The sequence below is a fragment of the Pseudophryne corroboree genome, chromosome 4 (genome assembly GCF_028390025.1).
Source record: "Pseudophryne corroboree isolate aPseCor3 chromosome 4, aPseCor3.hap2, whole genome shotgun sequence".
Classification (NCBI taxonomy): domain Eukaryota; kingdom Metazoa; phylum Chordata; class Amphibia; order Anura; family Myobatrachidae; genus Pseudophryne; species Pseudophryne corroboree.
Window position 1 is genome coordinate 20765032 of NC_086447.1, and position 121896 is coordinate 20886927.

At 50.0% G+C, this 121896-nt stretch overlaps 1 protein-coding gene across 5 annotated transcripts; it reads left to right on the forward strand.

Annotated features, from left to right (window-relative positions):
- The first annotated feature begins 17094 nt into the window (after window positions 1-17094).
- On the forward strand, window positions 17095-116928 carry AGBL5 (AGBL carboxypeptidase 5). 5 transcript variants are annotated; one of them, XM_063914934.1, is made up of 18 exons: window positions 25310-25513; window positions 34666-34929; window positions 36912-37083; window positions 37762-37928; window positions 45003-45183; window positions 45618-45796; window positions 53713-53739; window positions 53826-53901; window positions 61537-61706; window positions 71933-72068; window positions 74067-74257; window positions 75184-75377; window positions 104089-104268; window positions 106089-106210; window positions 112108-112154; window positions 112312-112475; window positions 115072-115129; window positions 116361-116928. In XM_063914934.1, the coding sequence occupies exons 1-18, from the start codon at window positions 25506-25508 to the stop codon at window positions 116536-116538; spliced, it is 2514 nt and encodes an 837-aa protein (XP_063771004.1). In that variant the 5' UTR covers window positions 25310-25505; the 3' UTR covers window positions 116539-116928. The 5 variants fall into 5 exon arrangements, with proteins under 5 accessions (XP_063771003.1, XP_063771004.1, XP_063771005.1 ...); XM_063914933.1 differs by lacking the exons at window positions 25310-25513; window positions 53713-53739; window positions 53826-53901 and adding exons at window positions 17095-17190; window positions 60058-60601; XM_063914935.1 differs by lacking the exon at window positions 53713-53739 and having other exon boundaries at window positions 25311-25513.
- The last annotated feature ends 4968 nt before the right edge of the window (window positions 116929-121896 follow it).

Genomic DNA, 121896 nt, shown 5'->3' on the forward strand with positions numbered 1-121896 from the left:
CCTTCATTGCCAAACGGCTTCGAGTGCCGCCTGGATGATTTTTGTAAGCCACTGTGGCGGCGTTGTCCGACTGTACTTGAACAGGACGGTTCTGAATTAAATGCTAAGCTAGGTTCAAGGCATTGAAGACCGCCCGCAACTCCAGAATATTGATCGAGAGGAGGGACTCCTCCTTGGTCCACCACCCCTGAAGGGAGTGTTGCTCCAGCACCGCGCCCCAACCTCTTAGACTGGCATCTGTCATCAACAGGACCCAGTAGGATATCCAGACAGACGGCCCCTGCACAGTTGTTGGTCCCGGAGCCACCAGAGCAGCGACAGACGGACCTCCGGAGTCAATGAGATAATTTGAGACCTGATCCGGTGAGGCAGGCCGTCCCATTTGGCTAGAATCAGCCTCTGGAGAGGGCGAGAGTGAAATTGAGCGTACTCCACCATGTCGAATGTTGACACCATGAGGCCCAGCACCTGCATCGCCGAATGTATCGACACTTGTGGACGAGATAGGAAGCAACGAATCCTGTCCTGAAGTTTCAGGACTTTCTCCTGAGACAGGAACAACCGCTGGTTGTGAGTGTCCAATAGTGCTGCCAGATGCACCATGCTCTGAGCAGGGATCAGGGATGACTTCTTCCAGTTGATTAGCCACCCGTGGGCTTGCAGAAACCGGACCATCACATCTAGATGACGCAGGAGAAGTTCTGAGGAATTTGCCAGGATTAACAAGTCATTCAAATATGGCAGTATCCTGACCCCTTGACGGCGGAGTACCACCGTCATCACCGCCATGACTTTTGTAAAGACTTGCGGAGCCGTTGTTAAACCAAAAGGTAACGCCCGAAACTGGTAATGGCAGTTGCCAAACGCAAATCTCAGGTATTGCTGATGAGACACTGCTATAGGAATATGCAGGTAAGCATCGTGTATATCCAGGGAGACCATGAAGTCCCCAGGTTCCAAGGCAAGAACTATAGAGCGAAGGGTTTCCATCCGGAACTTGGAAACCTTCACAAACCTGTTCAATGCCTTGAGGTTGAGAATGGGCCGGGAGGACCCATTCGGTTTCGGGACTAGAAACAGCGGAGAATAGTACCCCCGGCCCCTCTGCGCAAGAGGCACCTATACTACGACTCCTGTATCCAGGAGGGTCTGTACCACCGAATGTAGAGTGTTTGCCTTTGTCTTGTCCAACGGGACATCTGTCTGGCAAAATCGATGAGGGGGTCGGTTTTTGAAGGCTATGGCATAACCTCGAGTGACGACTTCCCGTACCCGGGCATCTGAAGTGGTCTTCAACCATTCCTGGGTATACCCTAGAAGCCGGACCCCCACACTGGGATCCCCCAGAGGGAGGCCCGCCCCGTCATGTGGCAGGCTTATCTGTCTTGCAAGCTGGCTGACGGGCCGCCCAGGCTTTTTTGGGCTTAGGCTTACCAGGTTTGGAAGTGTGGGCCTGCTTGTTGTACGCCTGACCTTTTGCTTTACCTGAAGGACGAAAGGGGCGAAAGGAAGTACCTTTAGCCTTCGACACAGAAGGAGCAGTACTTGGCAGACAGGCAGTTTTGTCAATAGCCAAGTCAGCCACAATCTTATTTAAATCCTCCCAAAACAGAATATCTCCCTTAAAAGGGAGTACCTCCAGGGTTTTTCTAGAGTCCAGATTCACAGACCAGGATCTCAGCCACAATATCCGGCGAGCCAGGACTGAAGTAGTAGAGGCCTTGGCTGCCAGGATACCGGCATCAGAAGCCGCCTCTTTAATATAACGAGAAGCTGTGACAATATAAGACAAGCATTGTCTAGCATGGTCAGGGGAAATTTCAGCATCTAACTCCAAGGCCCATGCTTCAATGGCCTCTGCAGCCCAAGTAGCTGAAATAGTGGGCCTTTGTGCAGCACCTGTGATGGTGTAAATCGCTTTCAGACAACCCTCCACACGTTTATCCTTAGGCTCTTTTAGAGACGTGACAGTGGTGACCGGTAGAGCTGAGGAAACCACCATCCTAGCCACATGTGAGTCCACTGGAGGAGGCATTTTCTCAATTTTTAGACAGCTCCGGCACGAGGGGATAGCGAGCCAGCATCTTCTTTTGAGGCACAAACTTCGTACCCGGGTTTTCCCAGGGTTCCTGACGTATATCCACTAGGTGGTCAGAGTGAGGTAAAACTTGTTTAATCACCTTCTGACGCTTGAACCTATCTGGTTTCTTAGGAGGAACGGATTGCTTGGGATCATCCGTAATCTGTAAAATTAACTTAATAGCCTCCAAAAGATCAGGAACATCCACATGTGAACAACCCTTTCCAATCAGCCGTATCTGAGTCAGAACCTGTGGGGTCAGTGTAAGTGCCGTCTTCATCCGACGAGGTGTCAGTGACAGCAGTGGATTGTGAGGAGACAAGCGCTCGCTTAGAGGACCCCTTGGATGTAGGCGAGCGACGGTCAGACTTTTTAGTAGTCAGGGACTGGTTCAACTTTTTTATTTGAGCAGATAAATCGTCCGCCCACGGCGAGTTAGCTGCAGGGACCACAAACGGTTGCACCGGCATTGGGGGTCCCATAGGGGGTGTTAGTTTATGAACTAGCGTATGCAGAAGCGTGGAAAAAGTGGCCCACGGCGGGTCATCATTTGCCCCCGTCCCACTGGGGGGCAAGGAGCCCCCAGAACCAGAGCCCAAAGCTGTATATTCTCCTCATAGGTATCTGCGGCTTCAGCAACACTGGCAGTGTGTTCAGCCCCAGAACCGTTACCCTCAGAAGCAGACATGATATAACTTGCAGTATCAGGTAACACAGTACAATTTGTCAGCAGCACAATACCTCTAGCCCAAACCCCTGCACAGTGTAGTCAGCACCAGCAGGGATAAAGGAGAGATATGGTGACTAAATCACAGAGAAAAATATGTAATACAGTATATCTTTGTGAAAATCCTATATTAGATAAAACCTGATGCATCAAGCCCCCTCAGGTTATAGAATATAGGGATAGCAGGTTGAGTGAAAGACACGAAATGGACACCACTCAGCTATCAAATGCACACACAAATAGTCACAGTCTGTACAATGCAGAGGTTATTACTAACAATAATACTGCACTGGACTAGCTAGCTTACACAGCTATATAACAATAGATATAACAGTACACAGTAAGAACTGGATGTATATCACAGGGTAATTGTACTAGGAAACCCTGACTAAGTGCACTCTTTCTTAACTAACACTGACTAAAAAAGGCAGGTAGATTACTTAAGTGTCTTGTAAAGTCACAGCACTGACAACCAGGCGGCTTTACATAGGAGGATTTGCCCAAGCATTCCCAGGTACAGTGAGCTGAGGGATAATGGCGCCGCAGACACTGACAGGGAGTGAGGGAGAGACAGATATGCAGCTCCAGGGCGGGAACATTTGCAGAAAATGGTGCCCTGGGGCTGGGGGAGGGGCTTCAGTTCCAAGCTCTATCCCCCTGCTGGCAAAACCACCGGGTACTGCGGGCTCTAATAAAACGGTTTATAGAGAAAACCTGACCTGTCCCATGCCCTGGTGATCTAGTGGGATCGCCTGTACTGCCACAGTGTCCACCGCCAGCGCGCGCGGCCCGCCTCCCACTGACCTCGCCGGATCGCGATAAAGACCGGGTCCTGCAAGCGGGACCCACTTACCACCTCCCAAAGCGCGGCCACGCGATCCCGGAGAGCCCGCGTCGTGTGTGCCTGACAAGAAGAAAACCGGAGCCTCATGCTGTAGTTACCCGGCAACCAGGGCTCGGGAGTGTACAGCGCCGCTGGGGAGAGCCGGAGCTGCAGCCTCGTATGTCCACTGATATATAACACTGCTGCTGCCCTTGAAGTCTTCACTTTTTTCCTCAGAAAAAAAGCTCTTCTTAGGGCTGCCTGGAGCAGCCCCTCTGTTATGTGCCTGCTACTGCAGCACCAACTACAAAACTGAGATCCTGTGCAGGGAGGCAGGGTGATATAGGAGGCGGCGCTATGCATTCTGGGAACAGTCAAAGCTTTGAGCCTGTTGGTGCCTCGGATCAAGATCCTACTCTACACCCCATTGTCCATTCCTTGTGGAGCCCAGTGTACCCCGCAGCAGAAAAACTCAGTATGCTGGCTATAACAGAAACATGGCTCACACAATCAGACACAGCCTCCCCTGCAGCACTGTCACATGGTGGCCTCCACTTCACCCCCCCCCCCAGGCCTGGTAACAGTAAAGGAGGCGGTTGGAATATTACTGTCTAAATCTTACACACACACCATTTTACCACCTGTTCCCTCACTCGCATTTACATCATTTGAAGTACACTCTATTAGGATTTTCACCCCTTTCTGTCTGCGTGTTGCAGCTATCTATCGCCCACCTGGGCAACCCAAAAAGTTTCTGGAAGATATTTCTGCTTGGCTCCCTCACTTTCTCTCCTCTGACACCTCAACCATCATTATGGGCGATTTCAATATCTCTATTGACAGTCCACAATCTCTCCATGCCTCTAAACTGCTCTCTCTAACCTACTCTCTTGGCCTCTCCCAATGGACTCCCCTACTCATCAAGAGGGCCACTGCCTTGATCTTGTATTCACAAGACTATGCTGTTTCTGAACTCACTAACACTCCTTTCCCTCTCTCAGATCACAACCTTACCACCTGCATGCTCTCCTCCATTACTTCAAACTCAATGTCCCTGAAGTCTACCAAGCCGCCTCTAACCCGCAGAAATATTAACACTATTAATTTTCAACAACTATCTACCTCTATGCAACCACTGCTCTCAACCAATTTCTACATTCACCTCTCCTGAGACTGCTGTGTCACACCTTAACCAAACTCTAGAAACAGTACTTGATGAACTGGCTCCAGCTACCCATCAGACTCCACATAGACTTAGATGTCAACCGTGGCACTCTAAATACACTAGACACCTACAAAAACTCTCACTTAAAGTAGAACGCCAGTGGCGTAAATCTCGTAGTTCAAGTAACTTTCTCACATATAAGACCGTGTACCACTCTTATTGTAATGCTCTGGACAATGCCAAACAAACATATTTTCAATCTCTCATCTCTGCTCAAGCCTCTAATCCAAATGACTTTTTAATACATTTAAATCACTTCTTGTCCCTCCCTCACCCAACCCACCAGCCACTGTCAGTGCGCAAGATCTTGCTTCCTATTTCAAGGACAAGATTGATAAGATCCGGAATGAGATGGTATGTTCTTCCACAGCTGGTGACCTGCTCAATTCCCTTCCTGAACCCTCTAACACCTTCTCTTCATGTGATCCTACAAATGAAGATGAAGTATCTGACTCTTTTCATCTGCCTACTCTACTACCTCTCCCTTTGACTCTATACCCTCACAAATTAGTAGAGCTCTGTCTGCTGTGTTCATCCCAACATTAACTTAAATCTGTAATCTCTCTCTGTCTACTGGTATCTTTCCTTCTCTGTACAAGCATGCAGTAATTACTCCCATTCTGAAAAAATAAAATTCTGACCCTAACTCTCTCTCAAACTACCGTCCCATCTTTCAGCTCCCATGCCCCTCCAAGCTACTTGAGAGACTTGCCTACACTCGCCTCACACACTTTCTTAACTCACACAGCCTACTGGACCCACTTCAGTCAGGATTTTGTGCCCAACACTCCACAGAGACAGCACTAAGGTAGTGAATTATTTGGTCACTGCTAAATCTAAAGGCCATTACTCACTACTTATTCTCCTTGACCTCTCTGCTGCTTTTGACACTGTTGACCACTCTCTTCTCATACAAACACTACAATCCCTAGGTATTCAGGACACAGCTCTTTCTTGGTTCTCATCCTACCTATCTAATCGCTCCTTCAGTGTTCGTTTCTCTGATTCCACCTCCTCTTCGTTACCTCTCTCAGTTGGAGTACCGCAAGGCTCAGTCTTAGGTCCTCTGCTTTTCTCTATCAGTACCATACAGAAATTCGAAAGAGTTGATTAGTTTGCAAAGAGATGTGGTATACATCTCTTGGCAAACTAATCAACTCTTTTGGATTTCAGTACCATCTGTATGTGGATGATACTCAAATCTACCTATCCTCCCCAGATTTGTCACCATCTGTATTGGGCCGTGTCACTGGATGCCTGTCTGCTATTTCATCTTGGATGACATCTCGCCTCTCAAACTTAATATTTCCAAAACAGAATTAATTATAACTCCACCGGCCAATAGTAGTTTCCAACCTGATATCTCTATCACTGTTGAGAACTCTGCAATCATCCCTACCCCACAAGCTTGCTGTCTAGGTGTCATTTTTGACTCTGAACTGTCCTTTGTTCCCCACATTCAATCTGTCTCAAGATCATGTTACATACATCTAAGAAACATATCCAAAATACGTCCTTATCTTACACAAGACACTGCAAAAACTCTAATCCATGCTCTCATTATCTCCCGCATTGATTATTGTAATAGTCTCCTGACCGGTCTTCACAAACATAGGCTTTCACCACTACAATCCATTTTGAATGCAGCTGCGAGGCTAATCTTCCTCGCTAGATGTTCATCGCCTACAGATCCGCTGTCAGTCCCTCCATTGGTTACTGGTATTCTACCGTATTCAATATAAAATATTTTTACTCACAGACAAGGCCATTAACCAAACAGTTTCGTGCGGTGAGGTCAGTGACTGGTGAGGCACTACAGCCATAATGTCCACCGAATCCTGCCGATGACCCCTAGCCAATGCCTGCTACTGCCTCTGAGCCGATACCCACTGCCATCACCAATGGCTTACAAACTCGCCCACAATCAACTGAACCAGCTCCCTGCCACTAATTTCTATCTCAGTCCGATGCCGCCAATGCCCGCTGCCTGCCTGCTCATCATACTTGTGATATATTGTACATTTTTATAGAAAAAATAAATAAAAATGAGTGTTTGGGACTGGGAAGGGAGTGGGAGGAGGACATGAATGCAATTTTGTTGTCCAGGGCTTCCATTAACTTAATGGAGAAGGGTCTGAATGGGTTAAGAAACAAATAAAAAAAATGCGTGAGGTCCTCCCTCCTAAGTATAGCCAGCCTCGGGCTCTTTGAGCCGGTCCTGGTTGTTTAAATACTGGGAAATAAATTGGACAAGGGTTCCCTGTATTTAGACAACCAGCACTGGGCTTAGTCCAGTCCTGGTTCCAAAAAATACGGGGGACAAAAGATGTAGGGGTCCCCCGTATTTTTAAAACCAGCACCGGGCTCCACTAGCCAGAGAGATAATGCCACAGCCAGGGGACACTTTTATGTAGGTCCCTGAGGCCGTGGCATTACGCCCCCCCAACTAGTCACCTCTGGCCGGGGTTTCCTGTAGGAGTGGGGACCCCTTAAATCAAGCCCGAGGCTGTCCCCAGCACCCCTGGGCGGTGGGTGCCGGGCTGTTAGCCATGTGTGTAAAAAAGAATATTGTTTTTTGCTGTGGAACTACAAGGCCCAGCAAGCCTCCCCTGCTTGCTGGTACTTGGAGAACCTCAAGTACCAGCATGCGGGAAATAACAGGCCCGCTGGTACCTGTAGTTCTACAACAACAAAAATACCCAAATAAAAACACAACACACACACACCGTGAAAGTAAAATTTTATTAAAACACACTTACACACTCACACATATTTACCTACATCCCACGCCGGTCACGTCCACTTGTCCAGTAGCATCCAAAGGGGTACCTGTTAAAAATGAAAATTATACTGACATATCCACAGGAGAGGGAAAGGAGAGAGAGAGAGAGAGAGAGAGAGAGAGAGAGAGAGAGAGAGAGAGAGAGACGTGAACTAACCTGCTGCTGCTGCTGGAGCCGGCGGAGGACAGCCGCACGTACTGCACGGCCACCGCTGCTGCCTGTCAGGTGAGCGGGAGCCGGGAGGATGGAGCCAGCGGGGGAGGACGGGGGGAGAGCTGCACGCTCCGCAGGACCACCGCTGCTGGTAGTGAGGTGAGCGGGAGCCGGCGGAGGAGGATGGGGGGGAAAGGAGAGCCGAATACACTGAAGGCCCACCGCTACTCCCGGCTATCATCAATGCCGGGACCCGCCGCCTCCAGCGCCGCATGTGGGTGATTGGACAAGCGGATCCAGCCCTGGATTCGCTGTCCAATCACAGGTGCCTCGCTGACATGGGGGTGGTGTCCCTGTCAGCGAGGCACTTGGATATGTGCCGCTTTCCCTATCTTTTTTCATGGGCTTTTACAGCCCAGTGCTAGGCTCCGCCCCCCGCACTGTCCCGTTCCCATTATCCACGGGAGGCACTGCTATCAGTGCCTCCCAAACTACTTTAAAGCAGGAAAAAATAAGAATTTACTTACCGATAATTCTATTTCTCATAGTCCGTAGTGGATGCTGGGGACTCCGTAAGGACCATTGGGTATAGACGGGCTCCGCAGGAGACATGGGCACCTATAAAGAACTTTTAGTATGGGTGTGCACTGGCTCCTCCCTCTATGACCCTCCTCCAGACCTCAGTTAGAGAAACTGTGCCCAGAGGAGATGGACAATACGAGGAAAGGATTTTGTTAACCTAAGGGCAAGATTCATACCAGCCCACACCAACCACATCGTATAACCTGGAATATACGCAACCAGTTAACAGTATGAACCAAACAGTATCAGTCAAAGACCAATTCCAACTGTAACATAACCCTTATGTAAGCAACAACTATATACAAGTCTTGCAGATTTAGTCCGTACTGGGTCTTTTTCTCCTAGTCCTCTACGGACTAGGAGAAAAAGATTTACCGGTAGGTTTAAAATCTTATTTTCTCTTACGTCCTAGATGATGCTTGGGACTCCGTAAGGACCATGGGGTTTATACCAAATCTCCAAACTGGGCGGGAGAGTGCGGATGACTCTGCAGTGCAGATTGAGCAAACGCGAGGTCCTCATCAGCCAGGGTATCAAACTTGTAGAATTTTGCAAACGTGTTTGCCCCTGACCAAGTAGCTGCTCTGCAAAGCTGTAATGCCGAGACACCTTGGGCAGCCGTCCAAGAAGAGCCCACCTTCCTAGTGGAATGGGCCTTTACCGAATTTGGTAACGGCAATCCAGCCGTAGAATGAGCCTGCTGAATCGTATTACAGATCCAGCGAGCAATAGTCTGCTTAGAAGCAGGAGGGCCAACCTTGTCGGCTGCATACAGGACAAACAGAGCCTCTGTTTTCCTAACCCTAGCCGTCCTGGCTACATAAATTGTGAAGGCCCTGACTACATCCAGGGACTTGGAGTCCTCCAAGTCGCCCGTAGCCACAGGCACCACAATAGGTTGGTTCATATGAAATGAAGAAACCACCTTAGGCAAAAATTGGGGACGAGTCCTCAACTCTGCTCTATCCACATGGAAAATCAAATAGGGGCTCTGTGAGATAAGGCCGCCAATTCGGACACCGGCCTTGCAGATGCCAAGGCCAATAACATGACCACCTTCCAAGTGAGAAATTTTAATTCCACCGTTTGAAGAGGTTCAAACCAATGAGATTTTAGGAACCTTAACACCACGTTAAGGTCCCAAGGTGCCACAGGGGGCACAAAAGGAGGCTGGATGTGCAGCACTCCCTTCACAAAAGTCTGGACTTCTAGGAGAGAAGCCAATTTCTTCTGAAAGAATATAGATAGGGCCGAAATCTGTACCTTAATGGAGCCTAACTTCAGGCCCATATCCACTCCTGTCTGTAGAATGTGGAGAACATGGCCCAGATGGAAATCCTCCATAGGAGCATTCTTGGCTTCACACCAAGATACATACTTCCTCCAGATACGGTGATAGTTTCGCCGTCACCTCCTTCCTAGCCTTTATCAGAGTAGGGATGACTTCCTCCGGAATACCTTTCCCAGCTAGGATACAGTGTTAAACCGCCATGCCGTCAAACGTAGCCGCGGTAAGTCTAGGAATACGCAGGGCCCCTGTTGCAACAGGTCCTCCCTGAGAGGAAGAGGCCACGGATCTTCTGTGAGCATTTCCTGAAGATCCGAATACCAGGCCATTCGAGGCCAATCTGGAACGAGTATTGTCTGTACTCTTCTTCGTCTTATGATTCTCAATACTTTTGAGATGAGAGGCAGAGGAGGGAACACATAGACCGACTGAAACACCCATGGTGTCACTAGGGCGTCCACCGCTACCGCCTGAGGGTCCCTTGACCTGGCACAATACCGCCGAAGCTTTTTGTTGAGGCATGACGCCATCATGTCTATTTGAGGAAGTGCCCAATGACTTGTTATCTCTGCAAAGACTTCTTGATGAAGTCCCCACTCTCCTGGATGGAGATCATGTCTGCTGAGGAAGTCTGCTTCCCAGTTGTCCACTCCCAGTATGAAGACTGCTGACAGAACACTTACGTGATTTTCCGCCCAGAGAAGAATCCTGGTGGCTTCCGCCATTGCGACTCTGCTCCTTGTCCCGCCTTGGCGGTTTACATGAGCCACGGCTGTGACGTTGTCTGATTGAATCAGCACCGGTAGGTCGTGAAGAAGATTCTCCGCTTGTCGTAGGCCATTGTATATGGCCCTCAATTCCAGCACATTGATGTATAGACAAGCCTCCTGGCTTGACCATAGTCCCTGAAAATTTCTTCCTTGTGTGACTGCTCCCCATCCTCGGAGGCTCGCGTCCGTGGTCACCAGAACCCAGTCTTGAATACCGAACCTGCGACCCTCTAGATGGTGAGCACTTTGCAGCCACCACAGGAGAGACACCCTGGCCCTAGGGGACAGGCTTATCTTCTGATGTATTTGTAGATGGGACCCTGACCACTTGTCCAGAAGGTCCCACTGAAATGTCCTCGCATGGAACCTGCCGAAGGGGATGGCCTCGTAGGCTGCCACAATTTCCCCCAGAACTGGAGTGCATTGATGAACAGACACTCTTTTTGGTTTTAGCAGGTCTCTGACCATGTTCTGGAGGTCCTGGGATTTTTCCATTGGGAGAAAAACCCTCTTCTGTTCCGTGTCCAGAATCATGACTAGGAATGATAGTCGAGTCGTTGGAACAAATTGTGACTTTGGCAGATTGAGAATCCAACCGTGCTGTTGTAGCACTCTCAGGGAGAGCGACACGCTCTTCAGCAATTGATCTCTCGATCTCGCCTTTATCAGGAGATCGTCCAATTATGGGATAATTGTGACTCCCTGCCTGCGCAGGAGCACCATCATCTCCGCAATCACCTTGGTGAAAATCCTCGGTGCCGTGGAATGCCCAAATGGCAACGTCTGAAACTGGTAATGACAGTCCTGTACAGCGAATCTCAGGTACTCCTGATGAGGAGGATATATGGGGACATGAAGGTAGGCATCCTTCACGTCCAGTGACACCATAAAATCCCCCCTTCCAGACTGAATATCACAGCCCGGAGTGATTCCATCTTGAATTTGAACTTATTCAAGTACAGGTTTAGGGATTTTAGATTTAAAATAGGTCTGACCGTACCATCCGGCTTCGGGACCACGAACAGGGTCGAATAGTACCCTTTCCCCTGTTGGACCAGGGGAACCTTGACAATCACTTGCTGTTGACACAGCTTTTGAATTGCAGCTAATACTACTTCCCTCTACGGGGGAGAAGCTGGCAAGGCCGACTTGAAAAATCGGCGAGGGGGCACCTCTTCGAATTCCAGTATGTAACCTTGGGATACAATTTCCATCGCCCAAGGATCCACGTCTGAAAGAACCCAGACCTGGCTGAAGAGTTGAAGATGTGCCCCCACCGGTGCTGACTCCCTCCGTGGAGCCCCAGCGTCATGCGGTGGATTTAGCAGAAGCCGGGGAGGACTTCTGCTCCTGGGAACTAGCCGAAGCAGGTGTTCTCTTTCCTCTACCCTTACCTCTGGCGAGGAAGGAGGAGCCCCGACCTCTTCTGGACTTATGCGACCGATAGGACTGCATCTGATATTGTGGAGTTTTCTTTTGCTGTGGGGGAACAAAAGGCAAAAAAGTAGATTTACCCGTGGTAGCTGTGGAAACCAGGTCCGCGAGACCATCCCCAAACAAAACTTCACCCTTGTAAGGTAAAACCTCCATGCGCTTCTTTGAGTCGGCATCACCAGTCCATTGGCGGATCCACAGAGCTCGTTTCGCAGAAATTGCCATGGCGTTGGCTCTGGAACCAAGCAGCCCAACGTCTCTTTGAGCTTCTCTCATATATAAGACTGCGTCTTTAATGTGACATAAGGTCAGTAAAATGGTATCCCTGTCTAGGGTATCAATGTCAGCTGATAAGGTATCTGTCCACGCTGCAACTGCGCTACAAACCCATGCCGATGCTATCGCCGGCCTGAGCAAAGCACCCGTATGCGTATAAATTGATTTTAAGGTAGTCTCCTGTCTGCGATCAGCAGGATCCTTGAGGGCTGCCGTGTCTGGAGACGGTAGCGCCACCTTCTTGGACAGACGCGTTAAAGCCTTGTCCACCCTGGGCGAGGATTCCCACCGTAACCTGTCCTGTGCCGGGAAAGGATACGCCATAAGAATCCTCTTGGGAATCTGCAGTTTTTTGTCTGAAGTTTCCCAAGCTTTTTCAAATAATTCGTTCAGCTCATGAGAAGGGGGAAAGGTTACCTCAGGTTTCTATTCCTTATACATGTGTACCCTCGTGTCAGGGACAGAGGGGTCATCAGTGATACGCAAAACATCTTTTATTGCAATAATCATATAATGAATACTTTTGGCCACCTTTGGGTGTAACCTTGCATCATCGTAGTCGACACTGGAGTCAGAATCCGTGTCGGTATCAGTGTCTGCTATTTGGGATAGTGTACGTTTTTGAGACCCTGAAGGGCCCTGTGACCCAGTCAAATCCGTGGATTGACTCCCTGCTGTTTCCCTGGACTCTGCTTTGTCCATTCTCTTATGTAATAAGGTCACATTTGCATTTAAAATATTCCACATGTCCAACCAATCATGAGTCGGCGTTGCCGACGGAGACACCACAATCATCTGCTCCACCTCCTCCTTGGACGAGCCTTCCGCTTCAGACATGCCGACACACGCGTACCGACACCCCCCCACACACACACAGGGATATATCTATAAGGGGACAGTTCCCCAACAAGGCCCTTTGGAGAGACAGAGAGAGAGTATGCCAGCACACACCCAGCGCCAACTGACACTGGAAACAAATTCCCAGATATAGCGCTTTTATATATAATAATCGTGTAATACACTCACTGCGCCTACAAGTGCCCCCCCCCTCTTTTCAGCCCTGTGTCACCGTGTTCAGCAGGGGAGAGTCCGGGGAGCCAGCGTCTCTGCAGTGCTCTGTGGAGAAAATAGCGCTTGTTAGTGCTGTGGGACCAAGATCCGCCCCCTCCAGCGGCGGGCTTCGGTCCCGCTCAATTGTATAAAAAATGGCGGGGGATTTATATATTAACTGCCTCCGCAGCCTATATCAATATAAATGCCAGTCCAGAGGTTTATATTGCTGCCCAGGGCGCCCCCCCTGCGCCCTGCACCCATCAGTGCCTGCTAGTGTGTATAGTGTGTGGGAGCAATGGCGCACAGAGTTACCGCTGCGCGCTTACCTCAGTGAAGATCTGAAGTCTTCTGCCGCCTTGAAGTCTTCTTTTCTTCTTATACTCACCCGGCTTCTATCTTCCGGCTCTGTGAGGAGGACGGCGGCGCGGCTGTGGGACGAACGGCGGGGGGAGACCTGCTCCCTCTGGAGCTAATGGTGTCCAGTAGCCTAAGAAGCAGAGCCTATCACTTAAGTAGGTCTGCTTCTCTCTCCTCAGTCCCACGATGCAGGGAGCCTGTTTCCAGCAGTGCTCCCTGAAAATAAAAAATCTAACAAAATTATTTTTCAGAGAAACTCAGGAGAGCTTCCTGTAATGCACCCAATCTCCTCTGGGCACAAGATCTAACTGAGGTCTGGAGGAGGGGCATAGAGGGAGGAGCCAGTGCATACCCATACTTAAAGTTCTTTATAGTGCCCATGTCTCCTGCGGAGCCCGTCTATACCCCATGGTCCTTACGGAGCATCTTCTAGGACGTAAGAGAAATTATTAGGATTCAATAAAGAAGATACTTATGACTCAGAATATGTGTCATAAGTATCTTCTTTTTATTATTTTAATAATTAATCACAGGGGAGGCACTGGCTCCCCTGCCTCCCCTGACTGCACGTCCCTGTAATCAAACTGCTCCAACATACATCTCTTCACTCATCTCAAAATATCTCCCAACCCGACCTCTCTGCTCTGCACAAGATCTGCGTCTCTCATCCACGCGTATTACCTGTTCCCACTCAAAATTACAGGACTTTATCCGGGTTTCACCCACTCTGTGGAATGCCCTCCCACGCACAATAAGACTCGCCTCTAGTCTCCAAACCTTTAAACGTTCCTTGAAAACTCACCTCTTCAGACAAGCCTATCAAATTCCATACCCACCCACATAACCTTCAGTGCTTCCTTATCTAATTACATCCTCTCTGTAGAGTACACATAACATCACATATCTTGTCTTTCTTTACTCTCACACCATCCTGACACTTGGCCAACATTGCTGGGTGATCATATCATATAACCCAGTGTGGCCGGAGAGACTAACCAGCCACACGTGTAACGGCGGCTGCGGCACTGAAGGGGTTAATCCTCAGCTGCCAGGCACCATTTGGACAATAGGCGCTTGGCGTCGCTGTTAAACGTACTTACGGCGCTGGGCGCGAACTGTTTAAAAGTATGTTTAATTATGTGTTTTAACATGTCATATGTAGTGCTCTGTACGCAATTGTAGGATTGCATGTTTAACTGTATTTATATTCAAGATATGGTCACCTGTATTTTAAAGGGGAAAATGCACTTACTATATCTGCTTTGAATAAGGATCTCCTATCCTCTGGAAATAAGAAGTGACATGCTAATCGCCTCTGCTAGCAGAGAGGTGTGAATGACAAAACCTTTTGATGTGTAAGTTCCTTAGAGAAAGATGTTCCTCACGGGGGATCTCCTTATCCCATATATAAAGTCTATAGGCTTGGAACCTGTTTCATCCTGTAGCTGATTTAATTGATATACGAACCGTGAATGGCAGATGCAGGAAGGAAGACTGTTTGTTTGTATTGTAGCCTTTACTGTTGTAATCCCAAACACTGGGTTTGCCTGGAGATGTGAATGACCAGGAACATTTGTATTTTGAAGCTATGTGATAAATTTATCAATAGTGAATGTTAAACTGATACCAAACGTTGTCTGTGTGACACGAAGGAGGATATTGTTTTATTGCACTTATCTCCTTTTGAAATGTAATTTATTTATTGGTATTTTGTAAAATATCCTGATTTGATAGAAAGGGCTCAGGGAGGACATGACCCCCTGTTTTACTGTGTGGAAAATTGACATAAAAAGGAGGCCTGTGAGCATCCAGAGTGTATTATACCAACTACTTTCTGCTGTGAACATCTTGCTGTAGCTGTTTCCCCTAGCAATAGGGAATAGTTCTCTTTAGAACTATTTGTTGGCATTAAAACATCATCTGCCTCAAGAAGATTGCGTCATCTTGTGACCTGCAGGCCTATGCAAAACATAGCTCCGTTCACCGGTTGTCCCGGGAGCACCCCAACGTTTCCAAGTTCCGCCTTCCGCCAGCTACCGGTAGAGGACTAGTGGGGATTCGTCAACACACACCGGTGTGGTAACGCAGTGTGTCGGCACATACAGAGCAGAACCGTGGTTCCAAACGCCACGGCAGGTTAGGAGTTTGGTGGTGGCAGCATAAACCCACCCACAGCGCAGTGGGTGGAGTCAGTAACAGGCGGTTACTGACGGTAAGTGGGAATCCCCTATGTGATCAGGTCCCGTGTGACCTAAGCATCCATTCTGTGTACTGGTGACGAGACCGTCCGGTCACACCCATTAAGAACCCAGCAATCTGGTGGACTATTATGCAATAGGTCGCATCTATCCTTGTGTATCAATGCCTATTTCCCTATAGAGTGTAAGCTTGCGAGCAGGGCCCTCCTACCTCTATGTCTGTCTGTTTTTACCCAGTTTTGTTCTATTCCTGTTGCTCCAATTGTAAAGCGCAGCGGAATATGCTGCGCTATATAAGAAACTGTTAATAAATAATAATAAATACATTTTGATGTGCCAGTGCCTGACTCACCCTGAACATCACTGGTTTCAAGCTTTAAGCAAATTTTCTGAAAAATAAAACAACCATGTGGTCGTAGTCAGCAGGATTTGAACCTACGCGGGGAGACCACCTATCGCCTTACCCACTCAGGCCACAACTACCTCCCATGCAGTGTGATGTTTTCACAAAAGTTTCTCTATGGGGACTACGCATCTCCTCCACTATAGACTGTGACACCAGCGCAGCACTGACTCCGCCCCATCCGCGCGTCTCCTCCACTATAGACTGTGACACCAGCGCAGCACTGACTCCGCCCCATCCGCGCGTCTCCTCCACTATAGACTGTGACACCAGCGCAGCACTGACTCCGCCCCATCCGCGCGTCTCCTCCACTATAGACTGTGACACCAGCGCAGCACTGACTCCGCCCCATCCGCGCGTCTCCTCCACTATAGACTGTGACACCAGGGCAGCACTGACTCCGCCCCCTCTGCACGTCACCACCTTTATAGGCAGTGACACCAGCGCGGCACTGACTCCGCCCCCTCTGCACTTCTCCACCTTTATAGGCTGTGACACCGAAGCGGCACTGACTCCGCCCCCTCAGGCCGTCTCCTCTGCTATAGGCTGTGACACCAGCGCTAAACTGATACTGCCCCCTCCGCGCGTCTCCATCACTATTGGCTGTAACACCAGCGCAGCACTGACCCCGCCCCCTGCGCGTCTCCACTTCTATAGGCTGTGACACCAGCGCAGCACTGACTCCGCCCCCTCCGCGCGTTACCACCTCTATAGGCTGTGACACAAGCGCAGCACTGACTCCGCCCCCACCGCGCGTCTAACGCTCTGTAGGCTGTGACTCCGCCCCGGTCATTTCCAATGATTACTATCCCCATGGAAACATGACGTCACCGTCACCGGAGAGTCAGAGCGAGGCTTGGCTGTTAAGTGACGGCCAGTGGAACCAATCAGGTACCGTGTCTCTCTCTGCTGCTAGATCTGACCAATCAGGTGTCGGCTTGTTGCTGGGCAGCTAGGCGGAAGGGAGAGGGGGGGTTTGTTTAGGTTACTGGACTCAGCTGTGAAAGACGGAGCGGAGGCGCCGCCGCCACCACACAGGTACCCCGCATCCCGTCACCCGTCTCCCCCCCCGGTGTGTACACACTGCATGCTGCCCGGCACCCGCTGTCACTGCCGCACCTGGGGCGCTGCTCTCTGACTTGTGCCTGCGGGGGCCGGAGATGTCTGGCCTGCCTGGGGTGGGTGAGTCTGTGCCGCTGTCTAAGGAGAGAGCGCTGTACTTATTCCCAGGAGGGGAGAACAGCCAGGTGCCATGGGGGGCAGTAGCCTGGGGGGACATGAATGTGCTGGGGTGATAGGGGAGATGAATGTACTGGGGTGATAGGGGGGAGATGAATGTACTGGGGTGATAGGGGGGAGATGAATGTACTGGGGTGATAGGGGGGACATGAATGTACTGGGGTGATAGGGGGACATGAATGTACTGGGGTGATAGGGGGGGAGATGAATGTACTGGGGTGATAGGGGGGACATGAATGTGCTGGGGTGATAGGGGAGATGAATGTACTGGGGTGATAGGGGGGAGATGAATGTACTGGGGTGATAGGGGGGAGATGAATGTACTGGGGTGATAGGGGGGAGATGAATGTACTGGGGTGATAGGGGGGAGATGAATGTACTGGGGTGATAGGGGGGAGATGAATGTACTGGGGTGATAGGGGGGAGATGAATGTACTGGGGTGATAGGGGGGAGATGAATGTACTGGGGTGATAGGGGGGAGATGAATGTACTGGGGTGATAGGGGGGAGATGAATGTACTGAGGTGATAGGGGAGAGATGAATGTACTGAGGTGATAGGGGAGGAGATGAATGTACTGGGGTGATAGGGGGAGATGAATGTACTGCGGTGATAGGGGGGAGATGAATGTACTGGGGTGATAGGGGAGAGATGAATGTACTGGGGTGATAGGGGGGAGATGAATGTACTGGGGTGATAGGGGAGATGAATGTACTGCGGTGATAGGGGGGAGATGAATGTACTGGGGTGATAGGGGGGAGATGAATGTACTGGGGTGATAGGGGGGAGATGAATGTACTGGGGTGATAGGGAGGAGATCAATGTACTGGGGTGATAGGGAGGAGATGAATGTACTGGGGTGATAGGGGGAGATGAATGTACTGGGGTGATAGGGGGGAGATGAATGTACTGGGGTGATAGGGAGGAGATGAATGTACTGGGGTGATAGGGGAGAGATGAATGTACTGGGGTGATAGGGGGGAGATGAATGTACTGCGGTGATAGGGGAGAGATGAATGTACTGGGGTGATAGGGGGGAGATGAATGTACTGGGGTGATAGGGGGTAGATGAATGTACTGGGGTGATAGGGGGTAGATGAATGTACTGGGGTGATAGGGGGGAGATGAATGTACTGGGGTGATATGGAGGAGATGAATGTACTGGGGTGATAGGGGAGAGATGAATGTACTGGGGTGATAGGGGGAGATGAATGTACTGGGGTGATAGGGGGGAGATGAATGTACTGGGGTGATAGGGGAGAGATGAATGTACTGAGGTGATAGGGGGGAGATGAATGTACTGGGGTGATAGGGGGGAGATGAATGTACTGGGGTGATAGGGGGGAGATGAATGTATTGGGGTGATAGGGGGGAGATGAATGTACTGGGGTGATAGGGGGGAGATGAATGTACTGCGGTGATAGGGGAGAGATGAATGTACTGGGGTGATAGGGGGGAGATGAATGTACTGGGGTGATAGGGGGGAGATGAATGTACTGGGGTGATAGGGGAGAGATGAATGTACTGGGGTGATAGGGGAGAGATGAATGTACTGGGGTGATAGGGGAGAGATGAATGTACTGGGGTGATAGGGGAGAGATGAATGTACTGGAGTGATAGGGGGGAGATGAATGTACTGGGGTGATAGGGGGGAGATGAATGTACTGGGGTGATAGGGGGGAGATGAATGTACTGGGGTGATAGGGGGGAGATGAATGTACTGAGGTGATAGGGGAGAGATGAATGTACTGAGGTGATAGGGGAGGAGATGAATGTACTGGGGTGATAGGGGGAGATGAATGTACTGCGGTGATAGGGGGGAGATGAATGTACTGGGGTGATAGGGGAGAGATGAATGTACTGGGGTGATAGGAGGGAGATGAATGTACTGGGGTGATAGGGGAGATGAATGTACTGCGGTGATAGGGGGGAGATGAATGTACTGGGGTGATAGGGGGGAGATGAATGTACTGGGGTGATAGGGGGGAGATGAATGTACTGGGGTGATAGGGAGGAGATCAATGTACTGGGGTGATAGGGAGGAGATGAATGTACTGGGGTGATAGGGGGAGATGAATGTACTGGGGTGATAGGGGGGAGATGAATGTACTGGGGTGATAGGGAGGAGATGAATGTACTGGGGTGATAGGGGAGAGATGAATGTACTGGGGTGATAGGGGGGAGATGAATGTACTGCGGTGATAGGGGAGAGATGAATGTACTGGGGTGATAGGGGGGAGATGAATGTACTGGGGTGATAGGGGGTAGATGAATGTACTGGGGTGATAGGGGGGAGATGAATGTACTGGGGTGATATGGAGGAGATGAATGTACTGGGGTGATAGGGGAGAGATGAATGTACTGGGGTGATAGGGGGGAGATGAATGTACTGGGGTGATAGGGGGGAGATGAATGTACTGGGGTGATAGGGGGGAGATGAATGTACTGAGGTGATAGGGGGGAGATGAATGTACTGGGGTGATAGGGGGGAGATGAATGTACTGGGGTGATAGGGGAGAGATGAATGTACTGGGGTGATAGGGGGGAGATGAATGTATTGGGGTGATAGGGGGGAGATGAATGTACTGGGGTGATAGGGGGGAGATGAATGTACTGCGGTGATAGGGGAGAGATGAATGTACTGGGGTGATAGGGAGGAGATGAAGGTATTGGGGTGATAGGGGGGAGATGAATGTACTGGGGTGATAGGGGGGAGATGAAGGTATTGGGGTGATAGGGGGGAGATGAATGTACTGGGGTGACAGGGAGGAGATGAATGTACTGGGGTGATAGGGGAGAGATGAATGTACTGAGGTGATAGGGGAGAGATGAATGTACTGGGGTGATAGGGGGGAGATGAATGTACTGGGGTGATAGGGGAGATGAATGTACTGGGGTGATAGGGGAGAGATGAATGTACTGGGGTGATAGGGGGGAGATGAATGTACTGGGGTGATAGGGGGGAGATGAATGTACTGGGGTGATAGGGGAGATGAATGTACTGGGGTGATAGGGGAGAGATGAATGTACTGGGGTGATAGGGGAGAGATGAATGTACTGGAGTGATAGGGGGGAGATGAATGTACTGGGGTGATAGGGGAGAGATGAATGTACTGAGGTGATAGGGGGGAGATGAATGTACTGGGGTGATAGGGGAGATGAATGTACTGGGGTGATAGGGGAGAGATGAATGTACTGGGGTGATAGGGGAGAGATGAATGTACTGAGGTGATAGGGGGGAGATGAATGTACTGGGGTGATAGGGGAGAGATGAATGTACTGGGGTGATAGGGGGGAGATGAATGTACTGGGGTGATAGGGGGGCGATGAATGTACTGGGGTGATAGGGGGAGATGAATGTACTGGGGTGACAGGGAGGAGATGAATGTACTGGGGTGATAGGGGGGAGATGAATGTACTGGGGTGATAGGGGGGAGATGAATGTAATGGGGTGATAGGGGAGAGATGAATGTACTGGGGTGATAGGGGGGAGATGAATGTACTGGGGTGATAGGGGGTAGATGAATGTACTGGGGTGATAGGGGGGAGATGAATGTACTGGGGTGATATGGAGGAGATGAATGTACTGGGGTGATAGGGGAGAGATGAATGTACTGGGGTGATAGGGGGGAGATGAATGTACTGGGGTGATAGGGGGGAGATGAATGTACTGGGGTGATAGGGGAGAGATGAATGTACTGAGGTGATAGGGGGGAGATGAATGTACTGGGGTGATAGGGGGGAGATGAATGTACTGGGGTGATAGGGGAGAGATGAATGTACTGGGGTGATAGGGGGGAGATGAATGTATTGGGGTGATAGGGGGGAGATGAATGTATTGGGGTGATAGGGGGGAGATGAATGTACTGGGGTGATAGGGGGGAGATGAATGTACTGCGGTGATAGGGGAGAGATGAATGTACTGGGGTGATAGGGAGGAGATGAAGGTATTGGGGTGATAGGGGGGAGATGAATGTACTGGGGTGATAGGGGGGAGATGAAGGTATTGGGGTGATAGGGGGGAGATGAATGTACTGGGGTGACAGGGAGGAGATGAATGTACTGGGGTGATAGGGGAGAGATGAATGTACTGAGGTGATAGGGGAGAGATGAATGTACTGGGGTGATAGGGGGGAGATGAATGTACTGGGGTGATAGGGGAGATGAATGTACTGGGGTGATAGGGGAGAGATGAATGTACTGGGGTGATAGGGGGGAGATGAATGTACTGGGGTGATAGGGGGGAGATGAATGTACTGGGGTGATAGGGGAGATGAATGTACTGGGGTGATAGGGGAGAGATGAATGTACTGGGGTGATAGGGGAGAGATGAATGTACTGGAGTGATAGGGGGGAGATGAATGTACTGGGGTGATAGGGGAGAGATGAATGTACTGAGGTGATAGGGGGGAGATGAATGTACTGGGGTGATAGGGGAGATGAATGTACTGGGGTGATAGGGGAGAGATGAATGTACTGGGGTGATAGGGGAGAGATGAATGTACTGAGGTGATAGGGGGGAGATGAATGTACTGGGGTGATAGGGGAGAGATGAATGTACTGGGGTGATAGGGGGGAGATGAATGTACTGGGGTGATAGGGGGGCGATGAATGTACTGGGGTGATAGGGGGAGATGAATGTACTGGGGTGACAGGGAGGAGATGAATGTACTGGGGTGATAGGGGGGAGATGAATGTACTGGGGTGATAGGGGGGAGATGAATGTACTGGGGTGATAGGGGAGAGATGAATGTACTGAGGTGATAGGGGAGAGATGAATGTACTGAGGTGATAGGGGGGAGATGAATGTACTGGGGTGATAGGGGAGAGATGAATGTACTGGAGTGATAGGGGGGAGATGAATGTACTGGGGTGATAGGGAGGAGATGAATGTGCTGAGGTGATAGGGGGGAGATGAATGTACTGGGGTGACAGGGAGGAGATGAATGTACTGGGGTGATAGGGGGGAGATGAATGTACTGGGGTGATAGGGGGGAGATGATTGTGCTGAGGTGATAGGGGGGAGATGAATGTACTGGGGTGATAGGGGGGAGATGAATGTACTGGAGTGATAGGGGGGAGATGAATGTACTGGGGTGATAGGGGGGAGATGAATGTACTGGGGTGATAGGGAGGAGATCAATGTACTGGGGTGATAGGGAGGAGATGAATGTGCTGAGGTGATAGGGGGGAGATGAATGTACTGGAGTGATAGGGGGGAGATGAATGTGCTGAGGTGATAGGGGGGAGATGAATGTACTGGGGTGATAGGGGAGAGATGAATGTACTGGGGTGATAGGGGGGCGATGAATGTACTGGGGTGATAGGGGGGAGATGAATGTATTGGGGTGATAGGGGGGAGATGAATGTACTGGGGTGATAGGGGGGAGATGAATGTACTGGGGTGATAGGGGGGACATGAATGTGCTGGGGTGATAGGGGAGAGATGAATGTACTGGGGTGATAGGGAGGAGATGAATGTACTGGGGTGATAGGGGGGAGATGAATGTACTGGGGTGATAGGGAGGAGATGAATGTACTGGGGTGATAGGGGGGAGATGAATGTACTGGGGTGATAGGGGGGACATGAATGTACTGGGGTGATAGGGGGGACATGAATGTACTGGGGTTATATGAGATGAATGTGCTGGGGTGATAGGGAGGAGATGAATGTACTGGGGTGATAGGGGGGACATGAATGTACTGGGGTGATAGGGGGGACATGAATGCACTGGGGTGATAGGGGGGACATGAATGTACTGGGGTGATAGGGAGGAGATGAATGTACTGGGGTGATAGGGGGGACATGAATGTACTGGGGTGATAGGGGGGACATGAATGTACTGGGGTGATAGGGGGGACATGAATGTACTGGGGTGATAGGGAGGAGATGAATGTACTGGGGTGATAGGGGGGACATGAATGTACTGGGGTGATAGGGGGGACATGAATGTACTGGGGTGATAGGGGGGACATGAATGTACTGGGGTGATAGGGGGGACATGAATGTACTGGGGTGATGGGGGGGACATGAATGTACTGGGGTGATGGGGGGGACATGAATGTACTGGGGTGATAGGGGAGAGATGAATGTACTGGGGTGATAGGGGGGAGATGAATGTACTGGGGTGATAGGGGAGAGATGAATGTACTGGGGTGATAGGGGAGAGATGAATGTACTGCGGTGATAGGGGAGAGATGAATGTACTGCGGTGATAGGGGAGAGATGAATGTACTGCGGTGATAGGGGAGAGATGAATGTACTGGGGTGATAGGGGGGACATGAATGTACTGGGGTGATAGGGGGGACATGAATGTACTGGGGTGATAGGGGGGACATGAATGTACTGGGGTGATAGGGGGGACATGAATGTACTGGGGTGATAGGGGGGACATGAATGTACTGGGGTGATAGGGGGGACATGAATGTACTGGGGTGATAGGGGAGAGATGAATGTACTGGGGTGATAGGGGGGAGATGAATGTACTGGGGTGATAGGGGGGAGATGAATGTACTGGGGTGATAGGGGAGAGATGAATGTACTGGGGTGATAGGGGGGAGATGAATGTACTGGGGTGATAGGGGGGAGATGAATGTACTGGGGTGATAGGGGGAGATGAATGTACTGGGGTGATAGGGGGGAGATTAATGTACTGGGGTGATAGGGGGGAGATTAATGTACTGGGGTGATAGGGGGGAGATTAATGTACTGGGGTGATAGGGGGGAGATTAATGTACTGGGGTGATAGGGGGGAGATGAATGTACTGGGGTGATAGGGAGGAGATCAATGTACTGAGGTGATAGGGGGGAGATGAATGTATTGGGGTGATAGGGGGGAGATGAATGTACTGGGGTGATAGGGGGGAGATGATTGTGCTGGGGTGATAGGGGGGAGATGATTGTGCTGGGGTGATAGGGGGGAGATGAATGTACTGGGGTGATAGGGGGGAGATGAATGTACTGGGGTGATAGGGGGGAGATGAAGGTATTGGGGTGATAGGGGGGAGATGAATGTACTGGGGTGATAGGGGGGAGATGAATGTGCTGGGGTGATAGGGGGGAGATGAATGTACTGGGGTGATATGGAGGAGATCAATGTACTGAGGTGATAGGGGGGAGATGAATGTACTGGGGTGATAGGGGGGAGATGAATGTACTGGGGTGATAGGGGGGAGATGAATGTACTGAGGTGATAGGGGGGAGATGAATGTACTGGGGTGATAGGGGGGAGATGAATGTACTGGGGTGATAGGGGGGAGATGAATGTACTGGGGTGATATGGAGGAGATGAATGTACTGGGGTGATAGGGAGGAGATGAATGTACTGGGGTGACAGGGAGGAGATGAATGTACTGGGGTGACAGGGAGGAGATGAATGTACTGGGGTGATAGGGGGGAGATGAATGTACTGGGGTGATAGGGGGGAGATGAATGTACTGGGGTGATAGGGAGGAGATGAATGTACTGGGGTGATAGGGGGTAGATGAATGTACTGGGGTGATAGGGGGGAGATGAAGGTATTGGGGTGATAGGGGGGAGATGAATGTACTGGAGTGATAGGGGGGAGATGAATGTACTGGGGTGATAGGGGGTAGATGAATGTACTGGGGTGATAGGGGGGAGATGAAGGTATTGGGGTGATAGGGAGGAGATGAATGTACTGGGGTGATAGGGGGTAGATGAATGTACTGGGGTGATAGGGGGGAGATGAAGGTATTGGGGTGATAGGGGGGAGATGAATGTACTGGGGTGATAGGGGGGAGATGAAGGTATTGGGGTGATAGGGGGGAGATGAATGTACTGGGGTGATAGGGGGGAGATGAATGTACTGGGGTGATAGGGGGGAGATGAATGTACTGGGGTGATAGGGGGGAGATGAATGTAGTGCGGATAATATGGGTTAGCTTTGTGCACTCGGGTAAGGGTAATATAGAGACACTTTGTATTAGGGGGTAATATAGGTGTGCTGTGTACTGGGTGGTAATATGGGGGGTGCTGTATATACTGGGGTTTATATAGGGCTGCTGTGTGGGGTTGGGAATGAAATGCCGGCTGTCGGGATGCCGGTGGTGAGGAGGCCGACAGCAACATCCATAGAGCTGAAAATCCTGACATGGGTTGGTAAGTGGTCTAACCCTCTCCCTACCCTAACTCTAACCCTCCCCCTACCCTACCATCCCCTAACTCTAACCCTCCCCCTACCTCTCCTAACTTTAACCCTACCCCAACTCTGACCCTCCCCCTACCTTCGCCTCCCCTAACTCTAACCCTCCCCCTACCCTACCATCCCCTATCTCTAACCCTCCCCTTTCCTTCCCCTAACTCTTAACCCTCCCCCTACCCTACCCTAACTCTAACCCACTTGTGGCCGGAGATCCTTGTCGCCACATGCACTGGCGCTTGGCGCCATCTTTGAAAAATGTTGTGGGCGCTAGGACCTCTCCGGTGACCGCGGCAGTGAGGGTAGCCCCCTGGCGCACTGAGCTGTGTGTGTGCGCCGGGGGAGAAGGAGGAGGCTGCTGTGGTCGCCCGGCGCAGGGCTGGTAGTCCTGGACCTCCTGCTCCTGGTGTACTGCGCCGGAGGAGAGAGTGGTTTGGAGGTCGCCGCTGGGGACCGGTTGCTCCACTCCCGGCGACCCCAGCACAAGCGCTGCCCGGAGTCAGTAAGCCGCGGCATCCAGGGCGGGTCTCCCGTGCTGCCGGGCTTTAGCAGGAGAGTACTGCTTGGCGCCGCAGCTTGGAGCCCAAGACCTCCGGCTCCCGGTGTGTGGCGCCGGAGGAGGGAGACACTGCCGCCCAGGGTGCGCCGCTCACGGGGACCGGGCTAGCCGGCTCCCTATGCAGCGGGGAGGTGAGTAGGATGTTGAGCACTGGGGTCCGGGAGCTATGATCCAGAGCCGCGGTGGTCGGGACAAGCTTCCCGAGCCTCCTGGCTAACAGATAGGGGGGTGTGCCGCAGCCTCTGAACTGGGGGCTGCGGTGAGGCAACAGATTTCGGCCACACTGGGTGGTGGTGGAGGGCAGCAGCAGGGCAGGCAACAGTTAGTCCCTGCTGCAGCCAGCTCCCCCCCCAGTGCACCCTGCCGACCCTGGGGTGAGCTCTAGCAGCCAGGCTGCAGGGCTGAGGGAGCTGAGCGCTGGGCACAGTACAAATAAAACAAGCTTTCTCTGACGTCCTAGTGGATGCTGGGTACTCCGTAAGGACCATGGGGAATAGACGGGCTCCGCAGGAGACTGGGCACTCTAAAAGAAAGATTAGGTACTATCTGGTGTGCACTGGCTCCTCCCTCTATGCCCCTCCTCCAGACCTCAGTTAGAATCTGTGCCCGGCTCGAGCTGGTTGCACACTAGGGGCTCTCCTGAGCTTCTAGTAAAGAAAGTATTTGTTAGGTTTTTTATTTTCAGTGAGATCTGCTGGCAACTGACTCACTGCTACGAGGGACTTAGGGGAGAGAAGCGAACCTACCTGCTTGCAGCTAGCTTGGGCTTCTAGGCTACTGGACACCATTAGCTCCAGAGGGATCAAACACAGGCCCAGCCTCGGTCGTCCGGTCCCGGAGCCGCGCCGCCGTCCCCCTTGCAGAGCCAGAAGCAAGAAGAACGTCCTGGAAATCGGCGGCAGAAGACTCCGGTCTTCATTAAGGTAGCGCACAGCACTGCATCTGTGCGCCATTGCTCCCTATGCACACCACATACTCCGGTCACTGATGGGTGCAGGGCGCTGGGGGGGAGCGCCCTGGGCTGCAATTAGAGTATCTAAAATTGGCAAAAAGCACATAATATAGTCTAATAAACTATATATGTGCAAAAATACCCTGCCATAATATTAATATAAGAGCGGGTGAAGCCCGCCGAAAAAGGGGCGGGGCTGTCTCCCTCAGCACACTGGCGCCATTTTCTCTTCACAGCTCCGCTGGAAGACAGCTCCCCAGGCTCTCCCCTGCAGTTTCCAGGCTCAAAGGGTAAAAAAGAGAGGGGGGGCACTAAATTTAGGCGCAAAACTGTATTGTAAAGCAGCTATAGGGAAAAATCACTTGGTGTTAGTGTAAATCCCTGATTATATAGCGCTGTGGTGAGTGCTGGCATACTCTCTCTCTGTCTCCCCAAAGGACTTGGTGGGGTCCTGTCCTCAGTCAGAGCATTCCCTGTGTGTGTGCGGTGTGTCGGTACGGCTGTGTCGACATGTGTGATGAGGCTTATGTGGAGGCGGAGCAGGTGCCGATAAGTGTGATGTCACCCCCTGCGGGGCCGACACCAGAGTGGGTGGATATGTGGAAGGTATTAACCGACAGTGTCAACTCCTTACATAAAAGGCTGAATGACGTAACAGCCGTGGGACAGCCGGCTTCTCAGCCCGTGCCTGCCCAGGCGTCTCAAAGACCATCAAGGGCTCACAAACGCCCGCTACCTCAGATGGCAGACACAGATGTCGACACGGAGTCTGACTCCAGTGTCGACGAGGATGAGACATATACACAATCCACAAGGGGCATCCGTTGCATGATTACGGCAATGAAAAATGTGTTACACATTTCTGACATTAACCCAGGTACCACTAAAAAGGGTATTATGTTTGGGGAGAAAAAGCAGCCAGTGTTTTTTCCCCCATCTGATGAGTTGAATGAAGTGTGTGAAGAAGCGTGGGGTTCCCCCGATAAGAAATTGGTAATTTCTAAAAAGTTACTGATGACGTACCCTTTCCCGCCAGAGGATAGGTCACGTTGGGAGATATCTCCTAGGGTGGATAAGGCGCTCACACGCTTGTCAAAAAAGGTGGCACTGCCGTCTCAGGATACGGCCGCCTTGAAGGAGCCTGCTGATAGAAAGCAGGAGGCTATCCACACTCAGGTACTATACTGAGACCTGCAATTGCTTCAGCATGGATGTGTAGTGCTGCTGCAGCGTGGTCTAATACCCTGTCAGATAATATTGATACCCTCGACAGGGATACTATTTTGCTAACCATAGAGCATATTAAAGACGTAGTCTTATATATGAGGGATGCACAGAGGGATATTTGCCGGCTGGCATCTAGAATTAATGCAATGTCCATTTCTGCCAGGAGGGTATTATGGACCCGGCAGTGGACAGGTGATGCTGATTCTAAAAGGCACATGGAGGTTTTGCCTTATAAGGGTGAGGAATTGTTTGGGGATGGTCTCTCGGACCTCGTATCCACAGCAACAGCTGGGAAATCAACATTTTTACCTCAGGCTCCCTCACAACCTAAGAAAGCACCGTACTATCAGGTACAGTCCTTTCGGCCTCAGAAAGGCAAGCGGATCAAAGGTGCTTCCTTTCTGCCCAGAGGCAGGGGGAGAGGGAAAAAGCTGCACCAGACAGCCAGTTCCCAGGAACAAAAATCCTCCCCTGCTTCTACTGAGTCCACCGCATGACGCTGGGGCTCCACAGATGGAGCCAGGTGCGGTGGGGGCGCGTCTCCGGAATTTCAGCGACCAGTGTGTTCGCTCACAGGTGGATCTCTGGGTTCTACAAGTGGTATCTCAGGGATACAAGCTGGAATTCGAGGCGTCTCCCCCTCGCCGTTACCTCAGATCAGCCTTGCCAACTACTCCCCAGGACAGGGAGGTAGTACTGGCGGCAATTCACAAGCTGTACCTCCAGCAGGTGATAATAAAAGTTCCCCTCCTTCAACAGGGACGGGGTTACTATTCCACAATGTTTGTGGTACCGAAACCAGACGGTTCGGTGAGACCCATTCTAAATTTGAAATACTTGAACACTTATATAAGGAAGTTCAAGTTCAAAATGGAATCGCTCAGGGCGGTTATTGCAAGCCTGGAAGAGGGGGATTACATGGTATCACTGGACATCATGGATGCTTACCTACATGTCCCCATTTACCCACCTCACCAGGAGTACCTCAAGGTTGTGGTACAGACCTGCCATTACCAATTCCAGACGTTGCCGTTTGGTCTGTCCACGGCACCGAGGGTGTGTTCCAAGGTAATGGCCAAAATAATGATACTCCTTCGAAAGAAGGGAGTTGTAATTATCCCGTACTTGGACGATCTCCTTATAAAGGCGAGGTCCAAGGAGCAGTCGTTGATCGGAGTAGCACTATCTCAGGAAGTGCTACAACAGCACGGCTGGATTCTGAATATCCCAAAGTCGCAGCTGGTTCCTACGACGCGACTGCTGATATTGGGCATGTTTCTGGACACAGAACAGAAGAAGGTTTTACTCCCGGAGGAGAAGGCCAAGGAGTCGTCATCTCTGGTCAGAGACCTCCTGAAACCAAAACAGGTGTCGGTGCATCATTGCACGCGAGTCCTGGAAAAGATGGTAGCTTCTTACGAAGCAATTCCCTTCGGCAGGTTCCATGCAAGGAACTTTCAGTGGGACCTGTTAGACAAGTGAGGATCGCATCGGCTGATCACCCTGTCCCCGAGGGCCAGGGTGTCTCTGCTGTGGTGGCTGACGGGAGGAGAAGCAGGAAGACTTATACCGGCACAGTCCGGGCCAGTATCATACATCCCACCTAATGTGAGGCTAGACTAGGGAAGGGTTAATGGTGATGAGGGTGTCAGTGGAGTCGGGGGGGGGGGGGTGAGTGAGAGTATATTATTAAAAAAATATGGGGGGGGGGGGGGGGGGGCGCCAGTTCCCTACTTTGTCAAGGGAGCTCTATCCCTAGATACAACCCTGCGTACATGTCACACCCCGGTGTCTCCATACTACATACATGTCACACCCCGGTGTCTCCATACTACATACATGTCACACCCCGGTGTCTCCATACTACATACATGCCACACCCCGGTGTCTCCATACTACATACATGTCACACCCTGGTGTCTCCATACTACATACGTGTCACACCCCAGTGTCTGCATACCACATACATGTCACACCCCGGTGTCTCCATACTACATACATGTCACACCCGGTGTCTGCATACTACATACATGTCACACCCCAGTGTCTGCATACTACATACATGTCACATTGCCTTGTCTGCATACTACTTACATGTCACACCCCAGTGTCTCCATACTACATACATGTCACATCCCCCATGTCTGCATACTACATACATGTCACATCCCCCGTGTCTGCATACTACTTACATGTCACACCGCGGTGTCTCCATACAACTTACATGTCACACCGCGGTGTCTCCATACAACTTACATGTCACACCCTGGTGTCTCCATACTACATACATGTCACATCCCCCATGTCTGCATACTACATACATGTCATATCCCCAGTGTCTGCATACTACATACATGTCACACCCCAGTGTCTGCAGACTATATACATGTCGCACCTCAGTGTCTGCATACTACATACATGTCAAATCTCAGTGTCTCCATACTACATTCATGTCACATTGCCTTGTCTGCATACTACTTACATGTCACACCCCGGTGTCTCCATACTACTTACATGTCACACCCCGGTGTCTCCATACTACATACATGTCACATCCCCCGTGCCTGCATACTAAATACATGTCACATCCCCGTGCCTGCATACTACATACATGTCACATCCCCCGTGTCTGCATACTATATACATGTCGCACCCCAGTGTCTGCATACTACATACATGTCAAATCTCAGTGTCTCCATACTACATTCATGTCACATTGCCCTGTCTGCATACTACTTACATGTCACACCCCGGTGTCTGCATACTACATACGTGTCACATCCCCCGTGTCTCCATACTATATACGTGTCACACCCCAGTGTTTGCAAACTACATACGTGTCACACCAAGTGTATGCAAACTACATACGTGTCACACCCCAGTGTCTGCATACTACATATGTGTCACACCCCAGTGTCTGCATACTACATACGTGTCACACCCCAGTGTCTGCATGCTACATACATGTCGCACCCCAGTGTCTGCATGCTACATACATGTCGCACCCCAGTGTCTGCATGCTACATACATGTCGCACCCCAGTGTCTGCATGCTACATACATGTCGCACCCCAGTGTCTGCATGCTACATACATGTCGCACCCCAGTGTCTGCATACTACATACATGTCGCACCCCAGTGTCTGCATGCTACATACATGTCGCACCCCAGTGTCTGCATGCTACATACATGTCGCACCCCAGTGTCTGCATGCTACATACATGTCTCACCCCAGTGTCTGCATGCTACATACATGTCGCACCCCAGTGTCTGCATGCTACATACATGTCGCACCCCAGTGTCTGCATGCTACATACATGTCGCACCCCAGTGTCTGCATGCTACATACATGTCGCACCCCAGTGTCTGCATGCTACATACATGTCGCACCCCAGTGTCTGCATGCTACATACATGTCGCACCCCAGTGTCTGCATGCTACATACATGTCGCACCCCAGTGTCTGCATGCTACATACATGTCGCACCCCAGTGTCTGCATGCTACATACATGTCGCACCCCAGTGTCTGCATGCTACATACATGTCGCACCCCAGTGTCTGCATGCTACATACATGTCGCACCCCAGTGTCTGCATGCTACATACATGTCGCACCCCAGTGTCTGCATGCTACATACATGTCGCACCCCAGTGTCTGCATGCTACATACATGTCGCACCCCAGTGTCTGCATGCTACATACATGTCGCACCCCAGTGTCTGCATGCTACATACATGTCGCACCCCAGTGTCTGCATGCTACATACATGTCGCACCCCAGTGTCTGCATGCTACATACATGTCGCACCCCAGTGTCTGCATGCTACATACATGTCGCACCCCAGTGTCTGCATGCTACATACATGTCGCACCCCAGTGTCTGCATGCTACATACATGTCGCACCCCAGTGTCTGCATGCTACATACATGTCGCACCCCAGTGTCTGCATGCTACATATATATCGCACCCCAGTGTCTGCATGCTACATACATGTCGCACCCCAGTGTCTGCATGCTACATACATGTCGCACCCCAGTGTCTGCATGCTACATACATGTCGCACCCCAGTGTCTGCATGCTACATACATGTCGCACCCCAGTGTCTGCATGCTACATACATGTCGCACCCCAGTGTCTGCATGCTACATTCATGTCGCATCCCCACTGTCTCTATACTACATACATGTCACACCCCACTGTCTCCATACTACATACATGTCACATCTCAGTGTCTGCTTACTACATTCATGTCACATTGCCTTGTGTGCATACTACATACATGTCACATCTCAGTGTCTGCATACTACATTCATGTCACATCCCCACTGTCTCCATACTACATACATGTCACATCCCCAGTGTCTGCATACTATATACATGTCACATCCCCAGTGTCTGCATACTACATTCATGTCACATCCCAGTATCTGCATACTACATTCATGTCACACCCCAATGTCTGCATACTACATTCATGTCACACCCCAATGTCTGCATACTACATTCATGTCACACCCCAATGTCTGCATACTACATTCATGTCACACCCCAATGTCTGCATACTACAATTATGTCACACCCCGGTGTCTGCATACTACATACATGTCACATCCCCACTGTCTCCATACTACATACATGTCACATCCCCAGTGTCTGCATACTACATACATGTCACACCCCGGTGTCTGCATACTACATACATGTCACACCCCGGTGTCTGCATACTACTTGCTCATAGGACCCCGGTGGGCGGGCCCTATAGCACAGGCATAGTGTTGGGGGCTTTGCTTCTTACAGTATTGGAATGAGCCATTACAGGGGTAGCATATAGAGCCCTGTGGGGTTGCCATTGGGTTATGGAGATTCGGCAAGTCATGTGTCACGCCTGTATGCATACTGTGTGCCCCGGGTAAGCGGTGCCCGCTAACATTTTAGATGTGACCTGATTTTGTGTATCAGAATGGCTGCTGTGCCGTGTCCTATATGTGACCTGAGGAGAGAGAGTTTATTCTCAGGGAACAGACAACCATCTGGTACCAGTGGTAAAAGGTTGTGTGCTGGAGCGTCATGTAACCAGATCTTTCACACCAGGTCACCAAGATGAAGATTATAGAGCGTTATGGAAACATCCCTTAATAGGACTTTTGTGTATTTTCAGGCTGCCCCAACCCACCTATCTACTGGGAGACAGTAACTGAGAACTATGTGACCCATTCATTCATTTCCAGCAACAAGAGAGTTAAAACCCAAGGGTGGGGGCTGTTTCGGTATCCGGTCTCTAGGTCGACAATGTCTAGGTCGACCACTATTGGTCGAAAGAGTTTCTAGGTCAACATGACAGAAGGTCGACATGAGTTTTTCACAATTTTTTCAATTTTTTTTAAACTTTTTCATACTTTACAATCCATGTGGACTACAATCGGGAACGGTAACCTGTGTCGAGCGCAGCGGTAGCGGAGCGAGGCACCTTGCCCGAAGCATGGCGAGCCATGCGAGGGGACACGGTGCTCTGATTGGGGTTCCCGGTCACTCTATGGAGAGATCGACACAAAAAAATAAAAAAACTCATGTCTACCTTGAAACCCTGTCGACCTACTTACTGTCTACCAATAGTTGTCGATCTAAGTGTGGTCGACCCTATGATCCACACCCGGCTGTTTCTTAGAGTGGCTGCCAGGTATAAGAAGGAGCGGAGGGCAGCATGAAGTGTTCACTTCCATGGGAGTAAAGTCATGCTAGGAGTGAGCACCAGTTTCTGCTGTCTGCGGTCTCCTCCACTCACATGACCTGAAATCTCAGGGTAAGATTATATTAGATTTTTCTTACTTTATTTCTTTTTATTTACTTGAAGTTAATTGTGCATTCCATAATTGTATGTCTTGCTTATTTACACCTGTTTTCTCTGTGTAACTTAAGTCTGGAGATATTTCTCAATAAATCTTAAACATTTTGCAGCGTCTCTCTGTGCCTCTTAAGAATTCACGTTCCTGGAAAGGCCCATGCAACATGTATGTGATAACTGTGGATCTATAAGTATGTTTTTTAAGTATCTGGCGATCACAGGAGCGCCATTCAATACTCCGCGTGGTGGCAGCTTGAGTAAAACCCCCGCCATGAGAGCCCACCTGTGTATCTGAGCGCAGTCTGGGGCGTGGGGCTGTGACAAGCCCATTACTGACAAGCGGTATCTTGCAGACTCCCATGGGAAGCAATGTGACGCCAGCTCTGGGTATCTGAGTGTCCTTGTAGGGACAGCATGCCGTGGGAATTTTCTGATATCTATCATTATTGTCGCACACAGTGCGGGCTCTGTGGGGAAATGTGCAGGGGTGTTACTGACTACGCGTGGTCACTGTTTTCCCGCCTGTCTCCGCAGTGTCTCCGAAAATGATAACTCTCGCTGCTGCCATCTTCCAGTGATGGAGACCCGCTGTGGAGGGTTACTGTTCAGCTCCAAGTTTGACTCTGGAAATTTGGCTCGGGTGGAGCTGGTGGAACGCTCGGACGGAGAGGGGGATGCGCCGAGTGGCAATGGAGGAATCAGCAATGTATTTGGCAGCTCGTCCTCTATCCCAGACTACGAGTTCAATGTGTGGACCAGGCCAGACTGTGCTGAGACGGAGCACGAGAATGGAAATAGGTGAATGGCGTGAGGCGCCACACCCAGAGGGGGGAGTGAGACTGCTTGCGGACCCCTGACGCGTGAGGGTAGCTGGCTGGCTGCCTGCCTGCCTGCGGACTCCTGATGCCTCTTGTGCAAGCTCTGCCTGCCTGCAGGAACCCTTACGTCTCGTGGTGGCTGGCTGCCTGATTGAGGACCCCTGATGCCTCTTGCGCAAGCTCTGCCTGCCTGAGGACCCCTGATGCCTCTTGCGCAAGCTCTGCCTGCCTGAGGACCCCTGATGCCTCTTGCGCAAGCTCTGCCTGCCTGAGGACCACTGATGCCTCTTGCGCAAGCTCTGCCTGCCTGAGGACCACTGATGTCTCTTGCGCAAGCTCTGCCTGCCTGAGGACCACTGATGACTCTTGCGCAAGCTCTGCCTGCCTGAGGACCACTGATGACTCTTGCGCAAGCTCTGCCTGCCTGAGGACCACTGATGCCTCTTGCGCAAGCTCTGCCTGCCTGAGCACCTCTGATGCCTCTTGCGCAAGCTCTGCCTGCCTGCAGGACCCCTGACGTCTCGCGGTGGCTGCCTGCCTGCCTGAGGACCACTGATGCCTCGCGGTGGATGGCTGCCTGCCTGCGGACCCTGTGATGCCTCTCGCGCAAGCTCTGCCTGCCTGCGGACCCCTGATGCCTCTCGCGCAAGCTCTGCCTGCCTGAGTACCCCTGATGCCTCTCGCGCAAGCTCAAGCTCTGCCTGCCTGAGGACCCCTGACGCCTCTCGTGCAAGCTCTGCCTGCCTGAGGACCCCTGACGCCTCTCGCGCAAGCTCTGCCTGCCTGCCGGACCCCTGACGCCTCTCGCGCAAGCTCTGCCTGCCTGCCGGACCCCTGACGCCTCTCGCGCAAGCTCTGCCTGCCTGCCGGACCCCTGACGCCTCTCGCGCAAGCTCTGCCTGCCGGACCCCTGACGCCTCTCGCGCAAGCTCTGCCTGCCTGCCTGCCGGACCCCTGACGCCTCTCGCGCAAGCTCTGCCTGCCTGCCGGACCCCTGACGCCTCTCGCGCAAGCTCTGCCTGCCGGACCCCTGACGCCTCTCGCGCAAGCTCTGCCTGCCGGACCCCTGACGCCTCTCGCGCAAGCTCTGCCTGCCGGACCCCTGACGCCTCTCGCGCAAGCTCTGCCTGCCGGACCCCTGACGCCTCTCGCGCAAGCTCTGCCTGCCGGACCCCTGACGCCTCTCGCGCAAGCTCTGCCTGCCGGACCCCTGACGCCTCTCGCGCAAGCTCTGCCTGCCGGACCCCTGACGCCTCTCGCGCAAGCTCTGCCTGCCGGACCCCTGACGCCTCTCGCGCAAGCTCTGCCTGCCGGACCCCTGACGCCTCTCGCGCAAGCTCTGCCTGCCGGACCCCTGACGCCTCTCGCGCAAGCTCTGCCTGCCGGACCCCTGACGCCTCTCGCGCAAGCTCTGCCTGCCGGACCCCTGACGCCTCTCGCGCAAGCTCTGCCTGCCGGACCCCTGACGCCTCTCGCGCAAGCTCTGCCTGCCTGCCCCCTGACGCCTCTCGCGCAAGCTCTGCCTGCCTGCCCCCTGACGCCTCTCGCGCAAGCTCTGCCTGCCTGCCTGCCCCCTGACGCCTCTCGCGCAAGCTCTGCCTGCCTGCCTGCCCCCTGACGCCTCTCGCGCAAGCTCTGCCTGCCTGCCGGACCCCTGACGCCTCTCGCGCAAGCTCTGCCTGCCTGCCGGACCCCTGACGCCTCTCGCGCAAGCTCTGCCTGCCTGCCGGACCCCTGACGCCTCTGGCGCTATCTCTGCCTGCCTGCCGGACCCCTGACGCCTCTGGCGCTATCTCTGCCTGCCTGCCGGACCCCTGACGCCTCTGGCGCTATCTCTGCCTGCCTGCCGGACCCCTGACGCCTCTGGCGCTATCTCTGCCTGCCTGCCGGACCCCTGACGCCTCTGGCGCTATCTCTGGCTGGCTGGCTGCTGACCCCTGACTTCTCTTACTCTCTCCGCAGGTCCTGGTTTTATTTCAGCGTACGTGGAGGAGCTCCAGGGAAGCTCATTAGAATCAACATAATGAACATGAACAAGCAGAGTAAGCTGTACACCCAAGGCATGGCTCCCTTTGTCCGCACCGTCCCCATCCGGTCTCGCTGGGAGCGTGTCCGTGAGCGCCCCACCTTCCAGGTACCACACTACGTACTTTGTATAGAACTTTGAGGCCCTTGTTAGGGAATAGACCCCAGGCTACATAATGCATTCCTCTACTGGGAAAGGTAAGAGTATTAGGGCGGCCCCGGTACTGGCGAGGGGGGCGTGGCTATGGCCTGTGGGGTGCTGTGTGCAGTAGTTGTGCGCAGTGTGACACTCTGTGGCTACACCATATTGGGGGGCAGGCTGGTGACGTGGTGGGGCTGGGTCTGTGTTATGGGGGACATTGGAAGGGAAAAGACTGGAGTGAAGGAGAGAAGATGAAAGGATTGTTCACAGAGCGAGTGCATTTACCATGGTCACTCTAGTTCAGTCACCTATGCTTAAGCATGGGAATCTTTAACCCCCCCGGACTGTACGGGTGGAATTTGGGAAGCGGTGGTATAGATTGTAAGCCTGCGAGCAGAACCCTCGTACCGGTACTATCACTATGGTGCAGTCATGTAGAGAGTCTACCCATAACCCGCATGTAGTGGAGGTAATGGTCTGACTCAGTAATGGTGGGGTACATTAGGAGGCCGCTCTTGTGATTCAGCATTATTCCTCCATTCTATGAGGATTCTATGGTAGGAAGAGACTCCGATCCTGTGCGGAGTTTGCTCCTGCCATGGAGCCTGTAGTAGGGTGCTTACAGCGTGTTTCCTCTCCCTACAGATGGTGGAGAACCAGTTCATCCTGTCCTTTGTCCATCGCTTCCTGGAGTGCCGTGGAGCCACCACCTACTTTGCCTTCTGCTTCCCTTTCTCGTATGAGGAAAGTCAGGAGATGCTGGCGGGACTGGACGGCCGCTTCGCCGACTGCAGGCTCATGTCTCCCGGCAGGTACATTTCCTGCAGCCAGCGCTGGTACTGACCACGTTATACGTCCTACAGGGCACTGGCAGTAAGTCTCTGCCCCTCATCAGCTGGTACTGACCACGTTATACGTCCTACAGGGCACTGGCAGTAAGTCTCTGCCCCTCATCAGCTGGTACACAGGTATACGCCAAGCATGAGCCCGGTTCCTGTTTCTTAGGTCTGTAATACGCTTCTCCCCTTCATTATTTACTATACAGATTACATCAGTCTCTCCTTTATTCCCCTCTGTCTCTCTCCCACTCTCCACTCTCTCCCTCTTCCTTTCTTCTGTCTCTCTCCCTTCCCCCCTCTCTCTCTCTCTCTCCCTTCCCCCCTCTCTCTCTCCCTTTCCCTTTCTTCCCTCTTTCTCCCTCTCCCTTTCTTCCCCCTCTCTCTCCCTCTCCCTTTCTTCCCCCTCTCTCTCCCTCTCTCCCCTCTGTCTCCCTTTCTCCCCTCTGTCTCTCTCCCTTTCTCCCCTCTGTCTCTCCCCCCCCCCCTTCTCCCCTCTGTCCCTCTCCCTTTCTCCCCTCTTTCTCTGACGTCCTAGTGGATGCTGGGTACTCCGTAAGGACCATGGAGTATAGACGGGCTCCGCAGGAGACTGGGCACTCTTAAAAGAAAGATTAGGTACTATATCTGGTGTGCACTGGCTCCTCCCTCTATGCCCCTCCTCCAGACCTCAGTTAGTATCTGTGCCCGGCCAGAGCTGGATGCACCCTAGGGGCTCTCCTGAGCTTCCTAGAAAAGAAAGTATTAGGTTTTTTATTTTCAGTGAGATCTGCTGGCAACAGACTCACTGCTACGTGGGACTGAGGGGAGAGAAGCGAACCTACCTGCTTGCAGCTAGCTTGGGCTTCTAAGGCTACTGGACACCATTAGCTCCAGAGGGATCGAACACAGGCCCAGTCCTCGGTCGTCCGGTCCCGGAGCCGCGCCGCCGTCCCCCTTGCAGAGCCAGAAGAACGAAGAGAAGTTGAAAATCGGCGGCTGAAGACTCCGGTCTTCATTAAGGTAGCGCACAGCACTGCATCTGTGCGCCATTGCTCCCTTAGCACACCACACACTCCGGTCACTGATGGGTGCAGGGCGCTGGGGGGGGGGGGGGGCGCCCTGGGCAGCAATTAGATTACCTTACTTGGCGAAAAGCACATAATACAGTCTGATAAACTGTATATGTGCATTAATTCCCGCCATTAAAGTACATAAAAGGACAGAAGCCCGCCGCTGAGGGGGCCGGGCCTTCTTCCTCAGCACACCGACGCCATTTTCTCTTCACAGCTCAGCTGGAAGGAAGCTCCCCAGGCTCTCCCCGGCAGTATCCTGGTACACAAAGGGTAAAAAAGAGAGTGGGGGCACATAAATTTAGGCGCAAAACTGTGTATATAAGCTGCTATAGGGGAAAAATCACTCAGTATAGTGTACATCCCTGTATTATATAGCGCTGTGGTGTGTGCTGGCATACTCTCTCTCTGTCTCTCCAAAGGGCCTGGTGGGGGAACTGTCTTCAAATAGAGCATCCCCTGTGTGTGTGGTGTGTCGGTACGCGTGTGTCGACATGTCTGAGGTAATAGGCTCCTCTAAGGAGGTGATAGAGCGGATAAGTGTGTGGGAGGGTGTCTCCGTCAACAACGCCGACACCTGTTTGGATATGTGTAAGTGCTGAGGTAAAATTATTGCACAAAAGGTTAGGGAACAGAAAGGAAATCTACCCTGGTCTGTCCCTATGTCACAGAGTCCTTCAGAGTCTCTCTATGTTCACTATCCAAAATAACAAAGTATCGACACGGAGTTTAACTCCACTGTCGACTACGATAATGCAAAGTTACAGCCAAGAGGGCTAAAAGATATTCAATATATGATTATTGGAATAAAAGATGATTTGCATATCACTGATGACTCATCTGTCCCTGACACGAGAGTACACATGTTTAAGGGGAAGAATGCTGAGGTAAATTTCCCTCCTCTCATGAGGAAAAAGAGCGGGAATCTCCAGACAAGAGACGGCAGCTTCCCACAAGAGAATTCTCAGGCTGTATCCTTTCCCCACTAGGGCCAGGATGTGTTGAGAATCTTCCCCTTGGGTGTCCTGTTTGCACTAGCTATTCTCAGGGATCCTGCAGATAGTGTGCACATTCTAGTATACTACCCAGACCGGCGATTGTGTCGGCATGGGTTTATAGCGCTGTGGCAGCGTGGACAGGTACCTTATCAGCAGAGATTGAGACCCTAGTATGCATATAAATATTTTAAGATGCTGTCTTAAGTGATAGTTATATAATTATAAAGCATGCCCAAAGGGACATGAGTATACTGGGTCCTAGAGACAAAAGCTATGTCGATTTCTGCTTGACGTGTCCTGTAGAATATACATTGGACAGATGATGCCGACTTAAGAGGCATATGGAAGGCTGAGGATTGTGTGGAGAAAGGTTCTCGGGCCTGGTCTCCACAGTTATAGCTGGTAATTCTGATATTTTGCCTTATATTCCTGCACAGCCTAGGAAAGCACGACATTATTAAATGCAGCTTTTCGAATAAAGAAACAAGAAAGTCTGAGGTGCGTCCTTTCTTGTCAGAGCCGGGGGCAGAGGAAAGAAGCTGTACAACACAGCTAGTCCCCAGGAACAGAAGTCCTCCCCGGCCTCTACAAAAATCCACTGCATGTCGCTGGGGCTCCACAGGCGGAGCTAGGCCCGGTGGGGACACGCCTTCGTAAGTTCAGCCACAAGTGGGTTCACTCCCTGTTAGATCCCTGGGCAATAGAAATTGTATCGCAGGGATACAGGCTGGACTGTGAAAAGATGCCCCCTCACCGAGGACCCGGCGGGCTACCCCCCAAGAGAGGGAGCCAGTGTTAACTGCAATTCGTAAATTGTATCTTCAACAGGTGGTGGTCAAGGGTCCCCTCCTTCAACAAGAGGGTGTTATTATTCGACCATGTTATAATCCCGAAACCAGACGGTTCGGTTAGACCCATATTGAATTAAAATACCTGAACATATACCTGAAAAGGTTCAGGTTCAAGATGGAATCGCTAAGAGCGGTCATTGCATGCCTGAATTGAATCGGGACATAAGGGATGCATACCTTCGTGTCCCCACTTATCCACCTCATCAGGCGTACCTCAAAATTGCGGTACGGGATTGTCATTACCAATTTCACCAAGGTAATGGCGGATATGATGGTGCTCCTGCGGAAGCAAGGTGTCACTATTATCACATACTTGGATGATCTCATAAAAGCGAGATCAAGAGAGCAGTTGCTGGACAGCGTATCACCTTCTCTGGAAGTGAAACGGCAACACGACTGGATTCTATATATTCCAAAGTCGCAGTTGGTTCCTACAGCTCATCTGCCTCGCCTAGGCATGATCCTAGACAAAGACCAGAAGAGGGTTTATCTCCCGATAGAGAGAGCTCAGGAGCTCATGACACTGGTCAGGAATCCATTGAAAACCAAAACAGGTTTCAGTGCATCACTGCACTCGAGTCCTGGGAAGGATGATGGCATCATACGAGGCCATCCCCTTCGGCTGGTTCCATGCAAGGACAATGGAACTTACTGGACAAGTGGTCCGGATCACATCTTCAGATGCATCGGTTAATCACCCTATCCTCCAGGGCCAGGGTGTCTCTCCTGTGGTGGCTGCGGAGTGCTCACCTTCTCGAGGGCCGCAGATTCGGCATTCAGGACTGGGTCCTGGTGACCACGGATGCAAGCCTCCGAGGGTGGGGGGCAGTTACACAGGGAAGAAAATTCCAAGGTTTGTGGTCAAGCCAACAGACTTGCCTTCACATCAATATCCTGGAACTAAGGGCCATATACAACGCCCTAAGTCAAGCGGAGTTCCTGCTTCGCGACCAACCGGTTCTGATCCAGTCAGACCGCAGGGGCTCATGTAAACCGCCAGGGCGGCACAAGGAGCAGGGTGGCGAGGGTAGAAGCCACCAGAATTCTTCGCTGGGTGGAGAATCAAGTAAGCGCACTGTCAGCAGTGTTCATTCCAGGAGTGGACATGACCTCCACCCGGGAAAGTGGTGACTTCATCAGGAAATCTTCATGCAGTTTTGCAAGTTGATGGAAACTGCCTCAGGTGGACTACATGGCGTCCCACCTCAATAAAAAGATAAAAAAAGGTTTAACGCTGGGTCAAGGGACTCTCAGGCGATAGCTGTGGTCGCACTCGTAACACCGTGGGTGTTCCAGTCGGTCTATATATTCCCTCCTCTTCCTCTCAGACCCAAGGGCTGAGAATTGTAATAAACGGAGGAGTGTGATGGACGGCATGGCGGTTGAACGCCGGATCCTAGCGGAAAAGGGCATTCCGGATGCAGTTATTCCTACGCTGATAAAGGCTAGGAAAGACGTGACAGCAAGACTTTTTCACTATATATGGTGAAAATAGGTTGCTTGGTGTGTGGCCGGGAAGGCCCTACAGAGGAATTCCAGGGGGGTCGATTCCTGCACTTCCTACAGTCAGGAGTGACTATGGGCCTAAAATTAGGATCCATAAAGGCCAAGATTTCGGCCCTATCCCTTTTTCTCTCAAAAAGAACTGGCTTCACTGCCTGAAGTTCGGACGTTGTTACAGGGGTGCTGCATATTCAGCCCCTTTTGTGCCTCCAGTGGCACCTTGGGATCTTAACGTGTGTTGGATTCCTAAAATCCCACTGGTTTGAGCCACTTAAGACCGTGGAGCTAAAATATCTCACGTGGAAAGTGGTCATGCTTTTGGCCCTAGCTTGGACTTGGCGTGTGTCAGAATTGGCGGCTTTGTCATGTAAAAGTCCATATCTGATCTTCCATATGGAAAGGGCAGAATGGAGGACTCGTCCCCAATTTCTCCATAAGGTGGTATCATCGTTTCATTTGAACCAACCTATTGTGGTGCCTGCGGCTACTAGGGACTTGGAGGATTCCAAGTTGCTGGACGTAGTCCGGTCCCTGAAACTTTATGTTTCTAGGACGGCTAGAGTCAGAAAAACTGACTCGCTATTTATCCTGCATGCACCCAACAAGCTGGGTGCTCATGCTTCAAAGCAGACTATTGCTCGCTGGATCTGTAACACCTTTCAGCTTGCACATTCTGCGGCTGGACTGCCGCATCCTAAATCAGTAAAAGCCCATTCCACGAGGAAGGTGGGCTCTTCTTGGGCGGCTGCCGAGGGGTCTCGGCTTTACAACTTTGCCGAGCTGCTACTTGGTCGGGTTCAAACACTTTTGCAAAATTCTACAAGTTTGATACCCTGGCTGAGGAGGACCTTGAGTTTGCTCATTCGGTGCTGCAGAGTCATCCGCACTCTCCCGCCCGTTTGGGAGCTTTGGTATAATCCCCATGGTCCTTACGGAGTACCCAGCATCCACTAGGACGTCAGAGAAAATAAGAATTTACTCACCGGTAATTCTATTTCTCGTAGTCCGTAGTGGATGCTGGGAACCCGTCCCAAGTGCGGACTCTCTGCAATACATGTATATAGTTATTGCTTAAATAAAGGGTTATTGTTTGAGCCATCTGTTGAGAGAGGCTCAGTTTTTGTTCATACTGTTAACTGGGTATAGTTATCACGAGTTATACGGTGTGATTGGTGTGGCTGGTATGAGTCTTACCCTGGATTCCAAATCCTTTCCTAGTAATGTCAGCTCTTCCGGGCACAGTTTCCCTAACTGAGGTCTGGAGGAGGGGCATAGAGGGAGGAGCCAGTGCACACCAGATATAGTACCTAATCTTTCTTTTAAGAGTGCCCAGTCTCCTGCGGAGCCCGTCTATACCCCATGGTCCTTACGGAGTACCCAGCATCCACTACGGACTACGAGAAATAGAATTACCGGTGAGTAAATTCTTATTTTCTCTCTCCCTCCCCCCTTCTCTCCCTCCCCCCTTCTTTATCTCCCTCTCCTCTCCCCCTTCTTTCTCTCCCTCTCCCCCTTCTTTCTCTCCATCTCCCCCCTCTGTCTCTCTCCATCTCCCCCCTCTGTCTCTCTTCCCCTCCTCCCTCTGTCTCTCGCCTCTCCCTTTTCTCTTTCCCCCTCCCCTTCCCCTGCTGTCTCTTTCCTTCCTCCTTCTATCCCCCACCTCTACCCTTTCTCTCTCCCTCTCCATTCTCTCTTTATCGACCTCCCTCTCCCATTTCGCTCTCTCCTCACTCCATCCCCCCTCCTTCTCACTCTCTCTTTTTTTACCCTTCTCTCTCTCTCTCTGTTCCCCTATTTCTCTGCCCTCGTCTCTCTCTCTTTCTTCACCCCTATATCTACCCCCGTGTGTCTCTGCTCTCCCCCCCCTTCTCTCCCTGTCCCTCTCTCTCTCTCTCTCTCCCTTCCTCCCTCTCCCTCCCCATCTCCCTTTCACGTCACTCTTTTGGCCATGAAGTCCTGGGAGAAGGCTTCTTTAAGATGTCCTGTTTTAGGGCAGTTGGTGGTTGAGTCCTCTCAGGCACTTGAGTTCTCTAGCTGGGTGGCCCTTCTTCTGTCACCTCCAGTGTTACTGACGTTCCCTCCCTTACGGCTGTAGATGATGTAACGTATACATAGAACATTCACATTTAATCTGTTCTCCTCACATGTTGTAGTGTCCATCACAACAGAATAAGTCATTAATAATACACTATAGTGATCATCATTATCATTTCCCCTCATTGTCTGATAAGTGTCGGGGACAATGGGGCTCGCTCTGACTTCTGTGTGACATCATGGTCCTGTCATTCATTACGCCTTGCCCCTTGTGTGTGTAATGCAGTGCATATGCAATGCTCCATGGTGGCACAGTGGTTAGCATTATTGACCTGTAGGGTTCAATTCCCACCAAGGCCCTATCTGTGTGGCGTTAGCATGTCCTCTCCGTGTGCGTGGGTTTCCCTCCATGTGCTCTGGTTTTCTTGCACGCTCCACAAACATACTGTTAGGTCAAGTGACACCTCTGTGCGTTCTTGTGTGTGTGTGTACATTGTGCGCTCCGGTGGGGCGGGGAGCAATAGGTATCACACGCAATCGCTGTACAGCGCGGCGTAAATTACCTGCGCTATGTGTGGTTTATCCTGTCTCCTTCTCTCCCTCCGTCTCCAGCTGTTCCCCAGACACCATCTACTATCACCGGGAGCTGCTGTGTCACTCCCTGGAGAGGCTCCGCGTGGACCTTCTCACCATCACCTCCTGCCATGAGATGATGGAGGAACGGGAGCCCCGACTGGACAAACTCTTCCCAGACCGCTCCAATCCCCGGCCTTACCGCTTCAGCAGGAAGAGGGTGAGTGCCAGCTCTTCTGCCCAGTTCTTGGTTGTTGGGACAATGCCATCGGAAATTAACAGAATTAGGGGTTCTCCTGTCATTTAGTGGCATTGCCCATGGGACAAGATGACGTCTGTGGCACATTATATACGCCATCGCGGCCAGCAGAGTGATGTGGTTCTCCACGGGTCACCGAGTTACAATATCATTATAGTAGAGAATGTGTTTCCCGTGTGCGTGTATGTCTAATATTAGACCTAGGGATGGCCGATTCTATGACATTGCCCCAGCCTGGGGTCACCACATCTGCAGAACATAGCTAGGCCGAGTCATTGCAGCCCTCTGAGTAGGTGGCGCCCCCTGTCTGACTCTCTGCCATGGTTCTAGTGTAAGTGTATGGGCAGGGGGTAGAGCGTTACAGACCGTATCTCTGAGATCTGTCTTCCCGGCAGGTGTTTTTCCTGAGCAGCCGCGTTCACCCTGGGGAGACGCCGTCCAGCTTCGTATTCAACGGCTTCCTGGAGTTCATCCTGAGACAGGACGACCCTCGAGCCGCAGCGCTGAGGCGTATGTACGTCTTTAAGCTCATCCCCATGCTGAACCCTGATGGAGTGTTGCGAGGACATTACAGGTGAGCATTGCACAGTTGGTGTCACCCTCGTGGTCTGTGAGGCCGTCTAGGGGAACCTTGCTTCTTTTCTTGATCCATGAATCATTGTCTTCCCCCACCCTATCGTCCTCCGTTCCTAATTTCTCTAGCATCCATAAAGGATATTGGGAAATCTAGTACGATGGGGTATAGATGGGGACCAAAGGAGCCGGTGCACTTTAAATTTCTTCACTGGGTGTGCTGGCTCCTCCCCTCTATGCCCCTCCCACAGGCAGTTTAGAAAAAAGTGCCCTCAGGAGAGGATGCGCACTCTGCAGCTCCAGAGAGTTTTCTTCAATTTCTTTTAAACTTTCATTATTTTCAGTATGCGGTTTGGGCAACAGTATACCTGCACCGTGGGGGAAGGGGGGGGGGCGCGGTCACCGGCCTTACGAAGTGCAGAGCCGCTTCCCCGCACCAAGACCACTTGAGGGGTTGTTGTTCAGCGGGGCACTGTGCCTTGGCTGTCACAGCCGCAGCACGCCGCACACCCCTAACACTGCCTGAAGGTGACGTCTGTGGTGAATACAAACTGGGAGGCCCCGCTAGGGGGGTCCACCGGTTTACAGTGCGGCTGAAAGCGGGCGCGGCAGAGCCCCCCCCCCCCCCCCCCCCAGACTGGCTATCAATCGCTTGGACTAGCACTTGTGTGATATTTTTAAGCAAAACAAAGACATTGCCAGTACAGTATAAATATTAACTGTAGCTCCGGCGCCATTGGAGGGGGCGGAGCTACCTCAGAGCGGAACCAAAGGCATGTTGGTGCCTTCCTCTGCTTAATGCAGCCACAAACAGCACACACAGCGCTTCCTGCCTCACAAGACACGCTGGGAAACTGGTACAGGGTGTAGCAAAGGGGGAGAGCCGATTGTGTACATGGTCTGGGTCCTCTTCAGGACAGAATTTCCTAGTATTTACTGTGTTATAGTTAGCTGTCAGCCTCACTGGGGGTGTGCTGGTTTCTCTCTCTCTGTGTGTGTCTCCTCGCATACAGTAGGGCAGGCTTGCAAAGTACAACTGTCTGTGTGTATGATATTGTGCTTACTGTGAACCATGGGTAAACACAAGCTGTGCAGTGTATGTCACACCAGAATCTCCCCATCATCATCTGATTCTGTCTCATGTGAACAATGCAGCCAATCTTCACAACTCAGTGATGGGGCTGTGGGAGAGGGTCCAGAGCCCTCCTGGTTAGGGTCTCTAAAAACTATGATGTCTGATATGTCATCCCAGCTCACTGCTAATGTACAGAAAGCTCAGCTACTACAACAGGCTGTTGAAGATTTAGCTGCTGAGGCAGATACACAGCCCCCCCCCCCCCCCCCCCCTTCTATCATGCAGGTCCACAGAAGCGTGGTTTACCTGCTATCCTCTCTGATACAGATGAGGAGCTACAGGAGTATGGGGAGGACTTGGGTCAACTTAGTGGGGATTCCGATTCTGCTCCGTGTATTGGACCCTTAATTCTGGCTATACGGGACGTGTTAAAGCTCCCTCTAGAGGACACTGCATGTCAGCAGTCGTTTTTCTTTACACAGAACAAGCCTAATGTCACTTTCCCTGATTCTGCAGAGTTAGATGACCTATTCAAGCTGACTTGGAAAAATCCAGACAGAAAATTCCAAGTGTCAAAAAAGTTTTTGCGCATTTTCCCATTTACTCCTGAAGGTAGGAAGTTTTGGGAGGAACCCCCAGGGGTTGATGTACCAGTCTCTCGACTGTCTAAGAAGGCGGTGCTGCCTGACCCCGGGCTCCTTTACCATGAAGGATCCTGGGGACTGGAAAATAGAGACTACGCTAAAACCTATTTACGTGGCAGCAGGTGTATCGCAAAGGCCGGTCATAGCAGGTTGCTGGATGACCCATTCTATTCACTCGTGAGCTACTCTAATTCAGGAGGGCCTCTCCGGGGCTATGCCCCTGGTCACTATGGTGACTCTCCTTAAGCACATTCAGGACACTACACGCGTCCTGTGTGACTCGCTCAAGGAAATGGTAAATATTAATGATAGAACTTCTGCCATGGCAGTGTCGGCGCGCAGGGCTTTGTGGTTGCGTCAGTGGATTGTGGACGCAGAATCAAAGCGCAGTGTGGAATACCTCCCCTTATCGGGGGAATGGCTCTTTGGGGTTGAATTGGATACGTGGATTTCCAAAGTCACCGCTGGGAAATCCACGTTTCTCCCCTCTGGGGCCCCGCCGGCGAGACACTCCTACCTGGGGCCGTCTGGACAGTCCTTTCGGTCTAACAGATTTCGATCTAGGGCCAGAGGTGACTCGAATGCGAATAGAGGCACCAGAGGGAAGTCAAGAAAACATAGTAACATAGTATCTGAGGTTAAAAAAAGGCAATTGTCCATCGAGTTCAACCTATTTGTGGTCTCCTATGCATGATGATTTGACTAAAATTTCTGACTGATGCTGCTGTCAGCCATTGCATTTTATCCCTATTTATAGTAACTATAATGCATGACTATGCACCATACCCCTGGATATCCTTATCCATTAGGAATTTATCTAACCCATACTTAAAGGTGTTGACAGATTCCGCCATTACAACTCCCTCGGGCAGGGAATTCCAAACACGTATTGTCCTTACCGTGAAAAAGCCTTTACGCCGTATTGTGCGGAATCTCCTCTCCTCTAACCTGAGCGAGTGTCCACGAGTCCTCTGTGTTGATCTAACCAAAAACAGGTCCCGCGCAAGCTCTGTGTATTGTCCCCTTATATATTTGTAGATGTTGATCATATCCCCTCTTAGTCTCCGCTTTTCCAATGTAAACATGCCTAGTCTTTCAAGCCTTTCCTTGTATTCCATCGTCTCCATACCCTTAATTAGTTTGGTCGGCCTCCTCTGAACCTATTCTAGCTCCAGGATATCCTTTTTGTAGTACGGTGCCCAGAATTGTACACAGTATTCAAGGTGTGGCCTCACTAGTGATTTATATAACGGGAGTATAATACTCTCGTCCCTAGCATCAATACCCCGTTTTATGCATGCTAATATCTTATTAGCCTTCTTTGCTGCAGTCCTACTTTGGGTACTACTGCTTAGTTTGCTATCTATGAGGACACCTAAGTCCTTTTCCAGTACAGAATCCCCTAATTTTACCCCATTTAGTAGGTAGGTGTAATTTTTGTTCTTGTTACCACAGTGCATTACCTTACACTTGTCTGTGTTGAAGCGCATTCTCCATTTGGCTGCCCATGCTTCTAATTTAACTAAGTCGTTCTGAAGAGACTCTGCATCCTCCTCTGTATATATAGCCTTACACAATTTGGTATCATCTGCAAAAATTGACACCATGCTCTCTAGACCTTCTTTTAGGTCGTTAATGAAAATATTGAACAATAGCGGTCCTAATACTGAGCCTTGCGGCACACCACTTAGCACTTCAGTCCAAGTTGAAAAAGATCCATTAACCACAACGCGCTGCTCCCTATTATCTAACCAGTTTTTGACCCAAGTGCATATTGTGCTTCCTAGCCCTGATTCTTGTAGCTTGTAGATAAGTCTCATGTGTGGTACAGTATCGAACGCTTTGGCAAAGTCTTAAAAGATTACATCCACGTCTTTACCCTAATCTAGGTTTGCGCTTACTGTTTCATAAAAGATATATATTTTTTTGAAGAGAGAGCGCTAAAAAACCTGCAGATATTCTCTTATACCAGCATATACATATATACAAAAGTGCATAGCATTTTCTAAAAACAGTTTATTGCACATAAAAAGAGCTAAATATTTTATTACTTTAACAACTTAATTAGTTAATTGGATTTCCACATACATGAAAACACCCTGAGAGCTACCAATTATAATGCTTTATGTGTATCTATTAAGGCAATCCTTAATGTCCAGCTCCATAAGATATTTAGGTTTCCACTCTTTATATTTCCACTAATGTGGCTATGTTTGATGGTGTCCAACAACGTTATTAAATAAGCCACTTAATTAGAAGGAGTGTTCCTTTGTGTCTAGAAGCCGCAAATAAGTAACTCTGTAGCATTAAAAAGTCCAAGTCCAGTTTCTAATGTTACCTATGGGCTGCTTGTAACTATTCAGCAGTAACTGATGCTGTATTCCTATAGATCACAGTATAGAGCATTATCTTGCCAGGGATTAAATCGGTGCAGTTGTATAGCTCGCCTTCCCGTCACCAAGGATGTTTGTGCTCCGGAGACAAGCAGTGCCCGACTGCGGCTGCACGCCGCTGGATGTTCCGCTATCGGGAGTCGCTTATTCCCGGAGTGGAGAGGGCTTTACACTCTGGCCTCGGATCTTCTCATTAGAGGGTGAGGGAGCGGCACCTGGCTGCGGCTGCACGCCGCTCGACTCTGCTTCGTTGGTGCTTTGTTTAAAGATTCCTCACCAAGATAAAAGTTGGAGATGCTCTAACCGGCTTATGGATGTAGCAGTCTCAAATAAAGGGTGTCCCCAAGTAGGGTATAGGTGTCCTTAACGCGTTTCTCCGTTATGGCATTAGAACGGTTTCATCAGAAGGTATACACCAGTTGATAACATCCTGATATTTAAACACAATCTCCTCCAATCATATGCTGACACTCATTATAACATACAGGTGTACTGCAGGTATTCGTTAATCTTAAATCTAGGATAATCTTCAGTATAACAATATACTATGGGAACTGTGTCCCTTATATATGTCTCCACATATTATAATTTAAATATAACTTAAAGATTTAATAGATATACATAATAAACAAAGAATCATAATAAAAGAGACTTTAAAAAAGCTGGCAACACGTAGGTCTGGAGAGAGCAAATAGAGGGTGACATGTGAAACAAATGGCAGTGAGACATTCCTTGTCATAAATGGCTATTATAGCCGAGTGGTTAGAGACTCTGCCCAGCAGCCCCAGATAGCTTCCAACCCCGGGTTCAAGACCCACTCCCAACCACAATCCAAATTTTTTCAAATGCATCTAGTTTTAATCTATTATTTAAATTTATAAACGTATATTTCTTATTTATTATATTTCACATATTCCCACTGCCATTTCTCACCTCATCTGTCGTCCTCATATTAGCATACTATGTTACACTTCATATTCCCCCTTAGCCAAGTATCATATCACTGCCTCTTACTATCCCACCCCCTCTATAGTGCCTCTAACTTAATAATCCTCACATGATTTATGCAAGAGTTGGAACTAACAATCCTCCTAATTTTAAACAACCAGGATTAATGCAATAATATCACTCGTACAAGGCTCCAATGGACAATCACTATCCCTGATTTTCTTGACCCTTAGCTGTATATATCCAGCGTCATTATAAATATGTATAGAGATTCCTCTTAGCAGTCAAAAACCACGACATACACAGCCCCACTCCAAAGGACGCAGTGCCCACATCTCACTATATAGCTACCCTCCTTATCATATCCAACCCAAGGACAACCATACTAGAAAGACCACCAGAATATATTACAGCATGATAGAATATGTTTTAATACCTATTCATATATTGTTCATTTCTATATTATCGTTAAGACCCAAAGGAAAGAGAGACCCCAACGAGAAAATCCAAAACGCTTCTCTTTTACTTAATCTATTGCCTCCCCTAGCTGTAATGGGTATGTATTCAATCCCCTGTACTGTTATGCCATCTAGGCTACCGTCATGCTTGTTCTTGATATGCGCTGACAGGCTATGTGTACTTATCCCCTTCATTATATTTCGCCTATGTTCTAAGAACCTAGTGTTAAGTTTTCTGGTGGTTCGTCCCACATATTGAACCCCACATATACAGGTAATTAAATAGATAACATATGTTGAGTTACAGTCAATATGACCCTAAATCTCAAACTCTGTACAGGTTGAGTATCCCATATCCAAATATTCCGAAATACGGAATATTCCGAATTACGGACTTTTTTGAGTGAGAGTGAGATAGTGAAACATTTGTTTTTTGATGGGTCAATGTACACAAACTTTGTTTAATACACAATGTTATAAAAAATATTGTATTAAATGACCTTCAGGCTGTGTGTATAAGGTGTATGTGAAACATAAATGAATTGTGTGTATGTACACACACATTGTTTAAAGCACAAATTTCTGAAAAATACTGGCTATAATGTCCTTCAGGCTGTGTGTATAAGGTGTATATGGAACATAAATGCATTCTGTGCTTAGATTTAGGTCCCATCGCCATGATATCTCATTATGGTATGCAATTATTCCAAAATACGGAAAAATCCGATATCCAAAATACCTCTGGTCCCAAGCATTTTGGATAAGGGATACTCAACCTGTATTATAAGTAGTAGAACGAAAATGAGTACGATTATGTATTACATGTTTACATGTCATGCACTTTGAACGACCACACCTAAAACAGCCTTGTTTCAAGGGAAACTTATCAAGCCATGTCTTCTCGGTTTTCATAGCCGAGGGAAAACTCACATAGTGACTAAGGGGTTAGATGACTCTGTAGATTTCTAGCCTTTTTAAAAACAATCTGTGGTTCCACCTCTAATAGAGGAGCCAACAGTTTGTCTGCCTTCAAGACGAACATATTCTTATTTAACAAATGCTTGATTTCCCTTGAGCTAGAGTTGTATTTAGTTATAAATTTCAGTTGGGTATTTTCCTTGGGGGGGATACGACTACTTTTCTTAGTGGTAAGTAATGTCTTTCAGTCTTTCTTTCTAGCTTGTTCTCTTGCTTCTTTCAAGATTTTCTCAGGGTAATCTTGCTCTAGAAGTGCAAGAGTAAGATCACAGGCTTGTCGATCATATTCCACAATATCTGTACAATTCCGTCTGTGTCTCATATACTGGCTCCTCGGTACATTTTTAAGCCATGGCAAATAATGGCAGCTTGAATAATGTAAAAACTTATTACAATCCACCTCCTTCTTGAACGTGTAAGTAGTTATACTACCAGTCTTTACTTCTAGGGCGATGTCCAGAAAGGAAGTCCTAGTATTGTGAATAGTGCTAGTGAGTTTTAACCCAAATTGATTTTGGTTCAAATAGTCTACACATTCCTTCGCTGAACTAGTGTCCCCTTCCCAAATAAAAAACATGTCGTCTATGTATCTGCCATAGAGCACCAAGCCCGCCCCAATGCCATCTGACCCGATAAGTGTGTTCTCAAATTTGCCCATATATAAGTTGGCAAAACTAGGGGCGAACTTGGTGCCCATGGCAGTACCATGTGTCTGTAAATAAAATTGTGCATTAAACATAAAATAATTGTGAGTCAAAGTGAAAGTGATATCATCCAAAACAAATTACGTCTGGCCTCACTTAGATCATCGGAAAGAAGGAAGCTTTCTACGGCTTCAACTCCTTCCTTATGCGGGATATTTGTGTAGAGCGACTCCACGTCACATGTGATAAAAATATAATTTTCCTGCCACGTCACATTGGACACTAATTCCAAAAAGTGCATAGAGTCTCTAATATATGATCTGAGTGAGACCACATGGGGCTGTAAAAAAGAATCTATAAATGATGATAAATTTGTGGTGAGGGACCCTATACCAGAAATAATGGGACAACCGGGAGGTGAAGTGAGGGACTTGTGTATTTTGGGCAAATGATAATAAGTGGGTATTATGGGGTGTGCTTCAAATAAATAATGAAATTCCTGTCTGGATACCGCCTCATTATCCAATGCTTCATCCAGCAGTTTCCTATAATCACAGATAAACCTGGAGGTTGGATTAAATGATAGTTTAGAGTAGAATTGTTTATTTTCAAGCTGCCTATATGCCTCTTTTTCATAATCTACTTTATCCTGCACAACTGTCCCCCCTCCTTTGTCTGCATTTTTGATAATAATAGTATCCTCTTTCATAAGATTTTTTTAGGGCTTTCCTCTCATTTTTATGTAGATTATCTTTATATTTCTTTTTCTTTTCACAGATCTCTCTCAAACCATCCAAAGTCAAGGTGTAGAATGTCTCTATCATTCCACTTTTATACTGCATTGGATAAAATTCTGATTGTTTTCTAAACCCCTTACTCTCTACCTACAGCGGAACATCCAGCGGCGTGCAGCCGCAGTCGGGCACTGCTTTTCTCCGGAGCACAAACATCCTTGGTGACGGGAAGGTGAGCTATACAACTGCACCGATTTAATCCCTGGCAAGATAATGCTCTATACTGTGATCTATAGGAATACAGCATCAGTTACTGCTGAATAGTTACAAGCAGCCCATAGGTAACATTAGAAACTGGACTTGGACTTTTTAATGCTACAGAGTTACTTATTTGCGGCTTCTAGACACAAAGGAACACTCCTTCTAATTAAGTGGCTTATTTAATAACGTTGTTGGACACCATCAAACATAGCCACATTAGTGGAAATATAAAGAGTGGAAACCTAAATATCTTATGGAGCTGGACATTAAGGATTGCCTTAATAGATACACATAAAGCATTATAATTGGTAGCTCTCAGGGTGTTTTCATGTATGTGGAAATCCAATTAACTAATTAAGTTGTTAAAATAATAAAATATTTAGCTCTTTTTATGTGCAATAAACTGTTTTTAGAAAATGCTATGCACTTTTGTATATATGTATATGCTGGTATAAGAGAATATCTGCAGGTTTTTTAGCGCTCTCTCTTAAAAAAAAATATATATCTGGTATACACATATAGTTTACTTCTAGCTATAAAGTGGGAGCAGCTTGAATATATTAAGAGGTAATCAGTATAGAGATAAATATCTCTCTTTAAATAATTTTATAATTGTTGGTGCGCCCGGATCATTGTTCACCCACAGACTACCAAGGAGCGGCAGCATTTGGCCGTCCTTGTTATCTGTGTGTGAACATAGTTGTTTATATTCTGTTTTCATAAAAGCCAAGTAAGTTGGTTTGACAGGATCTGTCCTTCATTAAACCCATGTTGATTCCTTTTAATGACCTTATTGACTTCAAGGAACTTCTGAATACTATCTCTTAGAATACCTTCCAATACTTTCCCCACTATAGATGTAAGACTAACTGGTCTATAATTACCTGGTTCAGCTTTACTTCCCTTTTTGAATATAGGCACTACTTCCGCTATAATACCATCGGGCCCTGGTGATTTATTAATCTTTAAATGTTTTAATCGGTCACAGACTACTTCCTCGCTTAAATAAGTACCTATCAGTGGGATATTCTCATTATTGAGATTGTGTGTCAGTCCCTGAATTGGGTCCTCTCTAGTGAATACTGTTGAAAAAAACTAATTTAGTGTGTCCGCTATGTCATTATCATTTTTGCTTAAGACTCCCAACTTGTCTTTTAAAGGGTCTATACTCTCCTTCTTTAATCTCTTGCTATTAATGTATTTAAATAATTTTTTGGGATTCGCTTTGCTTTCCTTTGCTACTAGTTTTTCAGTTTCTACTTTAGCCGCTTTTATTTCCTTTTTGCAAATTTTGTTACATTCCTTATAGTGCTGAAATGACTCTGCTTCCCCGTCAGATTTGTATTTTTTAAATGCTCGCCTTTTCTTGCCCATAAGTTCCTTAATCTTTTTGTTATGCCACATCGGTTTATGATTTTTATTCCTTTTTTTGCTGCTTATAGGAATAAATTTGAGTGTATTTTTAGCTAGCAGGAATTTTAGTACCTCCCATTTCTCCGTAGTATTTTTTCCTAAAAACAAACCTTCCCATTCAATATCCCTGAAAAATACCCTCATCTTTTCAAAATTTGCCTTGCTAAAGTTTAGAGTCCTAGTTGAGCCAGTATAGGGCTGTTTGTAGAAACTGATATTGAATGTGACCATATTGTGGTCGCTGTTTCCTATGGGTTCCCCTACTATAATACCTGATACCAAATCCCCAGTGTTTGTTAATACCAGGTCTAAGATCACATGAATCGTTTTTCCAGTTTATCTCTGGATAGTTAAAATCTCCCATCACTACTATGTCTCCTACTCCTGCTGCTCTTTCAATTTGCTTTAGTAACAATTCCTCATCAAATACGTTGATACCAGGCGGCCTATAGCATACACCCAATACTAACTTTTTTATTCCTTTTTCCCTGCATGCAATTTCTACCCATAATGTCTCGACAGTGTCTACAGTCCCCTCCTGAATATCTTTCTGATATCAGGTTTTAAAAACGGCTTTACGTAAAGACACACCCCTCCACCCTTTTTATTTAGTCTGTCTCTCCTAAACAGTGTATAGCCCTCTAGATTGATTGTCCAATCATGAGATTCGTCCCACCAAGTTTCAGTAATGCCTATAATATCATACTGTTTGCTTGCTGCAAGTATTTCTAGTTCGCCCTTTTTACCAGTAATGCTTCTAGCGTTTACATACATACAACTAAGATAAGTATTTTCCCTTGCGTTAGGGACATTTTTCACCGTATGTAGCAATGATGACCTGTAATAGTCATTGGTTAGTGCTTTGGTAAAATCTCTCTTAGTACCCATGTTAGTAACCTTACCACCTGCTCTTACCCTCCCCCCAACTTCTCCCCCATTTCGTTTACTACCGCCATCCCCACTATTCTCACTGCTTGACCCATAGTTTCTAGCTAAACCCTCCCCCCAGGCTCCTAGTTTAAAATCTCCTCCAACCTTCTAACCATCCTTCCCCCCAGCACCGCTGCCCCCTCCTCAGTCAGGTGCAATCCGTCACGACAAAAGAGATGGCGCCTGACTGAGAAGTCCGCCCAGTGTTCCAGGAACACAAACCCCTCTTTCCTGCACCAATCCCTAAGCCACACATTTACCTCCCTAATCTCCCTCTGCCTCCCTGGACTAGCGCGTGGCACGGGTAATAATTCCGAGAATATTACCTTAGATGTCCTTGCCTTCAGTTTCTTTCCTAAGTCCCTATAGTCTTTCTTAAGGACATCCCACCTTCCGCTAACTTTGTCATTGGTGCCAACGTGCACCAAGACCGCCGGGTCTTTCCCAGCCCCTCCCAACAATCTATCTACCCGGTCCGCGATGTGCCGTACCCGAGCACCCGGGAGACAACAGACTGTACGGCGATCACTGTCCCGGTAGCAGATTGCCCTATCTGCCTTCCTGATGATAGAATCCCCTACCACCACCATCTGAATAGGTACCTCACTATCTTTTATCCCAACCGCGCCAGAGGGACCGCTCCTCTGGATGCTAGAGAGAGCAGTCTCCTCCGGCACCGTCATTTCTTCACTATCATCCTCCGATTCCTCGTCCAATCGGGCAAATTTGTTCGGGTTTGATAGTTCGGAGATGTCCCTCTTTTTCTTCCTTCTAACTGTGACCCAACTGGCTACCTGATCATCATCCTCTTCTACCAGTGACCCCTCCCGCAACTCCTCCACCGTTCTGTCTAAACTACGCTCGAGATTGTGAATCTCCCTCAGTCGCGTAACGGTTTGCTCTAGATCAGTTACTTGGGCTTCCAGGGCAACCGTTCGCACACACCTCGTGCAGATGTAATCACACTGGGCCGGTAGCTCCAGGTGTGCATACATCTTGCACGACATGCACTGAGTGAGGTCCCCAATCACAGCCCCTCCCATATTGTTTGTAAGGTCTAACTCCCTGTTACTCTCAAAGAAAAAGCAGCAAAAATAAAAAGTAGATGACAGGCAATCTCACTTATACAATAATTAAGCTGGCTTATACTTATCTATCTTTGTGCGGTTCTTGGTCCTTCACTTTTATGCAGCCGTAGTACTCTCTCCTGCGGCACCTATACTCCACTTAGCAGTTGCAGTTGTTCCAGCTCACTGCACCTCCTTTTCACTCGGCTTCCAGCTCCTTTTTGCTGTTTACAACTCACACGTACAAATCCAAGCAGCACTTAAAAAATACAAGCCCTTACACAGAGCAAGCTGTTCCTGCAAGCACCGGCTCTCAGGAACAGACCACCAGTTCTGTTTCCACTAAGTCCTCAGCATGACTGTGCCATCCCACCCCGAGGGGATCTCTAGGTGGGAGCATGACTGCGTCACTTCAGCCGCATCTGGGAGGCTTCCTGCCAGGATACCTGGGTCAGGGATCTCATTTCTCAAGGCTACAAGCTGGAGTTCGACGCTGCTCCTCCCCAACGATTTCTCAAATCAAGCTTACCAGCTTTGGAGGATATGCAGGTTAAGTTACAACAGGCCATCCTAAAGTTGGTCCAGTCCCTCGTCATTGTTCCAGTACCTATATCACAACGCGGCAACGGTTATTACTCCAACCTGTTTGAGGTACCGAAACCGGACGGTTCGGTAAGACCCATTTTGAATCTCAAGTCCTTGAACTCTTACCTGAATGTTTTCAAGTTCAAAATGGAATCCTAGTGAGTAGTGATTGCAGGCCTGGAGGAACAGGAATTCATGGTTTCCTTGGATATCAAGGATGCCTACCTTCATATTCCGATTTGGCCACCTCCTCAAGCGTACCTGAGGTTTGCCCTGCTGGACGATCACTACCAGTTCAAGGCCCTACCCTTCGGCCTGTCCACAGCTCCGAGGGTATTCACTGGAATTGCTCACGAACCAGGGACCCTCAAGTGAGGGCTGTGGATGCACTGACGTCGCCTTGGCCTTACTGGCTGGTCTACCTATTTCCTCTGATTCCGTTGCTGCCAAGGGTGCTCAAGCGAATCAGAAATCAATGAGTCCGGGCAATTCTGATTGCCCCGGTTTGGCCTCGGAGGGCGTGGTACACGTATTTTCTGGACATGTCCGTCGAAGACCCTTGGCCTCTACTACTACAAAGAGATCTTCTTCAACAAGGACCGTTTGTCTACCTGGATTTACGGCGACTTCGTTTGACGGCATGGAGGTTGAGCGGAACATCCTAGCTCACAAGGGCCTTTCCAAAAAGGTTTTTGCTACCATGGTTCAGGCCAGGAAACCGGTGACGTCAAAACACTATCATCATATCTGGAGAAGATATGTCTCCTGGTGAGATCAACGCACGTATCCACCTACAGAGTTCCACTTGGGTCGTTTCTTACGTTTTCTGCAGGCTGGTGTGGATAAAGGCTTACGTCTGGGTGCCGTTAAGGTCCAGATTACAGCCCTCTCCATTTTCTTTCAGAAGAAATTGTCACTATTGCCAGAAATTCAGACCTTCTTGCAAGGGGTACTCCACATACAACCTCCTTTTGTGCCGCCTACGGTACCCTGGGATTTGAATGTGGTGTTGGAATTTCTACAGTCTTCCTGGTTTGAACCTCTGAGGACGGGCGCAGACAAGTAGCTCACGTGGAAAACGGTGATGTTACTGGCCCTGGCTTCTGCTCGTCGTGTCTCAGAATTGGGGGCCTTCTCGTGTAAAAGTCCAAATTTGGTCTTTTTTTACGAGGACAGAGCAGAGCTCCGGACTAGGCAGCAGTTCCTGCCGAAGGTTGTCTCTGTGTTTCACCTGAATCAACCTATTGTGGTTCTGTCAAGTTCCGACACCTCTGCTCCTCCGGAGGCATTGGATGCTGTGCGAGCCTTGAAGATCTATGTCAAGCGCACGGCTCAGATCAGAAAAACGGATTCCTTGTTCGTGCTCTATGATGCGCAGAAAAAGGGTTGCCCTGCTTCAATGCAGTCCATTGCTCATTGGCTTAGGCTTACTATCCAACAGACCTATGTGTCGGCAGCCTTACCTGTTCCTAAGTCTCTAAGGGCCCACTCTACAAAATCGGTGGGCGCTTCCTGGGCGGCTGCCCGTGGAGTCTCGGCTTTGCAACTGTGCCGAGCTGCTACCTGGTCGGGGAAGAACACTTTTTTTTGTTAAGATTTACAAGTTTGATACCCTGGCCAAAGAGGATACCCAGTTTGGGCAGGTGGTGCTGCAGCAGTCTCCGCACGTTCCCGCCCGTTCTGGAAGCTTTGGGACGTCCCCTTCGTACTAGATTCCCCAATATCCCTTATGGATGCTAGAGAAAATAGGATTTTAATTACCTACCGGTAAATCCTTTTCTCGTAGTCCATAAGGGATACCTGGATTTACGGCGCCCGCCTCAGTGCGTTGACTTTTCTGCAGGTTCTCATTTTATGTGGTTACCTGTTCATTGTTATCATGTTCCTTCTCTCATATATGTCCTTTCTCCTTCGGGCACTGTTTTACCTATAACTGCCTGTGGGGGTGCGGAGAGGGGAGGAGTCAGCACACCCAGTGAAGAAATTTAAAGTGCACCGGCTCCTTTGGACCCCATCTATACCCCATCGTACTAGATTCCCCAATATCCCTTATGGACTATGAGAAAAGGATTTACCGGTAGGTAATTAAAATCCTATTTATCCTATGTTCTAATTATTCCCTCCTGTTACAGAACAGATACCAGAGGCGTCAACCTAAACAGACAGTATCTGAACCCAGACTTTGAGCTTCACCCGTCGGTCTATGGCGCTAAATCCGTCCTTCTCTACCACCACGTTCATAACCGCATCATCGGCCCGCTGGATCTTGACTGGAGGAACTCCGCGTCGTCCTCCGCCCTCCGGGCAAAGACCACGAATTGTTCCCCGTCACAAGACACCCCTGAAGAATCCTTGTCCGACATAGAGAAGGCCAACAACCTGCTGAACAGTTTGGATAGAGAAGGTCCGTACCTCACCTCTCATGGCCTGCCACAGAAAGCCAGCATCCTGCCTGTGCTCCAGGACTTCTTCAGGGAACAGGAGGTCCTGGTCTCTGGATCCCTGGAAGCCGACGGACCGCGTGAGAATCGGTGGGACGCCAGTCAGGCTGTGGAGCCCACACCTTCCATACCCCCTCAGGAAAGTGGCATTGCCTTCTACGTGGACTTGCACGGCCATGCCTCCAAGAGAGGCTGCTTCATGTATGGGAACTACTCCACGGAAGAGAATGACCAGGTGACGGTGACTTGTCTGTCGTATTTGTGCCACAGCCATCTGCCGCTAACTCCTTGTATTCCCATGCACCGCTTTGGCGTTAGGGAGGGATAGACAATGGTCCGTATGTAAGTGACCCAAGAGGCTAGTATGACTGTGGGTACAGGTGACTCTTCTCAAGTCCTTATCGAGATAGGTCAGCTATTGAATGAGTTATCTCCCGCATGATACCACTTTGTGTGGTGTCAGTCCAGTCTCCCCATGGCTTGTATAGTTGGTCATTTCCGCGGGGTATTAGTACCACACATGGTGTATTCCATTAGTACTGCGGAGCAGCTAGTACCAGCCACTATTACCCTTTGCCTAGGTGTTAGTAGCTGTTAGCCGTGCTGAGTGTCGCACAATGCATCTAACTGGGAGGTTTTATGTGGCACTACAGTTTCCACCACTCGGCGTGGTTCCACGAGGCGGCTGCCCATCTACTGATATGCAGGTCCATGTAACCGTGATCAGCGCTTGTGATCTACAGGAGATGTAACCATAGATCGCAGCAGACTTCGGCCGATCGTCACCCTTCAGACCAGTTCCATGGACCCAGGAATCACGTCCTCCGCCTGGATGTATTGCATGATGTAGGGGTGATATAGGTGACAATGAGGCAGTAAGGGGTACGTTGGGTAGATAAGATGGAGGACACCTGCAGGCTTGGTAGAGAAGTATGAGCAGGTATTGCTCTGATTGCACAGTGTGGAACTTGGCTGCACATGTTGGTGGGCTTATTGTACAGGTGTAGTCTCCAGGGTATGGATCACGCAGTGGGCATGTGACTGGTCTCTAGAGCTGGTTGTGCTTGGGGTGTGCACAGATGTCTAGACGTCTTGCACTGTGGCTGGATTGCTGGGTACTATAGCAATGCTTTAGTGTGCTTCCTCCTCTTGACCATGTGTTCCTCTCAGGTGGAGAACATGCTGTACCCCAAACTCATCTCCCTCAACTCCGCCCACTTCGATTTCATGGGGTGCAACTTCTCAGAGAAGAACATGTACGCCAAGGACAAGAGAGATGGCCAGTCCAAGGAGGGCAGCGGGCGGGTGGCCATACACAAAGCCACAGGGATCATCCACAGGTAACGTGGCGCAGCTAGTGTCACATGAATGAGAAGACGTGGCGTAGTATGGAATATATACTGTACTGTACAGCCGCTGCTGTGTGACTGTGTATTATACGCTGTACTGTACAGCCGCTGCTGTGTGACTGTGTATTATACGCTGTACTGTACAGCCGCTGCTGTGTGACTGTGTATTATACGCTGTACTGTACAGCCGCTGCTGTGTGACTGTGTATTATACTCTGTACTGTACAGCCGCTGCTGTGTGACTGTGGGTTATACTCTGTACTGTACGGCAGCTGCTGTGTGACTATGGGTTATACTCTATACCAGTGGTTCCCAAACTGTGTGCCGTGGCACCCTGGAGTGCCTCGGGACACTTGCAGGGGTGCCTTGGATTGGTGGTCCAGGACCAACCAAAATTATTTCTGGTCAATGCAATAGGCAAAACCAGTGCTGGTGGCTGCCGATCATAAAATATGTGGACAAACAGAAGCAGATCTTGTTCCTCACCACATAATGGAACCTAAAGATGACATATAAACACAATTTCTCTGACGTCCTAGTGGATGCTGGGAACTCCGTAAGGACCATGGGGAATAGCGGCTCCGCAGGAGACTGGGCACATCTAAAGAAAGCTTTAGGACTATCTGGTGTGCACTGGCTCCTCCCCCTATGACCCTCCTCCAAGCCTCTGTTAGATTTTTGTGCCCGAACGAGAAGGGTGCACACTAGGGGCTCTCCTGAGCTTGTTAGTGAAAGTTTTAGTTTAGGTTTTTTATTTTCAGTGAGACCTGCTGGCAACAGGCTCACTGCATCGAGGGACTAAGGGGAGAAGAAGCGAACTCACCTGCGTGCAGAGTGGATTGGGCTTCTTGGCTACTGGACACCATTAGCTCCGGAGGGACAGCTCACAGGCCCAGCTCTGGAGCTCGGTCCCGGAGCCGCGCCGCCGGCCCCCTTACAGAGCCAGAAGCAAGAAGAGTCCGGCAAATCGGCGGCAGAAGACATCCTGTCTTCCACAAGGTAGCGCACAGCACTGCAGCTGTGCGCCATTGCTTCTCAGCACACTTCACACTCCGGTCACTGAGGGTGCAGGGCGCTAGGGGGGGGGCGCCCTGAGCAGCAATATAAACACCTTGGCTGGCTAAAAATACATCACGTATAGCTCCTGGGCTATATGGATGAATTTTAACCCCTGCCAGATTTTCACAAAAAGCGGGAGAAAGGCCGCCGAGAAGGGGGCGGAGCCTATCTCCTCAGCACACTGGCGCCATTTTCTCTCACAGCTCCGTTGGAGGGAAGCTCCCTGGCTCTCCCCTGCAGTTACTACACTACAGAAAGGGGTTAAAAAAGAGAGGGGGGCACTAATTAGGCGCAGTATAACAATACAGCAGCTATAAAGGGAAAAACACTTATATAAGGTTATCCCTGTGTATATATATATATATATATATAGCGCTCTGGTGTGTGCTGGCATACTCTCCCTCTGTCTCCCCAAAGGGCTAGTGGGGTCCTGTCCTCTATCAGAGCATTCCCTGTGTGTGTGCTCTGTGTCGGTACGGCTGTGTCGACATGTTGGATACGTGGAGGCGGAGAGGAGGCCGATAAATGGGATGTCGCCCCCTGTGGGGCCGACACCAGAGTGGATGGATAGGTGGAAGATATTAACCGACAGTGTCAACTCCTTACATAAAAGGATGGATGACATAACAGCTGTGGGACAGCCGGCTGCTCAGTCCGCGCCTGCCCAGGCGTCTCAAAGGCCATCAGGGGCTAAAACAACGCCCGTTACCTCAGATGGCAGACACAGATGTCGACACGGAGTCTGACTCCAGTGTCGACGAGGTTGAGACATATACACAATCCACTAGGAACATCCGTTACATGATTTCGGCAATTAAAAATGTGTTACGCATTTTCTGACATGAACCCAAGTACCACATAAAAAGGGTTTTATTTTTGGGGAGAAAAAGCAGCCAGTGTTTTGTTCCCCCATCAGATAAATGAATGAAGTGTGTAAAGAAGCGTGGGTTTCCCCCGATAAGAAACTGGTGATTTCTAAAAAGTTACTGATGGCGTACCCTTTCCCGCCAGAGGATAGGTCACGTTGGGAGATATCCCTTGGGGTGGATAAGGCGCTCACACGTTTGTCAAAAGGTGGCACTGCCATCTTAGGATACGGCCACCTTGAAGGAACCTGCTGATAAAAAGCAGGAGGCGATCCTGAAGTCTGTAAATACACACTCAGGTTATACACTGAAGCCTGCTATTACCTCAGCATAAATAGTGCTGCTGCAACGTGGTCTGATACCCTGTCAGATAATAGCTAAGACAGGGATAATGTTTTGCTAACATTGAGTAGATTTAAGACGTTGTCATATATATATAAAGGATGCACAGAGGGATATTTGCCGGCTGGCATCCAGAATTTATGCAATGTCCATTCTGCCAGGAGGGTATTAGAAACCTGGCAGTGGACAGGTGATGCTGCATTTAAAAGGCACATGGAGATTCTGCCTTATAAGGGTGAGGAATTGTTTGGGGATGGTCTCTGGGACCTCGTATCCACAGCAACAGCTGGGAAGAAAATTTTTTACCTCCGGTTTCCTCACAAAAGCCTAAGAAAGCACCGTATTTTCAGGTACAGTCCTTTCGGCTTCAGAAAAGCAAGCTGGTCAAAGGCGCTTCCTTTCTACACAGAGACAAGGGAAGAAGGAAAAAGCTGCACCAGTCAGCCAGTTCCCAGGATCAAATCTCTTCCCTCGCTTCCTCTGAGTCCACCGCATGACGCTGGGGCTCCACAGGTGGAGACAGGTGCGGTGGGGGCGCGTCTCGGGAACTGCAGGGACCAGTGGGCTTGCCCACAGGTGGATCCCTAGGTTCTGCAAGTAGTATCACAGGGATACAGGCTGGAGTTCGAGACGACTCCCCCTCGCCGTTTCCTTCACATCAGCCTTGCCTGCTGCCCTCGGAAAGGTAGTACTGGCGAAAATTCACAAGCTGTACTTCCAGCAGGTGAAATCAAGGTACCCCTCCTTCAACAAGGCTGGGGTTACTATTCCAAAATGTTGTGGTACCGAAACCAGACGGTTCGGTGAGACCCATTCTAAAAGTGAAATCCTTGAACACTTATATACGAAGGTTCAAGTTCAAAATGGAATCGCTCAGGGCGATTATTGCAAGCCTGGAAAATTTCAGGGTATCACTGGACATCAAGGATACTTACCTGCATGTCCCTATTTTCCCTCTTCACCAGGTGTACCTCAAAATTGTGGTACAGGATTGTCATTACCAATTCCAGACGTTGCCGTTGGTCTGTCCCCGGCACTGAGGGTATTTACCAAGGTAATGGCCGAAGTACTTATCCCGTACTTGGACGATCTCCTTATAAAGGCGAGGTCCAGGGAGCAGTTGTTCGTCGGAGTAGCACTATCTCGGGAAGTGCTACAACAGCACGGCCGGATTCTGAATATTCCAAAGTCGCAGCTGGTTCCTACGACGCGTCTACTGTTCCTGGATATGGTTCTGGACACAGAACAGGTTAAAATGGGTTTCTCCCGGAGGAGAAGTCCAAGGAGTTGGCGTCTCTAGACGGAGACCTCCTAATACAAAACAGGTATCGGTGCATCAATGCACGCGAGCCTTGGAAAAGATGGTAGCTTCTTACGAAGAATTTCCATTCGTCAATTCCCATGCAAGGGATCTGTTGGACAAGTGGTCCGGGTCGCATCCTCAGATGCATCGGCGGATAACCCTGTCTCCAAGGGCCAGGGTGTCGCTGTGGTGGTGACTGCAGAGTGCTCATAGGCTGGGGGGCAGTCACACAGGGAAGAAACTTCCAAGGCCTATGGAAAAGTCAGGAGACTTCCCTACACATAAATGTTCTGGAACTATGGGCCATTTACAATGCCCTAAGTCAGGCTAGACTCCTGCTTCAACACCGGCCGGTGCTGATCCAGTCAGACAACATCACGGCGGTCGCTCATGTAAACCGACAGGGCGGCACAAGAAGCAGGATGGCAATGACAGAAGCCACAAGGATTCGCCGATGGGCGGAAAATCATGTGTTAGCACTGTCAGCAGTGTTCATTCCTGGAGTGGACAACTGAGAAGCAGACTTTCTCAGCAGATATAACCTCCACCCGGGAGAGTGGGGACTTCATCAGGAAGTTTTCCAAATGATTGTACACCGTGGGGAAAGGCCACAGGTGGACAGGAGGGCGTCCCGCCTCAACAAAAAGCTAAAAAGATATTGCGCCAGGTCAAGGGACCCTCAGGCGATAGCTGTGGACGCTCTGGTAACACCGTGGGTGTACCAGTCGGTGTATGTGTTCCCTTCTCTGTCTCTCATACCCAGGGTAATGAGAATAATAAGAAAGAGAGGAATAAGAACTATACTCACTGTTCCGGGGGGCCAAGAAGAGCTTGGTACCCAGAACTCCAAGGGCCTCTGCAGCTCAGACAGGACCTGCTGAAGCAGGGGTCCTGTCTGTTCCAAGACTTACCGCGGCTGCATTTGACGGCATGGCGGTTGAACGCCGGATCCTGAAGGAAAAAGGCATTCCGGAGGAAGTTATCCCTACGCTATTTAAAGCTGGGAAAGAAGTGAACGCAAACCATTATCACCGCATATGGCGGAAATATGTTGCGTGCTGTGAGGCCAGTACGGCCCCAAAGGAGGAATTTCAGCTAGGTCAATTTCTGCACTTCATACAAGTCAGAGGTGACTATGGGCCTAAAATTGGGTTCCATTAAGGTCCTGATTTCGGCTCTATCGATTTTCTTCCAAAATAGAACTGGCTTCACTGCCTGAAGTTCAGATTTTTGTTAAGGGAGTGCTGCATAGTCAGCCCCCGTTTGTGCCTCCAGTGGCACCGTGGGATCTCAACGTAGTGTTGGATTTCCTGAAGTCGCATTGAGTTGAGCCACTTAAATCCGTGGAGCTATAATACCTCACGTGGAAAGTGTTCATGCTGTGGGCCTTGGCGTCGGCCAGGCGTGTATCAGAATTGGCGGCTTTTTCAAAAGCTCTTATCTGTATTTTATATGGATAAGGCGGAATTGAGGACTCGTTCCCAATTCCTTCCTAAGGTGGTAGCAGTTTTTCATGTGAACCAACCTATTGTGGTACCTGCGGCTACTAGGGACTTGGAGGACTCCAAGTTGCTGGACGTAGTCAGGGCCCTGAAAATATATGTTTCCAGGACGGCTGGAGTCAGAAAATCTGACTCGCTATTTATCCTGTATGCACCCAACAAGCTGGGTGCTCCTGCTTTTAAGCAGACTATTGCTCGTTGGATTTGTAGTACAATTCAGCTTGCACATTCTGTGGCAGGCCTGCAACAACCAAAATCTGTAAAAGCCCATTCCACAAGGAAGGTGGGCTCATCTTGGGCGGCTGCCCGAGGGGTCTCGGCTTTACAACCTTGCCGAGCAGCTACTTGGTCAGGGGCAAACACGTTTGCTAATTTCTACAAATTTGATACCCTGGCTGAGGAGGACCTGGAGTTCTCTCATTCGGTGCTGCAGAGTCATCCGCACTCTCCCACCCGTTTGGGAGCTTTGGTATAATCCCCATGGTCCTTACGGAGTTCCCAGCATCCACTAGGACGTCAGAGAAAATAAGAATTTACTTACCGATAATTCTATTTCTCGTAGTCCGTAGTGGATGCTGGGCGCCCATCCCAAGTGCGGATTGTCTGCAATACTTGTACATAGTTATTGTTAACTAAATCGGGTTCTTGTTGTAGTGAGCCATCTTTTCTAGAGGCTCATCTGTTATCATACTGTTAACTGGGTTCAGATCACAAGTTATACGGTGTGATTGGTGTGGCTGGTATGAGTCTTACCCGGGATTCAAAATCTTTCCTTATTGTGTACGCTCGTCCGGGCACAGTATCCTAACTGAGGCTTGGAGGAGGGTCATAGGTGGAGGAGCCAGTGCACACCAGATAGTCCTAAAGCTTTTTTTAGATGTGCCCAGTCTCCTGCGGAGCCGCTATTCCCCATGGTCCTTACGGAGTTCCCAGCATCCACTACGGACTACGAGAAATAGAATTATCGGTAAGTAAATTCTTATTTTTTGATTTAATATTTATTTCAAAAATTCTCGCTAAGAATTTTTTGGCCTAGGGGTGCCGTGAATAAAATTCTGATACTCTAGGTTGCCATGATTCCAAAAAGTTTGGGAACTACTGCTCTATACTGTATGGCAGCTGCTGTGTGACTATACATTATACTCTGTAGTCTACTTCAGCTGCTGTGTGACTATGGGTTATACTCTGTACTGTACAGCAGCTGCTGTGTGACTATGGATTATACTCTATACTGTACGACAGCTGCTGTGTGACTGTGGATAATACTCTGTACTGTACAGCAGCTGCTGTGTGATTATGGGTTATACTCTGTACTGTACAGCAGCTGCTGTATGACTATGGATTATACTCTGTACTGTACAGCAGCTGCTGTATGACTATGGATTATACTCTGTACTGTACAGCCGCTACTATGTGACTGTGGATAATACTCTGTACTGTACAGAAGCGGCTGTGTGATTATGGGTTATACTCTGTACTGTACAGCAGCTGCTGTATGACTATGGATTATATACTGTACTGTACAGAAGCGGCTGTGTGACTGTGGATAATACTCTGTACTGTACAGCCGCTGCTGTGTGACTGTGGATAATACTCTGTACTGTACAGAAGCGGCTGTGTGACTGTGGATAATACTCTGTACTGTACAGCCGCTGCTGTGTGACTGTGGATAATACTCTGTACTGTACAGAAGCTGCTGTGTGACTATGGATTATATACTGTACTGTACGGCAGCTGCTGTGTGACTGTGGATAATACTCTGTACTGTACAGAAGCTGCTGTGTGATTCTGGGTTATACTCTGTACTGTACAGCAGCTGCTGTGTGACTATGGATTATATACTGTACTGTACAGCAGCTGCTGTGTGACTGTGGATAATACTCTGTACTGTACAGAAGCTGCTGTGTGATTATGGGTTATACTCTGTACTGTACAGCAGCTGCTGTGTGACTATGGATTATATACTGTACTGTATGGCAGCTGCTGTGTGACTGGATAAAACTCTGTACTGTACAGAAGCTGCTGTATGATTATGGGTTATACTCTGTACTGTACAGCAGCTGCTGTGTGACTATGGGTTATACTCTATACTGTACGACAGCTGCTGTGTGACTATACATTATACTCTGTAGTCTACTTCAGCTGCTGTGTGACTGTGTATTATACTCTGTACTGTACAGCCGCTGCTGTGTGACTGTGGGTTATACTCTGTACTGTACAGCAGCTGCTGTGTGACTATGGGTTATACTCTGTACTGTACAGCAGCTGCTGTGTGACTGTGTATTATACTCTGTACTGTACAGCCGCTGCTGTGTGACTGTGGGTTATACTCTGTACTGTACAGCAGCTGCTGTGTGACTATGGGTTATACTCTGTACTGTACAGCAGCTGCTGTGTGACTGTGTATTATACTCTGTACTGTACAGCCGCTGCTGTGTGACTGTGGGTTATACTCTGTACTGTACGGCAGCTGCTGTATGACTATGGATTATACTCTGTACTGTACAGCAGCTGCTGTGTGACTGTGTATTATACTCTGTACTGTACAGCCGCTGCTGTGTGACTGTGTATTATACGCTGTACTGTACAGCCGCTGCTGTGTGACTGTGTATTATACGCTGTACTGTACAGCCGCTGCTGTGTGACTGTGTATTATACTCTGTACTGTACAGCCGCTGCTGTGTGACTGTGGGTTATACTCTGTACTGTACGGCAGCTGCTGTGTGACTATGGGTTATACTCTATACCAGTGGTTCCCAAACTGTGTGCCGTGGCACCCTGGAGTGCCTCGGGACACTTGCAGGGGTGCCTTGGATTGGTGGTCCAGGACCAACCAAAATTATTTCTGGTCAATGCAATAGGCAAAACCAGTGCTGGTGGCTGCCGATCATAAAATATGTGGACAAACAGAAGCAGATCTTGTTCCTCACCACATAATGGAACCTAAAGATGACATATAAACACAATTTTTGATTTAATATTTATTTCAAAAATTCTCGCTAAGAATTTTTTGGCCTAGGGGTGCCGTGAATAAAATTCTGATACTCTAGGTTGCCATGATTCCAAAAAGTTTGGGAACCACTGCTCTATACTGTATGGCAGCTGCTGTGTGACTATACATTATACTCTGTAGTCTACTTCAGCTGCTGTGTGACTATGGGTTATACTCTGTACTGTACAGCAGCTGCTGTGTGACTATGGGTTATACTATGTACTGTACAGCAGCTGCTGTATGACTATGGATTATACTCTGTACTGTACAGCAGCTGCTGTGTGACTATGGGTTATACTCTGTACTGTACAGCAGCTGCTGTGTGACTATGGGTTATACTATGTACTGTACAGCAGCTGCTGTGTGACTATGGGTTATACTCTATACTGTATGGCAGCTGCTGTGTGACTATGGGTTATACTCTGTACTGTACGGCAGCTGCTGTATGACTATGGATTATACTCTGTACTGTACAGCCGCTGCTGTGTGACTGTGGATAATACTCTGTACTGTACAGAAGCGGCTGTGTGATTATGGGTTATACTCTGTACTGTACAGCAGCTGCTGTATGACTATGGATTATACTCTGTACTGTACAGCCGCTGCTGTGTGACTGTGGATAATACTCTATAATGTACAGAAGCGGCTGTGTGATTATGGGTTATACTCTGTACTGTACAGCAGCTGCTGTATGACTATGGATTATATACTGTACTGTACGGCAGCTGCTGTGTGACTGTGGATAATACTCTGTACTGTACAGAAGCTGCTGTGGGATTATGGGTTATACTCTGTACTGTACAGCAGCTGCTGTGTGACTATGGATTATATACTGTACTGTACGGCAGCTGCTGTGTGACTGTGGATAATACTCTGTACTGTACAGAAGCTGCTGTATGATTATGGGTTATACTCTGTACTGTACAGCAGCTGTTGTGTGACTGTGGGTTATACTCTGTACTGTACGGCAGCTGCTGTGTGACTGTGGATAATACTCTGTACTGTACAGAAGCTGCTGTGTGATTCTGGGTTATACTCTGTACTGTACAGCAGCTGCTGTGTGACTATGGATTATATACTATACTGTACGGCAGCTGCTGTGTGACTGGATAAAACTCTGTACTGTACAGAAGCTGCTGTATGATTATGGGTTATACTCTGTACTGTACAGCAGCTGCTGTGTGACTATGGATTATATACTATACTGTACGGCAGCTGCTGTGTGACTGGATAAAACTCTGTACTGTACAGCAGCTGCTGTGTGACTATGGGATATACTCTATACTGTACGACAGCTGCTGTGTGACTATACATTATACTCTGTAGTCTACTTCAGCTGCTGTGTGACTGGGTTATACTCTGTACTGTACAGCAGCTGCTGTGTGACTATGGGTTATACTCTGTACTGTACGGCAGCTGCTGTGTGACTATGGATTATACTCTGTACTGTACGGCAGCTGCTGTGTGACTATGTGCTATACTCTGTACTGTACAGCAGCTGCTGTGTGACTATGGATTATACTCTGTACTGTACAGCCGCTGCTGTGTGACTGTGGATAATACTCTGTACTGTACAGAAGCTGCTGTGTGATTATGGGTCATACTCTGTACTGTACAGAAGCTGCTGTGTGACTGGATTATACTATGTACTGTACGGCAGCTGCTGTGTTACTATGGGTTATACTCTGTACTGTACAGCAGCTGCTGTGTGACTGTGGATAATACTCTGTACTGTACAGAAGCTGCTGTGTGATTATGGGTTATACTCTGTACTGTACGACAGCTGCTGTGTGACTATGGGTTATACCCTGTACTGTACAGCAGCTGCTGTGTGACTATAGATTATACTCTGTACTGTACGGCAGCTGCTGTTTGACTATGGGTTACACTCTGTACTATACGGCAGCTGCTGTGTGACTGTGGGTTATACTCTGTACTGCACGGCAGCTGCTGTGTGACTGTGGGTTATACTCTGTACTGTACAGCAGCTGCTGTGTGACTATGGGTTATTCTATGTACTGTACTGCAGCTGCTCTGTGACTATGGGTTATACTATGTACTGTACTGCAGCTGTTGTGTGACTGTGTATTATACTCTGTACTGTACGGCAGCTGCTGTGTGACTGACCTTCATTGTGTCTTCTTATCTTGCAGTTACACACTGGAGTGTAATTACAACACTGGCCGCTGCGTCAATACCATCCCTGTGGCATGTCACGACAACGGCCGAGCCAGCCCCCCGCCTCCTCCCGCTTTCCCACCCAAGTACACCACTAACATATTCGAGCAGGTAACCTTCCAGTGCCCGGCTCTCCTGGTGATTGGTGCATTCTTACTGCATACACATTATACACCGTCCTGTCATTGGTGCGTTTCCAGTACATACACTTTATATATGCCCTCTATCAGATCTGTATTTGTACATAAGCGGACGTTACTCGCAGCCATCCATCCTATGCAAGTCTCGTGACAAATAGCGTCTAACAAATGTTATTACTGTCATTTTGTTTTCACAAAACCGCCTGAATAAGCAGCAGCGTGCGAAGTGTAGGTTGCACACTTACTACTTCCATATCAGTGGGGAAGGCCATTTCCTCTTGGGGCAGTGCCTCCACCTCTATACAAGAACAGGAGAATTGCGCCTTCTGTCTGGAGAATCCAGGTTTGTGATAAGAAGAGAAGATGTCGGGAGTGATCTCACAAAATGAATAAAGGGCTACAAGGTCGTAACCAAATCATACGGCATCCCCGATTCTACCATGTAAAATGCTATTTACTAATGGCAAACTGTCTGCAGTCTTCCCGGGAGCAGGTGGGAAAGAAACGTTACATCCAGGGATTGGTCAGCACGATAAGTGCCAAAGGTCCGAATTAATGCCTGGACAACTGGGGAAATATGACCTTCATGTTAGAGTAGCCAGGAGAAGGCCCTGCCTGTCCAGGAAGCGCCCAGCTGTATAGCCCAGGCTCGCACAACTCCATCTGAACCAAACGTAAGACTTCTGGACAGATGAGACCGCCGCTCTTGGCAGCCATGGTTCTCTGCTCAGCAGTATCGCCACCAGACCCTCATACTAACTAGCAGGCACTGTGGGTAAGGGGAGCTGATTTGGGGCTGTCATAGCTTGGACCTGGCCACACTGCATCCATTGAATCCACCAGAAGATCCTAGACAAAGACGTGAGACCAGCCAAACAGCTGAATCTTGGATGACGTTGGACCACATGAGAGGACAGCGATAGGAAGCCATCCAGCAAATCTACAGCTGGGTGTCCTAAAACGCGAAGATTCCAGGAATATCCCATCATTGCTGTTGAGGGACCATACGGACGCTGTGCGTAATGGCCTGCAAAGCGAATGACCTGCGGCTGCATTGTGTGATGTAAGAGACCAGGTGCCGCTAAGGGCGGAGTTACACGTGCCTTCTCTATGCTGCTTACTGACGCCTGGAATCTGCTGTTTGTCACATGAGGTTATGATTTGAACTTTAAGACTTGATGAGGATTAGATGATGATGATGATGACGTCCTCATAAGTAACAACACAGCTCTGAAAGGGTGTATGTTCCTTTTCACACGCCCGAATACTACCCCGACTAACCCTGACTGCTCGCTGGCTGGTACCGGCAGAGAGCTGGGAATGGAGACAACAGAGGAATTACGTGTGAGCTTTGCGTTAATCCCTTGTGTGCGGCTGTGAATTGTGGAGGGCTTACTGTATAATAGCAGTGAGGCCGTGCCTGGACATGCCCTCCATACCTCCATGTCTATGCAGATCTTCTCACCGGTGCCAGCAAATGTTTGTTACGCTCTAATGAAGGAGCTGGGGCGGTCAGCGTAATTCCCCTTGTGAACATGCCCGGGCTTGCTGTATGGTATGCGTGCCCGGCCGCAGTATGTCAGAGAGGTTAGGAGGAGATCTGCACTCCTGCCCAGGGCGCTTAGAGGTAACTCATGTCTCCACGTTGCGTCTCTAAGCCATTGTCATTTTGTTGGTGATTATTGCGGTTGAGAAGGTACACAGTGTAACCTGCTGCCTCCCCACCATGTCCAGTCCCTGCACTAATCCTGCCACGGTCAGTCCCACTGTGATGATCCGGGCGGGCTCGCCGGGACACTTTCTCCTGCTCACCCTCCTCAGTAGTGGCCGGACACTTCTGGAGGAATAGAATGAGACCTCCTTATATCTGGGGGCCCCTGTATACGCGAGATGTGTGCCGAGTACTGACGGCTGCAGTTGTCATGATTCATGATCCCCTTACTTGTCTTCCTGCGTCTCTCACCGCCAGGTTGGAAGAGCTGCAGCCATCGCAGCCCTGGATTTGGAAGAGAACAACCCATGGCCCCGGCTTATCATGTCCGAGTACAACAACCTTTCCAACTTGCGGGCTTGGATGCTGAAGCATGTCCGTAACACTAAAGCTGTCATCAGTGGGGGATCCAAGAAAAAGGGCACCAAGGTTCCACCCAAGCCGTGCAAGTAAGGGCTCTGACTATGACCTCTGTAGTGTCTTTGGTACCAAAATACCCCCACCCCACCCTGCCCCCTGTAACATAACATAATACTCTGTCATAACGTGCTTCTGACCATTTTATGTCCATCAACACAGGAACTGTTATGGTTACTTGGCCGAAGTGTCCCCCATCACAGGGTCCTTCAGTGGTCGCTGGGCTGAGGTGTATCTATCACGGGACCCTTTACTGGTCACTGGGCAGAGGGTCCTTTACTGGTCACTGGGCTGAGGGTCCTTTACTGGTCACTGGGCTGAGGGTCCTTTACTGGTCACTGGGCTGAGGTGTCCCTATCACAGGGCTGTTTCTTAGTCACCGGGCTGAGGTGTTCCCCATCACAGTTTCCTTTCTTGGTCACTGGTCTCAGGTATGCTCCATCACAGGGAATTTTACTGGTCACCGGGCTGAGGTGTCCCTTGTCCCAGGATCCTTTCTTGGTCACTGGGCTATGGTGTCCGTACTGCAGGGTCCTTTCCCGACCACTGGGCTGAGGTGCCCCCATCACAGGGCCGTTTCCAGGTCATTGGGCTGAAGTGTCCCCTGTCCCAGGGTTATTTCCCGGTCGCTGGGCTGAGGTGTCCCCATCACAGGGTCATTTCCTGGTTACTGAGCTGAGGTGTCCCCTGTCCCAGGGTTCTTTCTTGGTTACTGGACTGAGGTGTCCTCATCACAGGGTCATTTCCTGGTTACTGGGCTGAGGTGTCCTCATCACAGGGTCATTTCCTGGTTACTGGGCTGAGGTGTCCTCATCACAGGGTCATTTCCTGGTTACTGGGCTGAAGTGTCTCCTGTCACAGGGCTCTTTCCTGGCCACTTGGCCGAGGCCCTCTCCACCTTGAGTTCAGCCATTGGCCTTAGTCCATGCCAGTTCTCATCATTTTATGTCTCTTCCAGCTCCAGTTTCGCTTCATCCTCTATACTGGAGAACAGTATAACAAGGTCGAGGAGTTACAGCAATGGAACCACCAGCGGCAGCAGCCAGCAGAACTCCCCACAGACTAAACCCTCCCCCAGCTTCACCTTTGTCTGTTCCAGCAGCAGCCAGAGCCCTCCGAAAGGTGGCCATCGCCTCCTTGGTCCAGTGAGAGGTAAGATGAGCTCCATGCAGTGCTGGCACCCTGTCATCGCCCCTTTAGGGTACATCTGGCGTTGTTGGTCCCAGCAGAGCTGAAGAGTGGCCTCACTACCCCCCAATGTGATCTTTCCTTTGTGTCATGGACTTTGCTTGTCATTCAATAACTGATCAGTAACATGTTCTGCCTAGAAGTGGCTGGGAGGTTCCATCGGCTGTAATTAGGTGTACCGGGATCGGTGCCCCGGCCTGCTGTAATCAGGTGTACCGGGCATTGTGCTCTGGCCTGCTGTAATCGGGTGTACCGGGCACTGTGCTCCAGGCCTGCTGTAATCAGGTGTAACGGAATCGGTGCTCTGGCCTGCTGTAATTGGGTGCAGGGGTGTATCTAGGGGTCCGAGCGCCCCTGGCAAAGTAAGGGGCTGGCGCCCCCCCTACACACATTTGGAATAAGGTGTGAGTATTGGAAATGGGGCATGGTCTTGTGGGGGAAGGGCGTGCACACAATAGTACTTACAATTCAAATTATGCCACACAGTAGTGTCCCTCATTCACATTACACCGCACAGTAGTGTCTCGTATTCACGTTACACCATCCCTCCCCCCTAACCCACCTTTCCCACAGCCTGACCTTAACCCGCCCCCCCAAAAGCATCTTCAGTGGTGCCTAACCTTAATCCATCCTTCCTAATCTCCCTCCCTGCAGCCTAACCCTAGCCCTTCCGCCCTTGCAGCCTAACCCTAACCCTCCCACACGGCTTGCCAGTGGAGACTTTGTCACCAACTCGATCCAGATTTTGGCATTGTGAATTGCTATCTATGTTGGGATGCCAGCATCAGCATTCCGAGCAGTTTTGGGGAGGCTGGCGTCAGCTTTCCGACCGCCGGGATGCCAAATGCCGGCATCTTGACTGCATCCTGAATGAAATGTTAATGAGCTGCTGTGAGATGAGCCTCAAATGGACCCAGCCATTAACCAAACACCATTAGTTGGATGGTAGAAGTGCTTCCTGTTAGAGAAAACATCAGGGTGCCATCACTTCCAAGATAAAATGATCAATTATACAATTCACTGATATACATTCCCTTGAACCTGACCTTGAAATAGGTAAGATATGTATTTTCTTTATTACACTCAGCAAGTTAAAGTTTTCGCTTACTTACTACTTACATCTAACATGCATGAAAATCGTGTAGTTTTCCAGGTACTACAGTCCCTTCTCCCAAACACTGCCACTTTATTATTATCTTCAGCAACAAATAGATCTATAGCACTGTGCTATATAACAATTGCTGTGTACCTGGTGAGAGTCTATTACTGCCGGCATGGCGCCGGTGTCCGTCAGCACCGCACTTCACTAGTGATCAGACTAGTGTCCGGCAGCACCGCACTTGTAATCAGACTCACAATAAACTACAGTTCCCAGCAGCCGGGAGCTCCCAGCAACAAGGGCTGCTGGAAGCTGTAGTTTATTTTGAGTCTGATTACAAGTGCGGTGCTGCCGAACACCGGCGCCGCTCCAGCAGTAACAGACTCTTACCAGGTACAGTCTGAGAGTACTGCTTTTCTATCCTTTTGCCACGGGTGGGACAGCCAGGCGGCGCCCCCTCCTTGCCTGGCGCCCCTGGCGTGTGCCATCCTGGCCAATAGGTAGATACACCCCTGATTGGGTGTACCGGGCACTGTGCTCCAGGCCTGCTGTAATTGGGTGCACCGGGCACTGTGCTCCGGCCTGCTGTAATCAGGTGTAACTGGATTAGTATGGTCTCTGGACAAATGCAAGGACCATTTTAATTTTGGGCTGTGGTTTTCTTATGGAGAGGATACATCGTGTACGTGAAGTTGTATGAAGTGTGCGCAGTGTCTCAGAGATCGAGGCAGCACATTAATGTGTCACATCCTATAACTGGTCTGTCACTACATCCTGTCCTCTACATCATCGCCCAGAAATGTACACCGCGCACGTTACACAGGTGGCCAGCAGGGGGAGCTGCATGTTGCCTGGGGGTATCATTCTGGCTGCATGCCTGGGGCTATATTCATGTTTACTAGGTGCCTCTGTTCCCTGGGAACTAGGTACCTCTGTTCCCTGGGTACTAGGTGCCTCTGTTCCCTGGGTACTAGGTGCCTCTGTTCCCTGGGTACTAGGTGCCTCTGTTCCCTGGGTACTAGGTGCCTCTGTTCCCTGGGTACTAGGTGCCTCTGCTCCCTGGGTACTAGGTGCCTCTGCTCCCTGGGTACTAGGTGCCTCTGCTCCCTGGGTACTAGGTGCCTCTGCTCCCTGGGTACTAGGTGCCTCTGCTCCCTGGGTACTAGGTGTCCTAGGCCCTACTTGGATTTGCACTTGTAAGAAAGCCCTGGAATATTGGGGTAATTGAAAATTGTCTGTAAATTGGTTACTGATTCTTATGGTTTTTGGCATGCTGATATCAGATATGACCACCAAATTTCTCTATCAGGCACGTTTGTCTTTTTCTCAAAGTCAATGCGGATATATGGGGGAAAAGCATAATAATATCTATTCTGTTTGAGACTTATTTATTTGCAAACAAATATCTCAAAATAGTTTATGCCAGAAGTTCTCAAACGCGGTCCTCAAGGCACCCCAACGGTCCAGGTGTTAGGTATATCCATGGCTCAGTGCAAATGGTTACATCAAATGGACTAAGGTGCTAATTAAGTCACCTGTGGCCAAGCATGGATAAACTTGAAACCTGGACCGTTGGGGTGCATTGAGGACCGTGTTTGGGAACCTCTGGTTTATGCACGTGTACGAGGGGTGTCCAGTAAGTTTCCTGGTGCACAAGAAGGTATTATATTCACAAACAAAGTGAACATTACATTTCTTTCAAAGTATTCACCAGTGGAATATGTGCAAAGTTGCATGTGATCTAACCCCTTGGTGAAGCAGCTGGACCAGTCAGAAGCAGGTATGTCTTCTATATGCTGGATGAAGGTCTCCTCTGCAGATTCCGGTGACTCAGAATGACTCCCACGCATCTTGCGCTGGATTTGTGGAAACACGAAGATATCACAGGGGGCCAATTCTGGACTGTACGGTGGATGACCAAGCTCCTGGATGTGTTCATGGGCCAGAAAAGCCACCACTTTCCTGGACTTGTGGGCAGGTGCATTGTCGTGATAGAGAAGGGCATCATGAGCGCAAATTCTTGGATTGCGTTTGGAACTGGCTTCCAGCAGTTGCGACAGGCATTGGTTGGCGTACCAGTTCCCAGTGACGGTGCGCCGCTGCTGCATGAGTGGTACGGTAGCTACATGACCTGGCTTGGCTGAAAAAAAACAGCCACCATCTGTTTGGCCACACAGCACTCACGTCTGAACTTCTCTGGTTGCGCACTTCCAACTGGGGTCCACTGGGCTTGTTTGGTCTCGGGGTCGAAACTGTAGAACCAGGATTGATTGCCACTGATGATCTCCTACAGTTTGAGCGACCGCCATTAAACCTGGCCAGCATGTTGCGGCTCCAAGTGACCCGAGCCTCCATCTTCTCTAGGGTTAGCTGATGGGGCACCCAGCATGCAGAGACATTGTGTGGCCGGCAGGGTTGGAAAAAAAACCCAGTTTAAACGTTGTTTTTTTTGTTTAGACCAATTTTTTTTTTTTTTTTTGCATTAACGTTTTTTTTTATCCTGTTTGTTATAATACTCTGAAACATTGCTATGTATTAAAAACCTTGATCAACCATGTTTTAATGCGTTCTAACATTAACAATCCAAAGTTATTAGGCTTTGATATAATTTATTTGAAATCTTTCAATAAAACCAGTTTTAGACTAAATATAATTAAAACATGCAAAAGTACTTTTCAGAGAAAAGCATAATACACAAAAAGAGAAGGAGTTAAGCATTGGCACTGGATATGTCACTGTCATTGCACATTGTGAATAAAAACACTAGTTTAGAGGCCTCTTCAGTTCCCAGTCTGTTTTGAAGCTTCGAATGAACTAAACCAAAAGAAGAAAGAAACCTGTCTACACTAGCTGAAGATGATTGAGCAGTCAGAAGTTGTTCAATAATGGGAAATACATTAGGTTTTGAATTGAAGTAAACATGGAGATTAAACCATGAGGTGTTTTTCTGTGTATTGCCTGTTTAATGTGTTGCTGTTTACTCTTTTAGACTGAGAGTGTTAACTTTGGTTTTTTTCCTGTCCTATGGGAATATTGGGGGAGAAGCTTGATGCTAGGCAGATGTAGCTCCTCTCTTATCTGATTCACCTCCCTATATCTTTGTTGTGTGTGTGATTTACTGCATTGGTTCAGCTTACTTAGATGAAGACCACAAGCAACAAGAATGTGGAATAATACCAGGGATTCCCTTACAATAGGCTTTTTTTAAGAAGTCACGGTGTTGTGCCTGTAGTCACAGCATATTTAAAGAAAAAATGTTTAAAAACAAAACAAAAAACATTTGCTTTAAACCAGCCAACCCTGGTGGCCGGAGACCCTCCTCAACCATGTGGTTAATGGTGGCTGCAGCCCTGAAAGGGGTTAATCCCATGCTGCAGCGCCATCATTTAAAAGGAACACTTGGCTCTAGGCACCATGCACTGTAAATGGCTTAAATGTATGTTTAATAATGTGTGTTAACATGTCATACTTAGTTCTGCATATACGATTATAAAACTGCACGTTTTATAATGTATTTGTATCTAAGATGCTCTTAGTGACTTGTGGGAACAGTCTTCGTCCACCCTGACATAGGAAGTCATAGGCTAAGTAACCTCCTAGTGTGCTCAGATCAATTGATGGTAATGTGCTGGGACTGTGAGTTCCTTAGGGAATGGTGTTATAATTAGTGATGTGCACCGGACATTTTTCGGGTTTTGGTTTTGGATTCGGTTCCGCGGCCGTGTTTTGGATTCGGACGCGTTTTGGCAAAACCTCCCTGAAATTTTTTTGTCTGATTCGGGTGTGTTTTGGATTCGGGTGTTTTTTACAAAAACCCCTCAAAAACAGCTTAAATCATAGAATTTGGGGGTCATTTTGATCCCATAGTATTATTAACCTCAATAACCATAATTTCCACTCATTTTCAGTCTATTCTTCACACCTCACAATATTATTTTTAATCCTAAAATTTGCACCGAGGTCGCTGGATGACTAAGCTAAGCGACCCAAGTGGCCGACACAAACACCTGGCCCATCTAGGAGTGGCACTGCAGTGTCAGGCAGGATGGCACTTCAAAAAAAATAGTCCCCAAACAGCACATGATGCAAAGAAAAAAAAAAAAGGTGCACCAAGGTCACTGGATGACTAAGCTAAGCGACACAAGTGGCCGACACAAACACCTGGCCCATCTAGGAGTGGCACTGCAGTGTCAGGCAGGATGGCACTTCAAAAAAATAGTCCCCAAACAGCACATGATGCAAAGAAAAAAGAGGTGCAAGATGGAATTGTCCTTGGGCCCTCCCACCCACCCTTATGTTGTATAAACAGGACATGCACACTTTAACAAACCCATCATTTCAGCGACAGGGTCTGCCACACAACTGTGACTGAAATGACTGGTTGGTTTGGGCCCCCACTAAAAAAGAAGCAATCAATCTCTCCTTGCACAAACTGGCTCTGCAGAGGCAAGATGTCCACCACCTCCTCATCGTCCGATTCCTCACTTCTTTCACTGTGTACATCCCCCTCCTCACAGATTATTAATTCGTCCCCACTGGAATCCACCATCTCAGGTCCCTGTGTACTTTCTGGAGGCAATTGCTGGTGAATGTCTCCACGGAGGAATTGATTATAATTCATTTTGATGAACATTATCTTCTCCACATTTTCTGGAAGTAACCTTGTACGCCGATTGCTGACAAGGTGAGCGGCTGCACTAAACACTCTTTCAGAGTACACACTGGAGGGTGGGCAACTTAGGTAAAATAAAGCCAGTTTCTGCAAGGGCCTCCAAATTGCCTCTTTTTCCTGCCAGTATACGTACGGACTGTCTGATGTGCCTACTTGGATGCGGTCACTCATATAATCCTCCACCATTCTTTCAATGGTGAGAGAATCATATGCAGTGACAGTAGACGACATGTCAGTAATCGTTGACAGGTCCTTCAGTCCGGACCAGATGTCAGCACTCGCTCCAGACTGCCCTGCATCACCGCCAGCGGGTGGGCTCGGAATTCTTAGCCTTTTCCTCGCAGCCCCAGTTGCGGGAGAATGTGAAGGAGGAGCTGTTGACGGGTCACGTTCCGCTTGACTTGACAATTTTCTCACCAGCAGGTCTTTGAACCTCTGCAGACTTGTGTCTGCCGGAAAGAGAGATACAACGTAGGTTTTAAATCTAGGATCGAGCACGGTGGACAAAATGTAGTGCTCTGATTTCAACAGATTGACCACCTGTGAATCCTGGTTAAGCGAATTAAGGGCTCCATCCACAAGTCCCACATGCCTAGCGGAATCGCTCTGTTTTAGCTCCTCCTTCAATGTCTCCAGCTTCTTCTGCAAAAGCCTGATGAGGGGAATGACCTGACTCAGGCTGGCAGTGTCTGAACTGACTTCACGTGTGGCAAGTTCAAAGGGTTGCAGAACCTTGCACAACGTTGAAATCATTCTCCACTGCGCTTGAGTCAGGTGCATTCCCCCTCCTTTGCCTATATTGTAGGCAGATGTATAGGCTTGAATGGCCTTTTGCTGCTCCTCCATCCTCTGAAGCATATAGAGGGTTGAATTCCACCTCGTTACCACCTCTTGCTTCAGATGATGGCGGGGCAGGTTCAGGACTGTTTGCTGGTGCTCCAGTCTTCGGCACGCGGTGGCTGAATGCCGAAAGTGGACCGCAATTCTTCGGGCCACCGACAGCATCTCTTGCACGCCCGTCGTTTTTTCAATAATTCTGCACCACCAAATGCAATGTATGTGCAAAACATGGGACGTGCTGGAATTTGCCCAGATGTAATGCACGCACAATATTTCTGGCATTGTCCGATGTCACAAATCCCCAGGAGAGTCCATTTGGGGTAAGCCATTCTGCGATGATGTTCCTCAGTTTCCGTAAGAGGTTGTCAGCTGTGTGCCTCTTCTGGAAAGCGGTGATACAAAGCGTAGCCTGCTTAGGAACGAGTTGGCGTTTGCGAGATGCTGCTACTGGTGCCGCCGCTGCTGTTCTTGCTGCGGGAGGCAATACATCTACCCAGTGGGCTGTCACAGTCATATAGTCCTGAGTCTGCCCTGCTCCACTTGTCCACATGTCCGTGGTTAAGTGGACATTGGGTACGACTGCATTTTTTAGGACACTGGTGACTCTTTTTCTGAGGTCTGTGTACATTTTCGGTATCGCCTGCCTAGAGAAATGGAACCTAGATGGTATTTGGTACCGGGGACACAGTACCTCAATCAAGTCTGTAGTTGCCTGTGAATTAACGGTGGATCTCGGAAACACGTTTCTCACCGCCCAGGCTGCCAAGGCCTGAGTTATCCGCTTTGCAGCAGGATGACTGCTGTGATATTTCATCTTCCTCGCAAAGGACTGTTGGACAGTCAAGTGCTTACTGGAAGTAGTACAAGTGGTCTTCCGACTTCCCCTCTGGGATGACGATCGACTCCCAGCAGCAACAGCAGCAGCGCCAGCAGCAGTAGGCGTTACACTCAAGGATGCATCGGAGGAATCCCAGGCAGGAGAGGACTCGTCAGATTTGCCAGTGACATGGCCTGCAGGACTATTGGCTTTCCTGTGTAAGGAGGAAATTGACACTGAGGGAGTTGGTGGTGTGGTTTGCAGGAGCTTGGTTACAAGAGGAAGGGATTTAGTGGTCAGTGGACTGCTTCCGCTGTCATCCAAAGTTTTTGAACTTGTCACTGACTTATGATGAATGTGCTGCAGGTGACGTATAAGGGAGGATGTTCCGAGGTGGTTAACGTCCTTACCCCTACATATTACAGCTTGACAAAGGCAACACACGGCTTGACACCTGTTGTCCGCATTTGTGTTAAAATAATTCCACACCGAAGAGGTGATTTTTTTTGTAATTTGACCAGGCATGTCAATGGCCATACTCGTCCCAAGGACAACAGGTGTCTCCCCGGGTCAATTTCCTCCTCAGCGCCAGCCACACCCATATTCTCATCCTGGTGTACTTCAACAGTGACATCTTCAATTTGACTATCAGGAACTGGACTGCGGGTGCTCCTTCCAGCACTTGCAGGGGGCGTCCAGTGTTGGGAAGGTCAGGCATCGCAGCCGACACAATTGGACTATCCTTGGGGATTTGTGATTTAGAAGAACGCACAGTTCTTTGCTGTGCTTTTGCCAGCTTAAGTCTTTTCATTTTTCTAGCGAGAGGATGAGTGCTTCCATCCTCATGTGAAGCTGAACCACTAGCCATGAACATAGGCCAGGGCCTCAGCCGTTCCTTGCCACTCCGTGTCGTAAATTGCATATTGGCAAGTTTACGCTTCTCCTCAGACGCTTTTAATTTTGATTTTTGGGTCATTTTACTGAACTTTTGTTTTTTGGATTTCACATGCTCTATACTATGACATTGGGCATCGGCCTTGGCAGACGACGTTGATGGCATTTCATCGTCTCGGCCATGACTAGTGGCAGCAGCTTCAGCACGAGGTGGAAGTGGATCTTGATCTTTCCCTATTTTACCCTCCACATTTTTGTTCTCCATTTTTTTAATGTGTGGAATTATATGCCAGTATCAATAGCAATGGCCTACTACTATATATACTGCGCACAACTGAAATGCACCACAGGTATGGATGGATAGTATACTTGACGACACAGAGGTAGGTAGAGCAGTGGCCTTCTGTACCGTACTGCTATATATTATATACTGGTGGTCAGCAAACTGTGCAAAACTGAAATGCACCACAGGTATGGATGGATAGTATACTTGACGACACAGAGGTAGGTAGAGCAGTGGCCTTCTGTACCGTACTCCTATATATTATATACTGGTGGTCAGCAAAATTATGCACTGTACTCCTACTATATACTACAATGCAGCACAGATATGGAGCGTTTTTCAGGCAGAGAACGTATAATACTGGTGGTCACTGGTCAGCAAAACTCTGCACTGTACTCCTCCTATATAATACTGGTGGTCCCCAGTCCCCACAATAAAGCAGTGTGAGTACAGATATATGCAGCACACTTAGCACAGATATGGAGCGTTTTTTAGGCAGAGAACGTATAATACTGGTGGTCACTGGTCAGCAAAACTCTGCACTGTATTCCTCCTATAATACTGCTGGTCCCCAGAATAAAGATATTTGCAGCCTCCTGAAACAAAGTGAGAGGACGCCAGCCACGTCCTCTCACTAACATTTCCAATGCACGAGTGAAAAATGGCGGCGACGCGCGGCTCCTTATATAGAATCCGAATCTCGCGAGAATCCGACAGCGGGATGATGACGTTCGGGCACGCTCGGGTTAACCGAGCAATACGGGAGAATCCGAGTATGCCTCGGACCCGTGTAAAATGGGTAAAGTTCGGGGGGGGGTTCGGATTCCGAGGAACCGAACCCGCTCATCACTAGTTACAATGGGGGATTTCTTTGTTCCTCTATGTAACATGTTAAATAGAATTGAAAACAAATATATTCCTGTATGAGGGAAAGGAGGAAATTGGAATGAAATCTGTATTTATTAATGTAGCTGGTTTGATTGATATACGAATCCTACATGGTATATGCAGGAAGAGGACGAGGAACATTTGTTTGAGAAGTAAAATACAATCTATGTGATAAATGTATCAAAGGAGAATTGTAAACCGCCAGGTGGTAAAGGATGGAGTTTAAATGACACCAAACTCTGTGTGACAGGAAGGAGGAAATTGATTCCTGCAGTAATTATCTCCTTTTAAAATGGAATTTATTTATTTATATTTCATAAGATATCCTGATTGGATGGAAAAGAACCCAGGGCGGCGCTACCCCCTGAGATAGTGTGGTTTTACTGTATAAAAAGGGCTGTGAGCCCTGTGTGTGTGTTCTACCATCTTACGTCATTCTGCTGTGAACGTCTTGCTGTATTGCTGTTTCTACGAGCAACAGGTAAGAGTTTTCTTTAGAACTATTGCAAATAAACATAATTTGCCACAAGACGATTGCCTTCCATCTTGCGACACCCAGGAATGCCCAGTAGTAGTCCCGTTCTCCGCCTGTCCAGTGTACAAGCCTAGCGTCTCCAAGTTCAGCCCTCTGCCAGGCTACCGTGTTGCATCTGGTCTAGGTCTACGACCAGTGGAGGTCAACTGACGCCAGACAGGAGGTGTGGCAAGCGTGTCAACGCATACCTAGCAGCAAGCGTTTTCAGATGCTGGCGGTAGGATCCTGAGCAGAAACGAGGTTCCAAGTGCCACGGAAATAAGGAGCCTGGTGGTGGCAGCATTGTACCCGCCTACTGCGCAGTGGGTGGTGTCAGTAACAGGCGGTTACTGACGGTAAGCAGGAATCCCCTAATTGGCCAGGTCCCGAGTGACCTAAACCCATTCCGTGACCGCTGGATGCAGTCAGTGAGTACTAGGGAGCGTCCGGTCACACCTTGCTCAGGCCAAGTGTTTTGTGGAGTATCAAGCGGATGGAGGCCGATGAGATGCTTACCTCCTTCTCTAACTGGGCCATGGTCACTCTGGGGTCCAACTCAACTATGTTCCACACGCCAGCAACATTTTCTTCTGTGATGGCGGCCGCAGCTCTCATCGTCTTTCAGGGACATCTCCCGTCCTGATATTCGGCAAACCACTCAAGCACAGTGACTCAGGACGGAGCTTCCTCCCCAAAAGCAGCTCTCAGCCGGTCAGTACTCTCCTGCTGCCGCAGACCGCTCTTGTAGAGGTCATGGTTCTCCAGTAGCCTCTGAGCTCTGGTCACACCCGTCTCAGGCCAAGTGGTTTGTGGAGTATCAAGCGGATGGAGGCCGATGAGATGCTTACCTCCTTCTCTGATTGGGCCTTGGTCACGCTGGCATCCAACTCAACTATGGTCCACACGGCAGCAACATTTTCTCCTGTGATGGCGGCCGCAGCTCTCATCGTCTTTCAGGGACGTCTCCCGTCCTGATATTCTCGCAAACCACTCAAGCACAGTGACTCTGGACGGAGCTTCCTCACCAAAATCAGCTCTCAGCCGGTCCGTACTCTCCTGCTGCCGCAGACGACTCTTGTAGAGGTAGAAGATCCTGGTTCTCCAGTGGCCTTTGAGCTACATAATGAATTCGTGAAGGAAGGGAACATGCTGACGTCTGTGTGCAGTGCGGCTTATATACAGGTTCTGTGCCCGGACATCTCACGGGAATTTAAGTCAGGGATTATAGGACACAACCAGACAGTCAGATTGTGTCTGCTTTACCTATACACTGCACATCCGGAAACTTATTACACACCCCTCGTACAAGTCCTTATACTGTCACTTCCTCTGTGCAGCATGTTATGTATATATTTTACTGACAGTGTCTAATATAGCACAGCTATTCCGTGGCGCCCTAATCGATCTGCCGAGACTATACAGGCGGCTGCACTTATCTCGGATCTCTGTTAGTCTATGTTAAGTGGCCATACTGCAGGTGCGGCAGACGCGTTAACCCACAGCTCCGGGCGCTAGATCCCAGATTATATGGGTTCACGCGTGTTAGTGGGTAATTTGCGGCGTGAGGAAAAGAGGCTGTAAGTGACTAGCCCCGGACATAAAAGCCAGAGGATACCGTCCTTTCCCCTGCGCAGTAAATTAACGCGGATAATGGAGTCCGGCGCTGTATCTGATGGTGATGACGGTATGGGATAAATTACCATACAGCACTTGCAGCGTCTTACTCAGTTTCCGCCGCTGGAGTTATGTTGTCAAGTCACTATAACACGAGGCTGGCTTTGTATGGAATATAATTGCACCTCCAAGACCAACAAAAACTGCTGGAGATGTGGCGGCTTTGCAGAGTACGTTATAGTAAGTTACGCCCTAGAGGTGGAAGGGAATATTGTCTCACAGTGTCACCCCTCTTGTGTAATCTGATTGTAATACAGTCTGTGTGATCTGCTGACCCAGTCTGCTTGTGTGATCGGTTTGTGATCCAGTCTGGGTTTCATTTTTGTGTTCCAGTAGTGTGTGATCTGTTTGTTATCCAGTCTGAGTGTAATCTCTTTATGATCTGGTCTGTGTGTGATCTGTTTGTGATCCAGTCTGCATGTGATCTTTGTGATCCGGTCTGCATGTGATATTTGTGATCCGGTCTGTGCGTGATCTCTTTGTGATTCTGTCTGTGTGTGTGATCTTTGTGATCTAGTAGTGTGCGATCTGTTTGCAATGCAGTCTGTGTGTGGGTGATCTGGTGTGGGTGTGATCTTGGCCTCAGGGCTGTTTCTAGCCAATTTGGTTCCCAATGCCAGATTTAAAAATGTCCCCCCCCCCCCCCCCCCAATAGACATAAAAAAGTCAGATTTGCTCGGCAAAGGGGGCATGGCCTCGCTAAAATGGGTGTGGTCTCGCCCGAAAAAGACTACCTTACACCCCAGTTTTTGACTCTGCACCAACAGATCACGGGGAAAAAAAAAATTCCACCATATTATGCCACATACAGCAATGCCTATGGTACATTATGCCCTACAGTAAAGCTTCAAATTACTTTTAAATTACCTGCTTGTTGCCAAGGGTTTCACACGCTGGGTCTCATGCTGGTTGCCAGGGGGGTTTCATGCTCTGGGACGGATGTCATGATCGTTGCCAGGGCTGTGTAGTGCCAGTTGCCATGGTTGTGTAATGCCGGTTGCCAGGGCTGTGTAGTGCCAGTTGCCAAGGCTGTGTAATGCCAGTAGTCAGGGCTGTGTAATGCCAGTTGCCAGGGCTGTGTAGTGCCGGTTGCCAGGGCTGTGTAGTGCCGGTTGCCGGGGCTGTGTAGTGCCAGTTGCCGGGGCTGTGTAGTGCCAGTTGCCGGGGCTGTGTAGTGCCAGTTGCCGGGGCTGTGTAGTGCCTGTTGCCGGGGCTGTGTAGTCCTAGTTGCCGGGGCTGTGTAATGCCAGTAGCCAGGGCTGTGTAGTGCTAGTTGCCAGGGCTGTGTAGTGCTAGTTGCCAGGGCTGTGTAGTGCTAGTTGCCAGGGCTGTGTAGTGCTAGTTGCCGGAGCTGTGTAGTGCCAGTAGCCGGGGTTGTGTAGTGCCAGTTGCCGGGGCTGTGTAGTGCTAGTTGCCCGGGGCTGTGTAGTGCCAGTTGCCGGGGCTGTGTAATGCCAGTAGCCGGGGCTGTGTAATGCCAGTAGCCAGGGCTGTGTAGTGCTAGTTGCCGGTGCTTTGCAGTGCTAGTTGCCGGGGCTGTGTAGTGCCAGTTGCCGGGGCTGTGTAGTGCTAGTTGCCGGGGCTGTGTAGTGCCAGTTGCCGGGGCTGTGTGGTGCCAGTTGCCGGGGCTGTGTAGTGCCAGTTGCCGGGGCTGTGTAATGCCAGTAGCCAGGGCTGTGTAGTGCTAGTTGCCGGAGCTGTGCAATGCCAGTAGCCAGGGCTGTTTAGTGCTTGTTGCCGGGGCTGTGTGATGCCAGTTGCCAGGGCTGTGTAGTGCTAGTTGCCGGGGCTGTGCAATGCCAGTTGCCAGGGCTGTGTAGTGCCGGTTACCGGGGCTGTGTAGTGCCAGTTGCCAGGGCTGTGTAGTGCTCTTTGTACAGTAAGGGGTGTTTACAGTGCCCGCCAGCCTGCCAGCATTTGCCTCCTTCGCCCGCTCACTGCTCAGTCTGTCCTAAGTCCTGGTGCTCCCCCTCCTCCCCGTCATTAGTACTCTGCTTGGGGCGGAGTTTTGCGTAATGACGCGTTTGCGTCACGACGCAAACGCGTCATTATGCGAGACTCCATCCCCCGAGTGGAGTAGTAATGACGGGTAGGGGGGGGAGCACCAGGAGCCACCTAGAAAGCCACGGCGGGTGCCCCGTGCGACGGCACACCTCGCCCGCCGCAAGAAACTGCTCTGTCTTTGCGATCCAGTCTGTGTGTGATCTGGTGTGGGTGTGATCTTTGTAGATTAATGTGTGTTCGGACGTTGTGTGTTTGGTGGTTATCACCAGGAATAATCCTGGTTGTTTGTTGTCACTGAAGATTGCTGTATAACCTCTAGTACATTGCCGTTACTTCAAAATTAATTAATTTATAATTGTTACATTTAAATAGGGTTCTGCCAAAATATCTTCCAGCAGCGGATCCGGTGTGATATACCGGCAGCGGATCCGGTGGGATATACCGGCAGCGGATCCGGTGGGATATACCGGCAGCGGATCTGGTGGGATATACCGGCAGCGGATCCGGTGTGATATACCGGCAGCGGATCCGGTGTGATATACCAGCAGACGCGATGCCGGCTGCCAGTGTCTCGGTAGCAGGTTCTATTCCCACTCGGTTGGTTGTGTGTATCAACCGAGTGGGAATGCCGGGCGGGTGTCGGCCCTCCGTTGGTCTGTAAAATGCCAGCTGTCGAGATTCCAGCGCCGGGATTCCAGACAGCCGGCATTATAACCGCCTCCCTCTATGAATGTAATCTCCCGTTACAGACATGTTCAGGCTCTGTACACGGGTCAGCACGCATGTTATTGCCATGTTGGAGCAGTGTTCCCGCTAGGATGCGGGCAGGGCACCAAAATGTGGGCACGGATTCCACATACGCACGCCCGAAAAAAAGGGGGTGGCTGGCCAGGGAGGGGGTGTGGCCCAGCAGTTGTCACTCTTGGGGGGGTGCCCAGCACTTGGGCATGCTGGGCTGCCCCCCCCGAGCCATCTATTCACCCTGCAGTGATCGGCTAGGAAGGCACAGGGCAGGCTGTTTAAGCAGGGCGCCGCTAAAAGGGCAACTCTTCTTCAGGGTCCATAGTCTCCACAGGGTTACCATGGGGTGTAGGCAGTTGAAGAGGACCGGGCACCAGGATGCTTTGGTCCCTCCTCCCCTATACCCCGCCCCGAGGCAGGAGAGAGGAGGAGGAGGAATGGTGCGCACAGTAGAGAGCAGCGACCCCTCGTGTGTGTGTGGCTGGTCGCACCACTGGGGTGTTTGGGTGATAAGTGGACCTGTATGTTTGCGGATGTCCTGGGCAGTAGACCTCGGTGTGAGATCACATGCTATGTGATGAATACAAGTCCCCGGTGGGTGAATGGAGGACACCGTGTCACGCCCTCTCTGTGCCCTCTCCCGTGGATCTGATAACGCTGCCAGCGCACAGGAGAAGTTACCCCTGTGATCAGGCTCTACCTGTGTCTCTGCGCCGGACAGCGTGGGGCGTGAGTCCTCAGATCCGTCCGCGGCGTATAACCTTCAGGATTCCCGTTACTAAGAGGCCGCCATCTCTATCCTCGCCGTGTTCTTGGTCTCCCTGTGTTTGGCGCAGTGGGGCCATTCGCCGGGACCGGGTGGTGTCTCCACCGTCGGCGTGTCCTGTGATGACTTATAACGGATTAGTGCGGCATTATATGACACGTCTTCTCATACACTGCTGTAAAACACAAATCTGTATATTTATTACGCTGTATTCTGTTTCTGTCCATGTACATTGTATATGTCAATAAACGATCGGAGCTCAGCCTGGCGATTTGTTTCCTCTGTGTGTCTCACCTCTCTTCTGACACCGCACACACCCCGCACTCACCTCACGTCACAGTATTCCCTGTAAGTTGCTTTCTGCATGTTGCCATATTACATTGTTACACAGTGTGCCTTGCCTTGTGTATATGGAACATTATCATCATCCACCAGGCCCACGTGTGTCGCATGCAGCCTCCACCAGGCCCACGTGTGTCGCGTGCAGCCTCCACCAGGCCCACGTGTGTCGCGTGCAGCCTCCACCAGGCCCACGTGTGTCGCATGCAGCCTCCACCAGGCCCACGTGTGTCGCATGCAGCCTCCACCAAGCCCACATGTGTCGCATGCAGCCTCCACCAGGCCCACGTGTGTCGCATGCAGCCTCCACCTGGCACACGTGTGTTGCATGCAGCCTCCACCAGGCCCACGTGTGTCGCATGCAGCCTCCACCAGGCCCACGTGTGTCGCATGCAGCCTCCACCAGGCCCACGTGTGTCGCATGCAGCCTCCACCTGGCACACGTGTGTCGCATGCAGCCTCCACCTGGCACACGTGTGGCGCATGCAGCCTCCACCTGGCACACGTGTGGCGCATGCAGCGTCCAGCGTAGATACAGTCACGCTGGCGGATTTATCTATTCCTTCCAGAGAATAATGTTGGTATCTTCACCTTTTCCGCCCCTTAATCTATAATTGACCTGGACAGAATTATTGGCTCATTCCAGTAAGTGGGTGAGGTGATTGTCCTGCCCTTAGGACCGGAACGTTCCTGCTATCTGAATGTCACTGATTGGACAGATAGGGGAAAGGACGCGTTCTCTGGCTTCATGTCACTGCGTGTACCGCCGTGTGTATGGACAGGAGGAATCCAGAGCCTCACGCGAGGTGGTTGTGGACAATCTCAAGCCTGCCGGAGACCTTGATGTTCCCGTTTCCACCGCATGTAATGTTATCAGGAAGTTTATGGCCCACGGCACTGTAGCCCACACCACCGGACAGGGCCACAAGTGGAAACTTGATTGAAGGCTTGTTGGGATGGTGGGAAAAACACCTTGATTAAAGCTGGGGGTGTCACAAGGTCCCATCCATAAACAGCAAATACCAGATATATGTCGGCAACACCCAACAAACTTCCGCTGACCTCTTCCCTTCCTTCCTCTCCCGCCTCACCAGCTGTCTATCTGTTCTCCTAATGAATGAACCCCCATTGTTTTCCACTCCTGACGCCCTTTATCAGGTGCTCCACTGGCTTCCGTCTTGTTCCTTGTCAAACTCCTCTCACCCATCTACAGTGCCCTCTACCGACCTTCTCCTAACTGCATCCCCTTCCCCATTTCTCCTCATGCTAATGCCCGTCTGCTTTCCCCCTGCCGGTATCTGCGCCTCAAATTTTCCCACGTCTCCGTACTGCTCCCCAGCCTCCGCAGTTCCTGCCTACACCCAGTTATATTTGCACCCAGCCTTCCTTCATTCTAGTACACCTCCTCCGATCTCTCCAGCATCTGCATCCCACAGCTCTGCTCCTCTCTGCCTCTTTGTGCCCACCCGTATCCCCCCAAGAATATAAGCAGGGCCCTCTCTCCTCCTGTTTTCTCTTATGTAAATTGCTGGTGGTTGTTATCTGTATATGTGAATTTGTGAACTTCTCTGCAACTGACAGATATGGTTGTCTATGATCTGTTGTATGTTCTGGACGCACTTTTGTGGGTCTGTGAAACCATTGTGGTGCCATATCTGGCCATAATGTTGGAGTCAGTGTTCGGAAGATGGGTTTCCATCAAAGGTCACAGGTCGGGGCCCTTCGCAAAGCACACAAATATGGTCCAAGACGAGATGCGTTATTGCTCTGAAGGGGCCAGCAATGAGTCCAGATTTCAGTCCCAGAGAAAATATGCGGAGAGACTTGTAATTTGAAGGCAACCTTCAATCCAGGAGAAGTGGAGCAGTTTGCATGAGAAGAGTATACATTTGTTACCTGCCTTGACTACTGTAACCTCCTCCTGTTTGGCATCAATCTCACCTGCTTTGCCTCACAGCAGTCCTTCCTCCATACTAAGGCTAGATTGATATCTCCCCCCTCTACTGACGCTCTTCTCTCACATCGAAACTCTTCCAGTTCCTATTGTGCCATGCTCTTACCCTACAAGTCCCCACTATCTTCACATCTGTGACCTCATGGTTTTTTTACACTTGTTACCACCCTCCCCATTGGGTACCACCTCCCACCCCGCTCCCAGTTATATTTCCTATTACCTTCCCCAGCCCAAGTTTTAATCTCTTCTTACAAATCAAAGACTCAAGTTTTTCAAACAGATTGCTCTCTCGCCATCCCAATCCTGACCCACGTCCCAACTCTGTGTCTGCAAATGACGATGTCCTTGGGTTACCAACAAGCAACCTTCACCAGATCTCATCATGTTCCATGTATACCACCCCCGTGTCCACCTCGCTGGCTCTTCCTCACTCTGATATGAGTGTGCGAACGGGTCCTTCCTGCATCGTCGCACGCAGTGCTCCCTAAGCCGCACCCTGTCCCTGTTTGCGGCGGGAGAATCCAAAGACGCAGGAGCGATGTGCACCGCGTCCATCTCTGAACGAGGCCGTAATTCGTACAGCCAGTGAACCACGTTTGGGTTTCTTCGGGAACCTCCCGGTATGACCAAAAAATAGGTTGGTTACTCCCGTCCACCTGGAATAGTGGCCAAGTCTGCTTACACCCACCCGCACCCCATCAGTCATCCCGGCAGCTGCCCGCCTACGGAGGAAAAGTGGGTGGGGCGATGGCAGTAATGTGGGCATTGTATAGCATGGACAGGGCCCCCTATTCTGGAACCAAGCCCCACCCCCCACCCCCCCACCCCGTTTCGTCCCACCTGGCTGCTCCCTCCCACCACAACCCCCGTCAATGCCCACAAGCGGTGCCTGACTGTCTGTCACTCTGCGTGAATGTAAGCGCTGCACGTGGCATCACTTATAGACTTTGGCGCATGCGCAGTGTGAAGCATATGTGTGCAAAATCCACCGATAATCACTCAGTGGCAAAAACATCGGCATATCGTCCGTCATCCCTACTGTTCTAGGCGGCATAATGAGGTTTAGTCCATAGGATGTTGTGTCGCCTCTCTGTTATTAGTACATTTGTAGTTCGATTTTCAATATGAATGTTAGTAAGTCAGGGGATTATGTATTCATCTATATCATGGGTGGGGAACCTTCGGCCCTCCAGCTGTTGTTGAACTACACATACCAGCATGCCTTGCTACAGTTTTGCAGTTTGGCCATGCTAAAATTGTTGCAGGTCATGCTGGGATGTGTAGTTCAACAATAGCTGGAGGGCCGAAGGTTCCCCACCCCTGATCTATATGAAAGTACCGCTGTTTTGCCGATATTTCGATTTTGAGTGGGATTTGGTTTTAGTTTCGGTTTTAGGGGGTGATTCTGAGTTGATCGCAGTAGCAAGTTTGTTAGCAGTTGGGCAAAACCATGTGCACTGCAGGGGGGGCAGATGTAACATGTGCAGAGAGTGTTAGATTTTGGTGGGGTATATTGTTTCTGTGCAGGGTAAATACTGGCTGCTTTATTTTTACACTGCAATTTAGATTTCAGTTTGAATACACCACACCCAAATCTAACTCTCTCTGCACATGTTACATCTGCCTCCCCTGCAGTGCACATGGTTTTGCCCAACTGCTAACTAAATTCCTGCTGCGATCAGCTCTGAATGACCCCCTTAAATTTGATTTGCCTATCGTAAATCTCCAAATGCAAAATCACTAAAAAACAAAATCAAACATTAGCATATCTCCCTACTGACCCCATTTTCGCGGGACAGTCCTGTTTTTTTAGGACTGTCCCGCTGTCCCACCCGCGGGCCACAGTGTCCCGTGGTGGGGGTGGGGGGCAGTTGGTGCAGAGCAGCGGTGAATAGATGCTGTGCACACGAGCACAGCGTCTAATCACAGGACAGAGGGAGAGGGGGCATGCCAGCAGCTCCGGTTGGGCCCCCTCCTTTGTACGACATTGTGCCGCAGTCTACTGCGCATGCGTAGATATCCAGAAACATTGCACCCGCCATGATCCAGAGACCAATTAGGCTACTGCGCAGCGGCGATTTCTGCCGCCACCACAGCGTCCATTGCTGGACTCCGGAAAGGTAAGTAATAAAATGGGTGCGGTGTGGGCACAGCACACATTGCGGCCATTATAGAATCGCCACTGCGTCTCAGAGTCACCTTTACATTCTTAGTGCTCGATCTTCTCTTAGCAGGATCAGTTGGATTGTCGGTCGTCCGTATATATAATCCAAATGTTCTTACTGGTACTGTAACACCCTCCTTTCCTCATCTCGTTACACAATCATATAATAGTCATTCTGTCATCTGATGAATGCTGCATTATTTTATTATTTGTAAATTCCATTCAATAAAAACTGTATTCCCTGTATTGTGTTCTGCTTCTTATTCCACATAAACAGAGCACCCGCAACAAACCTGCTTCTCTCATTTTTCAGTTTCTTTATATATTATCAGTTTATTATTATGCTGTATATATTATTAAATTATTATTATGTTTTATATATTATCTGTTTATCATTATGCTTCTGTATATTATCTGTTTATTATCATACTTTATATATTATCCATATATCATTGTGCTTTATATATTATCCGTTTAGTATTATGTTCTATATATTATCCATTTATTATGCTCTGTATATTATCAGATTATTATGCTTTATATATTTTCTGTTTATTATCATCCTTGATATATTTATTATTATTATTATCAGTTATGTATATAGCGCACACATATTCCGCAGCGCTTTACAGAGAATATTTGCCCATTCACATCAGTCCCTGCTCCAGTGGAGCTTACAATCTATATTTCATACCACACGTACATGTACACACATTCACGCTAGTGTTAATTTTGTTGGAAGCCAATTGACCTACCAGTATATTTTTGGATTGTGGGAGGAAACTGGAGCACCCGGAGGAAACCCATGCAAGTACGGGGAGAATATACAAACTCTGCAGTTAGGGCCATGGTGGGAATGGAACCCATGACCTCAGTGCTGTGAGGTAGTAATGCTAACCATTACACCATCCATACTGCCCACGTATATTATCTGTTTATTATCATCCTTTGTATATCATCCATTTCCGCTTTCTCCTCCTCCTTTTTTGCTTCCTCCTTCTATTTCCTCATTTTCTTCCTTCTTTTCCTCTTCCTCCTTTCCTCTTCTTCCTTTTCTATTTCCTCCCTTTTCTCTTCCTCTTCTTCCTTTTATTTTCCTCTTCACCTTTTTCCTTTTCCACTTCCTCCTTTTCCTCTTTTACTTCCTCCTCTTCCTCCTTTTTCTCTTCATCTTCATCCTTTTCCTCTTTCTCATCCTCTTCCTCCTTTTCCCCTCCTATTCCTCTTCCTTTTTCTCTTCCTCCTTTTCACCTCTCCCTCCTCTTCTTCCTTTTCCTCTTATTCCTACTTTTCCTCATTCCTCCTTTTCCTTTTTCTCCTTTTCATCTTTCTTCCTCTTTCTCCTTCCTCTTCCTCCTTTTCCTCTACCTCCTTTCACTTCCTCCTTTTCCTCTTCCTTCTTCCACATGCTTTTCCTCCTCTTCTTCCTCCTCCCTCTCCCAATGAATCCGCACAGTTGGTCTAGTGGTTAACATATCTGTGCCATGAGGTCATGAGTTAAATTCCTGACCTCTACCTCTGTGTAATAGGCCCTACACACTGGGCGATATTTCTCAAAGATATGAATGATCACGTTCATATTTTTGAGTGTGGAGTCACCAGCGATGAACGATGTACGGCCCCGCGCTCGTTCATCAATGGTGCCCTGTTGGCTGTGCATGCAGGCCAATATGGACGATCTCGTCCATATTTGCCTGCACTTCTATGGAGCCGTGTGACGGGGGGAGTGAGGAAACTTCACTCCCCCCGTCACTGCCCCCCCGCCGCCGAGTTGCCCGTCAGCCGTATCCGCCGTCTGGCAGCTCGGCGGCGGATCGTTAAATGTGTAGGGCCCTTAAGATTTATATGTTCTTCCTTGTGTCCTCCGGATTATCCCATTTTCTCCCACACTCCAAAAACATTCTGGTAGGTTCATGGGCTTCCGACAAAAAGCTCCTCTGGGGCAGAGACTAATGTGACTGTCGGCAATAATCTATGGAAAGCACTATGTCCAAAATATTGTATAGAAAGCTCTGTGCAGTGTGTGTGCGCTATTTAAGTAATAAGTAAATAATGATCTATTAAATGCTGCCCATGACCACCGGCTGTGAGATCCTGCCATACGACACAGAGTCTGTGATCGCTAACGATAGGCAGCGCTAAGCAATAACGGTCACTTAATTTATTTATTAGCAGTTTCTTATATAGCGCAGCATATTCCATTGCACTTTACAATCGGAACCAAAAAGGATGTATAACAAACCTTCAGTATTTACTTTACAATTGGAACAACAGAAATAGAACAAGACTGTAATAACAGACAATCATAGTGGTAGGAAGGCCCTGCTCGCAAGTTTACATTTTATAGGGACATCTTTCTTCCTCTTCCTCCTTTTCCTCTATCTCCCTTCCTTTTCCTCCTTTTCCTTGATACGCCAGGACAGGTGCTATCTATTGCATAATTGTCCACCAGATTGGAAAAGTTCTTGGTGGGCGGTATGATCTGGTCACTCAGCAATGATGGCCTGGGGTCAGGAAGATGGGAAAGTAAAGAAAGAAAATATGTGAGGATATGTGTGGACTGTACAGTGGGGATGTAATTAGATAGGGAGGCATTGAAGGTTATGGGGGCTAGTCCGGAATTTGATAAGCTGCCTGAAGAGGTGAGTTTTTCAGGAACGCTTGAAGGTTTGGAGACTAGAGGAGAGTCTTATTGTGCGTGGGAGGGCATTCCACAAAGTGACTGCAGCCCGAAGAAAGTCCTGCAATTGTGAGTGGGAGCGAGTAATGAGTGCGGATGAGAGACCTAGATCTTGTGCAGAGCGGAGAGGTCGGGTTGGGAGATATTTTGAGATGAGCGAAGAGATGTGTGTTGCTACAAAAGTATTTTATACTGAATACGGTAGAATACAGGTAACCAATATATAGAGCGGATGTTGTCGCATCCTGCACTCTTCAAAAGTGCTTGTTTCACCTCCTAAGACTTGTATATGTATTTATATGTGCATATATATATATATATATATATATATATACACACACACACACACACACACACACACACACACACACACACACACACATACCAAGGACCCAGCACTCTCCTAAGTAATTGCATTCACTTTAATACATAACTAGATAAAGGGGTTTTAGTTCATGAATTGTACAATGCATTTAAGCTTGCAGTCCAACATCAAGGGACCCCATTTCAGTGCTAGTCCAGTGAGGTCCCTTGCTGTTGGGCTGCAAGCTTAAATGCATTGTACAATTCATGAACTAAAACCCCATTATTTATCTAGTTATGTATTAAAGTGAATGAAATTACTAAGGAGAGTGCTCAGTTCTCGGTATATGTATATTTGAGCAGGTGGTCATAGCCCACTGCAACCCAACCTGGGGGTGGAGGGTGCATGTGTGCACCCCATTCCTGGAAATGGTGAGTGTGGTTGATTCCTGGATGTGTATACAGTGCATCCGGAAAGTATTCACTGCACTTCACTTTTCCACATTTTGTTATGTTACAGCCTTATTCCAAAATGGAATAAATTCATTTTTCCATCAAAATTCTACACACAATACCCCATAATGACAACGTGAAAAACGCTTTTTTTTATTTTTGCTAATTTTTTAAAAATAAGAAAACTAAGAAATCACATGTACATAAGTATTCACAGCCTTTGCCATGAAGCTCAAAATTGAGCTCAGGTGCATCCTGTATCCACTGATCATCCTTGAGCTGTTCCTACAGCTTAATTGAAGTCCACCGGTGGTAAATTCAGTAGATTGGACATGATTTGGAAAGACACACACCTGTCTATATAAGGTCCCACAATTGACTGCATGTCTGAGCATAAACCAAGCATGAAGTCAAAGGAATTGTCTGTAGACCTCAGAGACAGGATTGTCTCGAGGCACAAATCTGGGGAAGGGTACAGAAAAATATCTGCTGCTTTTAAGGTCCCAATGAGCACAGTGGCCTCCATCATCCGTAAAATGGAAGAAGTTCTAAACCCTCCAGGACTCTTCCTAGAGCTGTCCTGCCATCTAAACTGAGCGATCGGGGGAGAAGGGTCCTAGTCAGAAAGGTGACCAAGAACCCGATGGTCACTCTGTCAGAGCTACAGCATTCCTCTGTGGAGAGAGGAGAACCTTCCAGAAGGAAAACCATCTCTGCAGCAATCCACCAATCAGGCCTGTATGGTAGAGTGGCCAGATGGAAGCCACTCCCGCCTGGAGTTTGCCAAAATGCACCTGAACAACTCTCAGACCATGAGGAACAATATTCTCTGGTCTGGTAAGACAAAGATTGAACTATTTGGTGTGAATGCCAGGCGTCATGTTTGGAGAAAACCAGACACTGTGCATCACCAGGCCAATACCATCCCTACAGGGAAGCTGTGGGGATGTTTTTCAATGGCAGGAACTGGGAGACGAGTCAGGATAGAGGGAAAGATGAATGCAGCAATGGACGGAGACATCCTGGATGAAAACATGCTCCAGAGCGCTCTTGACCACAGACTGGGGCGACGGTTCACCTTTCAGCAGGACAACGACCCTAAGCACACAGCCAAGTTATCAAAGGAGTGGCTTCAGGGCAACTCTGTGAATGTCCTTGAGTGGCCCAGCCAGAGCCCAGACTTGAATCCGATTGAACATCTCTGGAGAGATCTGAAAATGGCTGTACACCGACGCTTCCCATTCAACCTGAGAGGTGCTGCAAAGAGGAATGCGCGAAACTGCCCAAAGATAGGTGTGCCAAGCTTGGGGCATCATATTCAAAAAGACTTGAGGCTGTAATTGCTGCCAAAGGTGCATCAACAAAGTATTGAGCAAAGGCTGTGAATACTTATGTACATGTGATTTCTTAGTTTTTTTATTTTTAATAAATTTGCAAAAATGTCAAAAAAACTTTTCATGTTGTCTTTATTGGGTATTGTATGTAGAATTTTGAGGGAAAAAATGAATTTATTTATTGCAGTGGCAGGGGAGGCAATAGAGCACAGGCGCAGTGAGAGCAGTGGTGGGAGAGGCAAGGGAGTGCAGGAGCAGTGGCAGGAGAGGCAAGGGAGTGCAGGAGCAGTGGCGGGGGAGCGATGAGAGCAGTGGCAGGAGAGGCAAGGGAGTGCAGGAGCAGTGGCAGGAGAGGCAAGGGAGAGTAGGAGCAGTGAGAGCAGAGGCAAGGGAGTGCAGGAGCAGTGGCAGGAGAGGCAAGGGAGTGCAGTAGCAGTGAGAGCAGAGGCAAGGGAGTGCAGGAGCAGTGGCAGGAGAGGCAAGGGAGAGTAGGAGCAGTGGCAGGAGAGGCAAGGGAGTGCAGGAGCAGTGGCAGGAGAGGCAAGGGAGAGTAGGAGCAGTGGCGGGGGAGCGATGAGAGCAGTGGCAGGAGAGGCAAGGGAGTGCAGGAGCAGTGGCAGGAGAGGCAAGGGAGAGTAGGAGCAGTGGCGGGGGAGCGATGAGAGCAGTGGCAGGAGAGGCAAGGGAGAGTAGGAGCAGTGGCAGGAGAGGCAAGGGAGAGTAGGAGCAGTGGCGGGGGAGCGATGAGAGCAGTGGCAGGAGAGGCAAGGGAGTGCAGGAGCAGTGGCAGGAGAGGCAAGGGAGAGTAGGAGCAGTGGCGGGGGAGCGATGAGAGCAGTGGCAGGAGAGGCAAGGGAGTGCAGGAGCAGTGGCAGGAGAGGCAAGGGAGAGTAGGAGCAGTGGCGGGGGAGCGATGAGAGCAGTGGCAGGAGAGGCAAGGGAGAGTAGGAGCAGTGGCAGGAGAGGCAAGGGAGAGTAGGAGCAGTGGCGGGGGAGCGATGAGAGCAGTGGCAGGAGAGGCAAGGGAGTGCAGGAGCAGTGGCAGGAGAGGCAAGGGAGAGTAGGAGCAGTGGCGGGGGAGCGATGAGAGCAGTGGCAGGAGAGGCAAGGGAGAGTAGGAGCAGTGGCAGGAGAGGCAAGGGAGAGTAGGAGCAGTGGCGGGGGAGCGATGAGAGCAGTGGCAGGAGAGGCAAGGGAGAGTAGGAGCAGTGGCGGGGGAGGCAAGGGAGTGCAGGAGCAGTGGCAGGAGAGGCAAGGGAGTGCAGGAGCAGTGGCAGGAGAGGCAAGGGAGAGTAGGAGCAGTGGCGGGGGAGCGATGAGAGCAGTGGCAGGAGAGGCAAGGGAGTGCAGGAGAGGCAAGGGAGCACAGTAGCAGTGAGAGCAGAGGCAAGGGAGTGCAGGAGCCAGTGAGAGCAGTGGCAGGGAGCATAGGAACGGTGAGAGAAATGGTTTGGGTGCGCAGGAGCAGACAGGAGCCATGAGGTTAGCAGCAGGGGAGCACAGAGGCGGTGAGAGCAGCCCCAGGGGAATGAAGAAGCAGTTGGAGCAGTGACGGGGGAGCACAGGAGCTGTGAGAGGAGCAGGAACAGTGAAAGTCAGAAGTAGGGGAGCACAGGAGCAAGAAGAGCAGTGGTAGGGGAGTGCAGGAGCAGTGAGAGTGGCGTCAGGAGAGAGCAGGAATGGTGAAAGCAGTGGCAGGGAAGTGCAGTGAGAACAGCTGCATGGTCGTGCAGGAGCAGAGAGAGCAGCTGCAGTGGAGCGCAGGAGCAGTGAGATCAGGAACAGTGAAAGCCAGAAGTAGAGGAGTGCAGGAGCAGTGAGAGCAGCTGCAGGGGAGTACAGCAGCAATGAGAGCAGCTGCTGGGGAGAACAAGAGCAGTGAAGTCAGCTGCAGGGGAGACCAGGAGCAGTGAGGGCAGCTGCAGGGGAGTGAAGCAGTAGTGAGAGCAGTGGCAGGGAAACACAGGAGCAGTGAGGGCAGCTGCAGGGGAGTGAAGCAGTAGTGAGAGCAGTGGCAGGGAAACACAGGAGCAGTGAGGGCAGCTGCAGGGGAGTGAAGCAGTAGTGAGAGCAGTGGCAGGGAAACACAGGAGCAGTGAGGGCAGCTGCAGGGGAGTGAAGCAGTAGTGAGAGCAGTGGCAGGGAAACACAGGAGCAGTGAGGGCAGCTGCAGGGGAGTGAAGCAGTAGTGAGAGCAGTGGCAGGGAAACACAGGAGCAGTGAGGGCAGCTGCAGGGGAGTGAAGCAGTAGTGAGAGCAGTGGCAGGGAAACACAGGAGCAGTGAGGGCAGCTGCAGGGGAGTGAAGCAGTAGTGAGAGCAGTGGCAGAGAAACAGGAGCAGTGAGGGCAGCTGCAGGGGAGTGAAGCAGTAGTGAGAGCAGTGGCAGGGAAACACAGGAGCAGTGAGGGCAGCTGCAGGGGAGTGAAGCAGTAGTGAGAGCAGTGGCAGGGAAACAGGAGCAGTGAGGGCAGCTGCAGGGGAGTGAAGCAGTAGTGAGAGCAGTGGCAGGGAAACACAGGAGCAGTGAGGGCAGCTGCAGGGGAGTGAAGCAGTAGTGAGAGCAGTGGCAGGGAAACACAGGAGCAGTGAGGGCAGCTGCAGGGGAGTGAAGCAGTAGTGAGAGCAGTGGCAGGGAAACACAGGAACAGTGAGAGTAGCTGCAGGGGAGTTCACGAGCAGAGAGAGCAGCTGCAGGGAAGTGCATGAGCAGTGAGGAATGGTGAGAGCATGGGCAGGGGATCGCAGGAGCAGTGAGAGCAGCTGCAGGGGATCGCAGGAGCAGTGAGAGCAGCTGCAGGGGATTGCAGGAGCAGTGAGAGCAGCTACAGGGGATTGCAGGAGCAGTGAGAGCAGCTGCAGGGGGATTGCAGGAGCAGTGAGAGCAGCTGCAGGGGATTGCAGGAGCAGTGAGAGCAGCTGCAGGGGATCGCAGGAGCAGTGAGCAGCTGCAGGGGATTGCAGGAGCAGTGAGAGCAGCTGCAGGGGATTGCAGGAGCAGTGAGCAGCTGCAGGGGATTGCAGGAGCAGTGAGCAGCTGCAGGGGATTGCAGGAGCAGTGAGAGCAGCTGCAGGGGATCGCAGGAGCAGTGAGCAGCTGCAGGGGATTGCAGGAGCAGTGAGAGCAGCTACAGGGGATTGCAGGAGCAGTGAGAGCAGCTGCAGGGGATTGCAGGAGCAGTGAGCAGCTGCAGGGGATTGCAGGAGCAGTGAGCAGCTGCAGGGGATTGCAGGAGCAGTGAGAGCAGCTGCAGGGGATCGCAGGAGCAGTGAGCAGCTGCAGGGGATTGCAGGAGCAGTGAGAGCAGCTACAGGGGATTGCAGGAGCAGTGAGAGCAGCTGCAGGGGATTGCAGGAGCAGTGAGAGCAGCTGCAGGGGATCGCAGGAGCAGTGAGCAGCTGCAGGGGATTGCAGGAGCAGTGAGCAGCTGCAGGGGATTGCAGGAGCAGTGAGCAGCTGCAGGGGATTGCAGGAGCAGTGAGAGCAGCTGCAGGGGATCGCAGGAGCAGTGAGCAGCTGCAGGGGATTGCAGGAGCAGTGAGAGCAGCTACAGGGGATTGCAGGAGCAGTGAGAGCAGCTGCAGGGGATCGCAGGAGCAGTGAGAGCAGCTGCAGGGGATCGCAGGAGCAGTGAGCAGCTGCAGGGGATTGCAGGAGCAGTGAGAGCAGCTGCAGGGGATTGCAGGAGCAGTGAGCAGCTGCAGGGGATTGCAGGAGCAGTGAGAGCAGCTGCAGGGGATTGCAGGAGCAGTGAGAGCAGCTGCAGGGGATCGCAGGAGCAGTGAGAGCAGCTGCAGGGGATCGCAGGAGCAGTGAGAGCAGCTGCAGGGGATCGCAGGAGCAGTGAGAGCAGCTGCAGGGGATCGCAGGAGCAGTGAGAGCAGCTGCAGGGTATCGCAGGAGCAGAGAGAGCAGTTGCAGGAGATCGCAAGAGCAGTGAGAGCAGCTGCAGGGAAACACAGGAGCAGTGAAAGCAGCTGAAGGGGATCGCAGGAGCACCATGATTTCTGAGGAAAGAAGTAGCAGGTGCATATAGTATATCCTGAACACCAGTGCCCAGCTAAATAATCTTACTTACGGAAGCTGTATACTGTAGCGTTTACTCTGCTGTATTTTACATTCACTTTGATCTCTCTTTGGATACAACTCAGATTGGAACCTGTATGTGACATTGACAGATTTGTGTTAGCCTTGAGGAGAAGAACGGAACACGAGCAGCCTGTAATACATCATTTGTTAAATGTCGTGTTTTACAGAAACAAGAGCTCAGGAGAAAAGGCGTCAGCATCATCAGTCATTACTACGCGCTACCGTCCACAGCCCAACCAAGTCCCAGGCAGCACCTCATGCCTCACCCGTCATCATTCGGGGAAACCCAAAGACCTCATTGCATCTGAAGCCATCGTGTGCCCTCCCGGTGTCCCTCAGCATGTCAGGTCTGTATTACAGCCCGTCTACCATGTCATGTCTCCTCTGCAAGCTGTGTCCCCACGTCAGCCTCAGTCAGGAGATGGTCCTCAATGCCTCCGCCAGGAGTGGCCATCCAAAGCCTCCTGAGAGAGCTGTGGTGACCTGTCTGCCAGGGAGTGACCTCGGAGTAAGCATTGCTATGATCATAATTCCGCCATGGACTGCAGGAAGGTCTCTCTGTGACATTTGCAGGTCACGTGTGTAGCGTCAGGGCAGATATATACGAGATAGAGTCCAGGGACGCCATGTTGGAGTTTCTCTTGTGCAGAGCACTGCAGGTCATAGTGTTCTGCAGGCAGGTAGGAGGCTATAGTAAGCACACAGGATTCCTGTGGTACAGTCACATGACAGACACTGGGGCAGATGTACTAAGCCTGGAGAAGTGATAAAGCAGTGATAAGTGGAAGGTAATAACGCACCAGCCAATCAGCTCCTAACTGTCATTTTACATATTGGAGCTGATTGGCTGGTGCTTTATCACCTCTCCGGGCTTAATACATCTGCCCCAGTGTGAGCGGCCGGCATGTAACACTATGTTATAGGAGGATACCGGACGCTGTCCTGTGTGCACCACTACTGCGATCAGGCCTTTCTGTATGTAGCGACCCCCTGTGCACACACTGCCCCTCACCCTGTGCCGGATCTCCGGTTGGTCCCCAGCGTCACCTCTGGTGGGTGGTTACAAATTGTGTTTACCGGAATTGTATTTTTACATCGATGCAATGATGGAGATTTTAGAGTCCAGAAGATCTCATGTTCTCCTGTCCTCTCAGTGCCTCATTACCTCTCTCTATACCTCCTTACTGTATCCTCTCCCGGCCTCTCTCTATACCTCCTCCTTACTGTATCCTCTCCCGGCCTCTCTCTATACCTCCTCCTTACTGTATCCTTTCCCGGCCTCTCTCTATACCTCCTCCTTACTGTATCCTCTCCCGGCCTCTCTCTATACCTCCTCCTTACTGTATCCTCTCCCGGCCTCTCTCTATACCTCCTCCTTACTGTATCCTCTCCCGGCCTCTCTCTATACCTCCTCCTGACTGCATCCTCTCCCAGCCTCTCTCAGTGCCTCTCTCTATATACCTCCTCCTGAAAGCATCCTCTACCGGCCTCTCAGTGCCTCTCTCTCTATACCTCCTCCTTACTGCATCCTCTCCTGGCCTCTCTCTATACCTCCTCCTTACTGTATCCTCTCCCGGCCTCTCTCTATACCTCCTCCTTACTGTATCCTCTCCCGGCCTCTCTCTATACCTCCTCCTTACTATATCCTCTCCCGGCCTCTCTCTATACCTCCTCCTGACTGCATCCTCTCCCAGCCTATCTCAGTGCCTCTCTCTATATACCTCCTCCTGAAAGCATCCTCTAACGGCCTCTCAGTGCCTCTCTATATACCTCCTCCTGAAAGCATCCTCTCCTGGCCTCTCTCTATACCTCCTCCTGACTGCATCCTCTCCCAGCCTATCTCAGTGCCTCTCTCTATATACCTCCTCCTGAAAGCATCCTCTAACGGCCTCTCAGTGCCTCTCTATATACCTCCTCCTGAAAGCATCCTCTCCTGGCCTCTCTCTATACCTCCTCCTGACTGCATCCTTTCCCAGCCTCTCAGTGCCCCAATTCATGTATAATACAGGATGGTGTAGAAGGTGCTGTAACCATGGCAGCTGCGGTCTGTGGGCTCTTGGCGTACCTCATTGCTGCAGCCTGTATAATGAAATGGAACCTCTGGGCGGTGGCGTTACATCACCTCTGCTTGTGTCTGCTCAGCACTCACATCATCCTCTATCGCTAGGCTTCAGCAACCTGGCCTCCGCCAACAAGACCAAGCCTTCTATACCGGGGAAGAGAGGTCTGCGGGACGGGGACTCCGGCAAGCTGCACATACAGCCTGACGCTGGGATCGCCATACTACAGGTCAGTAATGGCTACACACAGCAGCCCTGACATTTACTTCCTTACGCCAGGGTTACATGTATAGGATACAGTAGTCATAGGCAGACGGTGGGACTACAAGTCCCAGGCTAGCTACAGCTTGCAAAGTGATAGGCCCAATATAGAGGGTCGCTAGCTTCTGCAGACCATGTGACCACCAGACTTGTCCATTCACCCACTGACATGACGCCTTAAAAATTGTTATTTTATTTTTCTCTTACGTCCTAGAGGATGCTGGGGTCCATATTAGTACCATGGGGTATAGACGGGTCCACCAGGAGCCATTGGCACTTTAAGAGTTTAACAGTGTGGGTTGACTCCTCCCTCTATGCCCTTCCTACCAGACTCAGTTTAGAAAATGTGCCTGGAGGAGCCGGTCACAGCTAGGGGAGCTCTACAGAGCTTCTTTAGTAAAGTTTATTTTAGAGTTTATTATTTTACAGGGAGGCTTCTGGCAACAGCCTCCCTGCATCGAGGGACTAAGGGGGGGAGCAGTGTCCGCCCTGCGGTGTCTGAGCCACTGTCTCCGCTGACTGGACACTGAGCTCCAGAGGGGATAGATCGCTCCCAGCCGCAGGGGAACGCTCACCCCAGCAGCATGCCGCCAACCCCTTACAGAGCTGAAGTGTGGCGAGTTAGTCATCGGCCCCCCTAACAAGCAGGGAGCCAATGTGAAGATGGCGGCTACAGGGTAGGAGCGCAGTACTAACTGGGCTCCAGCGTCTCAGCGGTACTTAGATGCGGCGCTGTGAGGGGCGCCCTGAGCCGGCGCCTTGACCCTACACTGACCAGAAAGCCTGTCGGGGTCCTCGGATCTCAGCCAGCACAAAATCCTCAGGCCAGTATAATCTTGGAAGAGTGGGAAGACAGCACCATTAAGGGGGCGGAGCTTCTCCTCAGAGCGGACCCAGCAGCGTTCAGCGCCATTTTTCTGCTTGCAGACACGCTGCCAGTGGAAGAGCAGTCCCTCCAGAGCACCTCCAGCTATCTGTACAGTACCAGCGGGTTGTAGACGGGAGGGGAGGCTGTGTATAGGCCGTGTCACCTATTAAGGGACACAGTCAGCGCTGGTTTAGGGTCTCCCTATACCTATATATCGCTGTGTGTGGGTTGGCTCCAATCTCTGTGTGTCTCTGCCATTCTTGGGGGGGAAACTCTGTCTGCCCTGTACCCTGTGTGGATGTGGGGTGTACAAGCGACCATGTCTAGAGACTCTGTCTCATATGCTGCAGAGGATTTATCTTCTCAGGAAGATCCCATTCCATGTAATCAGGATTGCACTGTTGTAGTGCAGATCCCAGCTACAAAACCGGAGTGGTTAACCTCTCTTAGGGGGGCTATTTCTCAGATTTCTGAAAGGGTTGCAAGGACTAAGCATGCCACTCAGGTATTGCAGTCCTCTATGGCAGTATGGTCCGATACTGCTCCCTCAGGGCCCCCTGCGGTACATTCTCACAAACGTGCACTTACCCAAATGATTCAGGATGACACAGATACCGATTCTGACACAGCAGACGGTGATGGGGATGTGTCGCGGGGGACGGTATCACTTGCTAAGGGGGTGCAGTTGATGACTGAGGCCATGCGGGACGTGTTACATATTTCTGACACAACCCCTGAGCAGGTTTAGGAGGCTTTTTTCACAGACCGTAAGAAAGCCCCTCTCACCTTCCCGGCATCTACGGAATTAAATGCTATATTTGAAAAAGCCTGGGAAAACCCAGAGAAAAAATTCCAGATCCCTAAAAGGGTTCTGGTTGCTTTTCCCTTTCCGGAATACGATAGAAAGAAATGGGAGTCCCCGCCTATAGTTGACGCCTCTGTCTCCAGGCTGTCAAAACAGGTGGTCTTACCTGTCCCGGGATCTACCGCGTTGAAAGACCCGGCAGATCGCAAAGTGGATGCTACGCTCAAATCCATATACACGGCTTCAGAGGCGATACTGCGGCCTACTATTGCCTGTACATGGATTTCAAAAGCTATAGCAAACTGGTCAATCACTCTGCAGGAGGACTTGACTACGATGGATAAAGGTGACGTTGATTTATTTTTATGTAACATACAGGATTCTGCAGGGTTCCTGGTAGAATCCATGAAGGATCTGGGTTCCAGGGCTGCGGGGATCTCCTCCATGTCCGTCTCAGCTCGCAGAGGCCTCTGGCTGCGCCAATGGTCTGCGGACGTGGAATCCAGGAAAAGTATGGAGAGCCTACCCTATACAGGTCAGGCTCTGTTTGGGGAGACGCTGGATGCGTGGATTGCCATGACTACCGCGGGTAAGTCTCCTTTTCTCCCCTCGGCTGCACCGGCTACGAAGAAGCCTTTTACTCCCAACACGTCACAGTCCTTTCGGCCCGCTAGGCCTAGAAAGACAAAGCCCTCTCACACCTTCTTTAGAGGTGGTCGTGCCAAATCCAAAAAACCTGCCCCGGCAGGTTTCCAGGACCAGAAGCCTGCTTCTGGTACCTCGAAGTCCTCAGCATGACGGTGGACCGCACAGCCTAGAGGTAGGTCAGGTGGGAGCAAGACTCCGGCATTTCAGTCACGTCTGGGTGTCGTCTGGCCTGGATCCTTGGATTTAGGATATTGTGTCCCGGGGGTACAGGCTGGAGTTTCAAACTCTCCCACCTCACCGATTCTTCAAATCACGCTTGCCAGCTTTGCCGGCAGACAGAGCTATTTTACAGGATGCTATCCGAAAATTGATAGTGTCCGAGGTCATTGTTCCAGTTCCACCTCATCAGTTGAACAAAGGTTTCTATTCAAACCTTTTTGTGGTACCGAAGCCGGATGGGTCGGTCAGGCCAATTCTGAACTTGAAATTATTGAACCCTTATCTCAGAGTCTTCAAATTCAAAATGGAGTCTCTGAGAGCGGTTATCTCAGGACTGATGGAGGGGGGGTTCCTGGTGTCCTTGGTCATCAAGGATGCGTACCGCCACATTCCAATTTGGTCACCGCATCAGGCTTATCTCAGGTTTGCACTGTTAGACGATCACTATCAGTTTCAGGCACTGCCATTCGGTCTCTCCACGGCACCGAGGATCTTCACCAAGGTGATGGCAGAGATGATGGTTCTCCTCCGCAAGCAGAGGGTGAACATAATTCCATATCTGGATGACCTGCTGATCAAGGCATCATCCAGGGAGAAGTTGTAAAGATCCATTGCTCTCACGACGCATCTGCTCAGGGAGCACGGTTAGATCCTGAACCTTCCAAAGTCTCATCTAGAGCCGACAAGGAGGCTGTCTTTCCTGGGGATGATCCTCGACACGGAGGTGCAGAGGGTGTTTCTACCGGTGGAGAAAGCATTGTTGATTCAAACAATGGTCCGGGATGTCTTGAAGCCGGCCCAGGTATCGGTTCATCAGTGCATCCGCCTTTTGGGGAAGATGGATGCCTCCTACGAGGCTCTGCAGTACAGAAGGTTTCATGCTCGGCCCGTTCAACTGGATCTCTTGGACCAGTGGTCGGGATCTCACCTACATACGTCTGTCGCCGAAAGCAAGGATTTCGCTCCTCTGGTGACTACAACTACCTCACCTTCTGGAGGGCCGAAAGTTCGGAATTCAGGACTGGATCCTTCTAACCACGGATGCAAGTCTAAGAGGTTGGGGAGCAGTCGCTCAAGGGGAAACCTTCCAAGGAAGGTGGTCAAGTCAGGAATCCCTTCTTCCGATAAACATCCTAGAGCGAAGAGCCGTATACATCGGCCTTCTTCAAGCAGCACACCTTCTACAGGATCGGGCTGATCAGGTGCAGTCGGACAACTGACTACAGTGGCCTACATAAACTGACAAGGCGGAACGAAGAGCAGGGCTGCAATGTCAGAGGTGACAAGTATCCTCCTCTGGGCAGAAAGGCACGCTGTAGCGATGTCAGCAATCTTCATTCCGGGAGTAGACTTCCTCAGCAGACACGATCTCCATCCAGGAGAGTGGGGCCTCCACCCGGAGGTGTTCGAGGAGGTAACAGGTTGGTGGGGGGTTCCTCAAATAGACATGATGGCCTCCCGTCTCAACAAGAAGCTGAGGAGGTACTGTTCCAGGTCGAGAGACCCACAGGCAGTGGCAGTGGACGCACTTGTAACACCGTGTGTGTTCACGTCAGTGTATGTGTTCCCTCCACTTCCTCTTATCCCAAAAGTTCTACAACTTGTAAGAAGAACAATGGTCCTGGCAATCCTCATTGCTCCAGACTGGCCAAGGAGGGCTTGGTACGCGGATCTGCTGGATCTACTGCTGGAAGATCCAAGGCCTCTGCCTCATCGGAAGGATCTTCTACTACAGGGGCCGTTCGCTTATCAAGACTTACCACGGCTACGTTTGACGGCATGGCGGTTGAGCGCCAAATCTTAGCTCGGATGGGTATTCAGAGCGCGGTTATTCCTACCCTGATACAGGCTAGGAAGGGGTCAACGTCTAAACATTACCATCGTATTTGGAAAAAGTGTCTTGGTGTGAATCCAAGAAGTTTCCTGCGGTGGAGTTTCAACTTGGATGGTTCCTCCTTTTCCTGCAAGCAGATATGGATATGGGCCTGAGATTGGGCTCCATCAAAGTCCAGATTTCGGTGTTATCCATTTTCTTCCAGAAATAATTGGCTGTCCTCCCTGAGGTTCAGACCTTTTTGAAAGGGGTTATGCACATCCAGGCTCCTTTTGTTGCGCCAACGGCCCCATGGGATCTTGATGTGGTGGTGCAGTTCCTGCAATCAGATTGGTTTGAGCCTCTGTAGGAGGCTGAAATCAAGTTTCTCACGTGGAAGGCGGTCACTTTGTTGGCCTTGGCTTCTGCTCGACGTGTGTCTGAATTGGGGGCTTTGTCCTGTAAAAGTCCCTATCTGGTCTTCCATGAAGATAGGGCGGAACTCGAGACTCGTCCACAGTTCCTTCCTAAGGTTGTGTCGGCCTTTCATATCAACCAACCTATTGTGGTGCCAGTGGCTACTGACTCCTCAATTGCTTCAAAGGCCTTGGATGTTGTGAGGGCTTTGAAGATTTATGTGGGGAGGACTTCTCACAGAAAATCAGACTCTGTTTGTCCTCTATGATCCCAAGAAAATTGGGTGTCCTGCTTCTAAGCAGTTGATTTCTCGCTGGATCAGGTTCACCATCCAGCACGCTTATTCTACTGCAGGATTGCCGTGTCCAAAATCTGTTAAGGCCCACTCTACTCGTAATGTGGGTTCTTCCTGGGCAGCTGCCCGGGGTGTCTCGGCTTTACAGCTTTGCCGAGCGGCTGCTTAGTCTGGATCGAACACGTTTGCTAAGTTTTACAAGTTGGATACTTTGGCCTCTGAGGACCTCAAGTTTGGTCAATCAGTTCTGCAGGAGCCTCCGCACTCTCCCTCCCGTTCTGGGAGCTTTGCTACATCCCCATGGTACTAATATGGACCCCAGCATCCTATAGGACGTAAGAGAAAATAGGATTTTAATTACCTACCGGTAAATCCTTTTCTCGTAGTCCGTAGAGGATGCTGGGCGCCCGCCCTGCGCTTCATTATCCTGCAGTGGTTATTTGGTTCAGTACTGCCTGGTTCCTAGGTAATTTCTGCGTTCTTTACTGTTTCAGCTGTTGCGGAGTTTTCCGGCTTGTTAGCCGGATTTGCATGTTGTGTGAGCTGGTATGAATCTCGCCACTATCTGTGTATAATCCTTCTCTCGAAGATGTCCGTCTCCTCAGGCGCAGTTTCTAGACTGAGTCTGGTAGGAGGGGCATAGAGGGAGGAGCCAGCCCACACTGTTAAACTCTTAAAGTGCCAATGGCTCCTGGGGACCAGTCTATACCCCATAGTACTAATATGGACCCCAGCATCCTCTACGGACTACGAGAGAAGGATTTACCGGTAGGTAATTAAAATCCTATTATTTTTTATAGAATTTGCAAAAAAGAAGTAACGGCTTCAGCGAGCCCGAGTACTCCAGGTAATTCCTGTGTCACCAGATCTGTCTATACGCTAGAGCTTCTCACGTGCTGGCAGGAATGCTGAGACCTGTAGTTCTACAGCAGCTGGTGAGCCGCCCGTGTCATTGTACAGACTTACCCTTGCTGAATGCTTAGCGCTGCCATTCCCTCCTCTAGATCTCTGGAAAGTTTTGGCGTCCGGCCCAGCCGGATCCCGGTCAGGAGGAACGGCCTCCTGCACTCTCAGAGCCTCCTGCGCCTGACCAGTGAGCGGGGGTCTCCTATCCTCAGAGTGTGGAAATACACCGCGGACCAGGCCCTGAAGCACTGCACTCTCACAGGTAACAGGAGGGGTGGGGGAGGGTCTCCTGAGTCACACCCAGCGGCGTCTACTGGTGGTCTGTGAGATTATGCAAATGCCGATACAGACTCCTCCCCTGGTGTATATCTGTGCGGCCGCATGTGCAAGGACTGACACGCTCACACTCGGCGTCCGTCTTTGCTGTAATACTGATTGGCGCATCCTTATACGCCGCCATCCGTCACACTAGTGCTATGGCAGGTGCAATGTGTCCATCCGTGGCCTTCTATACCCGTGGCTGTGCGCCTGGGAATGCAGCCACGTGACACTCCCATACCACGCCCACTGACACCTCCCAGTCACCGCCCACTGACACTCCCATACCACGCCCACTGACACCTCCCAGTCACCGCCCACTGACACTCCTATACCACGCCGACTGACACATCCCAGTCACCGCCCACTGACCCTCTCATACTACGCCTACTGACACCTCCCAGTCACCGCCCACTGACCCTCTCATACTACGCCTACTGACACCTCCCAGTCACGGCCCACTGACACTCCCATACCACGCCCACTGACACATCACGGTCACCGCCCACTGACACTCCCATACCACGCCCACTGACCCTCCCAGTCATCTCCCACTGACACTCCCATACCACGCCCACTGACACCTCCCAGTCACCGCCCACTGACACTCCTATACCACGCCCACTGACACATCCCAGTCACCGCCCACTGACACATACCACGCCCACTGACACCTCCCAGTCACCGCCCACTGGCACTCCAATACCATGTCTGCTGACACCTCCCAATCTCCACCTACTGACACTCCCATACCACGCCCACTGACACCTCCCAATCTCCGCCTACTGACACTCCCATACCACGCCCACTGACACCTCCCAGTCACCGCCCACTGACCCTCTCATACTACGCCTACTGACACCTCCCGGTCACCGCCCACTGACACCTCCCAGTCACCGCCCACTGACACTCCCATACCACGCCCACTGACACCTCCCAGTCACCGCCCACTGACCCTCTCATACTACGCCTACTGACACCTCCCGGTCACCGCCCACTGACACCTCCCAGTCACCGCCCACTGACACATCCATACCATGTCCACTGACACATCCCAGTCACCGCCTACTGACACTCCCATACCACGCCTACTGACACCTCCCAGTCACAGCCCACTGACACTCCCATACCACGCCCACTGACACATCACGGTCAACGCCCACTGACACTCCCATACCACGCCCACTGACATCTCCCAGTCACAGCCCACTGACACTCCCATACCCCACGCCCACTGACCCTCCCAGTCATCGCCCACTGACCCTCCCATACCACGCCCACTGACACCTCCCAGTCATCGCCCATCACTTTTCTGCCACATTTCTGATGGATGTGGATCATTAGGTCAACAGGTCGACTCCATATGGTCATCATGCAATATATCAATACATCAAAAGGTCAACATGGGAATGGTCCGCACAATTGTTTGGATTTATTTGTTTTTAGGTGTCCCCAATTATCGTACAGCTTTGCTCACTATGCTGCGGACAAGGTGCCTCACTCCACTACAGCTGCACTCGGCGTCTCACTCCACTACAGCTGCACTCGGCGTCTCACTCCACTACAGCTGCACTCGGCGTCTCACTCCACTACAGCTGCGCTCGGCGCCTCACTCCACTACAGCTGCACTCGGCGTCTCACTCCACTACAGCTGCACTCGGCGTCTCACTCCACTACAGCTGCACTCGGCGTCTCACTCCACTACAGCTGCGCTCGGCGTCTCACTGCACTACAGCTGCGGGCAGGGTGCCTCACTCCACTACAGCTGCGCTCAGCGCCTCACTCCACTAGAGCTGCGGTCAGCGCCTCACTCCACTACAGCTGCGCTCGGCGCCTCACTCCACTACAGCTGCGGGCAGGGTGCCTCACTCCACTACAGCTGCGGTCAGCGCCTCACTCCACTACAGCTGCGGGCAGGGTGCCTCACTCCACTACAGCTGCGCTCAGCGCCTCACTCCACTACAGCTGCGCTCAGCGCCTCACTCCACTACAGCTGCGCTCAGCGCAGGGTACTATTACCAATCGTAGTCCACGTGGATGAAAAATGATAAGGAAAACCTAAACCTTTTGTCGACCGTTGTCATGTGGACCATACGCACTATTGACCTAATGCACGCTGAGGATATGGGGTTGACCTATTGACTGTCTACTTATGATCCGGATCCCGTCTCTGGTCAGTCTGTCCTGATGGCAGCAGCGCCTTTTGTGCGCACACTCTGCGTAACACATGCGCCGCGGGGGGTGGTCTCCGGGAATCTCGCACTATCGCTGCGTGACTGTCCGCTCTGTGTGCGACTCAGTCAGACCGTTGACTCTGTCACATCTGGTTACAGCGCTTTGGGTTCCACAAGACACACGCCGCGCCGTAGAGTCCGGCATCCATGTAAATGTTGGTTCGTTATCACGTTTATAACACGCAGATGTCACGGTGCCTCCTCTCCTCCATGCTTCATGTATGATGACTGTACACACATGTACTGTTCCCCAGATCTGGCAGCGGTGACGTCCAGCCTAACCGTGTGCTCTGTGCCGCTCCTTAGATCCAAGACGGAGGAGCCGCTCTTCATCTGCGAGCAAAGCAAGGAGATTGCTGAACAGGTACCGGCCGGCGGCATTACTGTTGTGGCGTGCGCAGGGGCGGGATGTGCCAGGTGGGGGGGGGGGGGGGGGTAATATACACCTATCAGATGTCCCAGTTCCTGGGGCAGACTCCCACCTGTGACATAGCCGTCATACAAGTAATCAGGGTATTGGTTCCGGTCCATGAGAATAAGCTGCAGGCCGCCAGGTCAGTTACTGCGGTGCAGAGACACAGAGAGGCCGATTACACTGCCAGGAGCACAGCCGGGGCTAAGGCCTGCGTAGGGGTGGAAGGGCGATCCCTGGCCCGAGGTGCTAGGCGAGGTGAAGTGTGAGGTATCGGCAGTCAGTCCAGATAGGGATGCAGCCGAGGCACAGAGCAGATGGATGCAGGAGGCATTTACCCGGTGACCTCACAAGGGGAAAGTGTAATACCTACCTCTGTCACCTCCTATGGGGACATTGCAGAATATGACATCACCAAACCCCTTCTGCATTCTTTCATTGCCTCCCACTACTGCAGCCTCCTTCTCTACAGCCTCCCCTTCCCACATCTGCTCCATCTACAGTCTGCACTAAATATCCTCCGCAAATCCCTACACTGAATTCCTATTTCCTCCAATGTGCGCTACTCGCCATGTGACTCACTGCAGCCCCCCACGCCCCTCTCCATCTCCTTTCCCTCTGGCTTCTCTGACCCCAACACTCGCTGTCTGCGATCTGCCTTGCTGATCCATGATCCAGGTTGCTCCCCACCTGTATAACGCCCTCCCCCACCTGACCATAAGCCAGGTATTCTTTGAGCGCAGAACGGACGCGCACTGGGTCTCTCTTGTTTTGCACACCCATCTATAGAGACTCTTGTGCGTGAAAATCCCAGATCAGCGATTTCTGAGATACTGAAACCACCACCTGTACCACCGTCACAGTCACTTACATCACACGTCATCCACATTCAGGTGTTTGCCTTGAACAACAACTGAACCTCTTGATCATATATGTACGCATGTTTTCAGGTAATGCGTGGCTTGCATATGACTGGTTGATTAGATATTTGCAATGACTAGCAGGTGTACCTAATTAAAGCAGACAGTGAGTTACGGGTACAAGGTGCAGAGAGGTTAGTCAGTGAGTAATATGCGTAGTGTGCATATGGAACCGATATACCGCTAGATCGCCAGGTCGATCAGGTGTGTACCCAGGTCAGACGCTCACCCCCCAACCTCTTCCTCTCTTCTCTCCCATGTAGAGTTTCCCGACAGTCTCATCGGAGGCCGCTCACCTCTCCTCGTACCAGAGTGCCCTGTCCTTCTGTGCTGAGGGCTGAGGACCAGGCCTGCAGACCAGGAACGGTGCTATATGAGCGGAGCTGCGGGCCGCTGCTTTCTCCACATTCCTCCCGGCACCCGGGACCTCTCCTGTTCTAGAATTGCACTTTGTGTGGCCACGGTTTGTGTGTGTCGTCCGCTCTCACCTGGTGTGACGGAGGAAGCCGGACGTTTTATTCCACTAGTCTCCAGTATTTTATCGTGTCCTTATTTATACAGATCTCGGTCTCCAGCGCTCCACGGACCCCGCACCTCCCACTTTTACACACAATTTCAGATTTTTTTTGTAAATTGAACATGTAACCGGGGGTCACCCGCTGCTTTTTTATTTTAATACAGACTTTGATATAAAAGATGTTACTTTGTACGTGATTCGCTCTCTCCCGGTGTAAATACAATTCTGTAACAGGTTTTACTATTGTCCTGTGTTCTGTTCTTTGCAGTGACCACATTCATGCAGGATTATTTCAATAAAATCTGTATTTGTGACCTGTGTGCTGTGTTCTGCATATGACGCGCCCTGCTCATGGGACACCTTACAAATTACAGAAGTGGCTGTCGCCTATTAACATATTAAGTTCCCAACCTGAAGCACAGCGGAGTAGCAGCAATTATATGGTAGCGTGACGCATCCGGGAATGGCTGCTCACCTAAAGGGCTTATTCAGTGTTGCACGCAATCTGGCCGCATTGTGAGAAGGAATTAAATCTCGATCTCCACCCCCCCCTCCTCCCATCCACATATGAATGTACCCAACTTGTCACATACATTGTGTTTATGAGGCTGCTGCTGGGTGCTATGATTTATGTGGCCAGCAGATGTCACTGTGTCTGCTTTCTTAAGCTCCAGCACTCTGAATATACCAACCTCCAAACTCAAGGGTGCTAGGAATATGCCAATCTCTTCACATGCAGCGAACATACCCCAGCTGTGACTGGAACAGGCTTTCAGCTTAGGGTTTTGTATTTCTTTTTCACCCACTAGGGGTCACTGGAGTACTCTTGGGATATGGACAGCTTTAGCAGAACAAGGCACTGAATATTTAAATTTAGTAACTCTTCTCCCCTCCATATTCCCAGAGTACCTCAGTGTTTTTTCTGTGCTCACAGCAGTGACAAGCACGAGTGCTAGCTCTGCAGCACATATACTTATTTTATTTTTTCTATACTTTAATTACACATCCCTTCCCAGCTTACCAAAAAGCGTGGGTCCGGGATAGTGGAAGCTGCTACAAGCAGTTGCTGGCGTGTCGGTCCTCACTAAAAGAGCACCCTCACAGCCAAGAGCAGGCAACCTGCAGGAAAGGCTGGACGGAGCTTACAGAAGAAGCCCCGTCATAGCCCCTCACCACAGGAGTCAGGTATGCTGGGGGACGGGGCCCGCTCTGTGGGGAACATTGTTTAGTGCATGCCGGTGCTCCCTGCTAGCTGCCGCCCGCCGCCAGAGCAGCTCACAGTTCCACACGCTGCTCACAGCGCCGGCCGCACAACCGCCCGGCACCCGCTCCCCGCTGGAAGTCCACACCGCCGCGTCCCACCGCTATATAGCGTGCTCCCCGGCTCCCTGCAAGATCTCCAGTTCACGGTATTCGGAGCACAGGGAGGGGGGTGGGGGGGACGAGTCTCCTCACATCAGCGCAACTGCAAAGGGGGGGAGAGAGTATGTTTGCATGGAAAGGCAAGGCTGCTAGTTAGTGGTTTAATTACATAGGCTTTTAAGCCTATATTAACAGGGTTGAGTTTTAATGCAGGTTATAGACTTTAAATGTGTGTTATAACCTGACCTGTTTTAGTGTAAGCATGGCATGGCGGCCATTTTACCCATGCTTCCTGTTCAATCCTGTTTTCTCTTTCAGTTTTGGAAGATCCTGTCCTACAACACTACTCCACCGGATGGCGCAGGGGTGTTAGTGGGAATTTGGGATCAGGTTTCATATAGTACTGGCCACGTGCGCTGCATTTCGGAGATATATATATATTAGACACACCTTAGTAACAATTTTACTGAGTCGTGCAAGTTGTCTGTCTTTGTATGTTGTATTGTTTGTCTGCATAATGAGAAAGGCACCAGCAAAAACTAAAAAGTAGTTTCACTGCAATGTCTGTAAGAGTGTGTTGCCGGATGGATCTTCCACATGTACAGTATGTTTTGTAAATTCAGCTACAAATACAATTTCCGCTCCGGTTTCGAAGCCGGGTTCATCCCCGGACCCTCCATGGGCTATGCTAGCAGATGTAATGGCTGGGTTGCAATCAGAATTGGCCGCCGCTCGACAAGAGCGGGAAGCAGCAAGATCTGAGTCTCGGGTGAGACCGCCAGAAGTACCGGAGGGGTCTCAGCCTTTCCAAAGGTCCAAGTCCACTTTGGGTAAAAGGGATAAATTTAATTTGTCTTATGATTTACCAGTTTCTGCTATGTTGCATTCTGACGATTCTATGCCAGACCTCACTGCGCAAGATGAGGGTGAGGAGGGCGAATTAGACCAGCAGTCAGATAGTGAAGAGATTGACAGCCCAGGCATTGATAATCTCATCAGGGCAGTGCGTCAGTCTCTGAAGTTTACAGAGCCTGAGGAGCCTTTGACAAATGATGAGGTGGTATTTACTAAACGACACAGATCTCCAATGTGTTTCCCGGTTTCAGAATCTCTTAATAAGATGTTAGTAGAAACACGGAAGAATCCAGATAAATGGTTTTCTATTCCTCGCCGATTTTAAGTCTAGTTACCCGTTTCCAGAGTCTGTGACGTCTACATGGGAGAATCCGCCAATGGTGAATTCGTCTGTGTCAAAACTTACAAAAAAATTAACCATACCACTACCAACTGTTACTACGCTTAAAGACCCTTCAGACCGTAAACTAGAAGCTATGCTAAAGTCCATGTATACAGCAGCAGGAGTGTTGCTTAGACCTGGTTTGGTTGGCATTTGGGTAACTAAGGCGCTAATTGTATGGATAACGGAACTCAAGTCTGGCCTACATGACGATCACCTTATACTTCTCGCTGATCAAATCTGTGAAGCTGCTGAGTATCTATGTACAGCTTCTACTGACATCTGTCAGCTCACTTCTCGCCTTTCATCGCCGCTAGTTACGGCACAACGAGCACTCTGGCTGCGGTCTCGGCAAGCGGAGGCAGAGGTTAAGAGAGGTATAGAGGCGTTACCTTACGGTGGCGAGAAGTTGTTTGGTCCTGAATTGGACAAATGGATTTCTGAGGCCACGGGAGGGAAGTCTGTTTTCCTACCATTGCCTCCAACGGTACCTAGACGGAAATACTCTGGGCCGGCGTTCAAATCCTTTAGACCTCAGCCCTTTCGAGGCTGTGGTAGAGGAACAGCCATGCCTGGTAGACGAGGTCGAGAACGTGGTTTTCAACAAACCAACACCAGTCGTCGGGACGCTAAGGTCACCGACAAGCCAGTGGCATGACGGGCTCCCAGCCCAACTCGGATCTCCAGTTGTGGGGGCACGCCTTCAGACGTTCCATTTGTCGTGGTTCCAGACATCCACAGATGGGTGGATCCGCAATTTAGTGTTAAAAGGTTACAAGATAGAGTTCGACTGTCTCCCGCCACTGCAGTTTTTCAAGACAGGACTGCCTGTGTCGGACGACAAGAGGGCGGTTCTGCAAATTGCCATTCAGTCTCTGCTGGATTCAGCAGTTTTGATTCCGGTCCCTGTTCACCAACAAGGTCAGGGTTATTATTCCAGTCTGTTTGTGGTACCAAAGCCGGATGGCTCGGTCAGGCCAATATTGAACTTAAGGGCCTCAATCAGTACGTCACTTACTACAGATTCTAGATGGAATCTCTGCGGTCAGTAATTGCAGGTTTAGAGCCACAGGAATTCATGATTGCGCTGGATCTCAAGGATGCGTACTTACACATTCCGATTTGGCCACCTCATCAGAGGTTCTTGCGTTTTGCGATACGGCAAAACCATTACCAGTTTCAGGCTCTACCGTTTGGCCTCTCGTCAGCGCCTCGGTATTCACCAAAGTGATGAATGTGATGATAGCTCATCTCAGATCCCTGGGAGTGATAATAGTTCCGTACTTAGACGATCTGCTCATCAAAGCTCCGTCTCAACAGATGCTCCTCCAACATGTGTTGCTAACGTACAATGTACTAGTTCAGCACGGTTGGATTGTCAACTTCAAGACATCACATCTGATTCCGTCTCAACGACTTAAATTCCTAGGAATGATTCTCGATACGGTAGATCAAAGAATTTACCTACCAGAACAGAAAGTACAGAGTATTCGTCATCTGGTACAATTAGTGCTCAAGCCACGCACAGTCTCGGTACATTTGTGCATTCGCCTGTTAGGCACAATGGTGGCGGCTTTCGAAGCGCTTCAGTTCTGAAGATTTCACTCACGTCGTTTTCAACTGGATGTGCTTGCACAGTGGTCGGGCTTGCATCCACGGGCCAGAGTATCTCTACTCTGGTGGCTCAAGGTACACAATCTAACCGCAGGGAAACTGTTCGGCGTCTGGAATTGGATAATTCTAACGACGGACGCCAGTCTCAGAGGTTGGGTAGCTGTGGTTCAAAATTGTCAGCTCCAGAGTCTCTGGGCGGATCACGAAAGATTGCTGTCTATAAATGTCCTGGAACTCCGGGCAATTTACAATGCGCTACGACAAGCAGTGCACATGCTCCGGTATCAGACTGTCCAGGTGCAGTCAGACAACGCGACGGCGGTCGCGTACATCAACAAATAGGGAGGAACGAGAAGCCGCATGGCCATGCTGGAAGTAGCTCGAATCCTCAATTGGACCGAGCATCACCAAGTGATATTGTCGGCAGTGTTCATTCCGGGAGTGGACAACTGGGAGGCGGATTATCTCAGCCGTCGGGATTTTCATCCAGGAGAATGGGCATTAAATCCAGAAGTGTTTCACATGTTGGTCCAGAGGTGGGGTTACCCACAAGTGGATCTGATGGCATCGCGCCACAGTCACCAAACGCCCCAGTATGTGTCCAGAACGCGAGATCCAAAGGCAGCGGTGGATGCTCTCACAATCGCGTGGCCGTACAGCCTCGTGTATCTGTTTCCACCGTTTCCGCTGCTCCCTCTGTTGCTAAAACGGATCAAAAGAGTCCGCCACAGTCATACTAGTGGCGCCTCATTGGCCTCGGAGAGCTTGGTTCTCGGATCTCCGTGGACTACTCGCAGACGATCCTTGGCCGCTCCCTCTACGTCCGGACCTGTTACAACAGGGTCTGTTCCTTTACCCCGATTTAGCGCGGCTGCGTTTGACGGGGTGGCTGTTGAGACCGCCCTCTTAAGAAGAGAGGGCTTTCCTGAATCTGTTATTCCAACCATGTTACGTGCTAGGAAGCCAGTTACGGCAGCTCATTATTACAGAATTTGGCGTGCCTATATAGGTTGGTGTGAGGCTTGGAAGTTTCCGACGTCATCTTTCACGTTATCCCGTCTTTTGTTAT

Bases quoted from the DNA above. Each gene is read 5' to 3' on its own strand.
- AGBL5 (XM_063914931.1), top strand. The intron at 34,930-36,911 runs GTGAATGGCGTG...CTCTCTCCGCAG, and splicing joins GAGCACGAGAATGGAAATAG to GTCCTGGTTTTATTTCAGCG. The intron at 112,476-115,071 runs GTAACAGGAGGG...GCCGCTCCTTAG, and splicing joins GAAGCACTGCACTCTCACAG to ATCCAAGACGGAGGAGCCGC.